The 142974-nt window shown below is 45.5% G+C and overlaps 5 protein-coding genes and 1 non-coding gene across 8 annotated transcripts in view; 2 read left to right on the top strand and 4 right to left on the bottom strand.

Annotated features, from left to right (window-relative positions):
• Positions 1-2760: 2760 nt before the first annotated feature.
• On the bottom strand, positions 2761-25101 carry Itgax (integrin subunit alpha X). Its single transcript, XM_051193112.1, has 30 exons — positions 24947-25101; positions 24277-24382; positions 23722-23825; positions 23363-23433; positions 23118-23232; positions 21943-22073; positions 21680-21825; positions 21286-21439; positions 20085-20235; positions 19819-19892; positions 19541-19670; positions 19312-19454; positions 19012-19152; positions 18715-18924; positions 13581-13711; positions 13304-13461; positions 13018-13172; positions 12282-12413; positions 11402-11475; positions 11055-11220; positions 8599-8715; positions 8442-8521; positions 8276-8359; positions 5520-5595; positions 5327-5431; positions 5131-5214; positions 4864-4977; positions 4635-4736; positions 4287-4397; positions 2761-3313 (listed from the first exon to the last, which is right to left on the bottom strand). The coding sequence occupies exons 1-30, from the start codon at positions 24981-24983 to the stop codon at positions 3212-3214; spliced, it is 3504 nt and encodes a 1167-aa protein (XP_051049069.1). The 5' UTR covers positions 24984-25101; the 3' UTR covers positions 2761-3211.
• A 14452-nt stretch (positions 25102-39553) lies between these two features.
• Itgam (integrin subunit alpha M) lies at positions 39554-82226 on the bottom strand. Of its 2 annotated transcripts, none has more exons than XM_051193110.1 (30): positions 82079-82226; positions 80052-80157; positions 74749-74852; positions 72841-72911; positions 72575-72692; positions 65860-65990; positions 65401-65546; positions 64136-64289; positions 62796-62946; positions 62017-62090; positions 61722-61851; positions 61310-61452; positions 54813-54953; positions 54522-54734; positions 50384-50514; positions 50130-50290; positions 45847-46001; positions 45626-45757; positions 45397-45470; positions 45050-45191; positions 44837-44959; positions 44232-44311; positions 43169-43252; positions 42836-42911; positions 42040-42147; positions 41808-41891; positions 41597-41710; positions 41413-41514; positions 41080-41190; positions 39554-40659 (listed from the first exon to the last, which is right to left on the bottom strand). In XM_051193110.1, the coding sequence occupies exons 1-30, from the start codon at positions 82104-82106 to the stop codon at positions 40588-40590; spliced, it is 3459 nt and encodes a 1152-aa protein (XP_051049067.1). In that variant the 5' UTR covers positions 82107-82226; the 3' UTR covers positions 39554-40587. The 2 variants fall into 2 exon arrangements, with proteins under 2 accessions (XP_051049067.1, XP_051049068.1); XM_051193111.1 differs by having other exon boundaries at positions 54522-54731.
• Positions 82227-82764: 538 nt separating this feature from the next.
• Positions 82765-82928, top strand: LOC127228979 (U1 spliceosomal RNA). The gene has a single exon (XR_007835073.1). It is a non-coding gene; the product is annotated as a U1 spliceosomal RNA (small nuclear RNA).
• A 28780-nt stretch (positions 82929-111708) lies between these two features.
• Positions 111709-118761, bottom strand: Trim72 (tripartite motif containing 72). The gene is made up of 7 exons (XM_051193109.1): positions 118591-118761; positions 117761-118171; positions 114740-114835; positions 114421-114651; positions 113955-113977; positions 113170-113288; positions 111709-112290 (listed from the first exon to the last, which is right to left on the bottom strand). Exons 2-7 carry the CDS (start codon positions 118148-118150, stop codon positions 111716-111718), a joined length of 1434 nt encoding a protein of 477 aa, XP_051049066.1. The 5' UTR covers positions 118151-118171; positions 118591-118761; the 3' UTR covers positions 111709-111715.
• Positions 118762-130608: 11847 nt separating this feature from the next.
• LOC127228413 (apoptosis-associated speck-like protein containing a CARD) lies at positions 130609-132635 on the top strand. The gene is made up of 3 exons (XM_051193107.1): positions 130609-130936; positions 131146-131202; positions 131427-132635. Exons 1-3 carry the CDS (start codon positions 130669-130671, stop codon positions 131678-131680), a joined length of 579 nt encoding a protein of 192 aa, XP_051049064.1. The 5' UTR covers positions 130609-130668; the 3' UTR covers positions 131681-132635.
• Positions 132636-139850: 7215 nt separating this feature from the next.
• Positions 139851-142974, bottom strand: part of Fus (FUS RNA binding protein) — a 14730-nt gene continuing 11606 nt past the window's right edge. For both annotated transcript variants that reach the window (XM_051193105.1, XM_051193106.1), the window contains exons 11-15: positions 142142-142243; positions 141901-142024; positions 140942-141042; positions 140683-140827; positions 139851-140462 (exon numbers count right to left, since the gene is read on the bottom strand). In XM_051193105.1, coding sequence (XP_051049062.1) covers positions 140423-140462; positions 140683-140827; positions 140942-141042; positions 141901-142024; positions 142142-142243 — 512 coding nt within the window. In that variant the 3' untranslated portion in view covers positions 139851-140422. The remainder of the gene's footprint in view (positions 140463-140682; positions 140828-140941; positions 141043-141900; positions 142025-142141; positions 142244-142974) is intronic.

The following is a 142974-nucleotide window of genomic DNA, read 5'->3' as shown; positions in this document are numbered from 1 at the left end:
TAGGAAAGAGATAGGGAGATAGGTCCACACCAAGGGGCAGAGTTCTCAGCGAGTGGAGGTGTGGTGGGAGATGGGACTCCTGCAAACAGACTTCAGTATACAAGAGCAAGTTTGGAGAGACCAGAATGAAAGAGTTAGGAGGACCCTAGGTCGGCACAAAGAGGTGGACTTCCCAGTGAATGGGTTTAGGGTAGGTGGAGGGGCTCCTGGAAGCAAGCTGTTACGGAAGTAACAGTGAATCTAAACAGAGACTACAGTAGAGCAAGGAAGATAATGAGAATCTCCTACCTGAGGCCCAGCCTGCTGTACCCACTGCAGTCGCTGGTAGAAACTGTTTGAGGGAATCAGCCACTGACACAAAAGAATAGAAATGGCTAGATGGGAAGGCTGAAGAGTTCAGTGGAAAAGGACTATTCTGGGTCTGCACCAAGATCTACTGAATTAGGATCTGGTTTATTATTGCTTTCCAAATTCTTTTATTTTCTGAATAAGAGTATTTTACCTGCATGAATGAATATATGTGTACCACATACCTGCCTTATGCCCTCAGAGTCCAGAAAAGGGCATCAGGTCCCTGAAAATTGAGTTATTGATGGTTGTAAACTGTTGTTTGGTTACTGAAAATAAAACTCTGAAAGAGCAGCAAGTACTCTTTAGCCACTGAGTCATCTATCTAATCCCTCCCTTTTATTTTACAAATCCTTGGGGTGCATCAAGCCATTTACTTGTACTTGCTCTAATTTTTTAATGTAGGAGTCTGACTTTATAAATATCCCACTAAAAACTGCTTTTAATGTATCTCAGAGATTTTGTTATACTGTGTTTTCATTCTTATTTTGTTCCAGGATTGAAAAAAAAAGTCTTTCCTGAACTGGAGAGATGTCTCAGCAGTTAAAAGTACTTGTTGATCTTCCAGTTCATCCAATTTCAGTTCCAATCCATGTCAGGTGGCCCATAACCATCTATAATGCAAGTTTCAGAGGATCCGACGACATCTTCTAGAACCTACACATATGGTACACATATGCATATAAACATAAGTAAAAATATACTTAAAAATAGAAACCTTTCATAATGTCTTCTTTGACCCACTCACCATTAAGGCATATGCTGTTTAATCTCCATGTGTCTGGGTAATTACTAGATAGTTTTGTTCATCGCATTGTGGTCAGATAGAATACTAAAAAGTTATTTCAATGTTTTGTGCCTTCTTTAAAACCCCCTTGAAATCATTTAATAATGCTCATGATTGTTCTTTTACATTCTGTGTCCTAGAGTTCATCTGAGTCATTTTCATCGGAGAACATTTCTGTAGGACTAGTGGGTTTGAGTGGGGACACACTGTCTTGTCTTTCTTACAGCTTCTGTTGTTGCCATGACACCTCGCCATGTGGGCTTCTTTCTTGGATTTCATGTCTGGCTGAGATTCTTGCCTGCCTTAGGTTGGGCTGGTATAGAAGCTGCATGACTATGTCATGGTCTGGGACAGCAAGGACATGAGCTGCTTGATTGGACTTATGCTTGCAAGTGTAGAGATGTCACAAGAGCAGATAAAAGTCCAGGGAATTCAGCAAGCAAAGTTGGTGTGCAAGCTGCATGAGCTAGGCCTTCAAGTGTGGATATGTGTGATGGTAAGTGAGAGGCTATATCATGATCATATCCACCTCTTCTCCCTCTTTTATTCTCTTCCCACCCCAACCAATCCACTAATTCCACAAGTCCTATACTATTTTTATATATTTTGCTTTGCTTTTTGGTTTTGTGTTGTGACTCACTGGTTTCAAGCACATGGGTATGAGTATAGGGTTAGCCACTGAAACATGAAAACATCACTGAAGACAATAACCTCTCATCCAGCAACCCTTGAGTGCTCTGAGTGTTCCCCTAGACAGGGCAGGACCCCTTCTCTGTGACTGAATATTTACTAGCTCAGTTTTGTAGCGGCCCTATGTAGATAATTGCAAGTGTTCATAAACACCACAAGGCAGCATTTCACAACCCTCCTCCTATCACTCAGATCTTACATTCTTGCCACTCTTTCTGTGATATTCTCTGAGCCCAGAAAGGGAGATGTGAGTGTCCTGTTTAATGCTGAGCACTCACCAGTCTCCTGGTCTTAGCACCGAAACTGGCCATGAATCTACATTAACAACCACTCACTGCAAAGACAGAGGGGAAACCAGGGGAAATGCTTTATGATATAATGCTAATCCTCAATGCCTTTAGACTTAGGGAAGAATCTGAAAGTAGCAGTTAAAGAGTTTGAATGAAGGCACACTGCATTTGTGGGAAAACGCATTCTTAGGAGCCGTAAGGTGGGTTACTTCCCTATGATTAGTCAAAGAGGTCTGTGATGGATCAAAGCCATAAAAAAAAAAAAAAAAAAATCTTTTAACACTGCTGTTGATTGCAATTTCCTACTGCTGAAGCTGCCATACGTTGGCTATAAGATATGTGAAAACCAAGCTGGAACTGAGCTTCGAGCTCCTTATTTGTTTGCTAGACAAGATTGGGTGAAGTAGTTTGGTCTTTTGTTAGTGCTCTACCTTGGGTAAACAGTCTGCTTATGTTTTCCTAGGAAAAGTCACACAGCAAGTGGCATAGGCCTCTTTCAACCTGGCACTGTAGAGGAGCAATGTCCCTCCTGAGAAGACAGGTCACTGTTCTTCCCAGCTAACAACAGTGGCACTAGAAGCAAGTTCCATCGGCTACATTGCACAGATGTTTCCTTGCCAATTCAGAAAAACCGGGTTAAAAGTCTCAAAGAAACAATATTTTACTAGAAATGAGGATGGCGTGGAAGCACAGAGCATCCCAGGCTGTCTGAAGCTCGCCTCCTGGAGACAGAACTCAACTCTAACACCCTGGAAGTAGATGGGAAGAATTGGAAATACACAAAGGTGAATGACTATGTCCACTCTTCTTCGTAGAAAGCTCATTAGTGGTCAAAGGGAGAAGGGAGCCACTGAATGCCCCATGTATTCCTAGGTAGAAGTTCCTGGTCATGTTATCTGGGCCATAGCAGAGAACGGGTCCTCCGAGTTTCCCAGTAAAGTTTTGACCAGACAAATGTCCCTTCCCAAACAAGACACAAAGAGCAAAGTTGGCTTGGTCCCAGCATTCCTGGTGCAGAATGTTTCTTTGCCCTTGAGCACAAGATCTGGCAAAGCTCTCAGGAGGGCAAGTTCAAAGAAGACAAGGAGATAAGTTCTCACTGGGAAACTTGGGGGTCTGCTGCCCCATTTTCTGAGACAATCTGTCCATTAGCTTCCTCCTCCATCATTTCCTTGTATTGACGTTTAAAGAAACCAGCCTGCAGAAGGGAAGAAGAAAATCAGGATGAAGAAGTGAACGGAAGAAGGAAGAGAGGAGCTAAGGAGTTCAGTATGTAAAACACTTGCTGGCAAGTGTGAGAACTGGAGTTCAGATCCCCAGTACCCGCACAAAGGCATGGTGCCCTGCCTGTAATCCCCAAACCCAGGAGGTGGAGACTGGGAATCCCTGAAGCAAATTAATCAAATAAGAGGCTCTGCTTCAGTGTACAAGGTAGAGAGCAATGGAGACAGATACTCAACGTCTACGACTAGCCTTCATATGAACACATGCACATATATGTGTGTGCACCCACAAACTCATGTGTGTCTACATATGCATCCATACATACACATGCACGTGCGTGCGTGCACACACACACACACACACGTACACACATGCAAAAAAGATAGGAAATATAAAGGAGAGGAAGGGCAACCATTTCTGAAGCCCCTAGTACTTTCAAATAACCTGGTACATATTGTATCATTTAGATGTGGCTTAAATCACCCTTACACTGAGAAAGACCACAGGCAGGAGGGAGGGCCTAGACCCTACTCCAACTGACTTGACAGAGTTTGATGATCCCTCCTAGAAGGCCTCGCCCTCCCTGTGGATAGGAGGGGAGGAAGGGAGAGGGAACTGGAATCGATATGTAAAATAAGAAAAAATAATAAGTATATATTTACAAAGAAAAAGAAAGAGACCAAGACCTGCCCAGCCCTGGTGCTTGTGTCAACGTTCAAGTCCATGTCCGGGCTTACATTCTATTCTTCTGCAAAGGGAAACGTAAAGAGAAGTGGAGGAGAGTGGGGAAGAAAAGGAGAGGGAGGAGAGAGGATCTGAGACAGGAGGGCACAAAGGAGAGACAACTAGGTAGAGGGGTTTCTCACATGACGTGCACAGCATGAGCTCTTGCTTACCCTGTAGCAGGAGCAGCATCAAGTCTTGCTGTAGGAGGGCCAATCACTCACCTTGTACAGTGCAGCTGTGATGAGAGCCAGCAGCAGCAGACCTCCCACCGAGCTGCCCACTATGAGAGGGACAGGGTTGTGAACTTCGTACATCTCCAGCACTGTCTTCGTCTGGTGGGGATGGACCCATTGGAAAGCATCATATCTCATGCTACCACACACTGTCCCCAGGATCCTACCCTGTAACTCCCTCTCCTCCTTGCCCAGGCTCTGTTGCAAGGGTGAAATATAGAAGACCTCCATTCGTCCTCCCCCCCCCAGGCTTCACCCCCCCCCCAGCCAGCACTGCACACTGAGCATCAGCAGCCATCTCACCAGCCTGGCCACAGCCTGCCACACAGTCACTACCTGAGCTCTCAGAAATGCCTCCTGCCCCGGCAGCTGGGAATACACAGAAGTGTTGAATGTGATCTCTGCCACACTCATGACCACCACCTTTTTCTGCAAAGTCTGCAAAAGAGAGGGCTGAGAGTTGGACCTGGGAGGAGCTCAGGGTTCAAGAACTGCCCTGACCCAAGGATGCTCCAGACCCACGGGACCAGGGGCCATGGGAGGACCTCTGCTACTGGCCACGCACCTGACTGACCCAGCTGAAGCTGAGGTTGCCCTTCAGGATGAAGTCAAGCTCGTCCTGGATGCCCAAGGAGGGGATGTCACAGCGGAAGTGCAGACAGTCAGCAATGGAGCAGTCCTGGGGCCGGGAAGATAATATCAGACCAGAGGGAGGTAAGTCTGAGGGTGGGAGACAGGAGCATGTTCAGCAGGTGCCACTTGACATCCAGAAAGCGAACTCAAGCCTTGTGATGTGTGGCGTAAGGTGCTGAAACACCCCAGTGTTCCTCACCAGCTCAGGGCTCCTCTGCATGTGGGCCAGGAGGTCTGATTGTGTTGGCACTAGTCTCTTCTGATAGCACTGGGTGGGCAGGTTCTAGAAGGCAAGCAGAAAACAGTGCTTTGGCTGCTGCATCAGGGATTCGTAAGTGACACAGGTGATAGAAGCCGAGGGCATCAGCTGAGGAGCCATAGCTGGTTTTGAATACCTGGAGTTGGGAGACCACCACAGTCCACACAGCTTCTCCCTTCAGCTCTGTAGGCACCCAAAAGTTGATGCTGACTGGAATGTCCCTCTGCCCCAGATTATTCACCTGCACAGAAGGCGCCGAGGGTAGAGGCTACGCCCAGCTCCTCTGTCCCTGCTTACCAGTTCCCTAGCTCCTAAGTCCCCACACTTGCCTGGTATCTATGCTCCACCACACTGCTCTCCTTTTCTGAGGCCGAGAAGTTGAGATACTTGGTAGACTGGTCATGGCTGGAGAGAGAAGAGTCATGAAGTCCCACCCTGGCCTCCTGGCACTAGCATGATGACACAAGTCATCCTTGGGGTAGCACAAAAGGAGGTCTGTGGCAGGGTTGGAATAAGGAAGGTTTGGGAGTGGGGCTGCCTTCAGCATGAGTATAAAGAGCTCGCAGGGGCCACCCAGAGGAGATGGCTGGGGAAAGATCAGCTTGAGGTGTAGGGAAAGACTTAAGAGCCACTCCACTGACTCACTGGGGAGCAGGGGCCACCGCCTGCCCCATTTCTACACCTCAGCTTTCATTTCAGTTCTTCGAGGACGTTGCAGGATACAGCAAATTTCGCTGACCTGTTCATTCTTGACTCCGAGCCCCGCCCCTTCTGTTTCCTTGCCTTTTATCACCATGGAGCTTCGAAGGAGCCAATGACAAACTTATCCATAGGTCTCAATGTAACAAACCTCATGAGACCTTCTTGGGTCCAAGCCTGAAGTGCAGTGACCACAAGGTCCCTCACATACCTGCTGATTCTACCTCTGTCCCTTACCACTCTATCCCTCAGGTACCTGGCCTTTGCCTCTATACCCTAAATTCTAGCCCACCACTCCTACTCCCAAGGCAAGCTAGCGAGGCACAGAGGAAGGCACTCTTCATGTTACTTGAGACTGATATGACTGCAGAGCTACACTACCCCGTGGCCCCATGTGCCCACTCAAACAGTAGACAAGCCCATCCCAAGCCAACTAGGACTTACATGGCTGACTGAAGGGATAATACCCAACTTTTCTTCATTACAATGGCATCTCCATGCCATTGGCATGCAAGACTAGCTGTTCCCATCATGCATCTGAAGACAGCCCCATGTAAGGATAGACAAAATGAGTAAGCCCTATGAAGAAGATTTTCTCTAGTGCAGTTGGCCAACTAGACAAGCTCTCCAGAATCCTCAGCAACACCACTCTTTCACAAGAAGCTTGCACTCCCTGTCAAATGTGCATGTTTGCTCTGTAGTAACTCTCCCTTATGGTCTCAGGTCTGAATTCTTTCTCTGAGGGTGACCTGGATGTACTCGGTAGAGGTCACAATCTGTTCTATCACTTCTCCAGGCTTCGCCCAATGGCAACTCTCTTAAATTTCATTTCTCCTCTACTCAAAAGACTCCTCCCAAAAGCTCCAAACTGCCCTGTGGACCCCTCTGAGTGTGACTGACCTATAGGACCACCTAAGTCTACAGGTGCTATGCCCTATCTGTGGCTCCCTGCAAGGTGCCATGAGAACCCCTGTGTATATGCACTTAGCGCATGCATCTTGCTGTCTGAAGAACACCAGACATGCAGGGTAATGAAAGTGTGAAATGCTGTGCAAGAAGAGACCCTCAGATTAGGTGGGTTCTGTGAGAGTAGGAGCTCAATAAATGTTTATTCCTGTCAAATGAATTCATAGAAAGTAGCCATGCTGTGCCTGCCCATAGTAGAGCAGACACTAAGAAGGCATCTGCTGAACAACCTCTATTTCCTAGTCTCAATACTCTTCCCATCCTTCTTAGTTCTAGCTAAGACCCTACCCCCTACCCTGCTTCTCTAATACCCATCCAAGACCCATCCTCAGCAGGCATGTGTTTTGTTCCTATTTTCTACAAAATGGGGGAAGGAGAAGGTTCAAAATTCTATGGCTGTGATTCTCAACCTTCCTAATGCTGTGATTCTTTAATACAGTTCCTCATGTTGTGGTGACCCCCCCCCCAACCATAGAATGATCTTGTTTGCTATTGTCATGAATCATAATGTAAATATCTGATATTCAGAATATCTGATAAGTGACCCCTGTAAAGAACCTGCCCTGTGGTATTTGTCTGTTTCCTATGAAAAAGAACAGCCTTGCACAGATACCAAAGGCCCTTTTGAGATCACTTTGGTCAAGACCAGTGCCATAGACCCACCAATGTTCAGATGAGCCCTCTCTTACTCCCCTTTTGGTAACACACTGCTACAGTTTCATATTGATGCCCACCCTCCCCATTCCCTAATTTAGGCTTTGTACTCTGAGTGGCAGAGTCAGGAGGCAGTTGCAGAATGGGAGCTACAGGGAAGTTCCTAGGTCAGTATGGGCGTTCTCCAATGGAGACGATAACACCACAACTCCTTCCTCTGCATTCTCTGTGGCCCCTTGCCTGAAATGAGAACTCCCACCATGATACATCACCACAGCCCCAAAGCATCAGGCCAATGAGCCATGGACTAAAGCCTCCAAACTGTAAGCTAAAATAAACCTTTTCCATTTATAGGTGACTTCAGATTCTTGTAGTGATGGAAGCTGATTGGCATGCCATGTTACCCAGGTTCAGAACCGAAGAACAGCAGTTGGTGAGATTTTGACTTAGGTAAAATAATCTTGTGTTACTCAAAGACGAGGGTGTATTTCATATATCCTAGAGAACCTAAGAAAATTTTGTGGATTTTCAAAGCCTTTTGAGACCTGTAACCTGCATTAAATATATGCTGTAACGATAAAGACTTCACAATTATTGTCATAACCAGCCCATAACAAGCATCCACCAATGAATATGAACAGCTATCTGTGTCATCCCCCACTGAAAAAAGGACAATAAAACCTGAATATCACAGGTGAGAGTGATAAGTCTTGCATATCCTACTTCCAAGTAAAGAAGAACCACTCTGAGGTCCTAGGGAGTGTACCTGCTGATCACGGTGTACACGGCATACTTTACTGGGAGCGCCAGCTGGAAGGTGGTTTTTCGGTTCCCAGGTGTGTCGTTCTCACTGGGGACAGAGGAGTAGTATGGGGTGCAAGGATCAGAACGAGAAGGACACCCACCCCCACCCCCAGGCCTGGCCAGCTTACCTGCTCACTCTGGCAGTTAGAAACAGCCGGTCCCCCAGCACAGCTTTGGGGGAGACATCAAAAGTCACCAAGAAAGTCATCTGAAGAAGAAAACGAAGAAATCACGGAGTGAGTCGGGATGGAGACAGAGGATGGGGTAGGTGGAAGCCAGACTAACCCGTGCGCCTCCACGGAAAATGACATGGCTGATGCTGCAACTGGTCCTCCAGAAGCCCTGGTTCCTGCTTGGGGTGCTGTCACATGTGAGGTGCAGGGAGTGCTGCCGTCGTTGGTTCTGGTTAAAAACAAGGCCAAAAGTGTTCGGGAGATGGGTGTTTATTAGTGTTCTGGAGAGATGCTGGGATTCAAGCACACGCATCCCTGGAAATCTTAGTGCTTGTGGATCCACATCTGGTCAAACTTCCTATATAGTACAGAAAGCACCAGTCACTAGAACCCCCATCCTTCGCTTTTTCTTGGGTTTTTTGCTCTTCTTGTTGCTATTGTTTTGTAGCCCAGGCAGTTCTGGAACTCACTAGACAGCCCAACCTAGCCTCAAACTCATGGTGATCCTCCTGCCTCAGTCTCTAAGTGTTAGGGTTACAGGCGTGAGTCAGCATGCCCAGATTCGTGTTGCTATTAAAGGCTTTTTATTGTGGATAGTTCCAAACACACTCAAAGTAGAGCGAGTTCCCATCACTCAGCAGATGTTACCAATGTTTTCCTATTGTTCCCGCCCCACCCTTAGGTTATTCTCCACTTTTTCTTTTCTTAATAAATTAAAGAACTTCCTACACATCATATTATTTTATCTCAATACATTTCAATGTCTACTCAAATGTCTACTCAAAACCAACAAGGCTATTTTTTAATATAACTACAAGACCTAACAAATCATACACAACAGAACTAACAAAAACCCAAATCAGCAGTCGCCTTCCATTTTCCTGGGTTGTCTCTTAACCATTTTATTTTTAAACTGCTTACTTGTTAAATAAACATCCATCAAAGAGCCGTGTACCACACTGGGATGCCGCTGCTCACACTCTGGGAATTGCTTTTCCTGTGTCATTTTTCATAAGTAATTAAAATGTACTCCCACAAAGGGATGTCAAGAGATACGGCAGACACACAAAGCAAATAGATGAGCCCACTTTAAACTCCCTGTTCAAATAAACTAGGTATAAAAAGATATTTGGGGGAGAACTAGGGGAATTTGACTATGCTCTAAACACCAAGACTCATTCATTTCATCGAATGGCATGATAACTTTGGGGTCACCTAAGACATTGCTGCTACTCAGACCTCCAGAGTAAAATGAAAAGGAAGCTATGGCCCAATGTCTAATACTTGTGTGAAAATATTTCAGCAAATAAAGGCCAAGCCAGGTGTGGTGGTATACACCTGTGCTCCCAGCACTAGAAAGTTAAGGCAGGAGGATTAGGAGTTCAAGGCAAGCCTTGGCTACTTGAATTTGAAGCCAACTTGGGTTAAATGAAACATTTGCTCTGTGAGACAGAAAAACAGAAGAAGTAAATGGGTCAACATGTTGTTCGCTGTTGTTGCTTGTTGAAGGTGCTTTTAAGACACTTAGTTTAACTCTGACCACTTCAGTAAAAGTTTAAAATTGTCTTAACAATTAAGTTTTTGAAAAAGTACATTTCACCAGGAGGTAGTGGCATGCCTTTCTTTAATCCCAGCATTCGAGAGGCAGGTGGATCTCCGCAAGTTCAAGACCAGCCTGGTCTACAGAGTGAGTTCTGGGATAGCCAGGGTTATTCAGAGAAACCCTATCTCAAAAACCAAAACAAACAAATCTGTTTCTTTAAAACTCTTTATGGTCCCAGTTCTGTCTTCTAGAACACAGAGTGACCTGCCACCTACTTTTATAAACAAAGATTTACTATGCACACTTGTGTAGATTCATGTCAGTGCCTGCTACTGTTGTAAAAGGTGGAGCTGAGAATCTGCTATAGAAACAATATGGTCTGTTGAGCCTCCACAGAAAATCTTCTGGCAAGCCCCAAGCCACAGTAGCCAATACGTTATTTTTTTTAAACAATATTTTTAAGTATTTTCCCAGTTTGATAGTGTGTGCCTATATTCCTAGCACTTTAAAGGATGAGGCAGGAGGATCATGAACTCAAGACAAATCTGAACTATATATTGAATGTTAGGCCAGAAAACCTCTCTCTCAGGGGAAAGGAAGGAAGGAAGGAAGGAGGAAGGAAGGAAGGAAGGAAGGAAGGAAGGAAGGAAGGAAGGAAGGAGGAAAACAAATAGTACACTCACACAGGCAGGGGACAGTATGCCTGGTTTCCAAGCCCAGGAGTCGTGTTAGGGAGTCAGAGGCTAGGAGTCCACGACATCTCCCAGGTATCAGTTCTCTTCTTTCCCGTGGGGGTTCTGGGTCATCAGGCTTGGTGGCAAGTACCCTTACCTGCAGAGCCATCTCACTGGCCCTGGCACTTCCTTCTTATATTCAGTATCTTCAAAATATGACTCCAGAAGTACAAAGCCCAGGCAGTACAAACCCACCATCCAACCAGGGCCAGCGAAGATCTCTAGACCCAGCAGACTGCTCAGCAAGGGTCACCCAGCCTGAGCTTTGAACCTACTACACAGCCCACTCACCTCTTCCCTCCCCCGAAGGAGAACTCGGCCTTCTGCCACTCGTCTGAAGGACAGACCCACTGGGTATGACAAAGTGACTGTGGTCCCATAGGAATCTTCCCCGTCGTTAGACACTGTCACATCCACATTCAGCTCCAGATCACTTCCCACCACCAGAGTCTTCAAGCTGGATGTCAAGAGGGAAGGGGAGATGATTCTGTGGCCAGGGCTAGGAATGGTCTGGGGAATGGAATTCAAAGTAACAAGGCAAAAGATAGACTGGAGATGCCTGGGTTCTGAACCCCAGATCCTGCGGGGGGGGGGGGGGAGGCTGGGCTCCAGGGAAGATGTAAGGGGTGAAAACTCACTTTGGGAAGCCAAAGTTGATGCCAAGGTCATCCTGGCAGATGTGATCAGCTCCACAGTTCTTCTCAAAGGGAAGCTGAGAAGGGGGAGGGGACATAGGAATTAGGTCTGGGACTACAGGCAGCTCAAGCCATGCCCACATGTACCAGCCTCTTGAGAACAGCCAGAGCAAAGGAAATGGCAAGCTCCCTGCCAAGAGCCTCTCTGGGAGGCTGCAGTTCCCTAACAGATCAGGCTTCAGGCTTCAGGAAAATGGCAGGTACCATTCTTACTTCCCCCAAGGAAGTTCCCAGGTTCAGGCTGCCAAACTCCAGGCATCAGAGTACTACCATGTCATGAACACACCTCTCACATTCTTGCTATTATACATTTCTTCTCCCATAATGCAGGATCCCAAATGTCCTCCTCTTGCTGCCCAGAATCAGGCACAGCCTGGCTGCAGGCCTGTGATGTAAACTACTCATCAACCACATGGCATAAAACCTTGCCACTCTCTAAGACCAATAAGAAGGAGCCCCATGGGACTGGAGAGATGTTCAGTGATTAAGAGCACTGACTGCTTTTCCAGAGAACCTGGGTTTGATTCCCAGCTCCCACATGGCAGACCACAACTGTCTGTGACTCCAGTTCCAGAGGATCTGACACCCTCACACAGACATATATGAAGGCAAAAAACACCAATGCACACAAATTAAATTTTAAAATATTTTTTTATAAAAAGGGGGGTCCCCACTCTGCCTTGTGGTCCCAAAGTCTCCTCAGAGACCCCACCACACTGAGATCTGCCCATGCTATTAATAGCTCTTCTAATAAATATCTTACTCAAAAAGACAGCCTGCTTTGGTGTTCCCCTTGAGCCCCAACCATAAATATCTGACTCACAGAGGCCGTGAAGTACGTTTGCTCATCTACAGCCAGCATGGGTTGAAGGTTTTGGTGGGAAGGGATGGGCATTCCAACAAGAGAGAAGTTGAGGCGCAACGTGATAGGGGTCACTGAGTCTTCCACACAGGCCTAGAAAAGAGATGTTTGAAGGCTCGTTTTAAAGAAGGTCCCTTGCACTATACCCCATCTCTGCATGTGTAAGGGGGGCTAGAGCAATCCCATCTATGGTCAATAAGCTCCACCACCCCCCATACAGCTCTCCCAATCTATTCAATGGGTCCTCATAAGACCACCCTGTTCTCTTCTCTGGTTTTCTCTCTGTGTATCATTTATCCCTACCTGATATTCACTATCTAGAAATTTGTCTGTGGTCCCCATCACCACTGGGGAACTCCCTATGGGCAATGACTGTTTTGTCCCTTGCTATGGGCATGTGTCAAGGGACAGCCATAGTATGTGGTCAATAAATGCCTGTATGAGTCAGCCTGAGGCCACACAGCTTTCCCAGGCAACCCTGTTCTCCTCCTTAAAATCCATCTAGGTGGCCTCTGTTGGCTACAACTGGCCATAGTTGTTCATTTGCTTATTTAGCTAACAGGTATTAACTATTGTCTGCAGACCAGATCCTGGGCAGATCACAGCATGCTGTGTTCTTTCTCTGCTGAACCTCCTTCCAGTCCCTAAAAGGCCTCTATCCACAGCAATTCCCATAATCCATCTACAGTCGTCTCACTGGGAGAAGCAACTTCACAGTTTCACAGTCCTTGCTCAGACCAAGGGTTTTAACTCGGGTTAGAGCCTGGGTCTTTGTTTCCTCAAAGATGGCACGGGGACTCAGGCGGCCAGGGTCTAGGGCCAAGTCAAAGGTGACAGAGCTTCGGAGGTCACCTGTAAGGGAACACAGAACAAAGGGAGATTGAGAGGCCCAGAAATTACTCATGTAGGCAAGGAGCAAGTCATCAGACAGAAATCCTGGATTGGAGGCTTCCAAAAGTCAGGGTCAAAGAGAAGGGACTCACCTAGTTGGGTCCGGGAACTTTCATAAATATTAAGGCAGACAATGGCATCACCCAGTGACTGGACAGGGGCCACTTGCTCCTCACACTCAAACACAGACCTGGCGATCTCTGTAGGTTTGAAGCCTATAGTCGATGACATTCGAAGAATCGGTCTGGACCTGTTGGCAGAACACTGAGCTGAGGAGAGCCTCTTGACCACTGGGACCTCAACCTCCAGTTAGGAAGGAGGGTCCTAGTCTAGGATGGATGGGGAGTGTCTGAGGAAAGCTGTTCCCACCTGAGCAGCAGCACGTGTCCCTTGGACCCCACGGCCAGGTCCACCAGTCCATCCCGGGTGAGATCCTGACCCCCATTCAGTGACTGCCCAAAATATTGGAGCCTGGAGAAAAGCTGGGATCCTGAAATCCTCTATCCAGAAGAAGAGACAAATCAGACTACATGAAGGGATGCAATGGGTTAGCTGCTGCTCCTTTCCTAACTGCATGTGACGGGCTTTGTTGAACCTTTCCAAGGAGTTTAGTGGAAATGCATTATTGAGGACCTTGCCCTGATGTTGACCAGTTTTTATGCCAAATTGACGCAAGATAAAGTCATACAGGAAGAAGGAAATTTAGAGAAAATGCCCCCATATAATTGGCCCATTTACAAGTCTGTAGTGCATTTTCTCGATTGATGATGGATTGGAAGTCAGCACAATGTAGGCAGTGCTACCCCCAGACCTGATGATCCTGAGTAGGCTGGGCAAGCCATGAAGAGCAATGTAGAGATCTGCCATGGGAGTATACAGCAGGTGACAATTAGTGTTTAACAAGCCAACCCATCAGACATGCCTGGTGGGGAGCCCCACCTGGCAAAGCCATGGGGGCTGTGGAAACAACCAGTTGTTCCTGTCTGTAATTTCTTTCATGAGTCACTTCATTTCTTCCCAATTAACAGTTTTGGGTGTATTCCCATTGCTTGTGTGTTTATCTCATGTATATGGTCCATCTATTGGGCACACATACAGCAATGGGTGATCTAGAGGATGATTCTGTTTGCATTATATAACACTGATGGATGGAAATAATATTAGGATATTTTTCATAATTCAGATGGACATAGGAGAATTCTCAGCTACAAAGTTGGCCTTTTATAGATTTAGCCAAGACCTCAGCAGATTTTTAAGCAGGCTGATTGCACCTAGAGACAATATCTGGTTGCTTCTAAAGACAAATGTACACGATCATTCTCCCAGATGTTGTTTTACTGATTCAAAGCCACAGCATGAAGCAACTTTCGTCTGCACAGACTCCCTACCACTTGAGGTCCAGCTAACTAATTGTTATTATTAAGTCTTGATTTCTGATGTCGTTTTCTGTCTGGAAACCCTCACCAACTTAGAGCTATGTGCATGGGTCAATGTGACATTCATAGCCTGAGAGAAACTACATGACTTAACTTATGGTTTTGAATATGGATCGAGCCCTGAAAAATAACTTACAATTGTCCATCGAAGAAGAGTAGAAGAAAGCGAGAGAACAGGACAGTGATGTAGGGAGGCAGAGATCAAAGGGCAGAGACAGCAGGGCAGCATCTGAGATGCAGAGAGAAAGATGTGGAACCAATTAGGTAGAAGTTGTTGGACAGAGCATTGGGAAGAGAGCAAAGAGAGCTTTTTTCAGAGATGATTTTTTTCTAGATGGAATAAAGAGAAAGTTACCATCAGAAAGTGTATGTGCCTATTTTTTCCCCATCACATAAAAAATATCTAACTATTAGATAAGAACTCTTCCTAAATTATCACCTCACTTGTGGATTTTCTTTGCATGCCCTGGTGCTGACTGGGGGCTGGACCCTCAATAGTCAGGAGATAGAGCAAGCCAGTTAGCAGCACCCCTCCAGGGCCTCTGTATCAGTTCCTGCCCTCTTTGAGTTCTTGCCCTGACTTCCCTCAGTGAGGGACTGTGATTTGAAACTGCAAGCTGAATAAATCCCCCCACCCCACCCCCTGACCCCTCTGTTGGTTTTGGTCATGGTATTTTATCACAGCAAGAGAAACTCTAATGAGCTATTTAAGAGATTAACTCATAGTTATACAAGTCATTTAGTTCCTAGAACTACAGTAAAAGAGGAAGACTTCTCCCTTGACTAGGCATGAAGACGTATGACTGCAGTCCCAGCACTTGGAAGGCACAAAACAGACAGATCTCTAGTTTAAGACCAGTCTGGGCTACACGGGGATACCCTGTGTCAAAACAAGCCGAGCCTTCTCCGCGAACCTTCTCCGCTCTCCCTGGCTTGCTATCTTGCCATGCTTATGTCTCCTCCTTACACACACTCCCACCATCTGTTATGATGGCAATACACCCACACACAAGAGAAAAATATTTTTAAAACAACATGAGAAAGAGTGAGGTAAGAATGTGAGAGGAAGGAAGGGCAAGCAGTGAGAAGAAGTCATAAAGAAAACGTCTGAAAGGAAGAGGAGAGGCTGGGAAACAGCGGCTGGGGTCCCGAGGGCTCAGAGACGGAAAGCTGGCCTGGGACCTGAGGTACATTCTTTTGGGGGGTGATTTAATTAGTCCCTGACTCCCCTTGGCTCTTTCATGAGCCAGGGCTCAATCCTTCTGTGCCTCAGTTCCCTCATCTTTCACACACACAGAGAATATATGGTTATTAGAACAGTACATGTGGTGTGCTCAGCAGTCAACATTATTATGATGAATGATAAGGCGGAATGGGGTCTCAGAAACTGGGGAAAAGTTGTAAGAGTGCTTGCTGTTCAAGCATGAAGATCTGAGTTCAAATCCTTCGCACACAGGAAAAGGCCCATCATAGTTGTGTGTGCCTGTAACCCCAGTACTGGGGAGCATAGACAGGGAGATTCTGGGAGTTACTTGGCCAGCTAGCCTAGCTGAAACTTCAAGCTTCAGGTTTAATGAGAGACCCTGTCTCAAGGGAATACAGTGGAGAATAATAAAGACATCTAATGTCTTCTTCTGGCTTCTGCACTCACATGCATGGGCCCCCACACACATACCTAACGTCACCCCCATGCACTACAAAAATGAAATAAAAAGTACTTCAGGACTCATCTAGTCCTCTATCCCATTTCACAAACAAAACAGAAAGTTGGGACATTGTGTGAGAGTCACACAGACTTCTGAGTCTGACTCCAGCCTAAGACAGAATCTCTGTCTCAAACCTATCACCTTCTCTGCTGTATTTTCAAAGGACAAAGAGGCACAAAGTTGGGGTAGGGAAGTGGCTGCAGCTGACCCAGATTTTCCCCCATTGTCATCACCTCTCCTGTGGCCTTCTTCTCTTTTATTTCCATCATTCTTGAAGTACCTAATCCCTCAGAAAGCATGGGGTTTTGTCTCTGACACTGTGGAGACTAAGGGTACTAGTGATAAGAATAAAACTGAAAAGCAAAAAATGCCAGTTACTAAGGGAACCCGAGTAGAATAGGCGTGGTAACCAGCACTAGGGTCCTCCCATTCAGCAAGGCTCAGGGCTGGTATATGAGCCTGTGGAGGATAAGGCAACCTTTCCAGTGAGGTGCGTGTGGAATGAGAAGGGAAAAAAAAATCACTGTGGGTCAGTGAATCCAGAAAGTGACCTTTGTAATCGGATGTAAACGTGTAAGTCATTTTGGGAAAGAGAAGTTGTGAACTGGTGTGAACTGGATGTACTTTCAGTTATTCTTCCGGAGCCACACCCTTCTTGAGATCCCCTTCAGCTGTGAAACTGTATTAACAATTATGACAGCAGCAGCTTGCACTGGCCTGACATGAGTCTGAGTACTAGGTGGAAACAGGTATGGCCGGTTCATTCTATCAGATGAACACAAACAGGTGTTGGTCTCCTTTCTTGTCATAGTGACAAAATCCCTGACTAAACAACTAAAAGGAGAAAAAGTTTATTTGGGCTCACAGGTTTCGGCTCCTTACACAGGGAAAGTGTGGAAGGGAAGAGCTGCTCACAAAATGGTTAGCCAGGAGGGAAGAAGGAGGGGGAAGGACAGAGAGGTCTTACTAGTCTCTTAGCACTCCTAAATGCTGGCACAGCTACAAGGCTCTTCCCTGTGCTGTTCTGGAAGATGGCACAGCACCTTTTAAAATACTCACGCACCAGACAGTTCAAAGCACAGCTCCATAGCTTCTGAATGTTCAGAGTTGTGAAAACCTTTCCACAATTAATTTTAGAACACTTTATCACCCCCAAAAAGAGATGTGACACCTGTTAACAGTCACCCCATGACTGTCATTTCCCCTTACACCCAAACCTAGGCAACCAGTAATCTACTTGCTGTTTCTATAGATTTGCCCATTAGAGACACTTTATATAAATGTAACTATACAACTTATGACCTGTTTTAACTGGTTTCTTTTGCTTATCATAGGATTTCAAAGTTCATCCACATAGCCTGTACCAGCTCATAATGGAGTCATATGCCATTGCATGGATAAATGTCTAGTTTATCTGCTAAAAGTAGATGGCCGTATGGATTGCTTCTAGCTTTTAGCTATTAATTATGAATAATGTGCTGCAAGGAGCATTCTATGGCGTTTTGTGAGGGCATGTGTTCCCTTCTCTGGTGCTAGAATTGTCTGGTCATGTGGCAACTCTATAATTAATCTTCTGAGAAATTAACACATTGCTTCAAAATAGCCATACCATTTTCACACTTCTGCTGGCAGTGCCTAGGGGTGCTCCATGAACCATGCCCTGATGATTAATGGCCCTGCGATTCCAGCTGTGCTGGTAAGGGAGGTTACACTTCACAGTGCGATTTGTTGATACCTCGTGGTCAACATCAACTTTCCCTGAGTTTGTTGGCTTTTGTTAATCTTATGTGAAGAAATGTCTGCCCAGGTGTCTGCCTATTTGACTGCTTTGACATTTGCTGAGGAGAGCAGCCTTCACTTCTCAGGAAACCCTGTTCCACTGTGGGGAGTGCTCCTCCCCAGCTGGGCACCTGACTATAGGAATGGAAAAAAATTAAGCACCATTCAAAGAGATGAAAGGATGAGAAAGCTAACATAGTGAGGAGGCTAGACCTAAAGCTGGTGAGCTGGGGGGGGGGGGGCTGGGGTACTGAGAGGCTGAGTATAGAGTCACGAGACCAGAACCCCCCGTTTACACTGACCCTCATACTTACTACGTCACAGTTATGAAAGAGGCTTCCTACTGTGCCATGTACCTAACATAGGTATCGTTTAGAAACTATTCAAGTATGAAGTCTCAAGACAAAGCAGGGAATGCGTTAGTCAGCCTTTCCATGTCTCAGTTGCATGGGTTTTATCTGCTGCAAAATGCTCAGCGCTTATCCAAGAAATAAATGAAGTCATGGAAGGGAATCTGAGTGAAAGATAAGAGCGACAAAGAGGAAGCCCTTGCAGTCTTGGGGGACGGTGATTGGGCCTCACCTGGCTGGGCGAGGGGCTGATGTCCAGTTTTGAGGCTCCATGAAATACATACACAGCACCTCTGTTCTCTTCCTCTCCAGGTGCACCGATGGCCACATCTGTCACATTGTCCCCATTCACGTCCCCTAGCACTGTCAGGGCCGCCCCAAAGCGGCCCCAAGGATGGCCCTGCTCCCCATGCAGAGTGGCCTCACACTGCCACCTGATTCTCTGCAGAGCAAAGTCAGTGTCAGATCTGCCCTGGGCAGCCCTCCACCCATACCCACAGACCACCAGCCAGGACCCTTCACCACTTACCCCACTGGGCATGGGGCACACAGATACCTGCCCCCCTCGGGCCTGCCCGTAGTAATGGGGGGCCCCGACCAGGACCAGGTCAGTGCTGCCATCTCCATCCATGTCCACAGAGCAGAGGGAGGCCCCAAAGTAGGAGCCGATCTGGTGGGCCGAGCCTGGAGTCATCTTACAGATGCCCCTCTGCCTGTCTCCCAGTACCACAGCCTCCCCTGTGGGGCCCAAAGCCCCTCCATCTCTTCCTTCTCCAGCATGACCACACTGCCCACTCTCAAACTCCACTCTGGCTTCTTCCACACCAACCTGTGTCCCGCTGACTTCAGACTTGGGCCTCCATTGCCTGGACTCCTGGCTAAAGATGACAACCTTCCCGGTATGCTGGTGGCGTGGGGCCCCTAGGACCAGGCTGTAGACCCCCTTCCAAAAGGCCAGTGCGGTAGAGTAACCTGAGGGGTCCAGACCTCAGCACCAAGGCTCTTCCTGTCTTCGGGCAGCTCTTCCTGCCCCTTCTCCTCCCACAGCCTCTTCTTACCCAGGTAGGCGTCCCTCATGTCCACATTCTCCTGAGACATGTTGATGAAGGTGGGTCTCGTATTTGGGGGGTATAAGAAGGCACCTCCAGACCAGCTGAAGCTTCCCACAGCTCCCAGAACTGGTCCATCCTGGGAGGAAAGGATCCCAGGGCTCAGCAGGCTGGAGTAGGATGCCAGTCTGATCCGAAGGAGGACTTCTCCTGGCTCCACACACCCATCTAGCAACCGCCTCAAGGATGCCCTCCTTTCCATCATCCTACATCACTGCTCAACTCACAGGCGTAAAGGCAGCACTGAAGCCATCCTGGGACATCTCCAACTCAAAAGAACTGCTGCTTGCTGTCTCGGTGCCTGTGGAAGGCAAGCTGCTCAGTTTACAGGGAGAAAGACATCTCCCAGGTTCAGGGAGGCTTCTTAGGGGAGACTATGATCAGAGACTAATCCTCTAGTGAGGATTAGTGCCCAGTTCATGAGAGTCTAGGTTCAAAAAGGAAAATCCCTATGCTTGGGGACCTGAGGCAAGTAGCTTTATTGCTGGCTCACCCTCAATGGCAAAGATCTTCTCCTTCAGCTGGTTCTGAATGGTCTTCAAAGCCTCAAAGTTCTCCACATTGAAAATGTATTCTTGGGAAGGCATCGATGCAATATCCACTAATTCTTGCCAGGAATGTCCACTGTAAAAGGCCTGTCCTACCTGTTCCCAACAAAGACCAACCCAGAGAGAATCAAAATTCTCATAGGCCTATGCCTAATGCTATTTCTTGGGTCTGCAAACTCCCCTATGCATTCATGTTTTAACCAGCCTGTGGGGTGGGGCTTGACCGGCAGAGGTAGGTCACTGGGGATGAGCTTTTGAATGGTAGGTATCCTGCAACTACTCCCTCACTCTCTCTCGCCTCTTTTCTGGGCCTCCACAATGTGAAGCACTGTGAACTCACCCTCCCACCACCATGAATTTCTTCTCCTCCATCATGGACTGAGCCCTTCTGAAACTGTGAATCAGAATTAGTCATTCCATTGCAGAAGGAGATGGAGATTGGAAGGGCTGGTGGATAAGGGGGAGTATGGTGAAGTAATGTCTGCTGGACATGACATGCTTGTTGCATTCATGAACATCACCAGCTGTGGTTACTTTCACAAGACACGAATAACATCTAGCCAGCCAAAAGTCCCACATAGACAGGAAAGATGACATCCATGCCTCATCCCACATAGCCATTGGTACTTCATAGCTGCCAGGGAGGGGTCATCCTTCTTTTAGAGTACGGTTACTAGTAGGGTTTCCAGGGCTCCACCAGATGACCCTGCAGCCATGCACATATGGGCAGCACTAAATGAACATAGTGGGCTATTTTTAAAAGCACACAGTGACACGGGGGCTTCATTAAGGGAGCAGAAATAGGGAATGGAAAGTGTGCGTGATCACATGTCATTGCACCTATGTGTGAAACTCTCCAGGAGTAAATAAAGACAGCTATGTCTCCCTCAAGAGTTTCTGTTGGATGCTTTACCACAATGAGGCCAGTGGCTAAGGCGCTACATATGCTGCCATCAATCGCCCTTGGAGATTCTTTTGAAATGAGGCTCAAAGGGCATTAGGGAACGGAAGCCTGGGGTCACAGGTCCCTGGCTCCAAATATCTAATACAGCAGAACATGAGAAAACAGGTTTCTACCCTTTAGAGGAAGTTGCTTCAAGAGGAAGTGACAGGAGGAAGTGGTGAGTTACCATCTTTGTCTCCTACCCCAATTGCATAACGAATGATGCCCGCAGCCTCAGCCAAGGGGATGACTTCATTATAATTCCGGCTGTCACCTTTTTTCTTCCCATCAGTAATGACAATGAGGACCTTGGTGGCATCTTTCCGAGCCCCTCTTTGGGCAGTGAACAGTTCTGTTCTATTAACAAAGAGAAGGCAGAGGTCTGTGACACTGACTTCTAATGGCTTCGTGAACATGAGGACACAGCCTTTCCTGTGAGAGGCCTCATCCCCGCTCATAGATACCCCCCCCCGAGTTTGGCAAGAGGACCAACAGGCTACATTTCAAGATCTCCTATTCCTTTCTTAGAAAGGCTGATGAGACCCCAAGAGAACCCTGAATGCTCTGGGAAAGGACGCCCGGGAATTCTGCACTCACATGGCATACTTGATAGCCGTGGCTGTGTGTGTAAACCCTCCCAGCTGATTCACAGAGTTCAACTGGTTTAAAGGATTTGAAGCAGAGGCGAAGTCATTAAAAGTAAAATGTGTCCAGAATCTATGGGAGAACTGCATCAAGGAGAACTAAGAAAAAAAAAAAAAACAAAAAAAAACCACATGGGACTGAGGGCTAAGATGGTTTCCCCAGGACTCCTCAACCCTGCCCAGCAAGCCCCGCAGGCCCAGGACCCAGGCACACACCTGTGTGCGAGGGCGATAGAATTGTTTCATCACAGCTTCCACGAATTTCAGCATTGTTTGAAAATCTCTGTGAGCGATGCTACCCGAGCCGTCAATCAAGAACACAATGTCCTGGTCCTGTCTTGGACACTCTAAGAAAGGATGTTGCTCTGATCCTCCAAGACACACTCACAAGATCTCCTGGCCACAAGAACTCATCCCCCCAATACCCTATACCCCCTGCACCCCAGCACCCCGGCACCCTGTACCCCTGCACCCCTGTCCCCCCTTCACCCTCCTCCACCCCCTCTACCTTCTCCATCCCCCCACTCCCTCCTCTTCCCCTGGAGCAGCCCTGCTTACGCTCTTAGCTGCAGGGTTCTTTGCCTGCACACAGTGATGCTGGAGGCACCCAGGAAGATAAAGGCCACTAACCAAATGCATGGCCTCTCTAAATGTTCCCAGCATTCCACCAGCCTTCCCTTTCTGTGTTCTCTCAAAAGACAGAGACTGGCTAGGTTTCTGACAGTTCTTATGGATAGAGTCTGAGCACAGCAGATTTCCCTAAGAGATGACCATCCATTTCCCCCATGGGCCTCTGAGTAAGTATGAAACCAGGGGACAGCCTCAGCTGGCCATGGATTGGACTGGAGAAGCTCACTCCTCCTCCTCCATTTCCATCAGCACCAGAGAAGTCATTACACACACACACACACACAGAGAGAGAGAGAGAGAGAGAGAGAGAGAGAGAGAGAGAGAGAGCATATGCACATACATACAGCACAGACTGCACCTTCAGCAGCCAGTCCCAGACTGTTCATCAGTCATCACTGGAAAATGAGTCCCTTCACTCTTGTTCTAAAAGCAACAATGGCTTTTATCATTGGCACCCACATCAGACATCAGATCAGGCTCTGTACCAAATGCTGGTCTTGGGTCTCAACTAGCGTTACGTCCAAAGTTCCATACATTACTAGTCCCATCTGACAGATGCAAAAACCAAAGCTCCAAGACAATAACAGAATGCATATCAGGGCCAGCAGTGTCTCTCCAGCTGCGCCTGGCTGCTGCGCCATCCGGCAATGGTTCATCCAGACACACTCTTCCTTACTCACTCTGGGGAAAGAATCTGACCCACTGAACCCCCAGATGGATGTGTGTGGGCTCCCAAGGAACTGGTGGCCCTGAATACTTACCCTGTGGCACAGTGGGGAGCCTTTGGTACTGCAGGAAGGATGAGACCAGTAGAAAGCAGAGTCCCGTCAAGTATATGTTCTCTCTGCATGTGTGGTGCACAGTAGGACCACAGGCCTTGGGGCAGAGGGGGCTGATGAATCGGGGCTGTAAATCGGACCTCAAGTGTCCATAACACCCCCAGACCAGCAGCCCCAGGCCCCTGTCCATCCACTCTAGACCCTCCTGTGAGATTGAGGGCACTCACCAACAGCCTGGGAGGGTTGCTGGCAGCAGTGAGGGACAGACCCAGGGACATGTTCACAGCTTCTGGGGGCACTGAGGAGATAGACATGTACATAGTCACCTTTGAGGACAGAAAACACCATGTCGGAGAAGAATAGGCTTCACCTCCCCACCTGGGAGACACAGAGCCCTTCCCCCAGGTGAAACAGTCATCCATATCATAAGAAGGCTGGGGCAGCATGGAGCATAATGGGTAGGCCCAGGAGCTTGTCTGAGGCTGAGTGTATGGATAGAGCTACAGCTGGCAAGTGGGACTCCTGGGCTGTACACGAGTCTCACTGCATAGCTCAGCTCTAGGCCCGAGGTAGAGTCATGACTCACCCTGGAGGTGGACAGGCTCACACTTGTCCATGTGATAGCCACATCTGTAAAGGCCACCCATTTGGTTAGTGGCCCTTATTTCCTTTGGAGCTCCCACCACCACCCTGTGGGGAGACACAGAGAGCTGCAGCTGGGAGCATCAACATTGGAGTCACTGTAGAGAGTTGTGTTCACCCCTCTGGAAAAGCAAAGGTCATAGCAATGCAAGCTCTGGGCAGTTGGTTTTTCTTGCTTTGTTCTCTCCTGATGGGAACCCTCCACTCCCGGCATCTAGGTATTTAGTAAATATATGTTAGATGAACAATTCCTTGTGAGTGTCCTATGAGGTCTAAATGAACACCCCCTATGCCATATGGGTCACAATGCCTGACACTTAGTGAGCACTCAGTAAATGTTAGCTGAAGTTATTCAAAAGGACTGTTTTAGGCAAACATTCTTAACATGAAGAAAATTGCCACATCCCACAAAGGACAAGTATGCAGGCGATGGCACTGGAGTGTGGGGCTGAGGAGAGAAAGGGTTCTGTGCAGCGACCCCCACCCCACCAGTCCTCACCAGGTGTTGTCATACTGAACCACACTGTGTCCAAAGCCAGCAACATCCATATGGAAATGTGTTGGCTTCTCTGTGTCCAAGTTGAAGCCAAGAGAAGAAACAAAAGCTAGGGAAGTGTGAGAAGTTTAGAGCGGGTCTTTTCCCCTTGACCACCATTGCCCCTCTGGGCTGCATCTCTCAGGCTCCCGACCCTGTCTCTCTTCCACACTTGGTACCCAGAGCCCTGGCCCTGGGCTCCTGACTCGTCTCACGTCTCTCCTTCTCCCGGCTGACAGGTCACTTTCCACTGTTAAGTTTCAGTTCTGTTTCCACAGAGTGACCCTCAAAGTTTAAAAGACACTCTTTTCCCACCTGGTGCTTCGCTGAGGGAGAATCCAGGGAAACCTGGAAACCAAGGGGCATTAGGGGTACACCATGAAATGTACTTGCTCTGCCTCCTTCAGAAATCTGTGGGTTGTCAAGGCCAACTAGCCTCATTCTCAGGACCACTTGGGTTCTCCCCCAGACTGTCTCATTCCCCCAAACTCCAGATCCCAAGCGCTATATCTCTGCCCCTCCCCCAACATCTCTCTCCTTGCCAAGACCGTTTTCTCAACCACATCCTCCAGCTCAGGGGCCTGGCTCACCAAGACCCAAGTACCCAGCATCTCTCTTTCAGGCTCAGGCTCACCTGTCAGCAGAAGAAGGGCTTTCCAAGTACAGTTCATGACTGGAGAACAGAAGCCGGGCTCTGAGAGGCTAGCGACTCAGAAACAGCTACCAAGTCAGGAAGAGAGCAAATGAGAAGAAAGGTGGTCAGGAGACTAATGACCAGCAGGGAAGTTGTCAGTATGACTCAGAAGGGGAGAGCAGTGAATTGAGGTAAAAAGGGCGGAGGTGGCTGAGCGAACAGCCCACATGCTTCCATGGAAGACATGTTTTAGTTAAAAATGACTTGGCACAATTTTCTGGTCCTCCAAATTTTTACCTGGATAATGCAAATCCCCTGCTTACCTCATCACTCCCAGCTCCCATTCGTACCAGCAAACTTTTCCCCTTGAACTTCAAGTGTGAGTCAGCCTCAAGGCGGGGAGGAACAGAGGCTAATCCTGCAGGGCCCTAATGGGAACCCTCCATTTCTGGCCTGGACGACTGGGCTAAGAATGAAGCACATGACCCACGTGAGGAGCACAGGCTGGTCTTCATTCATTCATTCATTCATTCATTCATTCATTCATTGTGGCAAGCACAATCAAGGGAGATAATCTGAGCTCTTTGCTAGGTAGAGGAGAAAACGCCCAGGGATCAGTGGAAATGCAGACTTGTTAACAGAAAAGAGCACACTGTGAAAGAAGAGAAGAGGCCACTGGGAGGCTTGCTCAGCCTGAGAGAACCCAGAAGGCTTCCTGGAGGAGGCAGCACTTGGACTGAGTCCTAAAGGCAGCCAAGGTCAAGAGAATACTGAAAAATGTATTTAAGAAGTAACAACCAGGTCTATCCATTAAGATTGCCATCAAGTAGGCCCTATTTTAGAAGACAACCCTATTTTTTCTATCCATTTTCTGGTTGATGGGGCATCTAGGTTATTTCCAAAGTCTGGCTGTTACCAATAATGTTGCTATGAACATAGTCAAGCAAATGTCCTTGTGGTGTGAGTGTGCCTCCTGTGGGTATATGCCCCAAAGTGATGTTGTAGGGTCTTGAGGTAGGTTGATCCCTAATTTTCTGAGTGTGGTACATTTAGACAATAGAGTACTACTCAGCAGTAACAAACAATGGCATCCTGAAATTTGCAGGCAAGTGGACAGAACTAGAAAAAAACATCCTGAGTGAGGTAACCCAAAACCAGAAAGACAAATATAGATGTACTCACTTATAAATGGATACCAGACATAAAGTAAAAGATACCCAGCCTACAATCCATACCAGCAGGAAAGCTTAAACCCTCTTCCAGAAACAGATGGAAGCATATGCACAAATCTATAACTAACCATTGGTCCAGGCTCCTGGAGTACAGCCAAAGTGAGGGAGGAGTGATAATATGAACAAGGGAGTCAAGACCATGATGGGGAAACCCACAGAATCAGCTGACCCGAGCTAGTGAGAGATCACTGACTCAGATCTCACAACTGGGGAACCTGAATAAGACTGAACTAGACTCCCTGAATACAGGTGACAATGGTGAGGCTGGGGTAATATATGAGGCCCTTGGCAGTGGGTCCGAGATCTAACCCTAATGCACAAATTGACTTAGTGGCGCCCATTCTATATGGAGAGATATCTTGCTCAGCCTAGACTCAGGGGTGTGGGGGTGCCTTGGTCCTGCCTCAATTAGATGATAGGATAGACTTAGTAGACTTCCTAAGAGAGGCCTTATCTTATCCGAGGAGCAGATGGGGAGATGGGGTGGGGGAAAGTACGGGTAGTAAGAGGAGAAGAGGAAGGGGGAAATGGGATAATGGGATTGGAATGTAAAAAATAAATTAATAAAAACTGCAAATAAAAAGAAAAAGAAGACAATCCTGGCCCATAGCTGGCCATTAGGCTCTTTCTCACATCAAAGAACATACCTCTATCGGGCAGTCAAAGAAAGGGAGAGAGCATTGCATCATAGCCGCTTTTGAGTTCTGGTTCCCATTTCTCTACCAGGAAAAGGTTAATTGTGCCAGGCTGACAGGATAACCTTGGTTATCGAGTAGTAGCTGGCAAAAAACTGAGGTGCTAAGGTATCTGTGACATTTGTGACCATGCCTTTACAGTACACGTCTCCCCATTTTGACCTACTTTAGAGATAGTATTGGTGGTATCCCTGTTTTATCTCAAATGGCTAAGTTTCTGTAAAACATGTTTAATTGCTCAGAATGTAACTCGGAGCTGGGACTTTAAAAGAATGTTCAAGTGACATAATTTGTGAAATGTTACAACTCCAGATCTACATAAGCCTCAAATATTTTCTATGCAGGTGAAGTTTCTCTTTGGGCACTAGCCAAGACTGAACACAAGCTACTGTTTGTTCCTTCCTTCATTCCTTCCTTTCTTCCTTTCTTTGGTTTTTCAAGACAGAGTTTCTCTGTGTAATAGCTCTGACTGTCATGGAACTAGCTTTATAGACCAGGCTGGCCTCAAACTCACAGAGATCAGCCTGCCTTTATGCCTCCCAAGTACTGGGATTGATGGCATGTACCACCACCACATAGCAAACTATTCTTATTAGAGGGTTTTCCCTTATTTTTTTTTTCTGAGTTTGTGAAGTAACTCTCATGGGGCAGCTTCTTTTTCTAGTACCCTGTAAGGAGTTAACACAGCAGAGTGAGGATTCACGAGCGATGAGGCCAAGGCTGTAGGGAAAGGACAAAGAATGAGCAAGTGCTGAGCCCTGGAAGGTCTTTGTAAGACTTTCAATTTTTATCCTGCAGACAGAAGGAAGTGTTAAGGAAAACAATAAGGAATGAGACACTCACATTCATCTTTCAAAGAACCATGTTTGATTGACATCCCTGGGATGCCTGCCCTTTTCTGAAAGGAAACCAGGAAGAGTGGATCTGGGGAATGTGGGCAGAGGGGTAAGGTACTGGGGGAGTGGAGGGAGGGAAAACTACAGACGTAATATATGAGAGGAGAACAGATAAAAAAGAAAAAAAGAACCATAAAGTGAAAGAAAAAAACAGAGTGGTTCATAATATTGAAGTTATGGAACCATCATATGACTATGTGAGTTATTAGTTGAAAACAGGCTGTCAGGGAAATGCCAACATTCCCACCGTGGCAGTTTGAAAGTAATTGGCCCCCATAATCTCACAGGCAGTAGCACTATTAGGAGATGTGGCTTTGTTGGAGTAGGATGGCCCTCTTAGAGGAAATTGTCATTGTAGGAGCAGGCTTTGAGGTTTCCTATGCTCAGGATGCCACCCAGTGTCTCAGTCGACTTCCTATTGTCTGCAAGGTTTAGAACTCTCAGCTACTCCTACAATACCGCAACTGCCTGCATGCCATCATGATGATGATGAGCTGAACCTCTGAAACTGTGAGTTACCCCAATTAAGTGTTTTCGTTTATAAGAGTTGCCGTGGTTATGCTGTAATAAAACCCTAACGAAGACAGAAGTTGCTACCAAGGACTGGGGTGTTGCTGAGATAGGCCTGACCTATCTCAGCCTGTTTGAGGTAATATGAATTTGGGGGATTTGGGTTAGGAAAGCAGTGGAATGCTGTAAGTGCTGCTTAAAGGGCCACACTAGCGGGAACATGGAAGACAGTGGTGCTGAGTGTGATTTGATGAAGATCAAAGGTGGAGATCGAGAGGTTGCAGAGGAAAATAATGTTGGAATGTGGCCTAGAGACTGGTCTTGGGATATTTTGGTGAAGAAAGTGGCTGCTTTTTGCCCTTGTCCAAACAGTCTGTTTGAGGCTAAAATGAAGAATTTTGGATTAATTCCATTGGCAGAGGAAATCATAAAAACAGCCTAGTATAGACTCTGTCGTATGGTTATTAGTGGTAACTCTAATGAAGATTTTTAATGAAAAGGGGCAAGCTAAGCAGGGTGAATTACAAAATGTAAAAAGAGCAACAGGAAGTAGAATGGAGCTAAATCCTGTGCTCAAGGAGATGAATGGAATAAGTCAGGTAGTGGTGGCTCATGCCTTTAATCCCAGCACTCGGGAAGCAGAGATAGGCAGATCTCTGTGAGTTCAAGGCCCTACTGGTATACAAATCGAGTTCTAGGACAGCCAGGGCTATTACACAGAGAAACCCTGTTTGAAAAAACAAAATAAGAAAGAAAGAGAGAGGGGGGAAGGAGAGAGGGAGGGAGACAGAGAGAAAGAGAAAGAAAGAGGGAGGGAGAGAAAGAGAAAGGAAGGAAGGGAGGGAGGGAGGGAGAGAGGGAGGGAGGGAGGGAGAGGTGACCCTAGGGCAAGACCCCACCCAGCTAAGTTTCCAGCTGATGAGAAGGAATTAAAGAAAAGCTTAGAGCCGGGTGTGGCAGGACTGTTGAATCTCTTGAGTTTGAGGCCAGCCTGTCTAGAGATCCAATTTCAGGACAGCCAAGTTTAAGCAGTGAATGACAGAAAGCTGGTGAAGATGTAATTGAATGAGGGGGCCATCTTCTAGCCTCGGTAAATAACAGAACTTGGCAGCTTCAGCCACATGGTTCTGGTTAGAGTTAAGGATAGAAGAAACAAGTTATGGAGTTTTCCCTAGAGATTAAGAAAAGCAGCTGAAGCCAGGTACACGTCAGGAGTGTCCCTGAATGGAGGCCTAGAAAGGCCATTGCGTGAAGCTGTGATATTGAAACCTGGATTGCCTTGGGGAACTCAAGATGTTAGGGATGACAGAGCTGGGGGATACCTGCTGAGGAGAGCTGCCAGCAGGGAATAGAACCAGCCCAAGAGAAAGAGGTGTGTTGCAGTCAACAAAGCTGAACAGGGCTAGAGATCTGAATATCATTTTGACATCAGACATGAAGACGTTGAGTTTGGAGTTTGCCCAGCTGATGTTTGGTCTTGCTTTTGTTCAGTGTTTCCTCACTGTGCTACCTTCCCTATGTTTTGGCATGATAATGTATGTCCTGTGCCATTATATGTTGGAACTATGTCTTCTTTTTTAATTTTGATTTTATAAGGGATGACAGTTACGAGATTGCATGAATCTCAGAAGACACTTTTAACTTTGGTCTCTTAAAGATCGTTGAGACTGTGATAGAACATGGGACCCTGAAGTTGGACTAAATGCATTTTGCATATGATATTGTTACAAGTTTATGGGGGCCAGGGAGTCAAATGTAGTAGTTTGAATGTAATTATCCCCCATAATCTCATAGGAAGTGGCACTATTAGGAGGTGTAGCTTTGTTCGAGTGGGTATGGCATTGTTAGAGGAAGTTTGTCACTGTGAGGTCAAACTTCAAGGTCCCCTATGCTCAGGACACTGCCCAGTGTCTCAGTCAACTTCTTGTTGCCTGCAAGACATAGGACTCTCAGCTATAACTCCAGCACCACATCTGCCTGTACACTACCATTCTCCCCATCATGATGATAATGGATTGAACCTCTGCAACTGTAGGCAAGCCACCTCGATTAAATGTTTTCATTGATAAGAGTTTCCACGGTCACAACCAGAGAGCCTACATGCAACTGACCTAGGCCCTCTACATATATGAGATAGTTGTGGAGCTTGGTGTATTTGTGGGTCTCCTGGTAATTGGAGCAGGGGCTGTCCCTGGTGCTTTGGCTGGCTCTTGGGAACCTACTCCTCATGCTGGATTGCCTTACCCAGCCTGAATAAAGGGGGAGGTGCTTGGTCTTATGGCAGCTTGATAGGCTATGCTTTGCTGATACCCGTGGGAGGCCTACCCCTTTCTGAGCAAATACAGAGGAGGGGTTGGTGAAGGGGTCCACAGGAGTGTAGGGGAGGGGAGTGAGAGGAGGGAGAGGAAGTTGTAATTGGGATATAAGATAAATAAATTAATCAAATTAATTTTTAAAAAAGAATTGGGGTGGTCATGGTGTCTCTTCACAGCAATAAAAACCTTAAGATGCCCACATAGCATCAGACTGTAAAGAGTTGGGACGCCATCTCACTGTCTTTTTTCATCTCTACGAGCCAAGGACCATCCCGATGAGAAGATGGGAGAGGGGAGGAGGGAACTGGGGAAGAAAAGAGAGGGACCAAGAAGGGAGACTCACCGAGTAGTGATGGTACACACCTTTTATCCCAGCTCTTGAGATGCAGAGGCAGGTGAATGGATCTCTGTGAGTTCAAGGTCAGCTTGCTCTAAAGAGTGAGTTCCAGGACAGCCAGGACTATTTCCCAGAAAAACCCTGTTTCAAAAAAACAAAAAGATGCAAGAGGAGGAAGAGGAAGGGAGACTCCAGGAGCCTAGGAAAGACCAGCCCAGATTTCCCTGGATAGCCTGACAGCTCTGGGGAGCTCACTCTTCCTAAAAGAAAGCTTTTGCCAGGGAACAGTCCTCCACTGTTGGTGGGAGTGCAAACTTGTACAGCCATTTTGGAGATCAGTATGGCAGTTCCTCAGGAAAATAGGAATCAGTCTACCACAGGACCTGGCAATTCCACTCTTAGGCATATACCCAAATGATCCACATTCATGCAACAAGGACATCTGCTCAACTATGTTCATAGCAGCATTATTTGTAATAGCAAGAACCTGGAAGCAACCTAGATACCCCTTAAATGAAGAATGGATAAAGAAGATGTGGCACATTTACACAATGGAATACTACTCAGTGGGGTGGGGGGGACACAATGGAATCTTGAAATTCTCAGGCAAATGGATAGAACATGAAGAAACCATCCTGAATGAGGTAACCCAGTCACAAAAAGAGGAACATGGTATGTACTCACTATATGGATTTTAGACATAGAGCAAATGATCACCAGCCTATATTTCACACCACCAGAGAAACTAGGCTACAAGGAGGAACCTAAGAGATTCATACAAGGTCCCTCACAGAAGGGGAAAGGGACAAGATCTCCTGAACTTATGGGGAGGGGGCAGTGAGTGGAGAGGGAACTAGGAGAAAGAGAAGAGAGCATGTGGGACTAGGAAGATTGAGTCAGGGGAGGAATAGACAAGAGCAGAGAGAGAGAGAGAGAGAGAGAGAGAGAGAGAGAGAGAGAGAGAGAGAGAGAGAGCATAAAAGAGGGAACCATTACAGGTTTGAAGAGAAAACTGACCAGAGACCTACAAGGATAACCCCAACTAGCAATCTGAGTAACAGTGGAGAGGCTACCTTAAATGCCCTTCCCTGATAATGAGATTGATGACTAATTTATCCACCATCTTAGAGCCCTCATCTAGTAGCTGATGGAAACAGAAGCAGACACCCACAGCTAAATACTGAGTCGAACTCCTGGAATCCAGATGCAGAGAGGGAGGAGTCATAAGAAAATGGGGGGCAAGACCAGGCTAAAGAAACCCACAGGGACAGCTGACCTGAACAAGGGGGAGCTAGTGGACCCCCACACTGATAGCTGGGAAACCAGCATTGGACCGACTCAGACCCCCTGAACATGGGTCTCAGTTAGAAGGCCTGGGCAGTCTAAGGGGCCTCTGACAGTGGAACCAGGATGCATCCCTGGTGCACAAAAGGACTTGGGAGCACATTCCACATGGAGGGATAACTGCCTTAACCTAGAGGCAGGAGGGAAGGCCTAGACCCTACTCCAAATGACTTGACAGATTGATCCCTCCTGGAAGGCATCACCCTCCCTGTGGAGTGGGGGGGGGGGGAATGGGTGGGAGTTGGGGTTATGGGAGGGAGGGAGGAAGAGGGAACTGGGATCAATATGTAAAATAAGAAAAAAAATTAAAAGCATTAAGAAGAAAAAGGAGAGAAAGCATTTTCCTCCGTATACTATTTCCACCTTTTCTGAGTCTTTGCTATTTTGTACCTCAGTGTTTCATTCTCTGTTCCCCCCCTGAGGAGAACACAGACGTCTGGACAGCCAGCCCATGGCACAAGACTTGTAAAATCTGTACCAGGATGTGAAGGTTCAGTATAACTGAAGCAGAAGTTGGAAACTACCCCTGATTGCCCAACAACCTGACGCTTCTCTCCAGCTGAGGTCCCCTTACCACTATCTCCACACTTAGCACAATCAGACCCCAGACAACCCCTTTTTCTAATGTGGAAGGAAGCGTAGAGGACCAGGACCAGGAGCCAAAGCAACTCTAACTCATACAGATCAGCAGAGATGTCCTCCCCACAACTGAGGGAACTTGATGGGGTATCTTCCCAGCCAAGAGATGGGGTCCAGACACTTTAGAGAGACACATGGCATCTTGAGGAACAAGCGCAGCACAGGGTGGATGGACAGTGTCCTTCACTCGTGTCTGTGTCCAGCCAGACGGTTCGGGGCTAAGATAGATAGCTTTTAGAAGTCAGCCACTGGCAGTTCATGAGCTGGCACAAATGTTCACACTGATGGCCTAACAAACGGGGGACCCTGAGATCCCCCTTCCCTGAATTTGTCTCACTTTGCCTGTTTGAATAAAACAAAGCGGGGTCCACTTTGTGTTTTGCGACAGGATCTCTAAACCGGAGCTCACTAATTCAGTTAGGCTGGCTGGCCAGCAAGTTCCAGGGAGACACTTGTCTTTGTCCTGCTCCCTCAGACGTCCTTCAGCATGTCTCTCTCCCACCTTCATACTCCCAATCAACAGTCACTGACTCCCTCTCCCTCAGCAGCCGTCTACTACCAAGAACTTCTCAGCTAGGGTGGGCCTGCACAAGCTCCTCCCCCATCCACACTTTAATGTTCAGGGGTTTGATCCTATGCAGGTAGTCATAGCTATGAGTTCATGAAGGCCAGAGCTGTGTCATATTCAGAAGACATTTTACACACTCTTCCCCGTCCCCCACCTCCCACATTCTCTCTGTTCCCCCTTCTCCTATGTCCTTTGAGCCTTACAGTGTGAGGAGAGGTGATGTAAGTAACCAGTGTAGGGCTGAGTACACAACAGTCACTTACTCTCAGTACTATGACCAGTTATGAATTTCTTCACTAACTACCACCCACTGGAGCGGGAAAAAGCAAGCTCCTATAACCAGGATTGAAAGCAGTCAAGAGTGGCTCCCGTGAGCCCTTCCCCTTTCCTGACCAACTGTAGATAAGGCCAGTCTTATGCAGACCCAGTGCAGGTAACTGCAATTGCTGTGAGTTAGCAATTTTGCAATGGTTTTATCTAGTCCAGACAATGGCATTTTGCAGCCATTCATCAGGTCTTCCATTCTTCCCCTTTTCTGCAAGTGACCTGATCTTCACAAGAGTAATCTAAGTGATCTTTTTAGGGCTGTGCCTATGTCCACTGCTTATGTTCTGCAGCTTGGGCTCCCATGAATCTCTGAATTCACCAGGACAAGTTGGTTTTCTCTAATGTGTGTAGAGATTTGAAAGAAAGTGGCCCCAAAGGGAGTGGCATTAGCAGGAGGTGTGGCTTCGTTGGAATAGGCGTGGCCTTGTTGTAGGAAGTATCACTATGAGGGTAGGTTTGAGGTCTCCTTTGCTGAAGCTGCACTCAGTGACTCAGTGTGGTGTTGCCTGCAGATGGAGATACAGAACCCACAGCTCCTTCTCCAGCACTGTGTCTGCACGCCACCATGTCACCCACCATGATGACAATGGACTAACCCTCTGAAACTGTAAGCCAGCCCCAACTAAATGATTTCCTTTATAAGAGTTGCCATGGTCATGGTGTCTCTGCACAGCAATAGAAACCCTAAGACAATGCATAATGAGACCAGGGAGATGGCACAAGGCAAATGCTTGCTGCACAAACAGAGGGACCAGAGTTCAGACCTCCACACATATACTGGTTGGGCCTCTTGGTCCACCTGTCTCCAGTGCTCTGGAGGCCGAGAGCTGGATCACTAGAAAAGCTGAATCAGTAGGCTCTGAGTTCAAAGGATAGACCCCACCCCAACAGGTAAGGTGGAAAGCGATCAAGAAAGACCATGGCATTGACCTCTAGATTCCACGTGCACATGCAAAATATTTTTTTATTTTTTTTTTTAAGACAGGGTTTCTCTGTGTAGCCCTATCTGTCCTGGAACTAGCTCTTGTAGACCAGGCTGACCTCAAACTCACAAAGATCCACTTGCCTCTCCCTCCCAAGTGCTGGGATTAAAGGTGTGTGCCACCACCACCTAGCTCATATGCAAAATATATTTTAATTCAAAATAAATAAATATTGTATAAATAAAGTGACCACAGATTTTGTTATTCAGTTCTTTTTTCATTTTTTTCTTATTATAAAAAAATGGCATATAATAGCCAGATATGGTGGCACATGCCTTTAATCCTAGTACTTGGGAGTGAGTCAGAGGCAAGCTACACAGTGAGTTCTAGAACAACCAGAGCTGCATAGAGAGATACTGTCAAAACAAAAAAAGACAGATACAGAAATTACGCTTACATAGAAACAATTACCAGAAAAGGACATGAAAATTAAATTAGATCAAGGTGTACCCAGACAAAAAATAAATTAAAATTTTACATCTCTAATCCTTCCAGATCTAAGAAACATTTAATTAAGAAGGTCTGAAACTTGTTCTGCAGAGTTAGGTCATTAGATTGTGCTCTTAAACAGCAGAGTCACTTTTATGGTGAGAATTTTAAATGTGGCGCAGGATCTCTTTGCTTTCAAAATTTTGTGCTAAAACAAGCTGTAGGAATCATTCATTTCCTTTGATATACAGAATTTTATTTACTTGGAAATAAAAAAAAAAAAAAGAGGCCTAAGGCCAGAGATAAGTGAGAGGTCTTTAGCTCTGACATAATCTCTTAATGTTAAACATTAATTTCCTATTTTTAGTACCTTCTTTTAACTTAGATGTAGTGTCTAAAACCCTTATTAACTAATCAATAAGTTGCAAATTTCCTTATTTTTTAAATAATTTTAATTCTCTTTCTTACTGAAAAAATTACACAATATATTTGTATCACGCTCTTCCCTCCCCCAACTCCTCCCTGATTTTCCCCACCTCCTCACCCACCCAACTCCAATATTGGGGAATATTATTTTAAGGTGTGTTGCTTTTGCTTATGCTGCATTTGTTTAACTCCGTGAAGCTGTGATTCTTTGCCTGTGAATGGCAACCTCCAGGCAGGAGCTAGGACAGGCGGGGCTGGCAGGCAGAGACTATAAATAGAAGGAGGATCACAGAAGAGGAGGAGAAAGATAGAACATGGAGAGGAGGCCATCAGGGCCAGCCGCCCAGCTGACTGGAAGCCATGGAGTAAAAGTGTACATAAGGTACACAGAAGTAAGAGAAGGAAAAAGCCCAGAAGCAAAAGGTAGTTGGGATAATATAAATTAAGAAAAGATGGCAAGAAACAAGCCAATCTAAGGCTGGACATTTATAACTAAAAATAAGCCTCTATATATGATTTATATGGGGGCTGGATTGTGAGTCCCCCCAAAAAAGCCAAAAAAAGTAAAACCTCACACAAGACTCCAAGCTCTTTTGTTCACTCTTTAAAAACAAATTAAACACAAGAACAAAAATCTAGAAACACACACAGACACACAAAAACAAAACAAACAAACCATAACAGAAACCAAAATTAGACAATCAAAAGACCAATAAAAAAAAAAAAAAAAAAAAAAAAAGCTTTTGCAAGCAGGTCTAAACTGAAGATGGCTTCAGTTTGGGCTGGGAAATCTACTCTCCTCTCTGTCAGCACTGGGGTCCCATTTGACTTGAACTGTGTGTACTGCCACAGTCCTTCTGTGTCTGAAGAACAGTTTCCTCGAAGCCATCTGTCACCTCTGGCTCTTATACTCTTTCCACCTCCTCTTCTGCACAGCCCCCTTCATCCTGAAGAGACTGTTTGATGAGTTCTGCAAAATATCTCACACACTCTGCATATTGTCTGTAAGTGTTACGGCTTTGAGGGTAAATCCCCAATGCACATGTTACAGCTCTGAAGGGAAAGGCTTCCCCAACAGAAGTGTCACAGCTCTGAGGGGAGAGGTTTCCCCTATATAAGTGTTACCTCTCTGAAGGGAAGGGTATCCTGGCAGAAGTCAAAAAAAAAAAAAAAATACCACAAGTCATATGTTGTTGAATATTTAACTATGCAAAGATGTGTTGCTGCTTTACCTTGCCTAACTAAGGCACCTGACTGGTCTAATAAAATGTTGAAAGACCAATAGCTAGGCAGTAAAGGGATAGGTAGAACTTTTGGGCAGGGAAGTAAGTAGGAAGAGGAATGTAGGCTCAGGAGAAGAAAGATAAGAGATGACATGGAGACACCAGGGGCCAACCAGACTGACACAGAAGAAGGACAGTAGGACATAGAGAATGAAAGGAAGATAAAAAGCCCTGAGGAAAAACACAGATGAATAGAAACCGGTTAAATTAAATTAAAAGAGCCAGTGAGACAAGCCTAAGGTAAGGCAGAGCATTCATAATTAATAATGAGTCTCTGTGTCTTTATTTGGTAGCTGGTTGGTGGGCCAAAGAAAATTCCAACTAGTCACACCACACTACAAACCTCACACAAGAGATTTATTGGGAAAGACACAAGAGATCTAGGCATCTGAGTTAGGAGTTTGAAGTCTTTGTTGGTGTAAATATCTGGTCTCTGTTGTTTGTAACTTCTGTCCTTTGGTTGCTGTTGCCCAGTTTGGATTCTATGTAAGTGTGGTGGTGGTGGATTGATGGATGAACAAACAAATGGAGATGGGCTAGGAGGAAAGGCTGATAGGAACAGTGGTAAAGAGTTAGGGAGACCCTGGGTCCACTCCAAGAGGCAGCATCTCCAAAGGATGGAGGTGTGGTGGGAGGAGGGACTCATGTAGGCAGGCTGCAGCAGGATTAAGAGTGTTGTGGAGTAATCTTTTTGTACAGTGTGAAGATGTGTCTCTGTCAAGGCACCTTCTGATTGGTTTAATAAAGAGCTGAATGGCCAATAGCTAGGCAAGAGAGGATAGGAGGGACTTCAGGGAGAGAGGAACTCGGAAGAATCTGAGCCACATAGGACTCACTAGATTGACACAGCAAGTCAGAAGTACAGTATGGAAGAAAGGCAATGAGCCATGTGGCAGTATGTAGATTAATATAAATTGGTTAATTTAAGTTATAAGAACTAGTTAGGAACAAGTCTAAGCTAGCACCAAGCTTTCATAATTAATAAGAAGTCTCCATGTCATTATTTGGGAGCTGGCAACCCAAAGGAAAGTCCAATTACATAAAAATAAGTCTAGAGAGACAGTAATAAATGAGCTGAAAGACCTCAATCTGTGCCAGGAGAACTCTCCCTTTTTCTATAAAGCCATCAGGATTCCACTGTGGCAACTCTACCTCAATGACCTTATCTAACCCTAATCACCTCCCAAAGGCCCCACTTCAGGATTCCATAGCAAGATTGCTTCCATCTCTTAGTACCTGGGAAGTCAACTAAGGAAGACACACCCAAACTATATACTAACCACAACTTCCTTCATCTCCCCAGGAACAGGTGGAACAGGTACCCAGCCCATGACTTTCTTCGTGTATCTCAAGGAACATTATGAAAAGTTGGACAAGACAGTTTGTATCTACAATTGCAACTGCTTGGTAGGATGAGGCAGGAGCTGTTTCTCCATAAATGAAATTTAAGTATTAATAAATAGGTAGTGGTAGCCACTTACTTAGCCAGACAAGTGTAAAATCAGGGATGCTTTCAAGACTAAGGATGAGTCTACCACATTCACAAAGGTGCAAGAGATGGGAACTGAGGTTCCCCTGGAGGATGGAGACCCATCTAGAAATAGCCATCTAACTCTCCTGTGTGTGTTCTTGCTAGCCAAAGCTGGCAATGCCTCAGCCATATCTCCACAGGTCTTTCCAGGAGCTGTGCTCTTCCATCAGGCTCCCAACTGGCAGCACCTCTGGCTCTGGCCACCAGTCTCTACTCCACTCGCATTCATCGAGGCCACAAGAGTCAAGGGATTAACACTCTCCCCCAACAAACTGTGTGTGGGTGTGGGTGTGGGTGTGCACTCGCACACGCGTGTGTGCATACGTGTTATATCCTCAACTGATAAACATGTGGAAAACGGTACATGCACTGCTCCTTCTACCCCCGGATGATACGCAGGTGTGTGCTTTTCTCTGTCTTCCAAGAGAATCAAGATCCAGAGCTTCGCCAGGCATTCTCATTGATTGACATTGCCTTCCATTCCCCCTACCTGTAGATATTTTGTGGGATGCCTTTCTCCCTTAAATTCTTTGCAGAGTGGTGCTGAGGATCAAGTCTAGCGCTTTGTGCATGCTAAGAAAGTAGTAGCCCTAGCCCTTCTTTATCCATTTATTTTGTCTTAATAAGTTACCTGGGCTGGCCTTGAACTCCCTCTGTACCCAGGCTGGCCTTGAGCTCACAATCTTGTTGCTTCTGCCTTCTGAGCAGAAAGGATTGTAAGTGAGCACCAACAAGCTCATCTTCCTCTCTAATTTTTTGTTTTTGTTTTTCAAGACAGGCCTTCTCTGTGTAGCCCTGGCTGTCCTGGAACTCACTCTGTAGACCTGGCTGGCCTCAAACTCACAGAGATCTGCCTGCCTCTGCTCTTGAGTGCTGAGATTAAAGGCATGCACCACCCCCCAGCTCCTCTAAATTTTTTATCACTTTAAGTAAAAATCAAATGACTAGTAATATATCAAAAAATTATTCTGATATATAAAATTAGATATGTACAACTTATTAATTTAATATTGTTTGTAACAGCAAAAAGTTGGAAGTAATATATCCAAAGGAGACAAGTTAAATACATTATGATATAGTCACACAGGAGAGTAGTCTGCAGCTACAGTATTTAATATCATATTTGAGCATAATAAAAAGACAAGATGTATAATAGTAAAAAAATTATGTTACCGTTTGTTTAAAACTGTGTGTGTATGCATGCGTGCGTGCGTGTATGTGTATGTATATAGATTCCTACAATATTTCTGAAGTAGGTTCTACCCATATGGCCTGGAATACCCCTAAAGAACACTTCTTAGGTTGGTTAAACTTTGCCTTGGTTTTCAGTATTGCAAGCTGAGCTTGAAGCCTTATGCCAGGCGAGTACTCTGCCACAAGCTACATGCCTAGCCTCTCACCATATAATCTTGAGCATCTTTTGATTTTAGACAGGTTAACCAATTCAAGCATTTAAATTACTATTAAAATAATAAATGACTAGGTAGTGGAAGATTCCTCAGATTTCCTGGGAATGGACTTACAGATAGTTGGGAGCTGCTATATGGGGGTTGGGAATTGAGCCCAGGTCCTCTGCAAGAGCAAGTGCTCTCAATCACTGAGTCATCTCTCCAATCCCTGGGAGATTTCTCATTCTTCATTGGACGTTTTTGTTGGGTCACCCATTCTCTGTTCCATGGCCCGCTTCTCTTACAGTCTCTCAGTACCTGGACTCTTGCAAGTCTGCAGCTCATCCATGCAGGTAAATATTACTTCCTTCAAAGAGGGCAGCCACAGAATTTCACTATGCTTACCCACAAGGATCTCATCATCTTGTCCAGAGAAGCTTCTGCCCTCACACAGTAGAAAACCCAAGAGATTCCTTTCCCTCCAAGAAGGCATTACCCACATCCAAGAAATGTCTGAGACACATCTCTCTCTCTCTCTCTCTCTCTCTCTCTCTCTCTCTCTCTCTCTCTCTCTCTCTCTCCACACACACACACACACACACACACACACACACACACACACACACACCAAGCCATTCCTGTACAGAACGCCACTGCAATAGTCCTCCTAGAGGACATGTCTGTCCATCAGCCTCAGGGCCTGGGTGTTGCAGAGATCACTCCATGGAGCAAGGGCCATTACTGAGGTGGGGCTTCTTGGGGAGCAGCTTCACTCATCATGTCTTTGTATTGCCGCTTGAAGAAGCCAAGCTGTCAGGGTAAAGACAGAGGATAAGGCCACAGAATCCACGGCTGCAGGTCAAGATCAGACAGAACAGAAGAGACACAGACAGCATTGCCAAGCAGGACAAAGAGCGACAGGACAGAGAATAGAAAGAGCCTGGGGAAAGTCAGGCAGGGGAGAAACAGCATCAGTGCCGCGTCTAGGAAAGGAATGTAAACTATAAGAAGAACCCCTCCTCCCTCCTCATATCGTAGTCCTTGTGAACCAGGGGCCATCCTACTTATCCTACGTGCATTAAGTTCATTTTCTTTGTAAAATGGGAGTTAATAGTATTGTTTTACAACTGAAGAAAATGAGGTATTGAGAGACTCGGACTTGGCCAAAGTCAAATAGTTGACTTTGCTGGGGGTGGGGGGTGTGCAGAAAGAAGGTGGATTAAGGAGTACCTTGTACAAGCCAGCAGTGATGACAGCCAAGAGCACCAGCCCCCCAACAGAGCTGCCCACAATGAGTGGTACAGGGTTGTGAACTTTATATGGCTCCACTTTGGTCTCCGTCTAGGGGAGGAAGGAAAGAAAGGAGACACAGCAGGGAAGACACACCCCAAACTTCTGAGGAGTTCACTGGGCTCCAGGGTGAACTCCTCCCTATAATCCACAACACCGGCCACAGGACTCGCTTCTCTTCCCACCCACTTCTCTCGCCAACCCAGAGATGAGATCCACCATCTAGCTCCCTCCTCCCTCCAACAGCCACACCGCCACCCCACCCTGGGGTACCTGGGACTTCACAAACATCCCCTGCCCTGGAAGCAGGGCAAACATGGAGTCGTTAAACGTAATCTCGGCAATTGTCACAAGCAGGAGGTGGTCATGAGAAGTCTGAGGGGAGAGCAGAGTGTGAACCAGGCCTGGGTTCTGGGCCGTTATGGCTACACCCAGAGAGCCGCAAAACACAACATACCTTGATATACCAGTCAAATGACAGTTTCCCCTTGAGGGTGACATTGAACATTTCCTGACTGTTGAAGGACGGGAGGTCACACTGGATTCTCTTACAGACTGCTACAGAGCAGTTCTAGAAGAGAAGGGCCAAAGAGACAGATCACTAAGACTGGAGCAGACTATGATGAGCGAGCATGTGGCCTCGAAGCTGGGGCCCACCTTGTCCTTACCAGCACTGGGGTCTTCTCAAGCTCGTCCCGGAACTGGGAGTGAGAGGGGGGTTTCTGCTCAGTGTGACAGACACTTGACAGGTTCTGAGGAGAGAGAGATGCCAAGAAGAGAGAGAAATGAGGGCTCTGGTCCCATCCAGCAGGGCCACAGCCTGGACCCAAGCAAGAGTCAGAAAAAGCAAGAAAGAGATTTTCAGAAAGACCTTAACTTTGGGGACCCACCTGGACTCACCTGGGAGAAGATGACTTGGGGATGGTCCCATATGGTCACCTTGTTCAGCTGGACTGGGACCCAGAAGATCACACTGATGGGGACGCTTCTCTGGCCCAGGTTGTTGAACTACGTCAGAAAGTAGGGGTGAGGGCTCTAGCCTTGTGGGCCAGCTAGCTCTCAGAATTTGCTCTTCATTTCCTACAGCCCAGGACCACTGACTAAGGCCTAACTAAGCGCCTGCTCTTCAGGGAGATGTAAACAAACAAACACTGAACATACACTTGAGACAGACTGGCTCATCCTAAATTCTAGCTCTGCCACTTGCCAGTTTGAGAGTTTAGACATAGTTTCTCCATCTGTAAACAAGGGACAGCAAGGGTGTTCAGGGTCCTGATAGAGGGTGTGTGTGTGTGCGCGCGTGCGTGCACGCATGTGTGCGTGTATCTGTGTGTGTGTGTGCGTGCATGTGTGCGTGTGTGCATCTGTGTGTGCATCTGTGTGTGTGCATGTATGCATGTGAGTACATATGTGTGCATATGGATCTCTATGTAAGCACTCTATGTATGGTGTGAGTGCAAATGTGTGCTTGTATGTGTGTGAATGCATGAGTGTGTGTGCATGTGCACACGCACATGTGTGTGATGTGTGTGTGTGTGCGCGCGCGCGCGCATTGGGGGAATGTATAGTAAACTTAGAACTGTGCCTGACCCACAGGAAGCACAGTATTCACGCTTCTTACGTCTGCTTCCTGCCTTCCTTTCTCTCCAGTTTCCCTCCCAGCATCCCTCAGGACCCAGGCTTCCCAGATTCTCACCTGGTACTGATGCTGGATAACCTGACTAGTCATCTTTGAAGCCGTGAAATTGAAATATTTGGTAGAACTCTCATCACTAAAAGAAAAAAGGAGTAGCCAACAGGTGGCAGAACATGAAGATGTCCTACTTGCACGGAGATAGGGAGGTGACAATGCAGCCCTCGGTGCCCGTGTGCATGGGCGCATGCGTGCACACACATACGCACACATGCATGCACACACGCACACACACCATTCCTCCACACAGGCACGTTTACATACACACAGCACAAGGCAGCTCATGAACACAATCTCGCGTGCAGCCTGACAGGGGAGAGTAGAGTGGAGCAGTACCTGGTGACAACCATGTAGACGGCATACTTCACCGGCACCTCCAAATGAAACTCTGTTTTGTGGGTCCTGGACATGTTGTTCTCACTGAAAGGAAAGCAGGTCCTCAGCCAGCTCTCAGCAGCAGCCATCTCCCCTTCCCTCACTCGCGGCATCCAACCTGCCCCCATGTCTGGTATCCCTGCATCCCTAACCTCACAGTTCTCTCCACCTCTGCTTTGCCAGGCCCTACTTGCTCCAACAGCTACAGTAGCCTTCTGGATGCTCCCTCCCTACCTCCTCCTTAAGAGTGATCTTTCTAATATTCAAGTAAATATAACCTTATTTCTCCTATAGTCTAAACTGCAAACCCTAACAGCTCCCCTCAGTCATCCAGTGCCACAACCATAACTAACTCACACCACTCTGAATCCTGCATCATGTGCTTAAGCTACTCCTTTTTTATTTTGTATACTGTGTGTGTGTGTGCACGTGTGTGCTGGGGTGTACACATGCCACAGCACACACTTGGGAATCAGGGACTGGACTTGGGTCATCAGGCTTTGGCAGCCTTACCTGATGAGCTAACTCAGCAGTGTCTCTTATTTATTTTTATCAGTTATGAGTGGTGGGAGGTTCGTGCACACCACAGCACACACGTTACAGGGTAGAGGACAACTTCGTGGAATGGGTTCTCCCCTTCCGGCTTTATATGGGTTGCAGGAAAGGAGCACAGGTCATCAGGCTCCACCCACCAAGCCATCTCACAGGCCCTGCCTAAGCTGTCCCGAAGCACGCCCAGACACCTCCAAGCTCCAGCTTTTGCCTGATGCATGCTTCCCTGCCTCTACCCTGTAATCACCTTGTCTATCTGTGCTGCTGAAGGCCTGTGAGGGCAGCAGCTACAGCTGTGTCTTATCCACCAGCCTGTCCCCCAGCATTTGACACAATGCCTGGCACACGGGCGGGCACCCAGTCAGTGTTTGTTTAATGAATAGGCCACCACAACAGAGAACCATTAGAGAGAAGAAAGTGATTCATCCTGGCTGAGCCTCAAAGGATGACCATAGAAGACGGGAACAGGTACCTGGTCATATTGGCCTTGAGGAGCAGCTTGCTCCCAAGGGAAGCATCCGAGTCCACATCAAATGTGACAGTAAGGGTGACCTAGAGTTCAAGAACAGAGACAGTGATTTTAAAATAGTGAAGAAAAAAAAATAGCACAATTGTCCACCAACCACTGAATGGGGTAAAGCAAACATGATCCGCCCACCTGATAGAACATTTTTCAGAAATAAAAAGAGAAGAACTGACAGGCAAGTGGCCCTTGAAAATGCAAGGCTTGTGGAAAGACGACGATCACAGAGGACCATCCTGTATGTGTCAATGGATGGAGATATCCAGGAGAAGAGAATCCACACAGGAAGATCAATTAGGAACCCCAGGGGCGACTAGCAAGGGCTCAGACCGATCCGAGTGATGGATGGAGAACCTAAGAATACTTAAAAAGCCACTGAATTGTACACAATGGGTGGGTCTATGTGGGTCTATGGGATGGTTTTGTGCCTCAATAAAGCCAGTTTGTAGGAAGGGGCTGCTTCTTTCTTAGGACAGGGAGGAGGGTGAGAAGAGGAGAGGCAGAATTCCTTAAGGCAACAGCACACAGAAGGACAGCAGGGGCGGAGCCCTGACCTCGGAGTTAGCAGGAAAGATGGGGTGGTTTATGTTCCAGGTGGTACTCTTCAGAGCCCTGAGCTCTTCGGTGGAAGAGCTGGGCTCAGGCTGCACGCGCCAAGGCTTCTGGGTAAGCCGGTTCTAGAACCAAAACAGGTAGATGTGTGTTATCAACTGCCAGCCGTGGGGGTGAGGAAAGCAGGGCCCAGAGACTGAAGAGGACCGAGCTACCTGGCTCACTGACACCTTCCGGTAAGACAAGCCAGATGGGTAGTACACGGTAACCTGGGTCCTGTAGGAGTCTTCACCATCATTTCTCACAGTCACCCTCACGTTGAAGTCCCGTGGGTCTCCCACCACCAAAGTGTCCAGGCTGTGAGGGAAAGCAAGAGCACGTAGGATCAGGGGCTTCCCCGCAGCATGTCCGGTGCGATGAAGACGGGCGGCAGGCACTTGGAGAGGTAGGAATGTGAACAGAGCAGGTGCTAGGAGCCCTGTGGCACACAAATATCTGCGAAGGAGCCTGGGCTCCCTCAGCGATTTGGGTTTGAGGGAAGCAGTGACAGAAAGGAACTCACTCCGTAGAACTCATTGTGATGCTGAGGTCATCCTGGCAAATACTGTCATTGCCACAATTCTTCTCAAAGGGAAACTGGGAAGGGAATGTGATCAAAAGGAAAGGAGTGGAAATGTTAATTGGAGCAATTTTTTAAACGCTTAAATGGAATTACACAAAATAAAAATGTTTCCACAAACTCTTTTCTGTTCTGTCCTCCACTCCTGCAAGACCCCCAACGTAGGACTCACCAATGCTATGAAGGACCTCTGGGCATCTAACGCCAGAACTGGCCGGAGGTCCCTAGAGGCATGCAGAGGCTCTCCTACCAGTGTGTAGTTGAGGCGCAGGATGATGGGACTCAGTGAGTCTTCCACACAGCCCTAAGAGATAGCAAGGATTTGGGAATCTGCCTTTTTCAGCTTCCCACGCCACCCCATCCTCAGCCAGGAATTGCCATCTGCCTGCTCACCGGTAACAGTAGCTTCAGGGTTTCACATTTCTGTGTCAGTCCAAAGACCTGGATGTTCCTGCGTGTTTTGTTCTTTGTCTCATCAAAGATGGCTCGGACATGTGTGCGGCCAGGGTCTAAAGCCAGGTCGTAAGTGACAGTGCTCTGGGTCTCTCCTGAAAGGAAATGGAGTAGTGATGAGGAACCAGACAGACAGAGGTCTGTGAGCACAACTCTGCTCCTAGCTGTGATTATCCACATATTATCTGGCCTCTCTGTGCCTTAATTCATTACTTTCAAAGAATGTAAGAATGCCTCTCAAGTGGTTAAAGAGAAGAAGAAATGAGGTACTACCCACTAAGGAAATCCTCAAAAGTGGTGACTAGGGCTGGGAATTTAACCTAGTGGTAGAACATGCTTGCCTGGCAAATGCAAGGCCCTGGCTTTGGTCAGCTCCAGAACAAAAAAAGAAGAAAAAAGATAAGATGCAATGCCAGACAGTGTGGCACACTCGGGAGGCAGAGGCAGGTGGATCTCTATGAGTTCAAGGCCAGCCTGGTCTACAGAGTGAGTTCCAGGACAGCCAGAGCTGTAACACAGAGAAACCCTGTCTGGGGGGGGGGATGTGGTGGCTATTCTGTAAGATATTAAAAAGATATTTATGGTTTTTTTCCATGTTTTTTGTTTGCTTTGTCCTTTGCCTTTGTTATTTGCTGGTTTGGCTCTGGTGTCTAATCAGAGCATTCACAACTTAGGAATAAATGAGAAGAATTTCTATGTAGATGTCATGATACCTTCTCCCTACTGTTCCCCCAGTTTCCAAAAAGTTTCTATTTCTAGCCAAGCTGGCTCTTCTAACCTCCGGACCGGGAAGAATAAAGCTGGAAAAACATCTTTTCTCCTCTTTCTATATCTCTTCCGGTCAGCCATTGCTAGCCTCCTGTCAAAGCATAGCCCTACCTTTGAAGAAAGAGGAAGGGGAAGAAGTCAAGCCATTGGCAACAAAACGATGTTTAACTTCATCAATTCAGTCTCCCAAACTAGCTCGCTCTCATTTGAAAATGAACGTGTTTGAAAACGTATGAAACTGGAATGACAGTTACCAAACGTTCTCGCTCCAATGTGGATCTTAGCTCCTGATTTCTAACAGGACTCGTTTCTGATGGGAGGCAGTGTGTGGAGAGGACAGAAAAGTACAGAGGGCACCATGAGAGGGGAAAGGAGGCGTTAAGGGAGAGGAGCGAGGGGGGTAATGGAACCTATGTGATAGGAAAGTGCAGAGACAATCCTGGAGGGTGGGAGGGTTCAGAGGGGTAAGAAACAGGGAGGTGAGGAGGCAACCAAAGTAAGCATGTATGAAAATGCTAAGGGGTTAATATTATATTCTAACTAATTAAAAAAACTATGTGGGCCTTATATTGAAGTTCTTGATCCATTTGATATTTAGTGCAGGGTCAGAAGTAAGGATCTATTTCCATTCTTCTACATGTAGCAATCTGTCTTGTTGTAGGTGCGATCTTTTCTCCAGTGAGCATTCTTGGCCTCTTCATTAAAAAAAAAAAAATCACATGACTGTGCAAATGTGGGTTTATATGTATCTGCTCAGTTCTACCCCACTGAACAGTGTGTCTGTTTTTATGCCAGTACCATGCCATTTTACTCCTATGGATTTAGAGTGTGATTGGATCTGGACTGCGAGGAAATGGTATTTTTCAGTTACAATCGGGCAGCTGATAAATGAATTCATAGTGATTGTGACAAGATGTACAAGATCTGCACAAGCTGAGGCAAGACAGAATGCCAGCATGGTGTGGGAAACAGCAGAAAGTCCCAGTCCTCGCTCAAGAACTACTGACAACTGATGGCAGAGGGAGAGTCAGTTTCCTTGGAGGGTACAACCCCTAGTAGGCCAACCAACCTCCAGGGGATGGCCCATTTCCCAAGAGTTTTAAGTAACACAAATTAGACTCAATACGTTTTGTTTTTTGTTTTTATAGACCATGAAGTTGAGTGAATGGGAGGAGTTGGGAGAGAAGGGTGAATATGGTCAAAATACATTATATGAAATTATTGAAAGATTTAATTAAAATATTACTTTAAAATTTAAAATTAATCTGTCAAGTCATTTGGAGTAGGGACTAGGCCCTCCCTCCTGCCTCTAGGTTAAGGGAGTATCCCGCCATGGGGAATGTGCTCCCAAAGTCCTTTCATCCACCAGGGATACATCCTGGTTCCACAGAAGTCCCTTAGACTGCCTCCTGGAAAGCATCACCCTCCCTGTGGAGTGGGGAGGAGGGGGGAATGGGATGGGAGGGTGGTCGGGAGGCATGGGAGGGAGGGAGAGGGAACTGGGATCAATATGTAAAATAAGAAATAAAAAACAAAAATAAAAAAATTAAAATTTAAAAAAATAATTAGATTGGACATCTATATTACGTTCCCCCAGGGCCAAAGAAACTTCAAGAAAGAAGGAGTAGAAAAAATGTAAGAGCCAAGGGATGGGGGAGTACCATGAAACAGTCTTCTGGCTATGCTAGGACCATTGCTATCATGCACCCACATCAGCAATAGTTACCTGCACAAGACCTACACAGCATTCTGTTATAGACAGGAGAGGGGCTCTGTGGTGTAGCCACTGCTAAGCTGCTCCAGTGTCCAACAAATGACTTCCCATTCATGTTCACACAAGCATCAGATTCAGAGGGTCACACACAAAAAAACTGATAGCGCAGGGACTAGGTGGAAAATAAGGGTTCAAAGGGCAAGTAAGAGTGATGCAGGCGACCTAACCAAAATATATTGTATGCATGTATGAAATTGTAAAGGGAAAAGACCATATTGCACACATATGTGACGTTGTTGGTAAGTAAATAAATGGAAACAAGCACTAGAAAGCAAAAGGCACGTGTTATTCAGGTCCTGCTCTAAGCAAGAATAGCCCATGTTTGCAGGGATAGAAAATTTTGATTTTTGATAAATTATTTTATACTAGCAAGTATTTATTGTGGATTAAAGTTGACAATGATGTTATGGCTTCATAAGAAAGTGTTCCTATTTCAAAGTTATTCATAAGGTGTGGCAGTAAAATGGTATGAATTTATGCTTCTCTTAACATTCTTGGGGTGTGCTGGCAAGAAGGTTCAGTGGGTAAAGGTGTCTGCTACCAAACCTCACATGTAAATGTGTGAATAAATAAATCAAATTTATATTTTAAAAATGTCAAAGTTATTTAAGCCAGATGTGGTGGTGCACACATTTATTCCCAGTGTGGTGGAGGCAGAGACAGGTGTATCACCGTCTACACAGCAAAAAAAAAAAAAAAAAAGACTTAAGGGGCTGGAGAGGTAGCATGGTGGTTATGAGCACACAAGCTGCTCTACCAGAGGACAGGAGCTTTGCCTCCAGCACCCTTGTAAGACAGCTCACAACTGCCTGTAGCAGCTCCAGGGATACAGCGCCCCCTTCTGGACTCTGTGGGTACGTGCACATACCTACACAGAGACACACGCATAAAGAGACATACACATTATTAAAAATATAATGAATCTTCCTTTAAGGTAATGTTTTTAAGATGCCTTAGCAAAGAAAAGCAAAAAATAACTGAGTGAAGCATGTTTGGAAAAGCTGTAAAGACTTGTCTAAGAATACAATATATTGGTGTCTAGTTTTGTATGTTTAAAATAGTTATTTAAAAAACATTTTGAGTAGATAATAATAAAAATGCTAAGTTTGGAATGCCGCTCGGTTGTAAAGTGCTTGCCCGGCATACACAAAGCTCTTTGTTCAGTCCCGGACCCACATAAAACTGAATGAGGTAGTGTACTCGTGTAGTCCCAGCATTTGGGAGGTAGAGATCATCTTCCTGGGCATTTCACTAAGGTCAGCTATGTCCGACTTCATTTTGGAAAAAAAAAAAAGTATTATCTCATTATCTTACTGTGTTAAGTAAAAAGGGGGGATATAGAATAGAACAATCTATATGCATAATAGATGCAGTATAAATACAAAAGTTTGAACAGATACTCTCACATTTTAAAAAAGAAAGAAAGAGTAACGGGGGGAGGGAAAGACATAAACGAAGAAAAGTCGCCGAGTTTGCCCACAGACATGGGGTCTTGGCTCTCTGGACAACCATCACAACACACAAATGCTACTTGGTCACTTCCCTAGTAAGGTTTGCTGGGCTTCCTCACTCATTCTAGCCAGACTTAAAAATACGGTCAGCACCAGCCAGAACTTTCTTCTGCTAGAAGACTGGGCAGACACTGTCATGGAAATCGGGAGGTTTGCCCAGCACCTCTCACCTTGCAGCCGATCCCTGGTGCTCTTGCGGACACGGAGGCAGACTCGGACATTCCCAGCATCCTTATTTCTTGATGCTTGATTTTGACACTCAAACACACTCCTTGCTAGAATGTTCGGAATGAATTCCATGGTTGCCTCAAGTCTTAGCACGGGCTGGGCTCTAGAGGGACACCAAAGAGCCATCAGGATCCGCCAGATGACAGAGAGGAGAAATTCCAAAGGGGAAGAGCTGGTGCCGTCAGAGGGTTCTCACCTGAGCAGCAGGAGGTGCCCCTGGGCCCCCACAGCCAGGTCTGTCAGGCCGTCCATTGTGAGGTCCTTGCCCCCACTCAGAGACTGACCGAAGTACTGGAGTTTGGGGGCGAAGCTGGCACCTGTGATCCGCTGAACAGGAAAGCAAAGAGAAAGCAGGAAAGTGTGACTCAAGTTGCCTCCTCTTTATCACCTGTGCTTTTCAAGGCATTCAGATGCCTTACAATTTATCCAAACAGTGTCCAATGTTTTCCTGGATTATGAGATTCCTAAAGAAAGCTAAAGGTTTTATGGGAATGAAATTAAAATTTAAAAAAAAAAAATGTTGTTTCACCCATCCAGATCTTATTTATATGGTCAGAAAAATGAAAACATTGAATATTGATCTAACCAAAATTATCTCTTTTATTACATTCATCTTCCTTGAGAGAGTGCTCATGTTGACAATGGTCAGAGGACAACTTTCAAGAATCTGCTCTCTTTCTGTCCTGTGGGAATACCCACCCCTACCTTCCCACCCCAAGGGCAAACTCAGGTCCTCAGGTTTGGCAGCAAGTCCCTTTGAGGCTGAGCCCCCTCACCAGCCCCAAAATTCTCATTTAAAGGCAAGAAGTAGGGCAGTAGAGGAGAAAGAAGGAACTGGCAGTTAGCACAATCACACCCTCAACAGTGGGCTGGCAGTGTGCAGCCAGCAAGGGTCTCAGCAGAGAATGGGCACAATTGGGAGAAGATTATCAGAGCTGCGGTCAGGGTAGGAGGCGGGATGGGATTGCCTGGAGAGGGAATGTTCTGTATTGTTTGAGGGTCTTCTTTGAGGGGGCTGAGGTTTGGAGGGGCTGTAGCAAGATATGGACATATGGCTCAAGTAGCCTTGAACTTGCTGGATGGCCCAAGAGGAGTCTAAGTGTGGCCTTTCTTTCTCTAACTCTGCCTCCATGCTCTGGCATTACTGGTGTGTTCCACCGCATCCGGCCATGCGCCTCTATATTGAAAAGGATATGAGTTACATTTGCCAAGACTCATTTGAATAAACACTTGTGTATTTCCTACTGTAAGTCTTAAAACAACTGTGAACAAATATTTCTAGTTAAAAAACCCACATGTGGAGAAAGGGAACTGATAATGCAACTTAATTTAAAATGCATCAAAGAGAAAGAAAGGGCTGGGTGTGGAAACACAGAACTGCAATTGTAACATTGGGGGACCAGGCAGGAGGACCATGAACTCCAGGCCAATCTGGATACGGAGTGAGACCTTGTCTCCGAATAAATAAGTAAGTAATAAATGGAAATGCAAGAGAACAAAGCTGAGGAGAGGTCTTGGTGGATAAAGTACAGGCTATACAACTATGAGAACCTGAATCTCTAACCCAGCCCTGCATGGTGGAGGCACATGGGTCCCAGGCTTGCTGGCCAGCCAGGCTAACCAAAATGGCGAGATCCAGGTCATCTGCAGTGATAAATGTAAGTGAAAATGACCCTGCTAAGCAAAGAAAGTCAAACTCAGAGAGACAAACTGCATGTTTTCTCTCACATATAGAATCCAGGCTTTTTTAGGGCTGCCACGTGATCCAGAAATTCCACGTCTCAATTTCATTCAAAAGAGTCAGCATAAGAATCTTGAAGCAATATTGGCAGAGCCACATTCATTGCCACACTATTCACAAAAGCCAAGAGCTGGCCCACATGCACCACGATTGACAATGACATATATCTACAGTGGGTTACAATTTATCCCTTATACAAAAGGAAAATCTGACATTTGTGCCAATAGGAGTGAACCTAGAAGATATTATTCTACGTGAAATAAGTCAGACACAAAAGGTCAAATAGTTCCATTACATGAGTTGTCTAAAATAATCAAATCACACAAGCAAAGGGTGCCAGTTTCCAGAGACCTGGGGAGGAGGCAAATGGAAGACTGCCGACCAATGCCTAGAAGCAGCTGGGACCAGGACAAGTGTGGGACCAGGACAAGTGTGGGAGAACATATTCCAAGTCTGTTAGGAGCGGAGGGCACGTATTTGAGCATTTTTACCACAACACACTTTTTCAAAGAAATAAAGGAAAATGTGAGACTGGAAAAGAATAAAGACCAGAGTCCAGGAGATCACATGGCCTGAGCTCACTGGGAGAGAACACAGCATGGGTGAGGCAGGCCAAAACTGCAAGGATCCCACAGACAGGGAACTCATGCAGCCGTGACAGTCACTGAGGAGGGGACCAGTTCTGCGGCCAGGATTCAGGATGACCCATCACCAGTGTGAGCTACTGAATTTCAAGACACAGTGCAAGAGAAAGATGCTGGGTTTGGTTATTTAAAAACTGTCATTGGTCAAGCCCAGCAGCTCTCAACTGTAACTTCCACACCCAGAAGCCTGAGGCAGGAGAATCCCCAGCCTGGGCTGCATAGTGAGACACTTAATTTCTACTAAGAATTTCACTGATGGAGTCTGAGAATTAAGGAGTTACTGCCATCAGTTGAGCCTGGTGAGCCCAACCAGGCTCCAATGGAGGGCTCCAAAGCCACGGTCACACAGATGGCCCTGGTTAACCTTAGTGAGTCTGAAATCAAAACAAAATCATGTCAGAATGGCTATGTAGGGAAGAAAGAGGGCTAGGAGGAGACAAGGGAAGATGGAGACGAGAGCTCAGAATGTACTATTGTACATGTGCATGAAAAGAGCAAAGAAATTAATTCGGAGGCTGGAGAGATGGCTCAGCACTTACTGCTCTTGCAGATTCTTGATTCATGACACCCACATCAGGCAGCTCACAGCTGATTATGACTCCAGCTCCAGGGATCCACTGCCCTCTGACCCCCCAAAGGCACCCGCAGACACGTGACGCACATAAACTCACACAGCCATATGCACACATTAATAAAAATAAGAAATCTTGAAAATGAAATCTAATTTTAAAAACATCAAAAATATAAAAAAAAGGGGGGGGCCTGGGCATGGTAGTGCACACCTTTAATCTCACAACTTTGGAGACAGAAGCAGATGGATCTCTATGAATTCAAGGCTAGCCTGGTCAGCATAATGCAATCAAGCCAGTGAAGGCCACATAGTGAGACCCTGTCTCAAAAAAAAAAAAAAAAAAAAAAAAAAAAAAAAAAAAGAAGGTGAGTTAATAAGGTGGAGAAGTGATTGAAAATTGTTGTGGAATATTTCTTTATACTGTGTAAAGGTATGTCACTGTGATTGGTTTAATAAAAAGCTAAACAGCCAATAGCTAGGCAGGATTTGGGGGGCAGAGGAACACTGAAAAGAAGGAAGGCAGAGTCACAAGGAGACAGAGAGGACACATGATGTGTAGGAGACGAGGTAAAAAGCCATGAGCCATGTGGCAACATGTACATGAATAGAAATGGGTTGATTTAAGTTATAAGAGGTAGTTAGAAACAAGCCTAAGCCATAGGCTGAACCCTTCATAATAAGAAGTCTCCATGTGGTGATTTGGGAGCTGGCTGGTGGGACAGAGAAAGACTCACTACAGAAAAGAGTGTCTCACCATCAGTCTCTGACCTCCACCATCACCTTCATGGTGCACTCACACAGGCACACACACATGCACACATGTGCACACAAGCATGCATCACACATGCACACAACACACACAGACTTACTATAGCAACAGCAGAATTCTAAGCCAAACTTGGGAGTCTCATTAAAAAAAAAAAAAAAAAAAAAAAAAAGCCTAGGTCAGTGGAATCCTGCAATGTATTCAACTGTATGAGTTTCCTATGACATAGGATTTTCAATCCTAAAACTGGGACAGATCTGGGAAGAACAGAACTCTTGGTCCCTCAGCCAGAACAGGGATTCCAGAGGAAGGAGCTAGCATTGTCACACATTTCTCCATCTGGCCTAACTGCAGGTCCACAGCCAGTGCCAAGTAGTTCACATCCTCACACCTGGAGCTTGCCATCTGCAGTCCCAGCCCTCAGTCATAAAGTCAGTGTGGATACCCAAAGTACCACCAACCATCACAGAGAGATTCCCTGTGGCCACTGTGAAGGGTGTGCTACCGTCCTAAAGGTTCTGGAGGGAGTGTAGGAAAACTGATCTGGCAGTTAAATCAGAGGGTCCACATCACACAAACCAGCGCTGTGCAAGGTCAGTGGCAGGGACTCACCTGGCTGTGAAGGGCACTGATGCTGACTGTTGATGCCCCATGAAAAATGTAGACAGCACCCTGATTCTCCTGCTCTCCTGGGGCCCCGATGGCCACGTCTGTCAGCTTGTCCCCATTCACATCTCCCAGCATGGTCAGAGCTGCACCAAAGCGACCCCAGGGATGGCCCTGCTCACCTTGGAGAGTGGCTTCACACCGCCACTTTGTCCTCTGCTAAACAGAAACAGTGACAGACCCAAAACCCTGGCAACCCTCCACTTCATACCCAGACCCACCCAGCCCATCACTCACCCCTCTAGGCAAGGGACACACTGACACCTGGCCTCCTCGGGTCTGCGCATAGTAATGAGGGGACCCAATGAGGATCAGGTTGGTACTGCCATCACCATCCATGTCCACGGAACAGAGGGAGGCTCCGAAGTAGGAGCCAATCTGAAAGAGATGGGGTACAGATCACATGCCTCTTTCCACCTAAGAGTCTGGGAGTTTCCTGTCTGTGAAGAAGCCAGACATGGTGATGCATACCAGCACCTAAAAGACAAAAGCAGGAGGATCAGAAGTTCAAGGCTGCATAGGGAGATAACATAAGACTTGTCTGAAAGGAAGAGAGAGGAGAATGAGACCATGACTACTGGGGAAAATTGTTTGGAGAACATATGATTTTCTATATGATTTGTTGTGATTTGGATAAGAATGATCTCCATAGGCTGGGATATCTGAATGCTTAGTCACCAGGGAATGGAACTCTTTGGTAGAATTAGAAGGACTAGGAGTTATGGCCTTGTTAGAGGAAGTGTGTCACTGGGAGTGGGCTTTGAGGTTTTCTTTTCTTTTTTTTTTTTTTTTTTTTTTTTTTTTTTTTGGTTTTTTTGCTTTGGAGCCTGTCCTGGAACTCACTCTGTAGACCAGACTGGCCTCGAACTCATAGAGATCCACCCGCCTCTGTCTCCTGAGTGCTGGGTTTAAAGGCATTTCCCCCCAATACCCAGCTTTATTTTCTGTTCTTTTATTTTTGGTTTTCTGTTGTTATTGTTTTCGAGGCAGAGTTTCTCTGTATTAACAGCCCTGGCTGTCCTAGAACTTGTTTTGTAGACCAGGTTGGTCTTGAACTTACAGAGATCCACCTGCCTCTGCCTCCCCAGTGCTGGGATTAAAGGTGTGCACCACCACCTGGAGGATTTTGAGGTTTTCTTTTCTCTTTTTCTTTTTTCTTTTTCCTTTTCTTTTTAGATTTATTTACTTATTATGTATGTAGTGTTCTGCCTGCATGGATGCCTGCATAACCAGAAGAGAGCACCAGTCTCATTATAGATGGTTATGAGCCACCATGTTCTTGCTGAGACTTGAACCTCTGGAAGAACAGCCAGTACTCTTAACCTCTGGCTCATCTCTCCAGCTCTGAGGTTTTCAAAAGCCCAGTGTCTCTTTCTTTCTCTCTCAGCCAATAGATCAGGATGTATCTTTCAACTACTGCTCCAGAGATGTGAGCGCCACCATACCCACCATGATGATAATGAACTAAACCTCTAAAATTGCAAGCACGCTCCCAATTAAATGCTTTCTTTTGTAAGAGATGCCTTGGTCATAGTGTCTCTTCACAGCAACAGAACAGAGATTAAAACATAATTTATGATACATTTTGAGAAAATGCAGGCACATGCAAGTGCTTGATGGAAAGTAAGAGAGGGGGGGATGTTAAGTATGAAATCCAGGAGTTCAAACATGCTATGTAACTGGTCTATCATTGAGCTACACCCCCCAGCCCAATCAATTGAACATGCTGCTAGCTAGAGGAGTATATTATAAAGTCTGTGGACAGTAGATTCAGATTTATCCCAAATGATATTTCATGTAAATTACTAAGACAGCAAAGAAGAGGTTGCATTGGAGAACTGCACTCTTTGGATTACAATTCTTTGTAGGGGCAAATATAAAGTCTGATTTGGCCATAATTGATTTGATTGGACTAAAATCACAATTGTAAGGCTGGAGGTTTAGCTCAGGGGTAAACTACTTGTCCTGTATCTTGAAGTGCTGAGTAATTCAGTCCCTAGTACTGAAAAACTTGCTACCCAGAAAGTTTTGTGAAAATGTCTTTTTTTAATATACTCAAGGTAAACATGCCGCATTTATCTATAGAAAGTCATGTATTATCCGCTTATGAATTCATTCAGCAAAGACTTGTTCACTGAGCACCAGACTGGGTAGCAGACACAGCACCTTCAGTTACTCTCAGCATAGTAGTGAGGAGAGAAGAAAAGGAACAGGGAAGTATTACAGGTTTTACACTAGGAGAAGTCCCAGGAAGGAAAAGTAAGAGGACTCACAACAACACAGTCTCTGCCCACACACACACTCACACATACACACACTCACATACACTCTCACACACACACTCACATACACACACTCTCACACACTCACACATACACACTCACACACACTCACATACACACACTCTCACACACGCACACACTCACACATACACACATACACACTCACACACTCTCACACACACTCTCACACACTCACACACACTCACACATACACACACACTCACACACACACTCTCACACACTCACACACACTCACACATACACACATACACACACTCACACATACACACTCTCACACACACTCACACACACTCACACACACACTCTCACACACTCACACATACACACACTCACATACACACTCTCACACACACACTCACATACACACACTCTCACACACTCACATACACACACACTCACACACACTCACACACACTCACACATACACACACTCACACATACACACTCTCACACACACTCACACACACACTCACATATACACACTCACACACACTCACACATACACACACACTCACACATACACTCTCACACACACACACACACTCACACACACTCACACATACACACACACTCACACATACACACTCTCACACACACTCACACACTCTCACACACACTCACATACACACACTCACATACACACTCTCACACACACACTCTCACACACTCACACATACACACTCACACACACTCACACACACTCACACACACTCACACATACACACTCACACATACACACTCTCACACACACTCACACACTCTCACACACACTCACATACACATACTCACACACACTCTCACACACTCACATACACACACTCACACACACATACACGCTCACACACTCACACACACACTCACACACACATACACGCTCACACACTCACACACATGCTCACATACACACTCACACACACTCACACTCACACACACACTCACACACACTATAGAATCTATGACAAACCAAAAACATAGAGAAAGCCCAGCATCACATAAGTGGTGCAGGTACGCCTGTAACCCAGCACTTGGGAGACAAAAGGATGAGAAGTTCAAGGACACTCTAAGCTACATAGAAAACTAAAGCCAACCTGGAACACTTGACATTATCTCAAAAAACAATTTTTTTAAAACCTAAGAATAATTTTAACCACAAAATAGAGGCTCTTTAGAATGAAAAATATAAAATATTGAGAAGAGGATGAAAGGAACATAAAAATGAAAAAAATCCCATGTTTATGAATTAGAAGAATTCATCTACATTGAAATAAAATAGCAGTTTTAATAAAAATATTTTTAAATTCTAAAATTCATAGGAAATCAAAAGAAGCCCCAAACATCCAAACAATCTTGAGCTAAAAGAAGAAAGATGACGGTACTACAATTCTACAGGTCTACCATACCTGGGAGTGGGGCACACACCTGTAATCACAGAGCTTGGAATCTGAGACAAGAGGATCATCATAAAGGACAACCCAGGCTGAATAGCAAGATCCCAACGTACGTACATACACACACACACACACACACATACACATATAATCCTTCTGTACACTGTGAACATATGTCACTATGATTGGTTTAATAAGCAACCTGACTGGCCAATAGCTGAACAGGATAAAGTTAGGTGGGAAAGTCAAACTAAGAATGATGGGATGAGGATGGGTAGAGTAAGAGAGTTGCCAGCCAGATGGAGAACAAATCAGACACATAAAATGGGATAGAGGTAAAAGCCACAAACATTGAGGCGGCACACAGATTAATAGAAATGGGCTATATTGTAAGAGATAGTAACACGCCTGAGCTATTGGCCAAGCATTTATAAGTAAGTGTGTTTATTTGTTTATTTGGGAGTTGCTGGTGGGACAGAAATTTCTGCCTACATACATGGGGAGGGCTGTTATAATCAAAGCAGTAAGGCTTCAGAATATAAATAACAATAAGACAGGGGGATGAATGCAGAACCAACCCAGAAATCTACATTCTCACAGGTAACAGACTTTCAGCAAAGGCCCCAAGGAGATACATAAAAAGAACATCCATCTGATAAATGCCATTGCTTGGGGTACTATCTATGTGCAGAAGGATGAAACTAGACCCCTATCCTGCTTGGTTCTAAATGTACTGATGACCTAAATGTAATACCTAAACTATGAAATTGCTAGAAGAAAACATAAAGGAACACTTCAGAACCTTAATAGGAGCAGAGCTGCTTTTTATATTAGACCCCAAGCATTAATAGATGATGTGATGGCTAACCTCGGTTGTCAACTTGATCTAAATTAAGTTGCAAGCCTCTGGGCACTGCTATGAGGAATATGATTTTAATTCAATAAATAGCTCAACATTACACTTGTGTACTGAAAAGAAGAAGAAATAGTAAGAGTAGTAGTCACATTGTTTATAATTCGATGAAAATATTCTCCAATTTAGAAGCACAAGGCCAGCTGGAGACATTGTAAATGATGCTTTTCAAGTTGAGGACATGCCCTTTAGCCCCCAACTCACTGGAAGCTTTCAATTGTGAAAAGATGTCTGAGACAGCCAGGTTCTATTTCTGTATCTACTAAGGCTACACAGCTCTTATATTGTTGTTACAATGAGTTACATTGAATTTTTTCAAAATAACCTTTTTAATGAGAACATTTACATAACATAAATCCTGTTTTAAAGTACAAAACTCGGTAGTGTTTAGTATGTTCATGTTCTGTAACCATTGGCTCTATAAATGCGTAACATTGTCCCCAGAAAGAAATTCTGCATTGGTTGGTCATTCCCAGCGTCTACCCCACTTCACCCACTGGTGACTACTAACCTGCTTTTCACGTCTATCAAGTTGTAAACTGGGAATGTGCAGTTGGTTTTGCTCTTGTTTTATTTTGTTTTTCAAACAATATATTCCAATTTAGTCTAGAATTCACTGTGTAGCATGACCTGACCTCATACTTGTAATCCTCCTGCCTCATCCTCTTGCATACTAAGATTTTTTTTTTTTTTTTTTTTTTTTTTTTGCATGTACTACCATACCTAGTCTTGTAAATTTGAGATTGTGAAGTGGTCTCCTTTTTCAAGATTGTTTCAGTTATTCTGGGTCTCTTACATTTCCCCCTGAACTTTTGATGTCCGTTTGTCCATTAAAGGTATCATAGAGAAACAGGTATTTATCAACAGATATGGAATTACTTCGGTATTTTAGTGTATATGTATGTGGAGGTGCCTGGGCGTGCATGCATGCATGTGTGCGTGCGTGCATGTGTAAGCCAGCGGTCAACCTCAGGTGTCAATTGTTGTGGAATATTATTTGAACTAGGCAAAGATGTGTTACATTTATTTATGCTGCAGAATATTACTTTAACTGTATAAAGGTGTGTTGTATTTGTTTATGTTGCATTTGTTCAAAGATGTAAGGATTCTTTAACATGTTTGTGCTACGTTTGTTTAATTATGAAAGAGCTGAACTGCCAGTAGCTAGGCAGAGAAAAGATAGGCAGGGCTGACTGGGGAAAGGGGGTGTAGGAGGAATAAAGAGGAGGAGAAAGCTAAGCTCCAGAGGAGAAAGGAGAGAAGAAGGAAGAGAGATCTAGGGAGACACCTGGGGCCAGAAGCCAGGCACCCGACGGACGGACGGACAGACAGACGAAGCAATGAAAGTAAGATCTACAGAAGGAAAGTAAAAAGCCCAGAGGCAAAAGGTAGGTTAAAAAGAAACAGGTTGATTTACGTTAAAAAGAGCTAACCAGAAATGAGTTAAGCAAAGTCTGAGCATTCAAAACTAATAAGAAGTTTCTGCTGGTTGGGAGCTGATTGGTGGCCCCAAAGAAAAAACCTGGTACACTCGATCATCAGCAACTGTCTACCTTGTTTAGTGAGACAGTCTCTCACTGGCCTGGAGCTCACTAAGTAGGGTGTACTGGCTGGACAGGGAACCCCAGGAGATGCCCCTGTTTCTTCCTCCCCAGTTCTGGGATCACAAGCATGCCACCATGCCCAGCTGTTTATGTGGGTTCTGGGCATCAAATTCACATCTCAGTTATCTCCCTAGCCCATCAACAGACATGGAATTATTTCAGTATTCTAATACCTAATGTAGCTGTATTGGTTATGTCCTGACTGGATGGCAGCTCGAAAAACAGGTAGTCACAGAAAACTCTATGCAGGTCAAGTATTAGGAGTCATTGCTGCAAATGCTCAGGCTAGGACTGGAGATACAGCTCAGTAAAGCATTTGCCTGGCAAGCATGAGGCTCTAGGTTCAAATCCCAGCACCACAACACAAGAAAGAAAAGCCAAAGGCACGATATTCTCAGTTGCAAAGTTGACCTGGGACTTTCTAACATAAAGGCCTGCAAAGATCGCCGCACATGGCATTGGTCCTCCCTAGAATCTCACTTCCTGGGCACCTCTGCATGTTTATGCTTCAACACTCTACACTTACCTGGCTGCCTTTGATATCAGCGTGGGGCTCCCAGGCACCGAAATTCTGTCTGAACATCACCACCAGCCCAGTATGCTGGTATCGAGGTGCTCCTAAAACCAAGCTTTGGACTCGGTTCCTCAAGATGACCGCAGAAGCATAACCTAAAAAGAATGCTTTTGATGGGCAAAGTGTTTTCCATTGCAGACCTGGCCCTCCTTCCCTCAATGCAGGCCCATTCTTAAGTAGGGCAATCGAGCAGCCCCATGCTGCTATTATGGGATAGCTATTATGAACCAAAATTTACTTTAGATTTTTTTTTAATGTTTACAACTATCCTAAGGGCAAACAAAAGATCCAATAGCATCCATATCAGCCGAGTGACATCTCATCCTGACCCCTTCCTTGAACTACTCCTACCCTCCTCACTTACCCAAGTAAGCATCATTCATGTCTGAATTCACTCTGGTTGTGTTGATGAAGGTGACTTTATCCTTTGATGTGTACAGAAAGGCTCCCCCTGCCCAGTCAAAGCTCCCCACAGAGCCAAGCAAGGGACCATTCTGGGGAAAGGAGCATAACAGGATTTAGATAAGGGAGAAACAAAGGACCAATGATGCCTTTCCAAAAACAAAAAGCCTCCCCAGGGGAACCTGCCTTGGAGAAAAGCCCCCAAACTCTCTTTTTGTGTCCCATCTTTACCCCCAGTTTAATACAGGACCACTCACAGAGGTGATGGTAGCACTGAAGCCTTCTTGAGACATCTCATGCTCAAAAGAGCTGGAACTTCCTGTCTGAGTGCCTACAAGGAAGAAAACATTCTACATTAAAGCAAGCAGAAAGACGTGGACCAAATACCCAAAACCTCAAAGGCTATCATTGCCAGACAAAGGGAACCTCCCATGTTGAACATGTGCACCTCACAGGGATGGCAGGCCTTCAGTGACCTTCCTTTTCTCAAGGAAGAATGGGGTTCTTAGGTATCTAACCTCCCATCTTTTCCACACTCAGATTAAATATGAGATGCCCTAATTTGGTCAGGTGTTATAATACATGCATGTAATCCCAGCACTCAAAGAGGCTGAGGCAAGAGGATTACCAAGAGTTCAAGGTCATCATGGGCTACAAGGTGAGACTCTATCTCAAAAGCATATCCCTCAAAAAGAAAAAGAAAGAAAAGAAAAGAAATTCTCCAATTTGTAAATGTATTTGATAAATATTTATTAGAGACTTTCCATGTACCACACACTATTCTAGGGAGAGGAGACAGGACAGTAAACCAGTGCTCATGGCGCATACAAATTCTTGGGAAATTATTGTATAGGATGTATATCCGCCATGCTATAGATTAATCATCCTGTAGCCTGGATTTGATCATTATAGACAGAAATCTAGCTTTGCTTCTTTCAAGGAAGGGACCGAGTCAGACCCACGTGACTCGGGGGAAGAGCTGAGGCTGGGTGGGGATGCTACATGGGAGCAGCTGATCTGCACCAGGCTGGCTCACCCTCAATGGCAAAGATCTTTTCCTGAAGCTGGTTCTGAATGGTCTTCAGAGCTTCAAAGTTGTTCACTTGAAACACGTGATCATCAGCAGGCTTAGACGCAATGGTATCAAGCTCTTGACGGGATTTTCTATCGGTGAAGGCATTTCCCACCTGTCACCAAGGAGCAGAAGCTACATTGTATCTTCTCTGATGGTAGCAGAATCATGTAGCAAAGAAAATCCTAGACTAAAGACTCTGAAACTTCTGTCAAATAAAAACGTCACCAGAAGGTGCTCACTCATACAGGGCTGCTGGGGACAGGCAGATTTGCACAGCACAGGGAGCAATTGGTGTGCAGTCAGTCGCTCCTATTTGTTATGCCATTCCTCCTGGTAGGAACTGACCTCCCCCCCTGTGTGTTTGTGTGTGTGTGTGTGTGTGTGTGTTTGTGTGTGTGTGTGTGTGTGTGTGTCTGTGTAGATCCATGTTCAGGCAAGCTGGAGTTACAAGCTGTTAGGAGCCACATGACCCGAGCACTGGTACTCTAGAAGTGCTCTTACAGAGCCATCCTTCGAGCCCCAAGAGAATCCCTTTATAGATGAAGGTCCTTCTTACACGCCATACTGTGAATGTATGCCTTTTTCTATGTAATACAAGGTAGCATGCACGTGTGCTGACACTGGCAATCCTAACTCTTCACCTTTTTTCTGTACCCAAGGCTTTTTCCCAAATTTTGCCACTCCCACCCACTCTTGAGTATCCTGCTTACTGTCTCCGTATTAGGCCACGATTGCTACCAAATGTGATGCGAATAGAAACTAGTAAAAGGCACCTACAACATCTACTTCCCTTCTCCTCTGCCTTTATCCTAAGGGTATCTCCAGGTGAGGCCACTGGAGAATGAGACCCAGGGAACAGTGGTAAATTACCCAACTTGTTCCCAGCAAGGCCATCTGCCCAGCAGACAAGCACAACTGTCATTCAGAAGTGGAGAGAGCAAAGGCAGGGTCAGCAGACCTGCCCACCAGCCTTGGCTAACGGCAGATGTGAGTGAGTCTTGCTGAGACCAGGAGAACAACCTGGCCAGATCACAAGATGACTCATATTACACAACTGAGGGCTGGAGAGATGGCCCTGCCATTAAAGGCTAGGCCCACAACCAAAAATATTAAGCCACTGAATTTGGGATCATTTGTTATATATTCAGCATTATTGTGGCATAGATATGTGGTAGCAGTGTGTATGGCCTAACAATGACCCTTGGCTCCCTTTAATTTTACCAATATCTGCAAACTGAAGACAGTACCCATCAGTAGAAAATCTACACAGAAGTGCCAGGCCCAATATCTACATTTCCTACCCCAATGACATAGCGAATGACCCCTGCTCTGTCTGCCTCGGGGATGACATCCTCATAGTCCAAGGGATCTCCGTATTTTTCTCCATCTGTGATGACAACTAGGATCTTCACAGCATTCTCTCGGGCCCCATTAGCTTTCTGAAACAGTTCTCTTCTGTAGAGAAGAGACGACAGAAACACAAAGAGACAGAGACGTTAGCATCCGGCATGAAACAGCAGCAGACAGCTGAGGGGCTGCCTCCCCCTGAGTTCCACTGGTTTTGTTTTTATGTTTTGAACACAGAGTCTGGCTGGGCCTCAGATTGGTGATCCCCTTGCCTCTGTCTCCTGAATTACAGTTATGCACTACCACAAGCAGGCCCCTTGTTACTGTTAAATATAGAGGAAAAAAGTGAAGTCTGTCATTGAATCTTACCCAGAATATGACACAAGCTTTCTAGCTCATTTTCCTACACGTGTATGTGGGGGGGGGGGAGAATGTGGCATGGGGACAGGATGTCAACACCTCAGCCCTCAGCCCTCAGCAGCTATCTGCTTTTTTTTTTTTTTTTTTTTTTTTTTTTTTTGAGCCAGCCTCTCTCACTGAGCTGGGGCTTATTTATTAGGCTGGGCTAGCCAGCAAGTTCCAGGGATCCTCCGGTCTATGCCTCCCTGGCATTAGGATTACAAATGAATTGCCACCAAGTCTGGTTTTTCTCCATGAGTTCTGGAGATGGAACTCAGGTCTTTACGTTTGCATTGCAAGCCCTTTATTCGCTGCCTATGTCCCCTGCCCTTCATCTTCTTACACTCTGCCAGCCCCACACCCCCTCTGTATACATACCAAAAGCAGAACAGTCTTAAAAACAAGAAAGCCTCCCTCCCACTAAAAACTTTCAGTGCTCCACACTGACTACATAAAGTTGCATTTGGTGAGGACTTCAATTCAACCTACTTTTATTCTGTCTTTTTGTTCTTTGGGTTTGGTTTTTCTTTTTCTGGTGGTGTTGAGGATCAGTCCCCAGGGCCTTCCATTGATTAGGCAAGCACTCCACCCCGGGCCACACACCCAAAATAGATTCAACCCATCTTTCCAGACATGATCTTGCTGCCTCTTTTAACTATTAATTTTATCTGTATCCTGTGTTTACATGAACATTCTTCATAGTTTTGCCGTCCAGGAAAGACTTTACCCCATCCCCATCTGAGCAGTTTGTCTAATCCTTCACAGCCCTGCTAAAAGTGTCGTTGCTCCTTCTACCCAAAGCGAAGATGAAGGGACTCACACTACTTTTTGGATCCCTGAGGCGGTTTTTGTCTTTCCAGTCAGCTGCCTTACGGAGTTCACATGTGATCTTGGGTTAGGGTTTTTCTTGAAATCATTGAAGGTGAAATGACGCCGGAATTCATCAGAATACTGCATCAAAGAGAACTAGGAACAGAGCACCTGGCATTACACCAGAGAAAATGCCCATTCCCGCCCCCCAACAAGGGCTGGTACACATCTTTTAGACAACACGAGAGCTCAGCAAGAATGACATGAGAGTTTCATCCCCCTGTCAATTAATCGGGGCCACCTACTTGACAGGGACCAAAGGAGTGCTACGATTTCAGCAAGCACAGAAGAAAAGAGCATGCTGAAGTAACACAATCGCCAATTCGCCAAATCCCACATTTGTATCAATCAAACAGCCTAGTTGTCATGAATTTGTCAGCCTTAAGTAGGGCTACCCACCACCCCTCACCAAAGTTTTAGACTTTGTGAACTGCTCCATCACGGTTGAGACAAACTCCTTCATCTTCTGAAAGTCTCTGGGGTGGATGCTACCAGAGCCATCAATCAAGAAGACAATGTCACTCTCCTGCTGAGGACATTCTAGGCAAGAGAGAAAAAAAATACAAATTAGTTAATAATTGGATATGTTATCTTTGAATATCAGATCTCAGCTGGACAATGGGGGCAGGTCAAGAAAAAAAAATCTGAATTTGCACCAAGGAAAATAAAATATGGACAGATGTCTTACACATCAGCAAGATGGCTGCCCAAAAGCCCTTGGTGACCAGCACAACAAAAACAACTGCACTTGCATGAAAGTAACTGGGGAGTATGCCATGGCGCATCAAGGGAGTAGCCATAACCCTAGAGAGCACAGAAACCCAGGCTGCCCACAAGGATAATTAATATACCTGGCATCCAAAGCCAGGATCAGTACAGAACCAACACAGGCTTCTCCCTGCGAGAAGAGGAAGCTATGCAAAAGAACACCAACAGTCCTCACCAGTGGGGTCTCTGCAGCCCTCACAGGCACTAAGCACCGCTGAGGGGGTTGTCTGGAATCACATGGCTACGCTCCCCCAGAAAAGCCAACCCTGCCTCTGCTCCCACTACACCATGACATCTTAGTGCTATAGGCAGTGCTAACGCATGTCCTTTTCCAGGGATGCTGATTATGGTACCTTCCTACCACTGGGGTTTAGCTGCTACTCATCTAGCTACAAATATGGCTACTGTGGACCTGCCTTGGTTACTGCACCATTACTGTGAGGGAACACTATAGCCAAGTCTGTTTAAAAGAGTAAGCATTTAAATCGGGTCCTTGCTTACAGTTTCAGAGGGTTAATCCGTTACCATCATGGCAGGTGGGCAGGCAGCATGGCACTTGAGCAGTAGCTAAGAACTTACATCCTGATCTGAAGCCAGGCAGAGAGAGAATGAGATCCTGGAATGGGCTTTTGAAACCTCAAACCCTCTCCCCAATGGCACACCCACCCTGGAAAGGCCACATCTAACCAGTCCTCCAACTGGAGACCACACATTCAAATATTTGAGCCTACAAGGCCGTCTTCGTTCCAGGAGACACTGGAATTCTTGTCCTCTGATGACCAAGAGCTAAACACAGCTGCACAGTCAGAAGCAAAAGTCATACCAAAAGCTCCACCAAAATGTCTCTAAATGAGTATTTTCCAATGATCAGAAGAAAAACAGCCAGTACCACTGCATGTTCTGGCTGTCATGCAACAACAGCAGCAGCCATCCAGTGCCAGAAATAGAAGGCTGGCCTGGTAAGTAGAAAGTAGACCCTCTGCAGCGTACACATTCAACCAAATGAGTTCAAGTAGCGCTTGGGAAGAGTACCTTAGGCATGGCTAAGCTGGATCATCAGAGCCCCGGGGAGAAGAGAATGGAGATGAGACCTTGTTATGGAATAAGATATGCTAATTTTGTTTGTGCTATGGAACATCTGTTTAATAATGCAAAGATATGCTGCATTCTTTTATGTTGCATTTGTTTAACTCTGTGAAGCTGTGTTACTTTGCCTGTCTAAAGCATCTGATTGGTCTAATAAAGAGCTGAACAGCCAATAGCAAGGCAGGAGAAGGGATAGGCAGGGCTGCCAGGCAGAGGGAATAAATAGGAGAAGAGGAGAGGAGAGGAGGACACTAGGGGCAGCCACCCAGCTACACAGCCAGATACAGAGCAAGAAGTAAAGGAAGGTATATAGAATAGAGAAAGACAAAAGTCCAGAAGCAAAAGGTAGACAGGATAATTTAAAAAAAAGCAGGCTAGAAACAAACCAAGTTAAGGCTGGGCATTCATAAGTAAGAATCTCTCTCCATATATTTATTTGGGACCTGGGTGGTGGGGCCCCAAAGAGCAAAAAGTTAATAAATAAATAAATAAATAAATAAATAAATAAATAAAACCTGCCCATAATCCCGAAAGGCTTTCCCAGAGGAGGACCCCAGGCTTTAGGACTCAATGTTGCCCAGGACAAGAGAGCTATGGGCTTAAAAGAAGTTATTTGAGCTGGGAGACTTGAATCCCAGCACTTGGGAATCAGAGAAAGGCCAGCCAGGGATATACATAAGACCTTGTCTGAAAGAGAAAGATGAAGAGAAATAGCAGGAAGAGAAAAAGAAGAGACCACAGTGAGGGGGGGGAGAGAGGAGGGGGAGAAAGAGAGGGGGGAGGAAAGAAGAAAGGAGAAAGGAAGGGAGAGAGGGAAGGAGGAAGGGAGGGAGGAAGAGAGAGAGGGAGGGAGGAAGGAAGGAAGGTGGAAGAAAGGGAGGGAAGAGGAAGGAAGGAAGGATAGAAAGGGTTAGGGTTAGGGGTACTGGAAGAGGGGCCTACATGGCATTAGAGGTATGAAGGATGCAAGAGTAAAGGAAAGGAGTCATGGATTCTACATCTGATGGGTAAGAGAGCTGCCGAGGCCAGCAGCGTGTGGGAGAGGAGTCCCTGCAGAAGAACCCTGAGAAGCCATTCTATAACATTACAAAAGTGAAGCCTAGGCTGCGTGGAGCCCCCGGATGTTGAAATGCCCAGGCCATGAGACATCTGCCAAGAAAAGCTGCAGACAGGGAATGGAACCAGGCTAAGAGATATATTCAGCAAGCAGCAAAGCCTGAGGGGCAGATCATCTAAGCTCTTTGATATTGACATGCAGCTGCAGGATTTGGTGTTTGCCCTTACGGAGTTCAGTCTTGCTTTGATCCAGTATTTGTTCACTATGCCCTCATTCCTTCATTTTGGAAAGGTAATGCATATTCTGAGACACTGAATGTTGGATGTATGTAATAATTTTCTTTTTTTATCTTACAGGAAGTCACAGTTAGGAGACCACATTGGGTCTCGGGAGACTTTTACCAGTGTTATGAAGACTAAGTTGGACAAAGTGCATTTTCATGGTGATACAGCCATGAACCTGTGGTGGATAGGGAGCAGGGAGAAGCAGGGATACATTTGAAATGGCCGAAAGGAGAATGCTTGGAAAGCAACTATAACTATAAAGAGAAAACACAATGAATAGTGAGATAGATAGCAGCAGGGAAAGGCACTTGCTGCCAAGCATAAAGACGTGACTTAGGTCCCTGGAACTCACATGATAGGAGGACAAGTTTACACACACACACTACACACATACATCACACACCAGAGACAGACAGAACAGAGATGGGTGCCTAATTCTTTAAAGGGATAAGCACCAGGAAAGAAAACCCTCTTGGTTTGCACTGGAACAATTGGAAGGTTGTCCAGAAGGCAAGATGCAACCCATCAAAGACTGCAACTTGTAAAATGAAAATTCACTGAAAGGCTAAACAGAGACTGCCACCGAAGGGATCCCCTGCTCAAAAGCAACTGCCAGGACACTCATGCATGCTGGCTTCTGAAGTCAGAAGCCACAAACACCCACCCCAGGTACCCAGCACCTCACTCCCCACCGACACTGCAAACCTTGGGTCCTGTGAATTCCTACACTAAGGACTGGATCCATGGAGTGGATCTGTGCATCTGCTTCCGAGGTCATGAACTGTGCAAAACCCTATACTCAGCATCCAGTGCCCACACACCATGAGGACTCCAACTCTTGAGGTCAGAGGTCATGGCAACTCTGCCTCCCCATGCCCTTGCACACCCTGCAGATGCCGGCTGCCGTCATCAATAACCCACACTTGGCACCCAGTGCCCATGTACCACATGGACCCAGGCCCTTCAGGTCAAAGGCCACATGAAACCCCAGTGTAGCTGGCCTGCTAGCCAAAAATACACTGTATCCCACTCTTTGGCTGTCAGACTTTTGAAAGAAGTGACTTGACAGATTTTGTTGATCCTTCCTGGAAGGCATCACCCTCCCTGTGGAGTGGGCGGGGGAGGGGGGGGGAGTGGTCAGGGGGCATGGACGGGAGGGAGAGAGTGAAGGAGGAAGAGGGAACTGGGATCGACATGTAAATAAGAAAAAAATTAAAAATTAAAAATAAAAAAAAAGAATAGATACCAAAAAATTAGAATCTCACTAGAAGAAATGGCTGAAACCCTGGGGCAGCCAGAGGATTATCTGCTTGAGGAGCACAGAAGGGATCAGGTTAAGAGCTAATGGGACGAGCATACGATGAGGCTGAGCATTCATAATTAATAAGAAGTCTTCGTGTCGATATTTGGGAGCTGGTTGGTGGCCTAAAAGAAAAAGCCTGCTACACTAAATAGTGATGGCCTCAAATGAGAGTCACTTTGATAAAATTGTAAACAAAGAATTTGGAAAATGACCACAAATATGTTTATGGATTTCAAAGACAGCATGAATAAACTTCTAAATAACTTCAAAGAGAACACAAATAGTTGAATGAAATTTAAAAAATTAAATTCTAGACATAGAAATAGAATTCGTAAAATGCTAAATAAAAACAAATGATGAGGAAATAAAAACTTTAAAAAAAAAAAAAAAAAAAAAAACCTCAGTAAAAAGCCTCACCAGTGTAATGGATTATATTTTACAAAGTATTGAGGCTAAAGAAAAAGTGGTAAAGGGAGGGAGGGAGGGGAGGGAACTGGGGTCAATATGTAAAATAAAAATAAAAAAATTAATTAATATAAAAAAAAGAAAAAGTGGTATAACTGGATCATTCAATCAAAAACAATGATACATGTTTTAAAAACTATGACAAATGAAATACTTAAGACATCATGAAGAGGCCAAATCTACAATCATGAACATAGAAGGATAAAAATTCTATTTCAAAGGCATAGAAATATGGTTTTAATAAAGTCATAGAAGAAAAGTTCCCAAAACTAGGGAGAGATCTACTCACATGCAAGAGGCATTCAGAACATCAAACAGACAGGTCATTAAGGAAACTCCCAGAATTATAGTCAAAAACGTTATTATACAGAATAAACAAAGGGAGTGTATTGAATATGTTATAGTCAAAAACATTAAATATACAGAACAAAGGAAGTGCATTGAAACACTGCAAGAAAGACTGAGTGCATGCAAAGGCAGACCCATCAAAAGAACAACTGATTTTCTAAAATCCAGAGGGGTTTGGAGTAATGCACTGGATGTTCTCAAAAACTATAGCTGCCAACCCAGGCTAATATGCCCAGCAAAACTGTCATAATTGAAGAAGAAAGAAAAACTCAGCACAATTAATCAAATTTTTAAAAAAGCTAAAGCTATCTCTAGAGAGAACACCTGAAGGAATACTGTGGAGCAAGTGGAGCAAACATCCAAGAGACTCCAGGGGACAAAAGAAACGTTAGGACGCTTCTTAAGCAAATGGGGACTAAAGAAAGACCAAAAACTAAAACCAAACAAACAGGAGCCAGAGAGACAGCTGAGAAAACTTGCTGCTCTTTCAGAAAACCTGGATTTCTTCCCAGCATCCACACTGGGATGCTCACCACCACATAAAACTCCAGCTTCAGGGTTTCTAATCCCCTCTTCTGGACTCCATGGACATCCATGCAACCATGTAAGTATGTACACGCACGCACACACACACACACACACACACACACACACACACACAAGTAAAACAAATGTTTTCTTTTTTAAAGAAGGGATAGGCATGGGTGCACACCTTTAATCCTAGCACTTGGGAGGCAGAGGCAGGTGGATCTCTGTGAGTTTGAGAATAACCTGGTCTACAGAGTGAGTTCCAGGACAGCCAGAGCTATATAGAGAGACCCTGTCTCCAAAAAAAAAAAAAAGTGACTGACTTGTTTGCAATCAGTCTGAGGCCGCCAGGCACTGTGGTAAAGCAGCTTGAAATGATTATTCAACCCCTCTCTTTCTCAATCAACACATGCCTAGGGAACAGGCCCCCTTATTAGGCAGCGACCCATGCCCCCCTCTGACAATAATATACTTTAATAGTCCCTATGGTGGTTTGAATAAGAATGGCCCCCATAGGCTCATAGATTTGAATGCTTGATCACCAGGGACTGGCATTATTTGAAAGGATTAGGAGGCGTGGCCTTATTGGAGGAAGTGTGTCACTGGGGATGGGCCAAGCCTGGCCCAGTGTCTCTCTCTCTCAGCTATCGAATCAAGATGTAGTTCTCAGTGACTTCTCCAGCATCACATCTGTCTCCGTGCCACCATGCACCCTGTCATGATGACAATGGCCTGAACCTCTGAAACTGTAAGTGAGCCACCCCAATTAAATGCTTTGCTTATAAGAGTTGCCTTGGTAAGCTGGGCAGTGTTGGCGCATGCCTTTAATCCCAGCACTCAGGAGGCAGAGGCAGGCAGATTCTGTGAGTTCAAGACCAGCTTGGTCTACAAAGCTAGTTCCAGGAAAGGGTCCAAAGCTACACGGAGAAACCCTGTCCTGAAGAAAAGAAAAGATTGCCTTGGTCACAATGTCTCTTTACAGTAATAGAACACTGACTAAGACTGCCCCCTCCTCTTCAGTGTGGGTCACACTGCTAGCTTTGTTTTGTCGTTTAAGACAGTCTCATGTAGGCCAGGCTAGCCTCAAAACTGACTATGTAGCTGAAGACGACTTTGAACATCTGACCCTCATTCCTTCTCTCCCAAGTGTTAGGATCACATGTATAGGCCACTACACCTAGCTGAGCTGGAGTTAAACTTACTTCAAAGGAATAGAAAATGGTCTGAAAACAATCCTCGGCCTTGCCTCCCTCCCCTCTTCAAGTCCCTTCCAAAAATGACCTACCTCTGAGAGCCTCTGGGAACTGCTGGGGCTGCCTCAACAGGTTGGAGCCAAACAGGAAGCACAGTCCTTTCACATACGTGTTCTCCTTGCAGTTTTGGTGCACAGTGGGGCCGCAGGCCTGAGGAGCCGAGTGTCAGTAAAGGGGCTGCCCCTGCCTCCTGCCCCCCCCCGTCACACACCTCTGCCTTCCACAATACCTGCACCCCAGCATTCCCAGGCCTCCCACTTCTCCCCTCAAAACCTTGTTCTGACCCCCAGCAACTCACCAGCAGCTGGGACCGGTCTGTTGTAGCAGCCAGGGAGAGACCCAAGGACATGTTCACAGCCTCTGGGGGCACTGAAAAGGCAAGACACATACACAGTGGTCCTCAGGGCTAAGAGGACGTGTGAAATGTCGCGGGATGTTTGTACACTGTGTGAAGATGTGTTGCTGTGATTGGTGTAATAGAAAGCTGAACAGCCAATAGCTAGGCAGGAGGTATAGGTGGGACTTCCGGGCAGAGAGAACTCTGGGAAGAAGGAAGGTGGAGTCGCCAGAAAGACACTGAGAAGAAACGGGAAGTCTACGGTGGAAGAGAGTAAGAATATTCCATGGCAGAACATAAATTAATATAAATAGGTTAATTCGTTGTGAGAGCTAGTTAGGAACAAGCCTAACCTATTGGCAAGTTCTCATAATTAAGAATAAGTTTCCATGTCATTATTTGTGAGCTCCTGGCAGAGGAAAATGCCCGCTACAGTGAAACATTGAGACAAGGACATGACAGATGCACATCCCTGCGTTCACTGTCTTACTCACCATAGCCAATCCGAGAAGTCAGTCAATAGATGACTGGATAAAGAAAATGCAGTCTACACAGTGGAGTCTTACCCAGCCACTAAGAAGAATGAAATCACTTCATTTGCATAGAAGCAGACAGAATTAAGATGAGACTTAAAGTGTGAGGGACTATATACATGTATAAAAATGTCAGCCAGGCATGCTAAGAAACACCTTTAATCCCAGGAGCTGGGAGGCAGAGGCGGGAAGATCCTGTACATTTAAGGCCAACCTAGTTTACATAGCAAGTTTTAGGCCTACATAGTGAGAACTGGCCTCAAAAATAAAAAATAAAGGATATAAAAGAAACAGTCACAATGAAACCCAATTTCAGGAACGGGGTGTGGCCCTGTTAGTAGACTGTGGCCTATCATGCACAAATCATAAGGGCATGTGCGGTGATGTCAGCACTTGAGGGTGACACAGGAGGTCAGGTTAAGGGCAATGACAATTACGTAGCAAGTTTGTGGCCAGCTTGGGTGCAAGAGACCTTGCAGAGAGGTTAGAGGTGGGGGGCAGAGGAAGAGAGGAACAGGGAAAGGGAGAGCTAATTCTTTCATGCAATATCACATATACTAATTATGTCTACCTGGAAACAGGAGAGATGGTTCAGTCAGTAAAGTCACTACCATGAAAGCTTGAGGCCCTGAGTTTAGGTCCCCAGAACCCATGTAATATAGTGGGTGAGGTCACACTCATCCATAACCCCAGTGCTAGAGGGGCAGAGGCAGAAGCAGCCTCGAAATTCATTGGCCAGATGGCTCAACAGTTAAGGGCACTGTCTGCTCTTCTAGATTCTGGGTTTGGTACTCAGCACCTACATAGCAGCTCACAACTGTCTGTAACCATGGTTCCAGGGGTTCTGACACTCTCTTGTGACCCCCCCCAACACTAGACATACATATACATACATGGAGGTAAATACTCATGCACATAGCATAAAAATTAAAAAAAAAAAAAAAAAAGGAAGAGCAATTCATTGCCCAGACAACTTGGGCAAACCAATGAATTCTTGGCTCAAAATGAACAGAGTGGAGTGCAACACCTGATGTTGACTGTGGCCTCCGCAGGCGGCACACAGAGCCCATGCCCCTGCAGGCATGTGCGCATGCACCACACACATACAAAATATTTAAATATTACTTAATTTAGCAAAAGAGCTGCAAAGAGGCCCTTCAGCCTGGGAGACACAGAATAGACTATGAAAAAGGAGCATAGTGGGATTGCCTGAGGGGTCCATGGACAAGGGAAAGGCTGCCCCACCAGAGATGCACAGGATACAGGAATGCCTGACGAAGCAGCTGTGTTCACGGGAATACTCCCATCATGAGGCAGAGGGAGAGCTGAAACTCACCTTTCAGGGAAATGGGCTCACACCTGCTTGTGCTGTAGTCACACTGGTAGAGGACACCTGTTTGGTTAGCACCCTTGGACTCCTGGGGGGCTGCAACAACCACTCTGTAGAAAGGGGGTGATTAAAAAAAAACACCCTATATATGTAGAAGCAGTCCTACCCTTCAGAGGGCAGTAAGCTTCCTGAACTCCCATACATGAAGAAAATATAGCGATGAAAAGAAATTTAAATGACACAAAATGCTGAGAGAATTTTTAAAAATTGGTTTAAAGAAAGAGCAAATAAAGTTAGAATGGAAAGGGGAGGGGTGATGGGGGGAGAATGGGGAGGCAGGAGTGGAGAGGGAGGTTTGCTCAAAACACATTACATACACATGAGAAATTCTCAAACAATAACAAAAGTTGGTTTCAACCACATAGCCATTTAAATAATTGTACAACTATGACCAACAAGTACAAGCAAATCAGAAGATGACTGAGAAGCTGGGAGGGGAAGAATGGTAACTTACACCCAAGGTTGCCTTCCTGTGCTCTGTCAGTTTCTAACCAGGAAGGGGAAGACTAGAAAATTGGGTAAGATAGGAAAAAAAGTGTCAAAGGAAAGGAAACTGCTTTGGAACAAGTGCTCTGGGCCCAGCACGGCCACGGCCACCTCGAACTCCCAGTTCTTACTACCCAGAAGAGACCCGAAGGAGACTGATCCAAGACCCACGATGTTCCATTGGAGGGAAGGGGCGGGGAGGGCTCACAAGGCTGTCGATGGTTGGCTGGGAGAGGGATTCTTCTGTAAGTTGCTCATGCCTCTGTGGGTAACCCTTATCCATGCTATGGAAGCGACCCCAGGTAGAGTCATTGGCTCACAGAGATAGACCTGGATGGACTTTCTTTAGTCTGTTGTTGATGCCCTATCTGCTGTGAACATGTATTTGTTCACATCTCTCCAGAAAAAGTCACACAGCAGAAATCCCTCTCTTCAAGGAGAAAGCCAGGGGGTGAGATGGCTCCAATGGGTAAAGGAGCTTGCCACTCAAGCATGGTGGCCTGAGTTCTACCCCTGGGACCCATAATGAAACGAAAGAACTGACTTCCAAAGGTTGTCCTCTGACTGCCACATATGTGTCATCACACACACACACCGTGCATGTATATACCGTTAGATCATAGGCCTGTATCTGATCAATCTAAGACGCCAGATCTCACAGCCTAAATAAATCAGGCCACATCCCTGGGACAGAAGGAGAAGCCTTCTGTGCCTGTGATCTTACCACTAATTCACATCCTACCCAGTGCCTGGCACCCCATTCTGCTCATCACATACACCACCCCCAGTAAATCACGTAGTGCAGAATGTCCTGTAGTCTCCTGAAAAGATATAAAAGTCAAGCATTTTCCTTTGGTTCCTGGGATTCCTCACAGCTTTCCTATGGGCCTCCCCATCATCCTGTCATGACAGGCTCTGTCACGCTCTTTTGCTTTAGGTGTGCTTGCTCTCTCTCTCTCTCTCTCTCTCTCTCTCTCTCTCTCTCTCTCTCTCTCTCTCTCTCCTTCCCTCCCTGGTATTTTTTTTTGAGACAGGTTTCACTATGTCAGTCTAGCTGTCCTGGAACTCACTCTGTAGACCAGGCTGGCCTCAAACTCACACAGATCCACCTGCCTCTGCCTCCTAAGTACTGGGACTAAAGGTGTGTACCACCACACCAAGATACGATTGTTTTTTTAATTATATGTGTGTTTGTACCTCTATGTGGGTTTATATGCATATGAGTTTAGTGTTCTTGGAGGCCAGAGGCACCAGATCTCCCTGGAAATAATAATAGTCATCTTAAAAAAAAAAAAATAAGGGAGTAGAGAGATGGGTCAGCAGGTAAGAGAACTAGCTGCTCTTCCAGAAGACCTGGGTTCAATTCCCAGTACCCACATGGTAGGGGGTAATGGATCAGGAAGGGCTAAGAAAGGAGTAAGTATGAGAAGGAATAACTAACAATACAAACCTTTAGAAGAAAAAAAAGCACTGGCGGCACATGCCTTTAGTCCCACACTCAAGAGGCAGGAGCAAAAGAGATCTCAGAGTTCAAGGCCAGCCTGATCCACAGAAAGAGTTCCAGGACAGCCCAGCAAGGCAGAGAAACCTGTCTAGTAAAACAAAACAAAAGAAGAATGGAAGTACAGAAACCAACTACTGGACACTTCCTAAAATATGTATGTCGTATGTATGTGTACAGATACACACACACACATTAGATATATATTATATATAACATATGTATAATATATATTTTTGTGTGTATGCAACTCACATGCATATACTCATAACACATTTAATTTATGTATGAAATTTATAAAGCATTATCCTATAATGAGGGAGGCAATTCCTCTCCCAAGCATCACGAGCTATCAAAGAGCCCAGTTCCAGGTGATCTGCCGCCGCCCTCTTCTGGCCTCTGCAGAAACTCTTACAGTTAAAATTTTCTTTTAAAATAATCTTTTTTTAAGAAAAATAATATTTTAATGTTCTTCATCCCTATCCACCAGGGGAATGCAAATTAAAACTGCTTTGAGATTTCATCTTACCCCAGTCAGAATGACTAAGACTTTTTTAAAAATCACATAAGTACGGACATGAGGAAATCACTGTGGGTGGGGGTAGGAACTGATACAGTCACTATGGAAATTATTGTCAAGGCTCCTCAAAAAGATAAACATAGACCTTCCACGTCTGGGCACAGATCGAACGGCTCTACTTCCTTCCACAGAGGCACTGCTCGTCCATGTTCATTGCTGCTATATTCCCGACAGACAGGAAGCCCAAACAGCCGAGGTGTCCCTCAACAAACGAACGGGCAATGAAAATGTGGCACATATACATAATGCACTATGAACACACAGTGTGCTATGACGAAAAATGAAGTTTTCAGGGGATGGATGGAGCTAGAAATAATCCTTCTGAGTGAGGTCACCCTGACCCAAAAAGACAAACGCCACATATTCTCGCTTATATGTGGGTGCTGTCTTTGAATCTTTGTATATGTGTGTTAACCTGGAGTACCCATAGAAGTCAGGAAAATAATAATGGTCATGGGGCGGGGTGTTCAAGGGAGAAGACAGAGCCAAGGCAATATGAGGCGGGAAAGGAGGGTGATGGAGCAGGGGGGGCTGAGACAAATTAACCAGCAATAAAACCTTTTTAAATAGCAGTATGAAAACCAACTACTATAGAAACTTCCTAAAATATGCACATCACATGTATGTGTATACACACACACACACACACACACACACACACACAATTTATATGGAGTTACTCTATAATGAGAGGGGAATTTTCTTTCCCAGATACCATGAGCTATCAAATAAAAATCCCAGATACAAAGTGCCTCTTCTCCAGTTGTTGGTCAGTGAGATCCCACAGACTTCCTCCCTAAACATTACAGGCTATTGCCACTGCTCTTGGTTACCCTCCAGAATTTGATAGTAATAACTTATTGCTTAAGACAATGTATACTTGAGTCATAGGATATGGGGAAATCAAGCGATACCAACATCCCTACTGGTGTTGGAGAGCTCTATACATATTACCAGGGGAGAAAAGTAATCAAAAGCTTTACATGGCTGTGAACCTTTTGGCTACAATAAGGACTGGCCTGGCAAGATAGCCAAGTGCTGCTAGTGTAAGGGTGGCATGAATATTATGGGGGTGTGCTTGTTACTTTTTGCCAACCCAGACCTATGTGGGAAAGGGTGATCTCAACTAAGGAGTTGCCCCCATCAAATTGGTCTATAAGGGCATTTTCTTGACTAGAGGCTGGTGTGAGTCCTATGAAGAGACACCCTGGGCAGGTGGCTCCGGGATGCATAAGAAAGCAGGCTAAGCAAGCAGATAGCAATGTTCCTGAGGGCCCCTCCTCAGTTCCCGCCTTAAGTTCCTGTCTGCGGACTCCAGCCTCGCCTTCCCTCAGTGGACTGTGACCGGGTTTGTAAGCCAAATAAACCCTTGCTTTCGGCAATGGTGTTTTATCAGAGCAATAGAAACCTGAGACAGAGAGTAGCCACCACTTTCTACTTGCATTAGTGGTCTGGTCTACAAGATGAAATTTATGTCTAGTACTGTTAACTGGGTCAATATTCCTGTAGCTAGGTAGGTCATAGGCCCAAGGGGAGAACCTACTACTACTAGTCTACTAGAATTAAACTTCTTTCTAAGTTCTAACATTACACACACAGACTAGTGCATCTCTCAATCCTCATCAGAGATGCTTCCTTTTAAGTAGATGGAGATTAACACAAGGACTCACAGCTGGTCCATACACAGAGAATAAGAGACTGGGGGTGCTCAGCTCCAAATGAGACATCTATACTTCCTCTCAGGCTTGGGGATCATATAGAACAGGAAGTGGAAAGATGGCAAGAACTAAAGGAAATAGAAAACTGTTTTCTGAGTACGACAGTGCTGTTGCTCATATGAACTCAGCCTCTGCAACAGCAAGCACCAACACTTCTCACTCCGAAAACGTTATTTCCATAATTACTCCCAGTAAATATTTCTCTAAAGGTAAATGTTTTAGGCTTTGTGAACTATATCCCCTTGTCATTTCTCTATTCTGTGAGTAACAATCAGGATTGTGTTCAGTAAGATTTATTGTCATAGCAGAGAGATGGTTCGGTGTGTAAAGTCACTTTCCGGAAATCCTATGAGCAAAGTTCATCCCTAGGACCCACATGGAGAAACCAACCCCCACAAGCAATTCTGACTCTGGCACAAGTGTGCTGTGGCACACAAACACACACACACACACACACACACACACACAGCTATATTTATGGAAATAACCACACGTGTGATTACCATGTATGTTCAAGTAGGCCCATAACTTGAACATAACTCATGCTACAGACTGAGGGTGGGGAACTGAGCAGCAGTTGAGAGGTAGCTAGAAAGACAGACAAAAATCTCCCCTGAAGAACCACAAGGAGCCAATCGTCATGACCCCTTCTAGGAAAGGAAGTACAGGGAGTAAAAATGACTTTTTGCTCTCAACTTCCTTGGGTCTTGTGAATTTAGAACCCTAAAACCTCACTACAGATTCAAAAAAAAAAAATCAGTCAAGAGGGCAGAGGGGTGTAGCTCAGTGGTAGGGTATCAGCAAGCCTTGGATTCCATTCCTAGCAAAGGGGAGAGAGAGAGAAAGGGGGAGGAGGGGAGGGAAGGAGAGAAGAAGGGAAGGAAGAAAACTCAATAAGGAAACTTGTTTTTCTAGCTTTTAAAGATGCACTGAGACAGGGAGGGACTCCCCCTGAGGCCTTTACCGGGATTCACCAAGCTGGACCACGCTCTGCCCGAAGCCTCTTGCATCCTCTTGGAAGGTTATGGGATTCTCGGTGTCCATATTGAATCCATGGCATAAGGCTAGGGCTAGAAGGGTAACAGGAAGAGTCAAAGCAAAGGAACCAACATGGGCAAGAGAGCAGGACACCTTCCCACCGTGACCTTTCCTGACAGCATTCACGGAAACCCGGACAGCCGGGGCAGGGGTCCACATGTTATGGCACTTGACTCTGGTTTTTGAGACAGTGTTGGACAGCCTAGAACACTACAGTGTCAGTTTAACTCTGGGTGACCGAGACCTCCCCATCCTCCTGCCTCCACTCCATCTCCCAAATGTTCGGGGTGTGGGGCCGGGCCACCACACTGCAGTCCATTTTTTTTTTCTATAGAGGACCAGAGAGTCAAGCAGAACCCAGAACCAGGGAGGCAGAGGCAAAAGCAGTGCCTCAAGTTTGAGCCCAGCCTAGTCTCTGTAGTGAGTTCCAGACCAGTCAGGGCTACATGGTAAGACCACAGAGGGAAAGCTTTTCAGGACAGGGTCTCACACAGCCTAGGCTGGCCCAGAACTCCTTATATAGCTGAAGATGATCTTGAACCCCTAATCCTCCTGCCTCCACCTCCCACTGCTAGAACTACAGGTGTGCACCACCCTGCCCAGGTGACTGTGTGTCAGGGATCAAATCTAAGTTTTATATATGCAGGCAAGCCCCAGGCCTCATTCCCACCAACTTTTTAGCAAGCAAATTCAAACTGTAATCAGTCATCACCATTTTTGTGATACAGGTTTACTCATGAGATGGATGAGATTCTTGAGGAGTGGCATTTCACTTGACTGTGAGTAAATTAGTGTCCTCTGTCACCAATGGATAATAAATGATCATCTTCAAAACAGGTAATAGCTACATTAACCCATAGGCCAAGTGTGCTGACTCATAGCTCAAGGGTCTATAAGATCACTGGGCAGACCAGTCCCTCACTAAGCCCACAGTGGCCTCTTCCCCCACTGTCACAACCACAATGATTTTCACAACAATCAAAGGCCTTGATGACAAATTTTCCTTCCTCTGCAATTCTCACGCAGTTCCTTCCCTTCTTGACTTACTCCCTGCACAACAGACACAAAAGGAAATGAACTCAAACCACTGTTTGACTCTGCCATCATTCAGCAAACATTCGCACTAGGTCCTTGTTAACTAGACCTTGAGGCTACATAGAAAATGTGAGTGGTACACAAGAGAAAATACTCTGGAAGTAGAGTGCTGTGTTCCCCGCTGCTGGGCCTTTGTCTCTCTGGGCCTCCGGAGCCTGTCTATGACAAACACCCTTGCAAAGCCAATGGACTTAGTCCTTCACACACAACTCCCTGACTCAGCCCTTTGCCTCTCCCCACCTAACTCCTTCCTATTTTCTGCCCTCCTCCCCTCCTGATGCCTCCTTCTGACCTCCATTGGCACTGTACACACATGGTACATAGACATGCGTGCAGATAAAACACCCACACACATAAAATAAATATATCTCTTTTTAAAAGAAACAGTCAGCTGGGCGTTGGAGGTGCACGCTTTTGATACCAGCACTCAGGAGGCAGAGGTGGGCGAATCTTTGTGAGTTCGAGGCCAGCCTGGTCTCCAGACAGCTTCCAAAGCAATACAGAGAAACCCTATCTCAAGAAGAAGAGGAGGAGGAGGAGTTGGTCCAGCAAGGTGCTTCAGTGGATAAAAGGGCTTACCGTTAAACACTGAGTGCCTGAGTTCAGTCCCCAGAATCCACATCCCTAAAGCCCTTTGCCTCTCCCCACCTACTACTTCCTATTCTCTGCCCTTTCTCTCCACTCATGTACCCCAAAAATCCCCTCCTCCCCACCCTAGAGATGCTCCCTACTGCCCCTTCCACCCTGAATACCCCTAACCCCTCCTTCCCATCCTGAAGACTCCCTAGCCCCTCTTCCCCATCCTGAAGACCCCCCAACACCTCTTCCCCACCCAAGACCCCCAAGACCTTGACATACCTGTTACCAGAAGAACTTCAAAAGTCATGACTGAAAGAAACAAGCCCCTGGAAGATGTGTGGACTGTGGGGTTGCAGCCACCACAGACAGATATTGAAGAAGCCACCAAGGCCAGGAGGGGTGAAAATAGAGAAGTGAGAGGCAAGAGCGATTCAGAGAAAGAGGGTGGAGGCTCTGTGAGCACCCAGCCCTGCTTAGCCTTCCTCTGGGACAGTGCAGCCTGCTCTTCATTGCAATCCTGTTTCCTGGCCCAAACGATTAAAGTCACCACCCACTGGGCACCAATTGACACTCATTTCCCCCTGGGATAGCTGAAACATTATGAAAAATAAGCTAGGTAGATGGCTCAGCGTTTAGTGCAGGCTCCTCTGATAAGGGACCCACATTTGCACGACTGGTTCCCACATGGAAGCTCAAATTTGTCCCAGGAGACCCAACACCCGCTTCTGGCCTCCACTGGCACTGACAGGCATGCAGATAAAACACCCGCACACATTCAAGCGACTAAATAAATCTCTTTTTAAAATAGCCAAGAGTTGGTCCAGCAACGTGGCTCAGTGGATAAAGGGGCTTGCCATTAAGCACTGAATGAATGCCTGAATATTATTGTGAGATATTTACTCATTCCTATCTTGTTAGGTATGCATTTTATTCTATGTCTTTGTTCTTTAAAACAGTGGTTTCTCATACTCCCATGGTGGAGGAGACATCATGGTCAGGAAGGTAGTTTTCCCAGGGTGAGGCTCACCCATTGCCCTTGGCCTGTGCTGAGCCCTGCAATTTCCCCAAATGCAAGGAACTCGACTACATCACTTGTGTTAGTGGCAGACTGTGCTCACACTTTCTCTTGGCCAAAAAACATGGAACAATAAAGCAGTGGTTTCTTTGCTCTTTGGGGTTTTCTTACTTTTGTATTTGTTTTGTCTATATCTATTGATTTATTTGGGGTGTGTGTGTATGTGTGTGTGTGAATGCTGGTGTGTTTCACTGTGTATGTATGAAAGTCAGATGACAACTTGTTGGGGTCAGTTCTCTCCATCCACCATGTGGGTATCAGGGATCAAACTCAGGTCATCAGGCTTAGTGACATCTCATGGACATTGTTCAGTTTTCTTGAAACACATTATCAATGTGTTGTTCAAGCTGATCTTGGCCTCACTGATTCAAGTGATGTACCTACCTCAGCCCCCCCCCCCCAAGTATCAGAACTGTGGACACACACTGCTGTGTGCCCAGCTTTCTTCATTTTTTTGACACATTATCTTTTGTTCCTAGTTATATTTTCCAATAGCCAGATGGAAATAGAAGTTTGCCTGCTGAATAAAAATAAATAATATTCTATATACTTTGTTTCTAAGATAATCACACACAAATACATACACATACACTGAGGCTGAAAAGATATCTCAGTGAGTTATATCTGCTGTACAAGTATGAGGACCTCAGTTGAGATTCCCAAAACTCATGTAAAAGCTGGGCATGGTAACACCTGCCTGTAACCCCAACACTGAGAACAGCCACAGGCAGATTCCCTAGGGCTCATCGGCCGGCCAGTCTAGAAGTCAATGACCTCCCATATTCAGGGAAAGACCCTGTCTCAAAAAATAAGGTGGAGAGTGATGGAGACAGCTGACAACTCCAACCTCTGGTCTAAGCACAAATACATCGGCATTTAAGTGCACACACCCACACAAATAGGACATGCACCATATGTACTCATACGCACAAAAAATTAAAATGTAAGGCGTCACACACCTGTAATCCCAGCATTCAGAGGCCTTAAAGTCATGTCCTCCCCCTTCAGACTTCCAACTGCTAGGATCATAGCTGTGACCATCAAGCCTGGCTTGCACTTAAAACTTTCATAGGGAAGAGAGAAAGAGAGAGAAAGATGACTTATAATCAGGAAAAAAAATGTAGCTAATTTAAAGTGACTCTTAGTGGCAGCTAAAGGCTGAGGAAAGGAGCTGAAAGGGAAGTCACCTATGGAATGTGGGGACACGTGCTTGTCACACTCTGTTCATTGTGAACAAACACCTGACAGAGACAGCCTGGGGAGGAAATATCTATTGACTCAACATTTCAGAGGTGTCAACGTCCACTGCTACTTGGCTCTGTTTCTGGATCCTGCTGAGGTTAAACATGGCAGAAGGAGCGTGTGACAGAGAGCAGACAGCTCGCAGCATACCGCAGAGTGGGGAAGGGACTGGGAACCAGATGCAAACTTCCGATACCCACACCACTGTGATACAGAACCTTCAAAATTGTCAACTTGGTGGGATCTGAAATCTCCGGAGAGCCTGCTCACTGGCTTTCTTCACACTTACACAGTCCAGGGCCCAGCTGGGAAACACACACACACACACACACACACACACACACAGGGCTGCCTGCTCCACATCAGTTGGCAGTCAAGGTAATCACCCACAGGCATATTCACAGGACAACCCACTGAAACAGTCTCTCCACTGAAGCTTTCTGATCATGTGATTCTTGGTTGTGGCATTTAAAACCAACCACAACAGAGGCTGGCGAGATGGCTCATGGCAGCTCACAACCATCTGTGAGTCATTTCTAGGGAATCCATCAACCTCTTCTGGCTTCTAGTGGCACTAGGTACCAAGTGTACAGATATATATGCAGACAAAATGCCCATACACAGTAAAAAGAAAACCACACCCACCAACAGATGTGCCCCAACCAGATGACTGTGGGTAGGTTTCCAGCTCAACCCTTCCACACCTACTCTTTCTCCTTTTCTTTCCCCTGGCTGAGCATCTAACAGGTACAAATGACATGCTTGGAAGGTGATCTGGAAAAGTGGTGATGTGAGCAAGAGAGGAGGCTCTGAGAAAGTTACTTCTGAAGAAAACTAGAGCTCAGAACACCTAACGCTCTGGGGACCTCAGCTGCCTGCTTGAGAGACAAGGAATCTACACACTACTGCATAACTCACATCAGCTATTGACTGAAGGGTTATCTGTGAGAAATCCTCCACTCAGACCCAGCCTGCCCTTCTCCCAAATAGAGCAGGCTCCAGTAGCTGCAGAATGTGCTCAGGTAAGGCCTGCTTGGATGAGAACATCACATGCTGACGGGACATGGATGGGGCTAACACAGCATCTGCTACAGACAAGCATTTTTTCATAGTACTTGCTGCATGAAGTTGCAGGATATTTCCATTGTCTATCTTATCTGACTCCCCTAGTGGACTATAAAAACTCCATGACAGGAGAGATTTGTAGCTGGAAGCTTTTCTGTGTCCCATTCAGTCCCACAGCCACTTATGAATAATCACTCAGTCTTAATATTAATTATAATTGGTTGGCCAATGACTCAGGCTTATTACTAGCTAGTTCTTACATATAAATTAACCCATTTCTATTAATCTGTATATCGCCATATGGCCCACAGCTTACCAGTAATGCTCTGGCATCTTACTCCTCCAGTGGCTGCTGGTGTCTTCCTCAACCCTGTCTTCTTTATCCCTGTGTTCAGTTTGGCTTTCCTACTTAGCTATAGTCTGCTCTGCCATAGGCAGAGCAGCCTTATTCATCAACCAATAAAAGCAACACATATTTGCAGTGTACAGAGGACATCCCACATCAGATATTCTTGAGTGTTTTTCACTCTCTCCAGTGTATCATGCCTGGTTCATAATAGAAATCTGGTGGTTTGAATGAGATTGGCCCCATAGGCTCACATGTTTGCATAAGTCTCCAGCTGTCAGGGAAGGTTAGGAGGTGTGTGGCTTTGTGAGAAGAGGTATGTTGCTGGGGGCTGGCTTTAATGTTTCACAAGCCCAGTGTGTGTGTGTGTGTGTGTGTGTGTGTGTGTGTGTGTGTGTGTGTGTGTGTGTGTGTTTCTCTCTCTCTCTCTCCCTCTCTCTCTCTGTCTCCCGCCTGCTACAGATCAGATTACAATTATCATCTACTTCTCCGACATCATGCCTACCTGCCTGCCACCATGATCCCCATCATGAAGATAATGGACTAACCCTCTGAAACTGTAAGTCCTCAATTAAATACTTTCTTTTATAAGAGTTGCCTTGGTCATGTGACTCTTCACAGCAATAGAAGAGTGACCAAGACAACATCCGATAAAAATTAAAAGTCTGGGCACGAGGTTATCCTTTGAACTGACCTCAGAACTCTAAACTAATTACACTGGATGGATTATGCCTCACGATTCCTGAGTAGATGGTACTTTCCAATCAATCTATGCCCTACCTGTTCCACTGCCGGCAGAGGTGGTGGGTGCTGGGAAGAGGCTGCTCAGATGCTGATAAAGGGCCAAACAAGAAGGGGGAGAGGGAGTTCCAGGCTGGCTTACTCAAATGAGGATTTGCCAGGACACCTGGAGGCCGCCAAAAGGATGAGTTGAAGTTCTTCATTTTTTCAGAAGTATATGGTGGTGGATAGTGCAAAGGGTCCAAAGCAGCGCTGACCCAGGCTCACAATGAGGCCCCCTCGAGGCTGATCTGTTCACTGAGAAGAAAAGGGAGGAAGAAGACTCAGACACACCTTAAGAATGAAGTTAAGCCTTTGTGTGGCCGCAGGAGTCCCCAGCCTCCATGGACTGAAGCATTTCCATCTGCCCAGAGCATTGTTTTTATCTTTCTCTATATTTACACTTTAGTCAGTTGATTGCCATATGCCCAGAACAACTTGAATGAGGCATCCAAAACTACAATGACCAGTGCAAAATCTCCATTCAACAGGTACCATAGTTTTCCGGGTTTCCTGAACCAAGTTCTGCACAGGCCTTTGTGTTCTTGGGAAACTCCCAAAGTTCACATGGGAGACAAAAGGTATCTGGATTGGGCTAGGTGCTAGCTCTCTGGAGCTGGGCCAGATGTGGCTGAGCAGGGGTTAGGGCTAGTTGCTATCATTCTGTCACCAAGCCAGCAGGATACTGCTACAGAACATTGTTCTTGTGTAAGACTTCAGGCAGCTTTACAACCACTTGTAACTCCAGCTTCTGGGACTCCAACCCCATCTTCTGCTCCTGCCAGCGCCTGCCCGCATGTGTACACCATAATTTAAAGCATCTAGAGCAATAAACTAAGATTTATTGAAGCAGCCTTCTGTTGGTGATGGGACATACCTTTAATCCCAACACTCTCTGAGTTCAAGGCCAGCCTGGTCTACAGAGAGGGTTCCAGGACAGCCAGAACTACACGGAGAAACCCAGTCTTAAAAACCAAACAAACAAGAAAGATTTATTGAAACACAGGCTGGGAGAGATGGCCCAGTGGCATAGAGCACATACTGCTCTTCCTGAGGACATAAAGTCAGTTCCCTGCACCCATGTCAGGCAGTTTATAACTGCCTGTATTCCCAGCTCCAGGGGAACCTGACATGTCTGACCTCTGTGGGCTTTGACTAAAAATGTCCCCCATAGGCCCATAGAGACCGGCACAATTAGGAGGCGTGGTCCTGTTGGAGGAAGTGTGTACTGGGTTGGGCTTTGAGGTCTCAGATGCTCAAGCCACACCCAGCGGGGCAGTTTTCTGTGAAATAATCCTTCTGTACACTGTGAATATGTATTACTCTCATTGGTTAATAAAAAACTGACAGGCCAGCAGCCAGGCAGGAAATATAGGCAGGACAGCCAGAAATAGAGGACTCTGGTAAGAAGAAGGGCTGAATCAGAGGAGCCACCAAGGAAGCAGGATGTGTAGAAAATGAGGTAACAAGCCATTAGTATAAGTAAGAACTATGTGTTAATTTAAATGTAAGATTTAGCTAGTAGCAAGCCTAAGCTATCGGCCACGCATTTACAATCAATATAAGCCTCTGTGTGGTAATTTAGAAACGGCTGCTGGGGTGGGGAAACTTCCTACACCAGCTCTCTTCCTGCTACCCAAGGATCAAGATGTAGAACTCTCGGCTCCTTCTCCAGTGCTGTGTCTGCCTGCGTGCAGCCATGCTTATTGTCAAGACTATAATGGACTAAACCTCTGAACTGTAAGCTAAGACAATTAAATGTTTCCTTTTATAAAAGTTGTCATGGTCATAGTGTCTCTTCACAGAAATAAAACCCTAACTAACACACACCCCATACACACAATTAAAATAATAAAAATAAATCTTAAAAAAAAAATTTTTTTTGAAAGTTGAGCCAGGCATCTTTAATCCCAGAACTCAGGAAGCAGAAGCAGGTGGCCCTCTGATTTTGAGACCAGCCTGGTCTACAGGGTGAGTTCCAGGACAGCCAGGAATGTCTTAAAAAAAAAAAAAAAAAAAAAAAGCCAGCTCCGGAATAATGATAGAGAGACTTATTACTAAGTATGAAAGCTCAGCCTTAGCTTAGTCTTATTCCCAACCAGCTCTTATAACTCAAATTAACCCACTTATATTAAACTACATCTGCCATGTAGTTTAATATAGTGGCTTATTTAATGTAGTGGCTCATTCCCTCTCCTCAGAGCTGTAAGTTCCAGTCTGGCTGGTGAATCTCCTGCCTCTCAGATTCTTCCCTCAAATTCCTCTCTCCCCAGAAGTTCTGTCTATCTTCTCCTGCTTAGCTTTTGGCCATTAAGCTCTTTGTTAAACCAATCAGAAGGTGCCTTAGGCCAGTGAAGAAGGGCAGGCTCAAATATCCTGCAACACAGCCTGGTCTACATAGGGAATTCCAGGTTAGCCAGGACTACATAATGAAACTAAATTTTTACAAAAGGAAGAAAAGGAAAGACAAGTGAACAGAGATTTTTACAGACATACATAGCATCCATCAGAGGTCAATATATGTACTTTGGGGTTCCAGAGGAGAAGACCAAGAAAGGCACAGAAAATGAATTTTAATTAAAAGGAAGAAAGAAAGAAAGAAGGAAGGAAGGAAGGAAGGAAGGAAGGAAGGAAGGAAGGAAGGAAGAAACTGGGCATGGTGGTTCACACCTATAATCCCAGAACCTAGAAGGTTGACAGAAAATCTTCATATGTTAGAGGCTAGCCTTGGCTACTGAGTTGAGACCATTTCTCATTAAAAAGAAAAAGTTGGGGAGGGCTTCTTACCCTTTTGGCAGCTGCTCTTGTCTGGGAACTCTCCTTAACCTAAGACAGCAAAATGGTGGCCCCCAAGAAGACAAAAATGCTTCTGGAATCACCAACTGTAGACTCGAACATGCCATGAAAATGGTAGATACACACTAGGGCATAGGCATGCTATGAATAACAGGGCAGAGAAAAATGTGTTGTTCTCACCAGCAATGTGCCCGCATAAACACATCTGAAATAGAATACTATGCCATACTGGCCACAACCGGTGTGCATCACTCAGTGGCAATGAGACTGGCCTGGGCACAAGATAAGGAAAACATCGTGCATACTGGCTACCACTGATCTGGGTGACTCTGGTGTTATTAGAAGCACACCAGAACAGACTGAAGAACAGTGACCCAGGGAAGCTTTTTGGTGGTGGAGGGAGGAAAGGGAAGGAAGGTGAAGAAATGGCTCAGAGGTTAAAAGCTCTCACTGCTTTTGCAGAGAACTATTTTTGCAGTTTGGTCTGATTTCCACAGAGACCTGCACTTGCAAGCACAAACCAACATGAAGACACGCATATAACACAATTTAAAATAATAAAAATAGGATGGTCAAGGTGTTGCACACCTTTAATCCCAGTACTAAGGAGGCAGAGGCAGGCAGATCCCCATGAGGCCAGGCTAGTCTACAGAGCAAGTTCTAGGATAGCCAGGACTATGTAAAGAGACCCTGTCTCAAAAAACCTAAATAATAATAAGTAAAATAATAAAAATAAATCTAAAATAAAGAGGATGCTTCAAGGGATAACAGCTAGGTATGGTAGCATATGGCAATAAGCCTGGCGCTCTAGAGATGGAAGCAGAAGGATCAGAAGTTCTACATCCCTGACCTGGGACACGGCAGACCCTATTGAAGAAGCAACAAGATGGCTTAGTGGGTAAAGGCACATGCTCCAAAGCCTGAAATCCCACAAGGAATCCACATGGTTGAAAGAGAGCACAGACTCCCCAGAGTGGTCCTCTACCTTCATACTTACATCCTGGCTGAAGTGCAGGTAGAGGGTAGCAGAAAATGAGGTAGAGGCTGCTTAAACCACATAACGGGAAGTGGAGTCAAGTTTGTCCCGAACTTTTGATTTCCCGCCACACACACACACACATAGATAGATACACAGACAGACAGACAGACAGACAGATGTTAGATGGGGGGATGATAAGTAGGTAGATAGATAGATAGATAGATAGATAGATAGATAGATAGATAGGTAGGTAGGTAGGTAGGTAGGTAGGTAGATAGGTAGACAGATAGATAGATACATAAAATGCAAATAAATGTAACAAAATTACATGAAAAAAAAAAGAGGAGGGACCTAATCCTACCATCAAAAACAATTCATTTCTCCCAAAGAGAAACAAAAAATCTTTCTTTGGTTCAACCTCCCACATCCACCAATGCCCTGGTTTCACTTCCATTTTGCAAAACTTCTCCAAAGCAGCTGTCTGTATCTGTTGTGTGTTTTTCTTCTGTAAACCCTTTCCAAGCAAGTATTCCCCTTCCTCTACCAAAATAGTTTCAGAGGTCACCAAGCCAAGTTGGCTTGTTTCAGCCTTCGGTTCCCAGTCCTTCTCTTTAGTGGTTCAGTACTTTTTGACATTGCACCACTATTTCCTGAATTTGTTTAGTTGGCCTCTGAAACCCCACAGCCCTGTCTCTGCTACCTTGGTCCCCACCTTCAAGGTTTCCTTGGCCAATTCTCTTCTCCCCCGTGGAGGAGTTCAGAGCTCAGTCCTTTTACCTTGTTACCTGTTGTTTTAAGACAAGGTCTCATTATGTAGAACCAGGCTGGCCTCAAACTCACAGGGATGCACCCACTTCTGCCTCCCAAGTGCTGCGAGTTCATGTGTATCTGTGCATGTGTGTGTTCATAGTGCATCTTTACTGGCAGCCCCTCACTGGTGTGGCCTTGTTTCGTTGCCAATCACTACCTATCTTACCTACCTCTGTTATTCACTTTCTGTGCATCAGCATATTAAACAAGGTCACACCACTGAGAGCCTGAATTGTCTGCCCAGGAAAGATGCCCTGGACCATTTTTAGATTCCAGTGGCTTGCTATCCACAAACAAACAAAGCTCCTCATGGTCTTTGTCTTGTAAAGGGTGGTGGTGGTGATGTGTGTGTGTGTATAAAGCTATACACCCATAACCCCAGTACTTGGAAGGCTGGCAGGAAATCAAGAGTTTGAAGACGAACTGGACTCCACTTCCTGTTCCTTTGTGATGTAAGCAGCCTCTGCTTCATTTTTTGCTATCTCGCCTTTCCTGCTACAATACACCGAGATGCTATTGAAAAGTTTCTCCACCCCAACAAGCCTCTCCACCAATGCAGCAATTCAAATCAGACCAAATCAAACCGAATTAGAAAAAGCCCACGTTTAATGGATACAGGGCTCCTGGATGGCCTTCCTGCCCCCCCAGAGAAGATACAGGAAAGGGAGACCAGAAAAAACACCAATCTGGTTTCTTTTTTGTGGGGGGGGGCACAGTTTAAATACCCTGTGGGAGTGGTCTTGAACATCTCTGAGGGATGGGTCATCATTTGTGTGGGTTTTCTGAGATGCAGCTGAGTTTGGAGGGAGATGGGGAGGGGGCTTGTGTGGGACCTCCACCATAATATCCAGATTCTTTGGGTATGGATGCCAGGGGCTGTGGTGAAGCTTCTACCATAACAGCTATGAAAGTAGGAGCCAGACAACCCCTCCCTCAAGCCACAAATCAGATATTTTTGTCACAGTGAAGCAGCAGTAAACAACACAGAATATGAGGTAACCTGGGGTGGAGATATTAAACCCAAGTTTTATACATATATGGTTTGGTTTGGTTTTTCAAGACAGGGTTTCACTGTGTAGCTCTGGCTGTCCTGGAACACATTCTGTAGACCAGGCTGGTGTCAAACTCAGATCCACCTGCCTCTGCCTGCCAAGTGCTGGGGTTAAAGGTGTGGACCACCACCACCACCACCCAGAATTTTTTTTTTATTTTAAGTAACATATTGGTCTTTTATCTGCCTTTAACTTGCCACACTGTGTTGAAAACTAAGCCCTGTGGATAACTGTAGAGTTTCTATACCTATACAATCAACAAGTGGTTCGAGCCAAATCATTTCTAAATATCTCTGAGTATGTACACATCCAAGAGTGTATGGGTAACACAGATTGTGGTATGTATGTTTAATTGTGAGTGTGTGTGTGTGTGTGCATGTGTGTGTGTTATGAGAATATAAAGTTGGATAGATAGGAAGCATCATGGTGTGTGTGTGTGTGTGAGTGTGTATGTGTGTGTGTGTGTGTATGTGTGTTATGAGACTATAAAGTTGGATAGATAGGGAGCATCATGGTGTGTGTGTAAATGTGTGTGTATGTGTGTGTGAGTATGTATGTGTGTGTGAGTGTATGTGTATGTGTGTGTATGTGTATTATGAGACTATAAAGCTGGATAGATAGGGAACATCAGGTAGCTCTTGGAGGAGTTGGGTAATTAATATGATCAAAATATGTGATAGAAATTCTCAAACAATTATTTTTTAAAATTAAAAAAAAAGGAAAGGCATGGTAATGTGTGCTTGTAATCCTAGCTCTTGGGAGGCTAAGGCAGGAGTTCCAGGCCATCTTAGGCTACAGAGTGAGTTGAGGGTAGTCCAGGCTACATAGCAAGACTATGCCTAAACAAAAAGGATGACTGAGTCCTGAGAACAGAGGCAAAAGCACAATACAGGCCTTTGGTAACAAGCCTCTAGCCCCTCCCAACAGCAGAGAACCCTAGAACTTAGCCCTCCTGTAGCTCCCACTCCTCACTCACATCCTCTATCCAGTCCTCAACTCTGGTTCCTACCCACAGTTTTCTAGACCCTGTATATGGCCCCCATCTTGTTTCTGCAATTCAGACATCCTGGTCTAACATGTGTTCTCCCAATTCAGACATCCTGGTCTAGCATCTAACCTTTCTTAGGAAATCTATCCTGTCCCTAAGAACCCAATGCAAGACTGGATGGTCTACAAAGCTACTTCCTACACCTCCCTCCTCCAAGCTCACACTGTTTCTTCCAGTCTCCCTAATTCAGGCAGGACCAGGCCCCAACATGATCCTCACAGCAGGAATGACTCAACCACCTTAAAGGACACATCAGTGGAGCTTGGAACCCCAGGCTATACTATAACACTAAGACTAAGTTCACCGGGGTCTTTCTCTTGGGGATGAGAAACAAGTGTGTAGAATGGGAATATGACCTTCCCAAAACCCACATCACCATGGATGATGGCCCAAATGGCATTCTCCACTTGGAAGGAATTTGTCGAAGTACTTCAATTCTGCACTGGCTAGTTTATTATGTTAACTTGACACAAGCTAGAGTCATTTTGGAAGAGAGAACAACTGAGTAAATGTTCCCACCAGGTTGGCCTGTGAGCAACCCTCCGACGTAGTTTCTTAAAGTTTGAATGATATGGTAGTGTTCAGCAGATAATACCATCCCTGAGTAGGTGGTCCTGAATGTTACAAGAAAGCAGGCTGAGCAAACCATGAGCAGCAAGCTAGTAAAGCAGTATCCCTCCATGACCTCTGTATCAGCTCCAGCCTCCATGTTTCCACCTTGAGTTCCTGCCCTGGCTTCTCTCAATGACATGCTGCAAGCTTTCCTTCCCTCCCCAAGTTGCTTTTGGTCATGGTGTTTCATCACAATAGAAACCCTGACTAAGACAAAACCCTTCCAGCAAGCAGTGTGGCGGTATTGCGGTACATGGAAGCTGAGGATCAAGAGAGAGAAAGAAGGAACTGAAATTGATCAATTTGCTTTTCAAAAACTCCATTCTAGAGAGTCACTGTTTCTCTGTCATAAAACTGTCCTATAAGTACTAAATTTTGCTGATTTTGGCTAGGTTTTTGTTACCTACAAGTTGCTATATAGACCAGGCTGACCTTAAAAGGACAGAGATTCCCTTGCCTCTGCCTCCCAGGTGCTGGAATTAAATGTGTGCCATGTTTAAATCCCTAACAGGGACTTTCTCCTAGACTAAATCAGCAAGATAATGGGAATCCTGCAATACAATGTGCTCATAGATGAGTCACTAAATGGCAGTGCCCCTATAAAAGCACCTATTTATCACATGGCCCCAAGCTATAACTATACAGAATTGGTGTGGCCACTCCATGCTTGTGTGGAAGACTGACACTCTCCCGATTGAAAAAGAAAATAGCATTGGTGATCTGTTGTGGAATATTACTTTAACTATGTGAAAGTGTGTTAGTTTTGTTTATGCTATATTTGTTTAGTTGGGTAAAGACGTGTTACATTTGTTTCACCTTGCCTGCTTAAGACACCTGATTGGTCTAATAAAAACCTGAGTGGCCAATAGCTAGGCAGAAGAGGAATAGGCAGGGTGGTGGGCACAGAGAAAAGAGGAGAAATCTAGGAGAACAAGGGAGAAGGAGAGGGACATGTCTGGGACCAGAAGCCAGGCAGCCACCAGACAGACAGACACAGGAAGCAGTGAAAGTAAGACATACAGAAGACAGTTTAAAAGCCCCAAGACAAAACATGTCGTAAGAGCCAGCAAGCATGAGCCTAAGCCAAGGCTGAGCAGTCATCACTAATAAGTTTCCACGTCATGACTTGGGAGCTGGTTGGTGTCCCAAAAAAGCAAGCCTAGTACTGTAGTCACTTTTCAGAGTTCTCCTAAGTGTGTAGTCCCGTGAAATATTCCTCTCTGAGTTCTCACTCCCCCACCCTATGGAGACTCAGGCAGCACCTGCTCCCCTTCAAAAAGGGGAAACCAGAAAATAAGAGATGAGAAGTTAAACTGTAACCCACGATACCCCAATAATATGGAAATGAGATGTGAAGAAGTCTAACACCAATAGACAGGCAGACATGAAAGGGAGAAATCTCACAGGGCCCAGCCACAGACAAAGCGCTACAAGCCACTAAGGGATACTGAGAGTAAGAGAAATAGTCTTCCCAGGATGAGCCTGAGTCTGCCCCAAGTGGCCATTCAAACCAAAGTAGTCAGCCCTGAGTCATATGCATACAAGGTGTGTGTGTGTGTGTGTGTGTGTGTAAAACAGTGCCGGCCAAAGAGGGGAAAGGGGCATGATTGATGACTGCAATGGGAAGCAAGGGGGGGGTATATATAGAAGGGCCTGGAGGAAGGAAAAGAATTTTTAGAATTTTTAACTAATTTAAAAAATAAAATTCAAATTTCTAGAAATCCCACTAGTGATACATGTTAATATTTTAGTATCTTATTAATTCCTTGATAATTTTATACAGTGCATTTTCATCATAATCAGCCCATATTTTTCAGAGATTTTTTTCCTCACAATTGAAACAGAGTGGGTTTATAGTTTGACATAATTGTTTTTCCACTAGAAAAAAACTAGACTTAATTCTGTCCCTCCCCAAAAGTACTCAGTGAGATTATGAATTTGAAAATGCTCTGTACATTATGAGTTGAATATGACATCTCCCCCATAGATTTGTGCTTTAAATACTTAATCCCAGCTGCTGGCACTATTTTGAGAGTTTCTAGAAACTTAAGGAGGTGGGGCCAGATTGGGAAAAGTAAGTCACTTGGGGTAGTGTTTCTTTAAAAACTCTTAAAGTGGCATATTCCTGTGATGTCAGCTCTTGAGAAGTAGAAGCAGAAAGAATTTAAGGCTATCTTCAGCTACTTCGTGAGTGGTTAGTCAGGGTTCCTCTAGAGTAATAGAATTTATGTGACATAAATATATATTCCTATATACCTGTGAATATATAATATATATGGGATTTACTAGAATGGCAGGCTATGGTCCAGCTAATCCAACAATGGCCAACAGTAACACTGTTAGGTATTTTATCAAGATCCTTCCTCGGGGGAATCTGGAGGTCCCTTCTTTTTAGGGGTACTGGATCTGCAGACTGGATCAGTCTGGAAACTGGTTTACGGGTCAAGATTTCCTTTCACCATATCCAGTGCAGCCTTTCTTCCATGTGTTTGAGGATTTTTCCACTTATACAGATCAAACAAAAATCCAGTAGGCTTCTTTTCTATTCCATGTCTAGAAACACCACGATTGATTAGCCAGTATCAAAGGTCCACAGAAGCTCATTTTGCCTATGCATACCATTACAGGTCAGGCCATTGTGGACCTTGCCTTTAGCCATTCAGTGCTGCCAGCTGGACCCTGCCTGCCTCTTCAGGCCTAATTAAACCCATTGCACCAATTCATCCACCTGAGCAGCAGGTCTGGCACAAGGGGAGGGGACAGCAAAGATCTCCAAATGTACTGGGGTCCTCTCAACATTTTTGTCTTTTTAAAAATAACTTATTTTTATTTTATGTCATTAGTGTTCTGCCTGCATGTGTCTGTGTGAGGGTGTCAGATCCCCTGGAACTGGAGTTACAGACATGTGGGCGCTAGGAATTGAACCTGGATCCTCTGAAAGAGTAGACAGTGCTCTTAACATTAAGTCATCTCCAGGTCCTGGTTGTTTGTTTGTTTGTTTTTGTTGTTGTTGTTGTTGTTGTTTGCTTGTTTTGGGTTTTTTTTCCTGTTTTATAGGATTAGTAAAGGACTAGCATTGCAATTTCCCTGAGCCTTAAAATTCATTTCTCTGCCCTTAGCTGCGGGATATCAGGCTTCTTCTCCAACTCCTTTTCCGTAGACCTTCTTTTGACAAATGCTTCAGCCAACCATTCAGATGAACTTTTGACACCTTTTTTTTTTAACTGTGCAAACTTCTATATTAATCTAGAATCTCCACTCAGCGGGCCCATATCAATAAGTTTGTGTAAAGAGTACGATTTTTTCTGCCCACCGCCAAGTCTTGTCCCGCCACCACGCCAGCCCCAAATAATACACTGAGACTCTATATTTGATATAATTCTGTTGGCCAAGTACTAGTTTCTTATCAGCTAGCTCTGTCTTAAGTATTAACCCATTTCTATGTATTTCCACGTGGTTTCACCTACTGGGGAGTGGGGCAGGCGTCTGGTCTCCCCGTCTCTCCATGCTGACTCTCCCTACTTCCTCTTTCCTCCTTGTCTCCTAGTCCCTCCTATCTTCCTTTCCTATTGGCCAACAGTGCTTTATTCATTAACCAATATGAGAAACATATATACATAATGGCATCTCCCATCAAGTTTGTCCTGACCTGGTTTTATGTTCCTTTATCCATAATCCCACACCCTTAAAATCCATTCTCATACATATTCCCCAGACTTATGCTTGAATGTATTAGCAAACTTTAAGCTCTTTATTAGTGTGGCAACCTCCCTATGAATTATATGTACTTTCTACCTCCCCTCTTTAGGAGCCTGCCTGGCCTTAAATCTGATTATAGATATGCAGGAAACTATTACTGGACCTGAGGGACATGGGTATTATTTTACCTGGCATCTCCTTCAGAGAAAGTCACTGCAGGTTTAGCTACAATGAAGGATTAATTTTTTCAGTGAAAGGTGAAAAGGCAGTATTTCAGAGAGTAGGGTGTGAGTACATTCTCTGCTGAGGGTGGAAAAACTACTTAAGTGAGATTTAAAAAAAAATAAACAAAAACCTTGAGAATCTGAAGGTTCAACGTTTTCACTTCAAATGAAACAAAAATCCCTTACGGTGTGCCCCTCTATTTTGGGATTTTAGCTAATTCCAGATGTAATCAAGTTGACAACCAAGAAGAATAGCTATGACAGTTAGTTTGAGAATAGTCTGAGCTATATTAATCCTATCTCAAAAAAGAAAGGAAGGAAGGGAGAAAGAAAGAAGGAAGGAAGGAAGGAAGGAAGGAAGGAAGGAAGAGAGAGAGAGAGAAAGGCCTCTTTTGCAGTAGTTCTCCTACTAATTGCTTTACAAAATTTAACGGGAAAACTGGAGTGTTAGCACAATCAGAGCCATTACTATCCATTCACCAAGCTTGTGTAGTTCAGTGGTAGAGAATGTGCCTGTTAGGAAGCTGAACACATGATGTCTCCCTGACTCACAAGTTCCTCTTAAGAAACTTACCTCCACCCTACCCTTGTGAAATTTTATGTGCCACCCACGCCTTTAATCACAGCATTTGGGAGGCAGAGGCAGGTGGACCTCTGTGAAATCCAGGCCAGCCTGGTCTACAGAGTGAGATCCTGTCTTTTTTTAAAAATTGATAATAATGAAAAAGAATTATTTTTAAAGCTAGGCATGATGGCATATGCCTATAGTCCCAGTACTTGGCAGGTAGAAGTCGAAGGAATCCAGAGTTCTCAGCCATTTTCAGCTACATAGCAAATCTGAGGCCTGCGTAGGCTGCATAAAACCTTGTCTCCAGAGAAAAAGTGGGGTGGGTGGCATGGCTGGAGAGCTGCCTCCATGGTGAAGAGTGCTGGCTGCTCTTGCAGAGATCTGGGTTTAGTTCCCCAAACCCACGTGGTGACCCAGTCCCAGAGGATCACGATGCCTTCTTCTGACGTCAGCTACACTACTGACAGTGACGACATAAAAGCATGGCAGCAGGAAGCAGGGATGTAAGGGGGACCACGGCCAGGATAGGATAGCGGGGCTGGGGAGCAAGGGAAGGGGATAGCAAGGGACAAGTAATCTCATCTGGAAAATGGGAAGGGGGGCTCTTCAAGGAGGGGAATGGAGGTAAATACAAAAGGAGGTAAGAGGGTAAAATAGCAAGGTGTCTGGAAAAGGTGTTAAGTATGAAAATATAAGTATGCAAAGCAATAGTGTGATTCATACTATTAAATGTTTATAATATATGTAATTTTGTCTATAAATTTACATATATGCTTTAAATAAAACTTTCCCCATCAAGCTGACAATGTTCCCTTCTAGAATACCAAAGAATACCAAAAATGGTCAGGGTTGTCCAAGAGTCACAAAATGTACAGTCTATTGCTATTGCCCTCGGTTGCCCCACCCCCACAAGTGGGAGGTAAGTCCCTATTGCTGAAGACACCATGCACTTCAGAAAGAGGGTTCAGAGGTCCCTGAGCTGGAACTGACCTGAACACTCACTCACTCCCTGAGGCTAGTTTTCATGGTCCCAGAAGGCACAAGGCAAGCTTCCAAAGGAGGATACAGCCAACAGTCCTGCCCAGCTACACTGCCTGTGAACTACAATGACCAGCATGGCAAGTAATACTAAAGGTGCAGTACAGTAATGGCATATTACCTTGGTGCTAACCAAGAACTCTCTAATTGGACTTTAGACACAACAAAAGGGAGACCGTGCCTGGACCTGAAAACCTAACCAATAACTCAATGCTACTGAAGTCATGGATCTTGGAGGAGAGCCTGCAACCACCCCTTTATTAAACCAGCATGACCCCAACTACAACCTAAAGAGTTGTCCTTATACTCACTGGTGAGTGTGGTCCTCGCCCCTCGCCAAGGAAGCTTCTCTTTGCCACACACGGAGACCACCACAGAAAACCACAACCAATCAAAATGCATGGTTGTGGATCCCAGTCCCAGTGAACAAAACAGCTCCCACACCTAAGGTTCAGGGAACGTTGAGGAAAAGGAGGCAGAAAGATTTAAGAGCCAGAGGGTCACTTTGCTGTGAGACTGTATCTCCTATAATGCCAGAAGCTACACCAGTAGTCTCGCCAACATGGCTGCCGAAACCTGAGCTGAACAAGGGTGATGGTAACAGATGAGCACAAACGCAGAGGAAAGATCATGAGGAGGCCTCAGCCCTGCAAAGGAACAACTAAGGAATACTGAGAGTGGGGGGTGGGGGGAAATAGTCTTCTTAAGGGAGGAGCAGGCCAACTGGCTATCCAATACCAAGTGGTCAGTCCTGAAAATACAAGGGACTGAGCAGGCAATATATAGGAATGTATATACAAAAACATGCACACATATATGCATGTAACAACAGTTAGTGAAAAAGGAGACCATGAGCTTGAAAGAGAGCTAGGAAGGGTACATGGAAGGATCTAGAGGGAGGGAGGGGAGGGAGAAATGATGTAATTATGTTATAAACTCAAAAATAAAAAAAAAAACCAGGCATGTTTTGCATGCCTTTAATCCCAACCTTCAGAAAAGGCAAAGAGGCAGGCAGATCTCGGTGAGTTCGAGGCCAGCCTGGGCTACAAAGCAAGATCCAGGACAGCCATGACTCTGTTATACAGAGAAACTGTCTCAAAAACCAAAAGAATAAAAAATAAGAAAGAAAAGAAAATTGTTTTTAACTAAAATAATATTTTTAAAGGAGCCGTTGAGATGGAGGTGGAGTTATGCTGAAGGGAGTCTGTCTCTGGGACAGGTGCAGGACTTGAGGCTGTATATCCCCGCCTCCCTCCTTCTCTCTGCTACCCTTGTAGATGCAGATACAGTCACCCCCCTCCCGTTCCTGCTACCACGCTCCCCCCACCCACATCCCGCTCCACCCCACCCCCACCCCCACCTTCTCCTTGATGGGCTCTGTCCCGCTGCAATCAAAAGCCAAAATAAGCCTTCTCTCCTGTAAGTTTTGTTTTGTTATTGTTGTTTGGAGTTTTATTTTGTTGTTTTGTCTTGTCTTTGGGGTTTTTTGGTTTGGTTTGATGTTTGGTTTTTCCAGACAGGGTTTCCCTTGTGCAGCTTCTGCCTCCCAAGTGCTGAGTTAAAGATTCGTGCCACTACCTCCTGTACTGTAAAATTTTTTGGCCATGATATTTTACTACAGCAACAGAAAGTAACCAACACACCATGTAAAACTGAAAGGACAGCCTGGCAGTGATGGCACACGCCTTTAATCCCAGTGCTCGGGAGGCACAAGCCATCGGATCTCTATGAGGCCAGCCTGGTCTACGGACTGACTTCCGTGACAGCCAGGGCTACACAGTAAAACCCTGTTTCAAAAAAAAAAAAAAAAAATCAAAAACAAAAAGTGGAAGGACTGATCTGACCAAGAAGTTCTCTGACCTCTGCCTGGGCCACGGCGTGCATATGCATACACACTCATTATATACATATATGCAGTAACAATAATATGAAAGGAAAAGTGCATGCCATCACAAATATCCCCCCATAAAGATGACACTTAGGCCAAAGCTTTTCAAAGTTTCTAAACCCACAAGGCAGAGAATTCACAAACTAAGGCAAGCTGTTAAATTAGAAGAAAATATGATAAGACATGCATATAAAGGACAATGATAAGTATATGTAATATGTTAAAAAATGAACTATAATTCATTAAGAAAATGAACAAGGGGCTGGAGAGATGGCTCAATGATAAAGAGCTAGAGAGTAGACTCAATGGTTAAGGGCTGGAGAGATGGCTCAGTGGTTAAGAGCACTGGCTCTTTTTGCAGAGAATCCATGTCAGTTACCAACACCCACAAGGAGATGACTCACTTCTATAACTCTAATTCCAGGAGATCCAGTGCCTCCTTCTGGCCTCCTGGGCACTAAGTGTGCATGGTGCACACACATACATACACGCAGGCAAAACACCCATGCACATAAGATAAAATAAATTTTAAAAAAGAAAATGAGTAAGTAATATGGATGAGCAACTTTTAGAAGGAAAAATATAACTAAACAAGATATTTGAAGTGATAGAAATGTCAGTTATTCTGATATAATAATCATTATACATTGTAAATATGAATTGAGGTATGTGGCAATACATTGTGATAAAAGCTATTACATTCTAAGAGACTGGAACTTTTGCTGAACCTCTCAGCCAGAGCTAATAATACACCTTGAGGTCACTCAAGGCTATTATCCTGCCAAGCACACTTTTAATCCCAGCACTTGGGAAACAGAGATAGGCGGATCTCTGTGAGTTCAAGGCCTGCCTGGCCCGTAAAGTGAGTACCAGGCCAGCCAAGCTAGACACTAAAACCCTATTTCAAAAATAAATAAAGACTGCTGCCCTACTGTACTCAGGCAAGCTGCCTTTAAGAGACAACCAGCCTCATGTGCCTTGGGTTCTCCATGTAATCAACTTTTACAACCTAAGCTAATGCATCTCCATAATCTTAAAGTATGTACTCTTCCATGCCTGTGACCCAAAACAATGAATGTATATCATTTACTGAAAACAAAAAATAAAATGAAAACCCACAATAAGTATTGAGCACAATATTTATGAATATTATCAAACAAAGAAAGTACTTATGAATATCACTTGATAAACAATGATATTTGTAATATATGTGTTATCTGGGTCATTTGGGATCAGTTGAACTCTGACTTACTGCCTTGTAAAACTTTTAAAGATTTCTGTAAAATATCCTCATTCCCTCCCCTTGAGATGCTTCCTATACTGTTCAATAAAGACAGATTAAAGCCCTTTGTGAGGGTCAGACACACAGACCAGACACAGGCATGGGGACAGTCACCAGGCAGCTCTCAGGGAAACACAGCTTCGGCCTCAAACAAAGGACAGAGGATGAGAGACACGGGATAATGAAGCAGAGAATTCAAATCCAGGCTGGCTCTTGGTTAAGTGACACCAAAGAGAAATGCTTTGATTTCTTCCCTTAATGGGACACTGACATAATATCGGTGACTCAGAGTTTATTATTAACACATTCAAACATACTGCATTTCTGAGCCTCATGTAAGGAATCTTTAATGTGTTTAATCCACAAAGAAATACTGTGCTGTACCCCACTGATATGTACAACAGTCATATATTAATTAAAAATGAAAAATAGCCAGGTGATGGTGGTGGCACACGCCATTAATCCCAGCACTTGGGAGGCAGAGGCTGGTGGATCTTTGTGAGTTCGAGGCCAGTTTGGTCTACAGAGCGAGTTCCAGAACAATTGGGGCTACACAGAGAAACCATATCTCAAAAACAAACAACAACAAAAAAAGAAATAATAAGAAAAATGCCTGCTTGGAGTTTGGGGTAGTGCTCAATGGTATAGAACTTGCTTTTCATGAGTGAGACCTGGGTTTCATTCCTCATTCCCAGTACCAGAACAAATAGATAACATATTATACATGTGAGTGATAAAAAGCAGAGTGAGCAGGTGGTGTGTATGTATTTAGGAATATATATGCATGTACGTGTATGAATGTAACAATTAATGGGAAAGGTCATGAATTTGAAAGAGAACAAGGAGGGGTGAATAGAAAGATTGGGTGAGGGAAAAGGAGGGGTAAGGTTCTAATTATAATCTAAAATAATGAAATGGAAAATTTAATTTTAAATTGAAAAAAATTGAAATAATATATTTGTTATTTCTTTTTTATCATATTAATAGGAAGAAATATCTGGGCCCACAGTGGTGGAACATTCCTTTAACCCCAGCACTTAGAAGGCAGGCGGTTCTCTGTGAGTTCAAGGCCCACCTGGTCTACAAAAGCAAGTTCCAGGAAAACCAGGATTGTTACACAGAGAAACCCTATGTCAAAAAAAAAAAAAAAAAAAAAGTGATATTTGATAGTTGAAGAAGATTTGGGAAACCTCACTCACACGATGCTGTTTAGACTCTATCCCAAGCACCAAAAAGAAAAAATAAGCCCAAAGCTAAGGATTCATCAAAGTCCTGTTGTGTGGCCTTTTCCTGAGAAAATAAGGACAAACACCTTCTCCTCAACAACAGCCCAAAGAAACGATGAAAGAATGAACGTAACTACGGTGGGAGGTGACTTACACAAGTGTGAGCAACCTAGACACAACTACTGAAGAAAAGGTCTCCTACACCCAGCCACCGTTAATGTCTTCAGGCCCTGGGGGGATGGTGAGTCCTTCCTTCCAGCAGCCCATAAACCGTCTATAAAAGCTTGGGGAGAGGCCAGGCTCCTGAGCCCCTCCTCCACTCTGTAATAGGCCCAATCTTATTCAGGTCTCCTTCCAGGAAACACAGTTCAAAAGGGTAATGGCTTAGTCATGCCCAGAGAACAGTGTTTCACAATAGACCAGCAGCCTATAGTGGGCTACCCATACGGCTTCAGGATCTCCTAGTGACAGGGCCAGGGCCAGTACTGTACTTTCCAGTGTCCTTATTCAAGTCATTTGACCTCCTGCCACCATAACGGGCTCCCCAAGCTCAAAACAAGTAAACTCCTGTAACACAGCCCCAGAACTTAGGCAGCCTCCAGAACTTAGCACAGCTGACTCCGTGATGGAAGTATGACTCGGGCTATAAAACTCAGAATGTAGACAGCACTGCCTGAGAAAATAGAAACAAAGACTCAATTCATTAAGTCTATAATTCTGGAAAAGTCTCTAAAAGTACTAACCTTGCTTTTTTTTTTTTTTTTTTTTTTTTGGCTTCTGCAGTTCTACTTCTGGCTAACTATTCTTGTTAACTGAGGTATGTCAGCCCAAGACACGGTTTTTGTGCTTAAATGCTCACCCTGAGAAAGGCTCAGGGCTACATATGGAGACCAGAGGTCTCTTTCTGGGTCGCAGAAGTTAGAGAGCCTAGATGAGGCCTGAGAAGAGCCTGTTGCTCATCACCAGGATTTAGAGACCGTCGTGAACTGAACAGCTTGTGTCAGCTTCCAAACTGGAGTCTTCTGAAAGGTGGGATACAGATGGCGAGGAGGAGCTGAGATGTCCAGATAAGCAAAGAGATGTGTGTGTCAGTTAGATAGGTAAGAACACATGAGATGCCCTAGACCAAGTGAACGCTGGAGAAAATCAGGATTGGGGAGGAGGATCGGTCTCTGCCCAGACAGTGAGAGACTGCCAGAAGTGGGGCAGGGATGGGGACAGTGCACAAGTGTCACAATAAGTCAGGGCTGGAGAGACCATTTAGCAATGCAGAACACACAGTGATCTTGCAGAGAACCTGAGTTCAACTCCCAGCACCCACTCAAAAACACTTATAATTTTAGCTCCACAGGGATCCAAAGCCTCTGGCCACACACATTCACAAAGACACATATTCATGCACATAGCTAAAAAACAATAAAGAGGGACTGGACAGATGGCTCAGAGGTTAAGAGCATTGGCAACTCTTCCAGAGATCCTGAGTTAGCAACCACATGGTAGCTAACAGCGGTCTCTCATGGAATCTGATGCCCTCTTCTGGCATGCAGGTGTATATGCAGATAAAAAAAATCTTAAAAAAAAATAATTTAAGCCAGGTGGTGGTGGCACACTCCTTTAATCCCAGCACTCTGGAGGCAGAGGCAGGTAGATCTCTGTGAGTTCAAGGCCAGCCTGGTCTACAGAATGAGTTCCAGGATAGCCAAGACTGTTACACAGAGAAACCTTATCTTAAGGGAAAAATAAACAAATAACAATAATAATAAAGATAAATGAGTGGGAGAGTTGGGCAGAGAATGTATGTCTGGGTCAGCTTTGATAAACCCAACACCTTTTTTGTGTGTTAATCAGTATCCTAGTTAGGTTTCTATTTCTGTGATAAACACCATGATCAAAAGCAACTTGGGGGAAGAAAAGCTTTATTTGACTTACACATTCCAACCACAGTCCTTCATGATGGGAAGTCATGGTAAGAACCCAAGGCGGGTACCTGAAGGCAGGAGCTGAAGCAGAGGCAGGGGAGGGACACTGCTGGCTGGCTTGTTCTCCATGGCTTGCTACCTTAGTTTCTTATACCTCCCAATACCACCTGCCCAGAGGTGGCATCACCTTCAGTGGGCTGAATCCTCCCACATCAGGCAGTAAATCCACAGATGCCTCCACAGTCTAGCCTACAGACCAATATGATGGAGGCACTTTCTCAATTGAGGGTCTGTCTTGCCAAATGACCCTAGCTTAGGTCATGTTGAGAGAAAAATAAAGTAATAAGAAACTAACCAGCACAGCTGAATTTAGCATGAGTCAGGAGGAAAGGTTCACTAGGCTCATGGTTTCAGAGGGCACGGTGCATGGTGGCTTGGCCTTCTGTGCTTGGGCAAAGCAACGTGGTAGACAAGTTCTTCAGTTCATGGTGGACAGGAAGCAGAGCTTGAAGAAATGACTAGAGACCAGGTAAACTTTCAAAGGCATGCCCCTAGTGATCTTCCTCCAGCTAGGCCCTTCTTCCTCATCTTCTTCTTAAAGTTTTCACAACACCCCAAAATAATGCCTCCAGCTGGGGACCAAGCATTCAACAAACATGTTCAAGTCATAAAACATGAGAGCATATGGCCCTCTAAGTTGACTTCAAGAAGCCAGAGCAGCAAGCCAGGAGAGGCTCTGGGAAAGGGTATAGTAAGTGAGAGAACACTTGTCTAGCATTAGGAGACCCTGGGTTTGATCTCCAGTATAAACACAGAGAGAGAGGAGATAGATTGCCTCCCTTATCCATTGAGGTCTCTATAAATTAGAAGTGATGATGAATTCTGCTAGATTTTCTCTTTTTATTTATTATTTGCTTATTTATTTTGTTGGGGGAACGCGTATGTGCCATATGTAGCGCTACATATGTAGGTCAAAGGACAACCTGTGGAAGTTGGCACTTTCCATCCACCATGTGGGTGCCAGGGATCAACCGCAGGAGGAAGGAGGACGAGGATGCCAAGGCTGCAGCTGTAGTTTGGTTCTGAAAAGTCCCCTATGGGCTCATAGAGACAGACAGGCTTTCTAGCCCAAACTGGCCTCAAGCTCAGTAAGTAGCTCAGGGCCCTTCTGAGCCTCCCAAATGCTGACAACAGGCAGGTACCACCCAAATCATCTTGTCACTTTTCTTCTTCCTGCTTGACAGTCTCCTGTAGCTCAGGCTCGCCTCATACTCCCTCTACTGGAAAACGACCTTGAACTTCTGGTCTCTAGTCTCCATCCCACACCTTCCAAGCACTGGGATTACAGGTATGTACCACCATATCTGTGTGATGTTGAGGATCAAGCCTGGGGGCTTTATGCAAACCCAACTGAGTGAAATTGCTAGCCCCAGGCTTATGTTTTGAATGCTTGTCCCATTAGTGATGTGATTTTTAGAAGAAAATTAAAATAACACAACAGAAAAATAGTTTACATTCTCTCTCATACATGGATCCTAACTTTTAATTTATATATATATATATATATATATATATATATATATATATATATATTGTCAAGTGTGTGTATGTAAAGGTCATAAAACTAGAAAGCCAAACGTGAGAAGAGTAAAACTTTTAAGGAAGTGCCTGAATGATAGAACATATGTTACATGAAGGTAGAAAGGTGATAAAAGGCACAGAAGGGTAAGAGGTGGGCAGGAAGGAGGAGGAAGTCGGGGGGTAGATGAGATACAAATTTTTCCTCCCTTAAGCTGCTTCTGTCAGATGTTCTAGTCACATCAACCCAAAATTACCTAATGTAAGCAAACCCTGTGAGTTCAGCTCCCTCCAGCTCATTTCAGGGGCTGGAGAGCTGGCTCAACACATACTGATCTTGCCAAAGACTGGGGTTTGGACCCACTCAGCAGCTCACATAACCACCTGTAACTCCTGTTCCAGGGGATCCAATGCCCTCTGCTGACCTCCAAAGACACTGCACTCATGTATATAAACACACAGTTAAAATTTTTAAAAAAGATTTTTTTTGAGACAGGGTTTCTCTTTGTAGACCCAACTGTCCTGAAACTCACTCTATAGACCAGGCTAGCCTCACAGAGATCCACCTGCCTCTGCCTCCCAACTGCTGGGGTTAAAGGCATGTGCCACCACCACAAAGTAAAATACTTTTTAAGTTAACATCATTTCATTTACACTCAGAGGCTTCCAGAACCCCAGCATAAGATGCCACACAATCTTCAGTTGTTGTGAGGCCCAGTTCTGTGACATAAATTAGATATTAAATACAAAAGCACTATGTTATGAGTAGTTTTCCCGCCAGCCTGGTCCCACAGTCACGTCAGCCCCAAATAACACACAGAGATGCTGTATAGATATAAAACTGTTGGCCAATGTTTAGAGCTTCTTATTGGCTAGCTCTGTCCTAAATATTAACCCATTTCTATTACTCTAAGTATTTCCACGTGGTCTTATCTTACAAGATAGAGGGTCCCGGACCTTCTCAAGTCCTTACATCTTGACTCTCCTTCACTACATCTCTCAGAATCCTCCTTGTCTCCTAGTTCTGCCTATCTTGCTTTCCTATTTGCCAACAGTACTTTATTCATTAACCAATAAGAGAAACACATTTACCAAAAGACATCTCCCATCAGCACTGGGCAGGAGAGAGGGCTCAGTGGTTAAGAACACTGGCTGCTCTTCCAAAGGTCCTGAGCTCAATCCCCAGCATCTACATGGTGGCTCACAACTGTCTACAAACTGTAGTCACATAGCAATGCCCTCTTTTGGTATGCAGATGTACATGCAGACAAAACACCCATGTACATAAAATACATTAAATAAATAATAATAAAAGCAAAAGTATTGACATAATAGCTCTCAGCTTTTGTTTTCCAGTTTAAACATGGCACATGTGGATTTATTGTTGTGCTATGAAAAGACATCAGAAGGCATAAGAAATGTCTCAGCAGCCAGTCCCTCTGGGCTCCTAGCTTTCCCACGGAGAAGTACTTATGTTAGACCATTCTCTGCTGCCATAACAAATTACCTGAATCTTGGCAATGTATAAAGAAATAGGTTTCCATAGCTCACAGTTCTGGAGGCCCAAGAGCATGGTGCCAGCGTCCCTCATCTTCTGGTAAAGGCCACGTGCTGTTCCATGCATGGGAGGGAAGTGGAAAGTGGGGTTGTGGCAATTCAATCGACAGCTCTTTTGCCCAGTTTGAGGTAGAAATCAAGAAAAGGCAAACACTGTCTATGCAGGTCTCTTGGGCCTTATGCTGGAGCCCAGGACAGACATTCCACAGGACAGAATTCCTGGTCTGGTTTGCTCCTACAGGGTGAGGAGAACTTATAATCTGAGGTGCTCAGTATCACCACCCAAGATGGAGTTGCAGCCTGGCTTTCTGCACAGAAAGCTTTTACAGAAACAGGTGGCATATGGGGCCATCTTGCAAAGCTCTGCTACTTGTTAAAGAATGTAGTGCAATTGGTTGAAGCAGTATCCTGCTACCCTGGCACTGGAGTGACAGCAACTAGTCCTAACCCCAATGGGGCCACACCTGGCCTAGCTCCAGAGAGCTAGCACCTAGCTTAATCCATCCTTTGTTGACCAGATACCGCTTGTCCCCCATGTGAACTTTGTTTGGAAGTTTCCCAAGGATACAAAAGCCTATGTAAGCCAGGTGTTGGTGGCACATGCCTTTGATCCTAGCACTTGGGAGGCAGAGGCAGGTGGATCTCTGAGTTGAGGCCAGCCTGGTCTACAGAGCTAGTTCCAGTACAGGTTCCAAAGCTACAGAGAAATCCTGTTTCAAAAAAAAAAAAAAAAAAAAAAAAAAAAGCTTATGTAAAACTTGGTTCAGGAAACCTGGAAAACTGTGGTACCTGATGAATGGAGACTTTTGTCTCTGAGTCTTCTTTCAATGGACCAGAGTGAACCCACACCCGTGCCGAGACATCTGCGACAGTTGCTAAGTCAGCCTTTCTTTATTCTATCTCAAAACAGATGTGTGCAAAACAGCAGGATGTGTGGTAAAGGAAAAGAGAAGGCTGAGAGGCTCAGAGTTTGAGGTGTTTGCTGTTCAAGCATGAGGACCACGTTCAGATGTACAGAAATATCCAGTGGGCAGGGAAGCCAACTGTATTTCAGCAGTCTGGAGGAGAGACGGGGATCCCAAAGTAAACTGTCCAGACAGACTAACCAAATTGACAAGCTCTGGCTCTGAGTGCAGCAAGAGACCCTGCCTCAATACATAAAATAGAGAAGAATCAAAGAAGATAGTCAACATCAACTTCTATCTCCCAGAAATGCTTGCTTGCTCTCCAGTGCTCATGCACGTGAAGGCACATATGCACACGCATGCACATACACACATGCACATTTTTTTTAATCCAAGAAAGTAGCTGGGTGTGGTGGCACATGCCTTTAATTCCAACAGAGGCAGGTGGATCTCTGAATTTGAGGCCAGACCAGCCAGTACTACAAAGAGAAACTCTGTCTTGAGGGAAAAAAAGAATCCAAGAAAGTTTGAGCCATCAGGAAGGCTGGAAGGAGCCAGTTCTGAGAGTCCCAGAGAAAGCCTTTATTTACTACCAGCAGCAGGGCCCACAGGGAGACAATGTCAAGCTCTTTCTCTTGGTGAGAAACATGGAGGATTTCCTTGGTGTCAAATGGTAACATGTTCTAGAGGCAAGGGAGGAGGGCTAAGGATTGTTCTCTTTCTTCCTTTTCCCCTCTAGGTCAGGCAGATTTTAAATGTTAGTTGAACCAGGAAATGTATCTGGACTTATGCCTCTCTACGCTTACAGCTGACTAGTCATGGTGTGGTGTGCTCTCAGTGTGATCGCAGGGAACCAGCAGCTACAGAACTACTTAGAAAAGTGTTAGAAGCAACCATCATTGATAGAGGGCATGGTAATGTCCACCTAAAACCCCAACACTCCAGAGGCTGAGAGAGTCAAGACTCTGAAGCTACCCTGGGCCACATAGTGAATTCTAGTATGGCCTGGGCTACACAGTAAAACCTTGTCACCAAAGAGAGATAGAAATAGAGCTATAGAGGCAATCTTTTTTTAAAAAACATGTATGAGTGTTTTGCCTGCACATATGTCTAAGTACCACAAGTGCCCACAGAGGCCCGAAGAAGCCATCAGATCCATTGCAATTGGAGTGTTGTGAGCCACAGTGTCGGTACTAAGAACTGAACCTTAATGTTCTACAAGAGCAGCAAGTGTTCTTAACTACTGAGCTATCCCTCCAGCTTCAAGAAGCCTTCTTTGACTTCCCCCAGGTCTATTACATCAGAAGCACAGTAATGTCCTATCAAATCACTGTTTTGTACACATTTGTTTGTCTGTGACAGAGTCCTGCTGTATGCTGTGAATATGTGTTCCTCTTATTGGTTGATGAATAAATGCTGATTGGACAGTAGCCAGGCAGAAGGAAAGGCGGGGCTACCAGATGAGGAGAATGCTGGGAAGAAGAAAGCAGGGAGTGAGTCGCAGGGGAAGACACCATGTAGCTGCTGAGGAAGCAAGAGACCTGGGCATCTCCAGTAAGCCAAGATCATGTGGAGATACACAGATTAGTAGAAATGGGTTAGTAATTAAGAGAGAGCTAGCCAATAAGAAGCCTGAGCCATGGGCCAAGTCGTTTATAATTAATATAAGCCTCTGTGTGTTTTTAAGACTTAAGGGAGGTGAGACTGGACAGAAACTTCCACCTACAACTCTCCGTCCTCCTGCCTCAGTCTCCTGAGTGCTGAGATGGCAGTAATGCTCCAGCACTGTCAGGATTGTTGGGGGTTTTGAGAAGGCAGTTAAACTTCAGCACTAACTGAAAACCTGTCAGGTAAGGGCAATCTGCAGCCTTGAGGAAGAGGGGCCTTCAGGAGTGGGTTGCAGAGCTGAAGGGACCATAGTTCCACAGACTTCCCAAGATCCTCCACTAAATCCCATCCACCCTCTCCCCAGCCTCCCTCAACCTCAGCTGCCTCCCAGAACTTTTGGCCTAAACTCAAGATTTCCTCACTGATCTGACTAATCACCCTATCCCTCTATCCCTCACGGTCGGTCCCCTGTCCTTCCCAACCTGTGTACTTCTCTGAACTCTATGAGACTAACGACTCCTCAGCCTAGTCTTCAGCCCTAGAAACCCGCCCACCCCACTCCCAAGCCCGACAACGGTGATCTAAACACTCCCACCGCCTTCAGGACCATTGTCAGAGCTCAGGCCTGCTCACTGTCAGGGCCCACGAGCAGCAGCGGCTGACAGTTCTTGCCCTTGTCGTGCCAGCACACGTCAAAGAAGGGATACACCGGCCCGGGCAGGCGCTCGTGGAAGGAAAAGAGGGGTGCAAGCGCGTCGGCGTCGCTTGCATCATAGAAAGCCAGTACACCGTCTGCGAAGCTCAGGTAGAGGCCGATGCGCACCGGGCGCCTCTCGGGATTGCGCAGCACCCGCGGCTCCTTGGCCTCCACGTGCGCCTCTAGGACCTTGCCATCGCGCTGGCCAAGCAGCCACAGCCCCTGTGAGGGCACCGCGTGCAGTCGGCCTCGGCGGGGAGCGTCAGCTGCCATCACGCCCAGGGCCCAGCGCGGCTTGTCGCCCACCTCAACCTCCCAGTAGTGCTCGCCCTGGGACAGCAGCTGCCGAGCCACCACCGCCACCGCCTTGTCGAACTGGCACGGGTCTTCTCCTGCTGGTGGTGCCTTCTGCTCCGAGCACTCCACGCGGCGACCAGAAGGGGACACCACCAGGCTCGGGTGAGCAGAGCTGGGGTCGAAAGTCAGTTCCTCCAACTCTGCCAAACAGACTATGGTCAGGCTGGCTCTGCAGAGCCTTCCTGCTCCCAACCAACTCAGAGACCTTGGAGTCTTCTCATGCTCCCCACGCCCACTCCCATTTGCTCAGCTGTATAGTGAGACACTTGGTGGGCAGGACCGGGAAATACCAAATGAGTGTTTTCTGAGGCCCACAAAAACTCCCAAGGCCCAGAACAGGAGCCAGGAAGCCGAGTTCTGTCTGTCTTGATGTAGTCTCCGAGCCTTAAAAGTTTTTAATAAACCAGGGCTGGAGAGATGGCTCAGCGGCTAAGATCACTGGCTACTCTTCCAGAGGTCCTGAGTTGAATTTCCAGCAACTAAATGGTGGCTCACTATACCCTCTATAATGGGATCTGATGCCCTCTTCTGGCATACAGGTGAACATGAAGACAACATTCACATGTAGTGTGTGTGTGTGTGTGTGTATGTGTGTGTGTGTGTGTGTCCTATGGGCACCTAGAAATGTTAGCTCCTAAGAGAGGAAGCTGAGCTCTTGGATCCCAGCCACAGATTCCCAGAGGCAGTGTCAGATGCAGTATTGTGCCAAGGGTCCCAAGAACTTTGCCAAAATCTCAGTCTCCAGCCAGTAGGCACCTTCAACTCTATGGTAACTGGGCGAGCATTGGGCAGTCAGTGGCCCAGACGCAGCCATAGTAGCATTCTTGGGGTCAGCTGGTGCTTTCCTTTGTCGTTTACCCACTGTAAACTCCAGGCTCTCACAGCTTAGAGGAAGGATCCAAAAAGCAAAGAGGATCCTCTCCCATGGCTTTCTGAGGTGGGATTGGGAGGCTGCTCCCTGTATCTTGGGCCTCTCTCCAACCCCACGTTATACAAACCCAGAGCCACCCTCTCAGTACCTGGCATCAGAGCCCGGAACATCTTCCTCCACACCTGGAATTTGAAGTCATCTGAAATGACAGGCAGCTGGATATCCAGTCTTGCAGGTGGTGGTGACTCTGACAGAATCTTCTGCAGCCTGGGTACAGAAGAGTGGAGAGCTGATGCTGGGGAGGGGGGGGGTGTAGAAGGAATTACTTCAGGGACAAGAGGACACAGATTAGGAGAGGGGCTTTCATGATCTCCTCACATCACAACCCTGCCTTAAACTCTTGCACTGAAATTTCTGTTTGAGAATATGGAAAAACCTGGAAATAGATGAAGATGACACTATGAATGTATATGGTACAATTGCATATAAAATGTACTCTCTAAAATACCTAAGCCTGGCATGGTGATACATGCCAATCAATAATCCTAGCATTTAAGAGGCTAAGAGCATTAGTTCCAGGTGAGTTCAAGGCCAGTCTGCATGTGCAATGTTATTTTCCCCAACTCCTGCCCATTCCTCCAGGATTCAGCTCCAGTGTCTGTTCTTTTGGGAAGTCTCCGTTGCCCCCCCCTTTCCCTCCCAGCAGTCTTGAAATGATACCTGTGGCCTGTCCACATCTGTGGCACCATGGCACCAGTATATGAGGTCCCCAGGGGTAAGGACCAAGGCTGTTTCATTTCTGTGTTTAACACAAAGTGCACGGAACTTGTTGTTAGCTGAGTGAGGTGGAAAGCACATTGTAAGCAGAAGCAGAGGGTGTCTCTGAAAGACTGGCACAAGCAAGTTCAGGGGAAGAAAGAGACAGTTTCTCACCTGCTGGTCACCAGGCAGTATTTCTGGAGAAAGAGAAAATGAGAATGGAGATAAAGCAGGGAGGAGGGACTCTGGGAGTTCTAACAAGCAGGTAACCAAGGTTCAGTGTGGGGTCAGAAAGATCAGAAAAGCCAAAAGAACACAGGACTCAACACTGCTCTTGGATATTAACTTTTATCTGAGCATAAAAAGGTGCCCTTCCTTATCCCAGAGACATATATCCACCTGTTACAAGACTGTCCCAGTAGCTCTACAAGCCTATACCGTTTATGACATAAACAGTTCCACTAAGACACTTAAGCACTATTTAATCTGAACAACAGTTCAGAGACCCAACTCTGACATGAAGTCCTAGCTTATCCCTTCACTGCTATGGGCTTTGGGGTCCACATATGACAAGAGGCTGAGGTCTCTGGAACCTGAGCCATGACCAGGAGGCAGGGAGGGGTGGTCTTGCAGTGCTCACCATAAGGAACTCTGTCTGTGGCTTGTCAGCCACCTCCTCCAGCACCTTCTCCATCTGCCGCAGTTGCTCCAGGTAAGAATTCAGGCTCGATAGCTCCCGCCGCAATGCAACCCCAGCCTCACCCCGAACTCTTTCTGCTTCACGATCCAAAGAACTTTCTAGGGCAGCCAGGAACACCCGCATCTTCCCCAGCTGCTCCCCGACAGCTCCCCGGAAATGACGCACTGTCTCCTGAGATAGACAGGGATGAGAGATTCTTGCCTAGGGCTCCTCAGCCTGGGCCTACAGCCCCAGGGCTTTGCCACCCTTAGCCCCTCACCTCCACCTCCACCAGCTGATGCTCCAGCACAGCCACACTTTTCTCCTTTCGCATACACGCCTCCTGCAGCTGTAGTTTCTGTTGTGGAAGCTGTGTCTAGGGGACAGGATAAAAGAGATGCTAAGAGTGCCACCCCAAAACAACAGCCCCCTTATGATGAGAGATGTCATTCTGTAAATATGTTTCTCTTATTGGTTAATGAATAAAGCACTGCTAGCCAATAGGAAAGCAAGATAGGCGGAACTAGGAGACAAGGAGGATTCCAGAAGTGGTAAGGATGGGTTCCAAGATGGAAGACAGAGAGAGCAGAATGCCAGCCCCTCTCTCCGGTAAAATGAGACCACGTGGAAATACTTAGATTAATAGAAATGGGTTAATAATTAAGACAGAGCTAGCCGATAAGAAACTAGTAACAGGCCAACAGCATTTTATCCAATACAGAGTCTCTGCGTGTTATTTGGGAATGGCACAGCAGTGTGACCAGGCTGGCAGAAAACTTACTCCTAACACCCTTATCTGGATGTCAGTACTTCTCCCTCAATGCCAGCTCCTTCTCCAGCCCTCTGCCTAGCCCCCAGTACATTTGCAAGCCTCTGTGCCTGGCCATACTTCATCCTAGCACCTTTGCCAGCCATGGTCTAGTTCTGTTATTAACTCCCCCTGACCTTACTTTCCCCAACCCAACCAGCAAGGAGTTAACCCCAGGAGAGGTCCTTGCAAGGATCCAAACACAAGATCACCACCAAACTGGAAAGTGTAGCGCGTGGCACACAGCAGGCTTCCAGAAATGAGTGAAGGATGTATGAAAAAAGAAATGAAGCTAGGCCTGATAGTACATTCTGTAACCCCAGCACTTGGAAGCCTGAGGCAGGAGGATCACAAATTTGAGGTTAGCCTGAGCTACACAATAATACCCTGTCTCAGAGGAGAAGTAAAGAAGGAAGAGAAGAGGAAGGAAATGGGGAGGAAAAAGAAGGGGAGGAAGGAGAAAGTGAAAGGGAAGGAGGAAGGAGAAGGAAGATGCAATTGTCCCTTACATAAAACCCAGTCCCAGGCAGCCTGGTGCCCTAGTCAGCCTCTTTACATCCTATGGGCTCAGAACGGAAAATGCAATGTGCACACGCACTATGAATCCGCTGAACCCGCTGTGGACTGGTTAGGGACCCCTGAAGTGCAAACACGGAGCTTTGAAAGGTTCCTGCCACAGTCACCTCTGCCTTCCTGCCACCCTGTTCCCTCAGGTTCCTCCCACGCAGAATGGGAACAGTCACACCCCCACTTCAACCAAGTGACACCTCCCCTGGGGACACTTAACATGGGTGGTGTTTGTTGAGGAATACTCCCCCAGAGGAAGACGTGGGGCTAGCTGCCAGATCGGTCTCCACCTCAGACGACCTCTCTTGAGGCCAGCCTGATTGCTCAAGGTGCCTGCAGGCAGAGGGTCAAAGGGCTGAGCCATGGCAAACACCATGTGGAAGGTGCTGGAGAGCCTGACAGCTGGCTGACTCAGAAGTTCAAGCTTGAAGCTGGTGGTGCTCTCGAGGACTTTCAACACATCCTGGGAAGTGAGAGGAGCTTGGGCCTCTGGATGCCACCAACCTCACCAACAGGCCGGTTGCCTTCTACTTAAAGGACTACAGCGCCGAACCACGCTGCAGCCATTGGTACGCAGGAATGGGTGGCACAGCTTCAGGAAGCAGTAAGCCCCCGGACCGAGGAACTCCGCCAACCACTCTGAGTCTGCTAAGTGGATTCCTGACCCAACCCTCAAACTTGCCTAAACTCCAGACATCAGGTCCCAGAGCCTTCCTGTGCCCTTTCTCCTTTGGTCTTTTCTAGGGTCTCCTTCTTCGGACCTCCTAAGGCTTAGGGCTAGGCTGAAACTGGAGCTCCACATCTGCCCTTTAAAAGTTTCCAGAAGCCTGACCCACTTCTATTTCACAGGTCCTAGTCTCTCTTCACAGATAAAAATGAGCAAGGTTTAGAGTCCTGGGGTCAGCGAAGAGGAAACTGGGCGCCTGCTTAAGCAACAGGCTCCTGTTTTAAGCTAGAAGACCACACTGAGCAAGGCAGGAACAAGAAGGCGGGCTGTGAGACGAGGCCTGGGAAGTGAAGGCCATGTGTTGAGAAAAGTGATGCCTTGGGACTGGAGAGATGGCTCAGAGGTTAACAACACTGGCTGTTCTTCCAGAGGTCCTGAGTTCAATTCCCAGCAACCTCATGGTGGCTCATAACCATCTACAATTCGATTTGATGCCCTCTTCTTGAGGCATGGTGGCATACAAGCCAGAACCCTGTGTATAGAATAATTTGTGATATGCATGACTTGTGGGCGCATGTAAACCCTGGCATGTCCATTCGACTATAATTGGATCTTTTTCCTGGTGCAACTTCGGAATAGCAAGACTGGGTAAGGGCTGTGTTCTAGCTCCAGCTAGAACAGCAGCCTGGACTGGCATCTCTGTAGTTGGTACTACCTACCCACTGTGAGCCTTGGCCAGATGTGCCTTGCCCTTCCCACATTACTCTGGAATGTCAGGCTCACACAAGTTTAGCAGCTTCAGGGATGACTGGACCTCTGCCATGCACAGTACACAACTGGACACCCAGGTTCTGCGACTCCTGGTCTCACCTTTAACATGCTAGTCTTACCAGATACTCCACCCCGCAAATATGCCTATCTAGCAGGTCCATCCAAATCACCTAAGAGCACGTGGGCAGCAGGTAGTAACCCAGTCTCAATGTGCCAGCCACACCACGATTTGGTCAGATTCCCCTTCGACATTTCTAGGCTTGCTGGAGGACTTCCGCCAGGCAAGCGCTATTCTGCACATTGCTCCCAGCGGGTCCCTGTGGGCTTTGCTCAGCTAGAAGTCTCTTGTGGCCTTCCTCCCCTGGCTACCGAGCCCTGCCCGCCCTCCTTTAGCAACCCTCTGAAGCTCATAATGCAAATCAATGCATAGTCAGACCCCACTCTATTCAGCTGTCCCACGCCACCCCAACCCCTGCTGGGTCCTGCACCTTGAGGCATGCGTGGGCCTCGGCGGCAGACAGAAGACGGTGACCACGGTGAGAACCGAGTGAGGCACACACACCACACACAAGTGTGCGGTCCTGCTCGCAGTAGATGCTCAGCGGATCTAGGTGTTCCTCGCAGTGGCCTTGGGGCACTTGAGCCAAACTCTCCACGAGACGTGCTAACTGCAAATTAGTGCTGAGCGCCTGTGGTCTCGTGGGTGCCTGACAGCAGGGACAAGGCACTGTGCCATCTGCGGCAGGCTCGCCTGCTACGCGGCTCAGGCAGGCACGGCAGAAACTATGGCCACACTCAGCGGTCACTGGCGCATCGAACAGCATCAGGCACAGCGGGCAGGACAGTTCCTGGTGCAGGAGGCCTGGTGCAGCAGACATGGTGAGCCTGGGAAGAGGAGTCTGTCGGAAATATCCAAAGACCAAATTCCAGCTCAATCGCACACTGGCTCTGTAGCCCCACAGCCTATAACTAACTACCCTATATCCCATACTGGAAAAGGCTCTGGTTATGGCCAACAGGCAAAGGGGATTTAGTGTCATCCCAGAGTGAATGTATATTGCCATTCTCAGCCCAGATAAAAACAAATGTGATTCAATTGGGCCTCTGTCAATCCCAGTTTCTAAACACAACCGGGTTCCATTCCCTTTGCTCCTGATTTAGCCCAGGCTTCAGCCTCTGATCTAGGTCTAGGCCCCAGCTCCTCTGGAATTCTCCTCTGGAATTATCCCGAATCTCCTTCGTAACTGTCCTCCCTACTGACTCTCTCTAGCACACCCAGCCCTTCCCTCTCCCATAGCTCCAGGCCCACAGGACTCACAGATCTGGTGGGAGACCTTTAGCCAAAAAAGATTTCCAGGAGGACCAGTCAGGAACAGGCCTAACAGCGGGGTGATCAGAGCTGTGTTCAGAGACAAGCAAGAAGCAAGCAGCAGGCTCAGTGCAAGGACAGGGACTCGGCCAGTTGGCAGTGGGTGGACTAAACAGGTGACAAGCACATACTGAACAGAGGGCAGACCCTCCCAGACAGTTCAGTGGCCCAGAACCATATTTAGCTGCCCTGCCCGTTCCCTCCCACCACTTCTGGAAACTGTTCTAAAAGTGGACTGTGAGTCTTCACAGGCAGATATCTCCTGTCCGGGCCACCTGTCCTGACCCATCCACATCCTCTCTTCAAGCTGGGGTAGCACTTACAGTCAGTGGGGAAGCAGGGCCTTCTACAACAAAGAAAATAACTGCCAAGGGCCTCCCTTCCTCCTCCTCGCCCACTCTCTCACTCTCTGGCTTCCTTCTTTCTTTTGTTTTGTGTTTTTGTTTGCTTGTTTGTTTGTTTGAGACAGGGGTTTCTCTGTGTAGCTTTGGAGCCTGTCCTAGAACTTGCTCTGTAGACTAGATTGACCTCGAACTCACAGAGATCCATCCACCTGCCTCTGGCTCTCAAGTGCAAGGATTAAAGGCTTGTGCCACCACCTCCCGGCAGCTTCCTTCCTTTTTGTCTGCAGTTAGTTAGCTATTTCCCAAGTTGGCCATTTATCAAGCCACACTGACCGTCTAGCACCCCTACCTGTGGGAAGGCAGGATCTCCCCAAACCCTGAAAAGTTTTCTTCTTCCATAGCTAAGGTGAGGGCATTTCCACTCCAAATGCTTGGAGAATGAAGATAGGTAGTTAATTGCATGAACCCAGCCCGGTCTGCAGCTCAGAGCTAGAGCTTGTCCCAGGAGCACTCAGGCTTTTAAAATGCTTGTCTTTCAAATGTCAGTATAAATTTCAATCAGAATAAAAATCAGGTCTTCCTTATGGCCTACAGGTTATATCTGCTCTGGCCCCATTCATTCTCTATCCTAGGTGTCTCTCACCTCTCACCTGGTTCCTCAAAGACTTTGCTCTTGCCACCCTCCTGCCCAGAATGTTCTTTCAACCCCAGACATTGTGTGGCTCTTGTCCTCTGCTCGGATCTCCTCTCAATGTCAACAAACTCCTAGGCTTTTTTAATTCCCGAGTGTCATTGTGCTGCCCTATAGTAACAAGACAATATTCTCTCGCTGTTTTTAAATTTAAAGTACTGGGCTGGAGAGATGGCTCAATGGTTAAGAGCACTGTCTGCTCCTCCAGAGGACCTGGGTTCTATTCCCATTATCTATGACTCCAGTTCCTGGCAACCTGACACCCTCTTCTGACTTCGGTGGGCACCAGTCACACAAGTGGTACATAAACATACATGCAGGCAAAACACACATAAACATACAATAAAATAAATTTTAAACCATTTAAAAAAATAATTAGAGCAAGTGGCTGGGGTGGGGTCTGGTGAGGTGGCTCAGAGGTTAAGAGCCCTGACTGCTTTTGCAGAGGTCTTGATTTCAATTCTCAGAAACCACATGGTGGCCCACAACCATCTATAATGAGACCTGGTGCCCTCTTCTGTCATGCAGGAATATACACAGGCAGAACACTGTACACATAATAAATAAATAAATCTAAAACAAAAAAAAGAGGTTTGTATGGGGTGACTTACTCCTGAAAAGCTGAGGCAAGAGGATCAAGATGTTGTGGAACAATAGTTTAAGGTATGTTCCATTTGTTTCTGGTGTGGAATATTTGTTTAATGATTCAAAGATATGTTGCATTTTTTTATGTCGCATTTGTTTGACTCTATAAAGCGTGTTACTTTGCCTGTCTAAAACAGGGCAGTGGTGGCACACACCTATAAGCCCTGCACTTGGGGGGCAGAGGCAGGTGGATCTCAGTGAGTTCAAGACCAGCCTGGTCTACAGAGCAAATTCCAGGACAGGCTCCAAAGCTAAAGAGAAACCCTGTAAAAATAAAAAAATAAAATAAAAACAGGTGGGAGAGAGAAATGGGTAGGGCTTTCAGGCAGAGAGAATAAGAGGAAAAATCTAATCTAGAGAAATTCGAGGAGACAGAAAAGGAGGAGAGAAGGATACCAACCACAGAGTAAACAGGAAAGAAAGATATATAGAATAAAGAAAGGTAAAAAGACCAGAGACAAAATGTAGTTAAAGAGAAACAGGATAATTTAAGAAAAGTTGGCAAGGATCAAGACAAGCTAAGGCCAGTCATTCATAAGTAAGAATATGCCTTTGTGTATTTATTTGGGATCTGCCCTAAGCAGCAACTGCAACTCTGCAGTGCCTCTATCACCACAGCTAGAGAGAACTTTATCTAGATCTCTATCCCTATATAGAGCTCAGGATCCTAAGTTTGAGGAGAAATCCTGCTCGCTCAGAGAGGCTGAATAGCAAGTAACTAATCTCTCCTTGCTCATGTCTCCGGAAGAAAAGGCCATCCTTCTGCTCAGTCCCCACTAAAGAACCCTCACTACTTAGTTCCTCCCTACCACTTCCTGTCAGCTAGTTGCTAACTCATCCTCCTGACCCCAGGTTAATTTTGTTTAATCAAACAAATGTAACACATCTTCATACACACAAAGGCAGCAGAAACAAATGTAACACACCTTCATACAGTTAAAAAAATATTCCACAACATCAAAATATATTAAAGATAATGTATATTAAATATATATGTAATTATATATATTAAAGACAGCCAAGCAGATGTGGCACCCACCTTTAATCCCAGCACTCAGGAAGCAGAGACAGGTGAATCTCTGAGTTCCAGGGCAGCAAGGGCTACACAGAGAAACCCTGTCTCAAAAAACAAAAACAAATTTTAGCAAAACAGCTGGCTCTGGTGGTCATCTCTAATACGGGACTCAGGACAAAAAGGCAAGAAGGCTATAGGCTCCAGGATATCAGGACTGCAGCAAGACAATGTATATGAGAACTATTTGAAGTTTTCTTATTTTGTCTTTAGTTTTCAGTTTTGGCTTCTATTTGTTATTGTGTTTTATTTAGCTCTTCAAGACAATGTGTCATACAGCCCGACCTGGCCTCAAACTCCCTATAGACCAGAAACTGGCCTTGAACTCCTGATCCTCCTGTCTCCACTACCTAAGTGCTAGGATCACATGTATGCACTCCCATGCCCAAGCAAGTGTGTTCCTCTTATAGATACACAGGAAATCTCTCATTCATGTGATACTCAATGGCTCAGAGGCTAAGAGCATTTGTCCCTCTCATAGTGAAGCCAGCACCCACATGGTGACTCCCAACCTTCCATAAATTCAGTTTCAGGGAATCGAACACACTTTTCTGACCTCTGAAGGCAGGTATACACATGGGACACGTACATACATGCAGGCAAGACTTCCATATATGTAAACTAGAATAAATAAATCTAAAAATGTGTGTCCTCAATTCCAGCATAACACACAAAAAAAGAAAGAACAAACTTACCAACAGAGGCCATACCTGGGGCAATGGAGATGGCTCAGCAGCTAGAGCAATTGCTCTTCAAGAGCACGCTAGGGAGTACAGGCATCATGAACATTTCCAAACTGAGGGTCTCCCATGCATACAAGCATCCTAAGCTTTGCTGCAGCTGCATTACTGAGAGTTATGTAGTCCACTACAAGGAATTCAGGAATCGATCTTGTGAGGCCCCATGACCTCTATCTACCACCGCCTATGAAAAGAACTGATTGCCGGGAGCAGGACCCAAATAGAATGAAAACTATAAGAATACTCAGGGAGGGGCTGGAGAGATTTCTCAGTGGCTAAGAGCACTGGCTGCTCTTCCAGAGGACCAGGGTTCAATTCCCAGCACCCACACAGCAGCTCAAAACTGTCTGTAACCTCAGGTTCAGGGGGCCTGACACCTTCACAGGACATACATGCAGGCAAAGCATCAATGCTCATAAAATAAAAATTTAAAAAAAATATTCAAGGCAAAGAAGAAATCTCATTCATTTGTTTATATACGTGTCCATATATAATCATTCATGTGATAAATGAAGACACGTAGTTTTCCACAAGTCATGTATCTTCAGTTCATCAGAAATATCTGATATGTGTATCTAATTTCAAACTTTTTTAGATTTATATTCTATGAATGAGTGTTTTGCCTGCATATATGTATGTGCACCATGTACATGTCTGATACCCACAAAGATCAGAAGTCATCTGATCCCCTGGAACAGAAATTACAGATGGCAGCTAAAGCTAGCAGCCTGGACTTTATGCTCTTTCTGTCTCCACAATGCATGTGTTGGGTTTACGACCATGACTGATTTGTTTTTTGAGGCTGGCTTTGAACTCATCATCCTGCCTCAGCCCCCTGCCAATAGCTATGACTACAGATGAGCCACAGCTGACAGTCCCACGTCTCCCCAAACCTTTCTCTGCTTCCTTTTTCTGCATGACAGTTATCACCATTTAACACACAATACTCTTGACTTGTTGATTCATTGTCTTCTGCTAGAATATAAATTTTGTTCCACACTTGTCTCTGGCTTAGAATAAAGTATATGGCACACTATTGTGGTGATACTGTTTATGATCTATAAAGCCACTGAAGATCAGAATGTAAAGCCAGTCACAGCCGTAGAAGCTGGGCAATAGTGGCATACACGTTTAATCCCAGGACTCAGGAGACAGAGGCAGATGGGTCTCTGTGAGTTCAAAGCCACCCAGGTCTACATGAGAGTGAATCTGTCTAAAACAGAAACAGAACTCAGACCTTTATTCCCAGCACTAGAGAGTATATAAGGGTTTCAGTACAGTCTCAGGCAGCTTTCTGAGGTTTGGTGGAGAGTAGTGCAGTCTGGAGATGTGATCTGAGGTCAGTGGATCGCCCCTTTGGTCTGTGCATCGATATCATGATCAATTACTATTCCAAAAATAAATAAAGTCAGAAACTAACTCTTTTGCATTTGGCCTCTCAAATTCAACCAGTTTTACTTAGTGTTGAGCTAGCTTTCCTCATCCCTCACTCAGCCAAGAGTTTCTATTTTAAATTCTCAGTTTCCTCTTTGGAGGCGTTTTGACTTCTCCTGCCCTAGGCCCCTGGTATCTCAGGCATGCTGTAATCCTACCCCTGTTTGAAGCTGGTGTTCTTTATCAGGGAACTGAAAAGTCCACAGAAGGTTATTTTCTCCTTTTCTAATCATCTCTATGTCTCCAACTACCTTGCTGATATTTTGGACTGATCAGATTTGGCCTGTTGTCTGGAACAGGAAGGGTGTGGGGCAAATGTCTATTTGGAGCTGGTCATCAAAGCCACAAGCAGTTTCATTTAGGTTCAAAAACTAACAGCCAAAATTGTCATGTCATCTAGAATTTCCATCATGGTCAAGTTCCATAGGAGTGCATATCCAAGGCCAAAAGCCGGCAGAGATGAACTAGGTCTGTCCCTTTTGACCCATGAAAGATATTGATTGTTTTATGCAGGTTACAGTATGAGACAGAGCAAGCAGCCATGTCTAGTGGAGGAGGAGTAGGGGCCCAGTGCTGCTGCTCCTTCAACTAAACTGTTGTTACAAAGTCCCTGGGGCTCAGAGAGTAGGTCTCAATTTGTACCAAGGGAAAGTCTCACAACAGCTGAGTGATAAATCCAATAAATGAGCCATGTGCAATGGCTCACAACTGTAACCCCAGCACTCAGGACAAGAGCTGCAAGTTCGAGGCTATTCTGGCCTAGAAAGTAGCATACTGTCTGGGAGTGTTGGCACACAACTTTGGAGCATTTTTGTTGGTTGGTTAGTTGGGATTTTTTTAAAGATGGGATTGTTTTGTTTTGTTTTGCAGAGGGTTAGACAGAGTTTCTTTATGTAGCCTTGGCTGACCTGTAACTCACTCTGTAGACCAGGCTGGCCTCAAACTCAGAGATCTGCCTGCCTCTGCCTCCAAAGCACTGGGAGAAAGACATGTACCGTCATGCCTGTCAGTAGCACATACCTTTAATCCCAAAATTCGGGCAGATCTCTGAATTTGAAACCAGTTTAGTCTTAATGTGTTCCAGGATATCAAGAGCTACATAGGGAGACACTGTATTAAATAAATAAATACATACATACATACATACATACATACATGTAAGGTTCTATCTCAAAAAAAAAAAAAAAAGAGCCAGTTTAGTCTACAGAATGAAACCAGGACAGCCAGTCTCAAACAAAAAGTGCGTGAACAGTGAGCATTCCTTATGACTGATTATGCGCAAAGAAAAGCAGAACCTCCCAGCAGGGTGCTACTGATCTACTGATACACACTCAACCTAACACTGACATCACTAACTCACACTGAGCACCCTGGGAAAATCACCAGTGTCAATGGGCTTCAGCATCTTCAGCCACAACAGCAGAATATGGCCAAGGTCCAAAGGATTTCATGAGGATTAAAGAGGCCAAATAACTATGGACAGCATCCAAGACCTTAGAAATGCTATCTGGTTATCCGCCACTGTTAAATACAAATCCCGACTCCACCGTCTCATTAGGATCTTGTACAAGTCATTAACACAGCTTTCTCATCAATTCAAAATTGGGACTACATGTTATAATAAATATTATTAACTTATGAAGTCAACAAGTTAGTTATTTGGTCTTGGAGACAGGCTCTCATATTTGTTGGTTTCTCTGAGACAGATCTACACAGACCCAGGCTGGCCTCTATAAATAGTCCTTGCCAGCCTCAAACTCAGTACTCTCTGCCAATTGAAGATTACAGCCACCATACCTGGTAAGTACACAGAAAATGTTCAACAAATGTTAGATATTGATATTATTACACATTGTGGAATAGAATAATTTTTAACTATGTAAAGATGTGTTGCATTTGTTTGTGTTACAGAATAATTGTTCAACTGTGTAAAGGTGTCTTGCTTTTATTTATGCTGCATTTGTTTAACTATGTAAAGATGTGTTGCTGTTTCACCTAGTCTGTCTAAGGCGCCTGATGGATCTAATAAAAAGCTGAACAGCCAATAGTTAGGCAGAGGAGGGATGGGGACTGGCAGTCCAAGTAAACCTATAATTTTTCTCGTGAACCCTCCCTGAAATCTTGTGAGATCACTAACATCCCCAACCCACAGACTGAAAAGTGAAGGCTCAGAGAGACTCTACAAGCAGCACTGTTCCAAGTACTGCACAGTTCTTAACTCATTTAGGGAGCCAAGGAGACACAAAGGAGGTTGAGTAACTTGCACACTGTTCTGGAAATATGTGTTCTTGCCAGGCATGGCAGTGCATTCCTTTAATCCCAACCCTTGGAAGGCAGAGGCAAGATGATGTGTGAGTTTGAAGCCAGTCTGGTCTACAGAGCTAGTTCCAGTACAACCAGGGCTGTACAGTCTTAAAAAAAAAAAAAGCCAGGCATCAGTAGTTCATGCCTTTAATCCCAGCACTGGGGAGGCAGAAGCAGGCGGATCTCTGTGGGTTCGTGGCCAGCCTGGTCTACAAAGGGAATTCCAGGACAGCCAAGGCTACACAGAGAAACCCTGTCTCAAAAAGCAAAGAAAAAAAAAGTAGTCTTCTGACCCCCGAACTGGTTCCAACAATCAGTTATTTTAGACATTAGGGGAGCATATACCCAGGAGGCATCTTACCTTACCCACCACTCTGGCTTTGGTTCTGGGGGCCAAGGGAAAGCCTAAGCTGAAACCAAAGGTCCTTTTCTGTCAGGATCAAAGCTATCTGAACAGCTCATCTGGAAAGATGTTGGGGGAGCTTCAAATGAAAAGAGAGCATTCAACTTCCCGAGAAATCTAAAACCTACATGTTTACCTGTTGGGTAGAAGCTACCCTAGCTGTCTCCAGGAACCAGCAGACCTAGTCTCTGCTCCCTAAGGTACAATGGCCAAGACCCTGCTTTTCTCACAGCATTGATTGACAGGCTCCAGACTGAGAAGGGGATTTGACCTTCATGATTCTGAGAGACCGAGGGTCTGGGAGTTAAACCTGTCTGGGACTAACAACCCTCTGCTCCTGGCCTCCGGTGTTCCATATCTTTTGACTTTTGTTTTGTATGTTCTAGAGCACTTAGAGCACTCTACAAACATGGAGAGGCTATTTTCACCATTTAGTTCATTTCACTGCAACACTCACCTTCCTAGTGGCATTTCCCGGGGAGCTCTGCAAGTATTTATTGCCTCTATCACATAATCACTCCAAGAAATAGGCCAATTTTTAGGGCAGAAAAGTGGCACCTGGGGATGTTGAGTGGCATCTAGGGAGCCATAGATGACATGGAGATAGAGTTCTCATCTGTGTTTCAACATTTATTAATGCTGCTCCCAGCATGACTTCTGAAACTGTGTTTCCCACTGTAGGCTGGGAAAAAATACATAATGCCTTTTGAGGTTACCAGGAGAAATTAAATGAGACTATGTGTGCTAAGTGTTGTAATGAGATATCTACCAAGTCCGCACCTGTCCCCACACCCCAATGGGCGTGGTCAGTGCAACAGATGGGGGCAGGGTAGGTATCTTACTACAAAGTGCTTATCACAATGCCTAGAAAAAATAGTAATATTCAAAAACGAAAGCTAATAGTAAAACTAATCCAAAGAGGCTACAATTACAGTAGAACCTTAATGCATCTTTATAAAATAAAATAGGCTCCCCCAAAATTGTTCTGATGTTACGAATATGCAGAGTGCAAACAGACCCCAACCATTAAAGCATCTCTTATCCCTTTTGAGGTTCAGCTTAAAACTGCCATCAGGGTGAAACTTCCAGTTCTGTGACAGCAAGGGTAACATTTATCCAGGCAGTGTCTCTTGCCTCACTGTGCATCTTATCAAAGGGCTAACGCTTCCTGAGACCTATGTCAGGTGAACATCCAGTCAGGCATCCCTATATCTGAGTCATGTGTAGCTGGTCAGATGTCATCTGGCCCAACTTGATTCCCTTTCACCACCAGGAAAGTGGGTGTGAGGGTCCCATTGTCCCTCAGAGACATCACACACACATACACACAATTACTCCCTCAGGCATTTTCTGCAGCCCCCCAAGTTTCAGTTAAAAGCAAAGGCCACCCCATTCACACAAAGGCTCAATCTATGTAGCCAGAAGACATACAGCAGAGTAGATGGTACACAGCTGGAATCCCAGCACTTGAGGTCAGGGCAGAAGGATCAGGAGTTCAAGGTCATCTTCAACTACAAAGCAAACTTGAGACCTGTCTTATAAACCCAAAATAAAGAAATAATGTGTTTTACCACATAACCCTGAAACTTGAATTCAGTCTGTGTAACCCATAGTGGCAGGGCAGCATCAACTCCCAAATGCTATCCTGTGACCTCCGTACACACCAAATCACAAGCACAACCACACACATCCATGCACAATAATAAATAAAACTTCAGCCAGGCGGTGGTGGCTCACACCTTTAATCTCAGCACTTAGAAGGCAGAGTTAGGTGGATCTCTTGAGTTTGAGGCCAGCCTGGTCTAGAATGAATTCCAGGACAGCCAAGGCTACACAGGGAAACCCTGTCTTAAAAAAAGAAAAAAAGAAAAAAAATTTAGAAAAAGGAACAAAATCAAATATACTCATGTATATTTCTATAATTCTAGGATAAGGAATCTTTTGTCATTCTATAAAGGTTTACCAAGGCTACGTCTGTGTCGAGCCCTATACTTCATATTGGCCAGAGAAGGTCTAGATCTGGTTTCTGCTCTCAAGAAGTTCTCAGACTTTAGAAAAAGTAAACAAAAGCCTGGCAGTGATGGCACACACCTTTAATCCCAGCACTCAGAAGGCAGAGTTAGGTGGATTTCTGAGTTCCAGGCCACCCTTGTCTACTGAGCAAGTATCAGGATAGCTAACATGGAAGGACATCTTGGGGAGAAACCAAGAAAAATCCATTTTGCCCAGAAAAGAGAAACAACAGGGAAGGGAGGGATGAGAACAGAAAGTAAACAAACAAAAACATGATGCCTTAGGTTCAACCACAGCTTTAAAAAGAAAACAGAAGGGGACTGGTGGCACTTGGGAAGAAGGGGCAGGTGGATCTCCGTGAGTTCCAGGCCAGCCTAGTCTACAGAGCAAGTAAAGACAGAAGCTAGATTGGTAAGCTATTGACCTTAAGCCAAGTGCTCTTGACCATCCCACCTCTGAGCACATCTTCCCTTGTGTAAATGGGGCTACTCTTCCCTCAAAGAAACTGCTGGAAAGCATAGTAGTGATACTTATGGAGAGCTGCAATTACTTAGAAAAGGTGACTTTCTGAAAACAATTTATTTATCTATGTACATTAGTATGTTGGCTGCATGTCTATGTAAGGGTATTGGATCTCCCGGAACTGGAGTTACAGACAGTTGTGAGCTGCCATGCGGGTGTTAGGAACTGAACCTGGGTCCTCTGGAAGAGCAGCCCGTGCTCTTAACCACTGAGCCATCCCTCCAGCATGAAGAGATGACTTCTTGTGGTAAAGGACAGGCTCAGCAAACGCAACCGAACAGAAGAGAACCCAAGAAGAGTAAGTGCTGAGTTGTAATCCAAGAGTCAGCAAGACAGAAGAGCCAATGGGGAAACTAACACAAGCTTTCGGAGGTCTGAGGAGCCTCGGGAGTCACAGGAGAGGCAGAGGGCACCCTGAAAACTCAGTCCACACTTTTAAGTGTTAAGAGGTAGAACATTGCCAATCCTGGTGGCACACACCTTAACCCAGGCTCTGGGGATGCAATACAGGTAGATCTACAGAGTTCCAGAACAGCCAGGGCAACCTAATAGTATTGGGTGGGGGGGAACACTTAAGCCAGATGTGGTAGAATACACCTGCATTTCCAATTCCAGCAGCCAGGAGACCGAGTAAGAGGACAGGAGTTCAAGACTGGCCAAGGTTACACAGCAAGACCTTATGTAAAATGGACAAATCATTAAGTGGTGATTAGTCAGAATGGCCTTGGTACAATCCCCAGCACTGTAACAACTCACCCACACACACAAAAAAAAAAAAAAAAAAAAAAAAAAAAAAAAATCACAAGAGCTACAAATAAGTAGCTGTGCTAACCAGCAGTAATTAATAGTACAGTCTAGATGAGGAAGGTCTGAGATTTCAAGGCTTAAAAAGAATATTTGCAAAGACTTGAAAAGGCAACTGAGAGAAACTATGAGGCCAATGTGGCTGGATCTTGAAGAAAAGAGTGAACAGGTAGCATGGTATAAAACAAGACTGGGCAGACATGAAAGGGACCAGTAAAACCTTCCCAGCCACGTTTAAAGCAGGTCAGGAATTTGAGTACTGAGCAGGCTCCAATGTCACCTAATCAGTGCCAGGACTATGAGATGGCTAGCTGTCCACTCAGGTCTCCCTACAATTTCGTTTTCTCCCCTAATGGCTGTTGTCATCACACCACAAGATATTTAACTCCTGGGCATTTGGTAAGGTTTCAAGAGGCCTTAGCCCTTCTAGCCCAACCTATCATAACCCCCAGGTTCCCCAGATGTGAGACTGAGAGATGGATAAGGGAAATTTTATTAAATGGGTCTGAAACTAAGGCCAAGACATAGTCTCTTTTACACCTCATTTCTTCTGTGGAATTTAGGGGGCTTAGTGTCCTAGCTGTTACAACTCTAATATTCTGTGGCACATGAGCCTGTGAGAGAATCCTAAGATCTGAGGAAATGAGATCTTGGGTCTCTAGATTTCCAGGATTCTAAGCCTCTATACTCCAGTAAACTCAGAATAAACAAAAACTGGTTGCTGTTCAGCACCTGCTGGTTTACAAGCAAGAACTCCTGGGCCTCTCAGCATCTCCCAAAGAGCTAGAGAGTAACAATTTGGCTCCACCCTCCATCCCCATCTACCTATTCCCAACCCACCTCCACCATCTCTGCCCGCTGCCTTGCCAAAAGCCAAGTCTGACCGTCTTAGGGGCGGGAAGATAAAACTTGCAAGCTGTGGAGAGAGCGGAGCTGAAACTGGAAGAGGGTGGGGTGTCTTGGCCCGCCCATCGCCTAAGCTGCTGACTTCCTGGTCTCAGCAGGCCTCCGCGAGGGTAGCAGGCCTCCGCGGCTGGGCTGGGAACCCCTGAGCCATGGGGCGGGATGCCATCCTGGACGCTCTTGAAAACTTGACAGCAGACGAGCTCAAAAAGTTCAAGATGAAGCTGCTGTCAGTGCCACTGCGCGAGGGCTATGGACGCATCCCACGGGGGACCCTCTTGCCGATGGACGCCATAGACCTCACTGACAAGCTTGTCAGCTTCTACCTGGAGACTTACGGCATGGAGCTCACAATGACTGTGCTTAGGGAGATGGGCATGCAGCAGCTGGCTGAGCAGCTGCAAACGGTCATTCAGAAAGGTGAGTGGCTCCACCCTGCTTGTCTACCCTCAACTTCCTGCACCCCACCAGAGGCCTGCGTCTTTGGCTCCTAGTTTTCTGTTCCTACCTTACAAAAAAGAAAGAAATCCTCCCTTTGTAACCTTGAACTTAGCACCCTGGGTAGAGGGGGAGACAGCTCCAGACAAACTGTTGATAATGGAAAAGAACCACCTGACATTTCTTCACAGAGTCTAAAGCTGTGGCAGCTGCAACCAGTGCCCCTCCTCAAAGGGCAGCAAGAACAGGTGAGGCCTCCCCACCCTACCACACCCTTGCACAGCCTACCTATTGTCCCAAGGCCAGAGCCGAGACTATCCCTGCTACCTACTACCCACACATTTTGGTGAGGGAATGTAGTTCACGTAGGTAGTCATGGTGGGTAGCCTTCCTTGACACCCCCCCCATCTCTAAAACTACACTTAGTAACAGTTGAAGCCATGTTCGACATTGTTCTCACTTCTGCCCTCAGCACATTTCGTTGACTGTCACCGGCAAGCGCTCATTGCCAGGGTCACAGACGTCGATGGCGTGCTGGATGCCCTATATGGCTGCGTGCTGACTGAAGACCAGTACCAGGCAATTCGGGCAGAGACCACCAATCCAAACAGGATGAGGAAGCTCTTCAGCTTCTCTCCAGCCTGGGACCTGGCCTGCAAGGACTTGTTCCTCCAGGTTCTAAAGGAAAAGCTGCCCTACTTGGTGGCTGACCTGGAGCGGAGCTGAGGTATTTTCTCCAGCCACAGCCCCTACACATCTAGCTTTGTATACACAACTTTAAAAAAAAAGTTTGTACTTGTGTTTTCTCTACTCCCTTGGATGTTTGTGCCTAGCTAAGCTACATTTCTAAAAGCCAAATGAGCTAAAGGATGGGGCTCATTTGTAGATCAGTGCACCTACTGTGCACAAACCCCTGGACTTACCTCCAACACCCAAATTCCACAAAGTTCTGATTTCACTGTTCTAGCGTGTAAGATTTCTTAAATGATTCCTGGTTCCCCATTTGGGAATTTTTCCTGTATTATCCCAAGGGATTACTCTTGAGAACACACTTAATATCTAGATCTGTCTAGATCTAGTTAAAATGGAGATGTGTGGGGGATATGTACAATGGGGCTTAAAACTGGGAGGGGCAACTCTGCCAGGGGCGTCCATGTAAAATTCTGTATGTGCTCTACCTTTTCCGTAGTTATACTATTTTCACAGGAGAGGCAGAGGTACCAGCAGATTAGATTACTAAGGAGGCCCAGAATGCCAACCACCTACCAACTTTCCTTCCTCTACCAGACTTGATCTAAACTCTTAGCTGCAACAGGCCTCTGATTGGCCCTCCCTGCATCTAGTCTACCTCCAAAGGCCCGAGTAACCAAAAGAAGGCCATAGGAACAGACTGTCTTACTAATCACACCTGAACTTCCAGCCTGGTCCTTAAGGCCAGCCAAGCCCCTCTCCTCCTGCTCTTGCACACATGTCCCATAGCCACTATTCTCACACCAGGCCCTACGTTTGGCATACAGCTCTGGAAATCCTACCTGTCCCAGCCTACTCAAAGACACATCTGCCAGCTCAGAAAACACTTCCCAGTGTCTCTATGGCAAAGTAAGCCATCACCACAGTGCATTTTCACAAGTGACCCTAATAGACTGGGCCTGCCATTAAAATACAGAAACTTTTTTTCCAACTTCTGTTTTTAATTTTCAGTTAAATTTGCTAAGCATGATGGCACATGCCTTTGATCCCAGCACTACCCAAGCCAGACTGGTCTACAGTGTTCCAAGCCAGCCAGGGATACAGGGATATTAAAAACCTGACTGGGAAAAATAAAACTCCACAGGAGACCAGGGGGCGGGCGTGGCACATGCCTTTAGAACCAGCACAAGGGAGGCAGAGGCAGAGGCAGGTGGATCTCTGTGAGTTCCAGCCCCCTGATCTACACAATGAGTTTCAGGATAAACTCCAAAGCCACAGAGAAACCCTGTCAAGAAGGAAAGAAGGGAGAGAGGGAGGGAGGGAGGGAGAAAGAGGGCAGGACTGGAGAGATGGCTCAGAGGTTAAGAGCACTGGCTGCTCTTCCAGAGGACCTAAGTTCAATTATCAGCAACCACATGGTGGTTTACAACTATCTGTAAATGAGATCTGGTGCCCTCTTCTGGTATGCCAACAGAACACTACATACATAATAAATAAATCTCTTTTTCGGGGCCTCAAACTCAGAGATCTGCCTGCCTCTGCCTCCCAAGCACTAGGATTAAAGGTGTGCACCACCACCGCCCAGCAATAAATAAATCTTGAAACTCCACAAAAAGCTAATGTTTCCATAACACTTTTGTAAAGAGTAGCTACAGAGCTGGGGATGGAACTCTACTGTAGACGACTTCTCTACCATGCCTGAACCCTGGGTTTATCGTCCCTCCCCGCCTAGCCCCAATAATGGGAACACCTGTTAACCCCAGCGTTGTGGAGACAAGAGACATGAGAGTATGAGATGGAAGGCAGAGATAGAATGGCCCGGAAGTTCACTAGACAGCTAGCTAGCATGCAGCACGGCAGCAGAAACAGACTCCCAACCTCAACAAGGTAAAAAAAATGAGACTCCCAAGTTTGTCTTTAAACCCCTAAGTACAGACATACATGCTCACATACATTTTTTTTTTCAGTTTCTTTAAAAAGAATAAGCTCTTGGGGTTGGAGAGATTCTCAGCTGTCAAGAGTAGTGACTGCTCTTCCAGAGGACCAGGTTCAATTTAGGCTGAGTCTGTAAAGTCTGTTCCAGGGAATTTGGTGCCCTCTTCTGGCCTTGACAGGTAGCGACAGACATACAAGTAAGCAAAAAGCAACCAAAAAAAAAAAATGTTTAAAGATAAGCTTGGCCATGGTTCCTATACTACCAAAGGTCACACAAATGCCCAGGGTCTAGGCCCACAACCTGTGGCCATGCTGGTACCCAAGGCCATGCCACTACTGGGACCGTGCTGGTCTGAGTGGCCTGCACTGTCACCTGGGACCATGGCATCGTGCAGGTCAGGGCTGTTGCCAAAGGCCATGTCTGGGTCCATGGTCCTACCACAGCCAGGGTCTGTGTTGATACTTGTGGCTCTTGAAGGCCATGTTGACAGCAGGGGTCTAGGCCATCATCTGGGGCCATGTAGTCTGAGGGCCACTCTGCTGCAGGGACCATGACGATGAGTAGCCTGTACTGCCACCTGGGGTCATAGTGACATCCAAGTCCAGGCTACTGCTGGGGACCATGTCTGGATCTGTGGTCCTACAACAGCTGGGGTCTGTGTCAATGTCCATGGCCCATGATGCCACCAAAGGCCACACAGATGCCTGGGATTTAGGCTACTTCCTGTGGCCAAGTTGGTGTCCAAGAGCTATTCCACTTGCCTGAGTTGCCTGCATGGTCATCTGTAGCCATAAATTCTCCATGATGGCAGCTAGGGTCTATCTGTGTTGATTGATGTCCATGACTCCTAATACCATGAGTACAACAGCAATGACGGGTCTGGGCTGCCACCTAGGGCCATGTTAGTGTCCAACGGCCATACCAATCTCAGTGCCATGCACTGCTACCGGGTGCCACCTAAGCCCAGACTGCTGATGGGAACCATGTCTGGGTTCATGGTCCTCCCAAAGCCAGGTTCTGTGACAATGTCCATGGCCCATGGTACCACCAAAGGCCACATGGATGCCCAGGTCTGGGACAAAACATGTGGCCATGTTGGTATCTGTGCCAACACTGCCATATAGGGTCATGATGTTTTCTGGGCCTGGGCTGCCTATGACCCAGTAGCAGCCAGCATCTAGCTTGATATTCATGGCTCTTATTGCCACCAGGGACTGTGCAGATGGCATGTTCAGGACAGCCACCTGAGGCCATGTTGGTGTTCAAGGGTCTTGTTGTCACTGGAGTCATACTGATATGGGTGGCCTATGCTGCCACTGGGGCCATGGTGATATCTAGCCTGAGCTGCTGCTGCAGCTAGAGTCTGTGATGATGTCCATGGCACAGGGGGTCATAGGAACCATGCCATGTTGAAATCCAAGGACCATGGTGAGCTAGCCCCAACTGGACACAGCAGCAGGAACTGCCTCCCCTTCAACCCACACTCCAGAGAGATGGCCCCACCCCTCACCACCAGCTCAGGAGTTATGTTGTATTTATTGGCAGAAACTGAGAGGCTGCAGGAAGTCCAACCTGAGGCAAGAATGGGAACAGTGCAGGGATTATGGGAGCTTTCACAATAACTCAGGACTGGAGAGATGGCTCAGTGACTCACAGCACATATATATTTGTATTTGTTTGATTTTTTATGTTTGTTGATTTGGGGGGGTTGGATGGATGTTTGTCCTGGAATTCAATACATAGATCAGACTGGCCTTGAACTCAAGGGACTTATCTGTCTCTTCCTCAAGTGCTCAGATTAAAGGCTTGTGCCACCATACCATGCCCACCAGAAGCAGTATAGTTCCAATAACTTCCCCAAGGGCTGAGGAGATGGCTGGGGAACAGGGGGTGATAGTAAAGCACTTGCTGTACAAACATAAAGACATGAATTCAGACCCCCAGAACCTATATAAAAGATGGAGGCAAACAAACTAACCTCTTTGTAAAATGGGACGCAGAGACAGGAGGATGCCTGGAAGCTCCCAGACCAAGTCACTGATCAAGAGACCCTAACACAAGCAGGGTAGAAAGCAAGGACCAACACCAAGGTTGCCTTGTAAGTCCTGGTGCTCAGACCACACACACATACCAGATTTTGGGTTGGGAACTCCCCTTCCCCGAGGAATTCAGTTCTAAGTCTTAGATTTCCGGCATAGCGTTATGGGTAAAAATTCTAAAGGATGAAAATTCAAGCCCAAGCCCTGGTCTTAGTACCCTCAGCATCCCCCTGCAAAGTGGGAATAACAAGACCTAGCTCATCATTTATCAGTACCAGGAAATGCACATTAGCGTCAACAACTCTTTCCAGTAGGGCATGGAATTGTCATCCGGGTACCTGTGCTGCCCACTACATAAAAGTACCTTCCAGTCTTGTGGTATCTAACGCTAACCCACAAAACAGCTGCACTCATCTCCAATGCACATCCCAAAACTAGATGTTTGGAACAGTACAAGAACTAGACAACCACTGATCAAATAGTTCTGCCAAAACAAAGCAGGTTTGGAGGCATTGGACAAAGTGACAAAACTCAAAAAAAAAAAAGGGACATTCACTAGTATTCCCAACCAGTAGTCACACAGAAATTTCCAACATCGTTATGCTAAATTCTTTAAGATCCATTCCCTGCCCCTACAGTTTCTGTGTGGCCCTGTAGACCAGGATGGCCTCGCCTGCCTCTTGAGTGTTGGGATTACAGGTATTCACTATGACAGCCTCAAACTCTTAATGATGCTCAACCTAACAAAATTTAAAGTTACAAAAGAAAAACTTGTTTTAATCTTCAGTCTAGCTCAAAGTTTCTAAGAGGACTCGCTGCATCACACTTGTGATTTTCCCATGTCTCCCAAACAAGTTCTGGGACTATGGGTATGGGCATCACACCCAACTTCAGTATGATAAACCTTCCTTCTCAAATCTATTCAAGCTTCAGTCTTTCAACAATAAAAACCAGTGTAAGCTAGACTTGTGCTACTTACAAAAATCTACATACAGATTGAACATGATAGCATATACCTTAGTCCCAGCAATTAAGAGGCAGAGGCCTGGTCTAGTGTTTCAGGACAGCCAGTAACATATGGATAACCCAGGAAAACGTTCTCTGCTTGATTTCCTCTTAAGATCTTTAATTATGCATATACATGTGTGTCTGGGTGTGCGCATGTATGTGAACAGTGACTTTAGATCACCCTGGAGGTGGAGTTACATGTGGCTTTGAGCTGTTTGATATGGGTGCAAGGGACCAAAATCATCTCTACAAGATCACTGTGTGTTGATATTGCACAGGCAACTAAAAATAAGGGGGGAAGGTAGAAATAATTCAGCAGTTAAGGGCACTTACTGTTCTTAGAAAGGATCTAGATTTGGTTTCCAGCACCATTAGCTCACAACCATTCATAGGCACACATAGTACATATGCATCCAATGAAGGCAAAACACCTACACATATAAAATATGTAAATCTAAAAGAAAAAAAAAGTTAGATTGTTATGTTGTATTTATTGGCAGAAACTGAGAGGCTGCAGGAAGTCCAACCTGAGGCAAGAATGGGAACAGTGCAGGGATTATGGGAGCTTTCACAATAACTCAGGACTGGAGAGATGGCTCAGTGATTCACAGCACATACCCCCAGACTCACATGTATATTCATAATTAAAAATAATAAAGATAACTCTTAGAAGAGGAAGTCAGGTAGAGAATATGCCTGGGTCATCTCTTCTGTATATTAATATCCTAGACTGTGATAAACACCATGACCAAAAGCAACTTGTGGAGGAAAGGCTTTATTTGGCTTACATGTGGTACTTAGTGATTGTGAGGAGAAAAAGGTCAGGGTAGGAACACGGTGGAACAAGGAGGAAGAAACTAAGCAGTGCACCTGGGATAAAGGAAAACTCCCAATCTCGTTTTAAAAAAGTAAAGCAACTTCTAATCAGGTAGTAGGCCCATGCTTATAATCTTAGTACTCAACAGATAGCATATCAAGTTCAAGGCCATCCTGTGCTACAGTAAGAGTCCATTTCAAAAACAGTAAGTCAATACCTGACCTCACATTGGCAGTTCACCATCAAAACAAAAAACACTACAAATGCACAAAATTCCTTTCATATTACAAGTATATGTGGAACAAGAAAGAGCATTCCACATTTCCAGCCCCAAAATACATCAAATATGAACAAAATCTAAAAATAACAGAAATCTCAAAACACTCTTGATCCTAATTATTAGGGATTTTGGTTAGTACATTAAATTTAGGAAGCATTATTCAGACTACCTCAACTGACACGTTTAGGTTTTCCCACCAGGGTGAGAGTTTGCCTTATTCTCAACTGGAGACAGTACTTTTTATGAGAAAGGCTCCCAGTTGTTAGTTGTGGTCTTGTAGGCCATCACTGCCACCCAGACTGCTCTCTGCCTCTTGTAGCAATCTTATGATGTGAGCACTCAGCTGTTCCACTACCACACCTTGGCTCTCACATCATGAACCTTAACACTCTGCAAACCCAATGAAGAAATAAATGCCTTAGGTTGCCTTGATAAATAAGCAACTAAGACAGTTACAAAAGGTGGGCAGTGGTGGCACACGCCTTTAGTCCTAGTACTCAGGAGGCAGAGACAGGCAGATCTCTGAATTAGAGGCCCTGTCACGAGAAAACAAAACAGTAAACAAAGTAAACAAAACTACCTCAAACTCTGGAAAATCAAAGCAAAAGCCTATCAGCCTAAATGACAAGGTTCCTCCTACACAGCAGATTAACACCCCAGGTATTCCAAAGCACTAGATAATCTCAGTTGGCAAAGACTGACACCTCGTGAAGTGGTGTTTAGCCAAGATGCCACATGGAAAGAACTATTTCTTCAAAACTTAATCTCATGGCCTGACCCAGCCTGTCAATCCACTTTTTGAAAGATGTTTAAGGGGCTAGAGAGATGGCTCATCTAATTAACTAAATAGACCCTAACACCCTCTTCTGGCATTCACAATACCTGCAAACAAGTGGTACCTACTCACATAATTAAAATTAACTGTAGCCAGGCAGTGGTGGCACACACCTTTAATCCCAGCACTGCCCAGCTATGTTATTTCTATGTTGAATTATGATTAAATACACTTCAGCTGAGGGCTGGCTGGATGGCTCAGTGGTTAAGAGCACTGGTTATTCTTTCAGAGATCCTGAATTCAATTCCCAGCAAGGGCATAGTGGCTCAGCTATCTATAATAAAGCACTTTTAACAACAGGTCTCAATACATCTATAAGGTTTGTTTTCAACACCTTATATAAACCGTTCATCAGGCATCATAAATCAAACCCTACTTGGTGCTGAAGGACATGGGCAACAAATTAAAGAGCAGTTCTTGTCTAATAAAGACTGTGAGATAAACTGCTACAACCAAAAAACAAAATCCATTTCTTTGATCTAGGCAGATTTACCATTGTGACTGCCTTCTACAAATACAAAGTTCCTGCTCAAAAACCATGCAGTTGGATCAGCATGAGGACACCAACCCATTTTTAATCCCAGAAACAGTGAGACATCTTTAAAAGTCACTACAAAAACAAATGAGCATGTTTGTTTACTGTTGTGTGTTGGGCTACATTCTGAGATATGTTTGCCTGTGGACACTGTTAATTTTGTGCTGACGTGTTTGGATTTTATTATTGGGGGGGGGTGTGCTCCTTTTTTTTTTTTTTTTTTTTTTTTTTTTTTTTTTTTTTTTTTGTTGGCAATATGGCCAAGTCCATGCTGGCCTTGAACTTCTGACTTACTGCATCCACACACTTAAGTATCAAGACAGGAAGCCAAACATGCCCAACTGGTTTTGTTTTGATTTTGTCTGGGACTATGTAGACCAGAAGGTAATCAAGTTGGAGAAACCCCTGCCACCCCAGTGCTGGGATTACCATGTACAGCATGCCTAGTTTTTTCAGTTATGTGCACTAGTATAAACATTCAATTAGTTGCCAAATACAGACAAGTTAATAAACATATCAAGTGAAAAGGCTGGGAGTTACAATGTTTTAACTTCCTAACTCCACCCTTTTAGCATTCAAGTTTTCTTAAAAGGAGGAATTGTAAAGCTGGGCTTAGGTGGTACACACCTTTAGTCCCACAGGCAGAGGCAGGCAGATGTCTGTATGTTTGGGACCAGCTTGGTCTACAAAGTAAGTCCCAGGGCAAGCTCCAAAGAAACAGAGAGACACCGTCTTGAAAAACCCAAAAACTAAGAATTGTAGCCAGAAATAGCACATGCCTTTAATCCTAGCACTCAGGAGGCAGTTTTAGATAAGTCATGGCCACACAAATCACCAGTCTTATAATGAATTATGACTAAGTTCAAAGCATCAAATATCAAAATACCAATGACCCACAGACGTTGGGATTTAGGAAGGATGTTACCTGAAAACTAGGTACCCATCATTTACCTCTTTCCTAGAAACCACTTAAGGATTCTTTTGTCTTTTCAAGGCTGGATCAAGATGCTGCTAGGCAGAGAATGATTCAATTCCTGGTATGCACGATGATCTGAAGGGACTAGTTCCCCACATTCTTAACACAAACCAATTCTCCAGAAAGTAAACTGGGGGCAGCAACAGAATTTAACTAAAATGATGTTTTTTTTTTTAATGGGAACCAGAGATATGGTTACAATTACGGTAATCTGACACACACACACACAAAAAAAAAAAAAAAAAAAAAAAAAAAAAATCCATGGGCAATCCTGAATTGAAAGTTTACAAAATAACAAGGGTAACACTGGGTACAGGAAGAAGAGCTGTTCTTCAGAACTTCAGAAGCCGGGCTAATATGGCCTCTCCCTGCGATCCTGTCTGTGCTCACCCCTGAAAAAATTCAGTTAGACATCAGTTACCAGACTATCCATGCACACAACCTTCAAATACCCTACTTGTCCCTGCTACCTTAAGACTGGGTTCCTAATTCTACTTCCCAATAATGTAAACCAGCTGAGCTCTGTCCCTTCCTAGGAAACCACTCAGCAAAATCTTATTTCCTCCCAACTCCAAACAATTTCTATTTTTGTTTTGATTTAGACTTACTCACCTGGAATCCATCTTGCCAGGGCCAAAACCGCCTCTGTCCCCACCACCCCGGCCCCCTCTGAAGCCCCCTCGGTCCCCGCCTCGGCCCCGGTAGCCGCCCCGATCATAGCCTCCTCTGCCACGGCGATCATCTCCATAGTTGCCCCCTAGGACAGAAGAAATGACATACATCATCCTCATTCTTCTACCTTCCCTCCCACTAACCACCCAAATCAAAAACAGTTCTTTTTGAACTTCTATAACCAGTTCTCCCTTCTTACCCATATGAGAACCTCCTGGTCCCCCTCCTGGGCCATCTGGCTTAGGGGCCTTACATTGGTTGCATTCATTTCTCCAAGAGAAGTTCATGTTCTCACATGTACTAAAGAAATGGAAGGGAATTAATTTGGAAGAGTGCAGTCCAGAACATGAATCCCCAAGACTCCGAGGCAGTTTCTCAGCAGGAGCCAAAACAAAAGTACTACTAAACCTAGATAACTACCCTTTCCCACTACGACCTCATTTTCCATGGTTAAGTTTGCCAAACCTCAGTTTGAAACACATTTCAGTAATTAATGTTTAAAATCTTAGTCTCACTCCATTATGTCTGCACGAGTCATCCATTACCTTTCTGTCCAGCATACCCATGCTACCCTATATACAGTATCCTGCCCACTTAGAATCTCGGTTGTAGGTCTCATTTTAGTATCCAGGATTTGTACTATAATACAAAGAGTGTGGTGTTTGAATGAGAATGGCCCCTTAGGCTCATGTTTTATTACTCAGTCCTGAGTTCATGGACTTGCTGGGAAAGATCAGGTGGTGAAGTCAGGCTAGCAAGGGACAGACTAAGGTTTCAAAAGCCCAGCTAGTGTTCTCTTGCCTCATAGTTGTCTTAATTAAGATGTATTTGTTCAGCTATACTCCATGCCATGCCTGCCTGTTCCATGGTCCCCACCACCATGTGAATCTCCATTCTAACCCTCTCAACTATGAGTCTCAAACACTTCCTTTATAAATTGCCCTGGTCATGGCATTTTATCTGTACTCTCCAAAGTTCTAGCTATTCACTTTTAAGACTCTAGCCTTCCCTAAATAAACTATTAACTCAATATTCCATCTACAAAATCTCATTTGGTTAAAAAAAAAAAAAAAAAAAAGTTCCTAACTCAACCTAGCATCAAGACAGTACACATAAGAACTTTGGAGAGAAAAAAAAAAAAAAGCCAAGTTCACTCACGGATTAGGACACTTCCAGTCCCCAGCTCGTTGTTGTCCACCACCTCCACCACCTCCACTGGGGAATCCTCCCCGGCCACCGCCACCACTGCCACCTCCTCCATAGCCTCCACGGCCCATGGGTCCTAATAAAATCAGAATTAGGATTCCTTAGTTTAGTTAACCTACCTTTTCCAAACTTCTCTTCATCTTTCACATTGTGCTCCATCACCTCTTTAAAACAGAAAAAATAAATGGCTCACCTCCTCGCCCTCGGCCTCCACGACCATTTCCACCACCCCGATTGAAATCAGCTCGGCGGGTAGCAAATGAAACCTTAATAGGATTCCCAGAGAATTCTTTACCTAAAGAAATAAAGGTGGATGAGTTAGGGCTTGATTTAGATCCCCAGAGTGAATGCAAGCCTGATAACCTAAATTCAATCCCATGAGCACACACGGTGGAAAGACCTCATACCCACAGCATGAACATGCCTACCCAGATATATAGTAAATGGTGAGAGAATTTAAAGATCTACAGATCTGAAACACTTTTTCTCCTTTCAGTTTTTTTGAGACAGGGTTTCTCTGTGGCTTTGGATCCTGCACTGGAACTAGCTCTTAGACCAGGCTAGCCTCAAAGAGATCTGCCTGCCTCTGTCTCCCAAGTGCTGGGACTAAAGACATGCGCCAACACTGCCCAGCCCAGATCTGAAACACTTTTAAAATCTAAGAGAAATGGGCTGGAGACACAGATCAGTGGTTAAGAGTACTAGCTACTCTCTGGATTTAATCTCCAGCATCCACATGGCAGCTCACCCCTGCCTTTAACTGCAGTTCCAGGGGATCCAACACCCTCACAGACATATATATATTTATATGCCGGCAAAACACCAATGTACACAAAATAAAAACAAATGTGGAAAATTTTTTTACAAAACAAAATCTAAGAGTTTGCCTTCTTAGAAAGATTTATAAACTAATGGGACGTGAACAAAGAAGACTACACTGAAATTACAGATAGAGTGCCAAAGGCCTACAAGATAGCTCAGCAGGTAAGGCTGACTGTTGCCAAGCTCTCATCACCCAAATTCCAC

The sequence above is a fragment of the Phodopus roborovskii genome, unplaced genomic scaffold (genome assembly GCF_943737965.1).
Source record: "Phodopus roborovskii unplaced genomic scaffold, PHOROB, whole genome shotgun sequence".
In the NCBI taxonomy this organism is placed as follows: domain Eukaryota; kingdom Metazoa; phylum Chordata; class Mammalia; order Rodentia; family Cricetidae; genus Phodopus; species Phodopus roborovskii.
The sequence above is the reverse complement of the archived record's forward strand: the minus strand, read 5'-3'. Positions and strand labels throughout refer to the sequence as shown.

Excerpts from the sequence above, each read along its gene's own strand:
- Trim72 (XM_051193109.1), bottom strand. The coding sequence starts at position 118,150 with ATGTCTGCTGCACCAGGCCTCCTGCACCAGGAACTGTCCTGCCCGCTG. Across the intron at positions 114,836-117,760 it reads AGGCCCACGCATGCCTCAAG|ACACAGCTTCCACAACAGAA; the intron begins GTGCAGGACCCA and ends CCTGTCCCCTAG. Across the intron at positions 114,652-114,739 it reads ATCAGCTGGTGGAGGTGGAG|GAGACAGTGCGTCATTTCCG; the intron begins GTGAGGGGCTAA and ends TGTCTATCTCAG.
- LOC127228413 (XM_051193107.1), top strand. The coding sequence starts at position 130,669 with ATGGGGCGGGATGCCATCCTGGACGCTCTTGAAAACTTGACAGCAGAC. Across the intron at positions 130,937-131,145 it reads GCAAACGGTCATTCAGAAAG|AGTCTAAAGCTGTGGCAGCT; the intron begins GTGAGTGGCTCC and ends ATTTCTTCACAG. Across the intron at positions 131,203-131,426 it reads TCAAAGGGCAGCAAGAACAG|CACATTTCGTTGACTGTCAC; the intron begins GTGAGGCCTCCC and ends TTCTGCCCTCAG.
- Itgam (XM_051193110.1), bottom strand. The coding sequence starts at position 82,106 with ATGACTTTTGAAGTTCTTCTGGTAACAG. Across the intron at positions 44,312-44,836 it reads TCTTTCCTGCTAACTCCGAG|GTCACCCTTACTGTCACATT; the intron begins GTCAGGGCTCCG and ends CTTGAACTCTAG. Across the intron at positions 41,515-41,596 it reads CATTTGACTGGTATATCAAG|ACTTCTCATGACCACCTCCT; the intron begins GTATGTTGTGTT and ends CTCTCCCCTCAG.
- Itgax (XM_051193112.1), bottom strand. The coding sequence starts at position 24,983 with ATGAACTGTACTTGGAAAGCCCTTCTTCTGCTGACAG. Across the intron at positions 21,826-21,942 it reads TCTATCGCCCTCGCACACAG|TTCTCCTTGATGCAGTTCTC; the intron begins GTGTGTGCCTGG and ends TTTTTTTCTTAG. Across the intron at positions 13,173-13,303 it reads AAGTTCCCGGACCCAACTAG|GTGACCTCCGAAGCTCTGTC; the intron begins GTGAGTCCCTTC and ends GTTCCCTTACAG.